The sequence below is a fragment of the Leopardus geoffroyi genome, chromosome D4 (assembly GCF_018350155.1).
Source record: "Leopardus geoffroyi isolate Oge1 chromosome D4, O.geoffroyi_Oge1_pat1.0, whole genome shotgun sequence".
In the NCBI taxonomy this organism is placed as follows: domain Eukaryota; kingdom Metazoa; phylum Chordata; class Mammalia; order Carnivora; family Felidae; genus Leopardus; species Leopardus geoffroyi.
In genome coordinates, this window is record NC_059342.1 from 58345760 (window position 1) to 58483122 (window position 137363).

General features: G+C 40.2%; 2 protein-coding genes across 4 annotated transcripts; one reads left to right on the forward strand and one right to left on the reverse strand.

The window, feature by feature from the left end:
- The first annotated feature begins 1811 nt into the window (after positions 1–1811).
- Positions 1812–95719, forward strand: MELK (maternal embryonic leucine zipper kinase). 3 transcript variants are annotated; one of them, XM_045469076.1, is made up of 18 exons: positions 1812–1968; positions 9035–9130; positions 11628–11713; positions 13874–13990; positions 17636–17779; positions 19952–20020; positions 21798–21890; positions 26421–26519; positions 47781–47849; positions 49444–49542; positions 60526–60612; positions 67786–67917; positions 71778–71900; positions 77956–78187; positions 81767–81863; positions 83970–84138; positions 92965–93068; positions 95196–95719. In XM_045469076.1, the coding sequence occupies exons 2-18, from the start codon at positions 9073–9075 to the stop codon at positions 95371–95373; spliced, it is 1956 nt and encodes a 651-aa protein (XP_045325032.1). In that variant the 5' UTR covers positions 1812–1968; positions 9035–9072; the 3' UTR covers positions 95374–95719. The 3 variants fall into 3 exon arrangements, with proteins under 3 accessions (XP_045325032.1, XP_045325033.1, XP_045325034.1); XM_045469077.1 differs by having other exon boundaries at positions 9056–9130; XM_045469078.1 differs by lacking the exon at positions 95196–95719 and adding an exon at positions 94170–94782 and having other exon boundaries at positions 1816–1968.
- Positions 45227–46940, reverse strand: LOC123593358 (14-3-3 protein epsilon-like). Its single transcript, XM_045469079.1, has one exon. The coding sequence runs from the start codon at positions 46827–46829 to the stop codon at positions 46218–46220; it is 612 nt and encodes a 203-aa protein (XP_045325035.1). The 5' UTR covers positions 46830–46940; the 3' UTR covers positions 45227–46217.
- Positions 95720–137363: the final 41644 nt, after the last annotated feature.

Here is a 137363-nt window from a genome sequence, read left to right on the forward strand (position 1 = left end):
GAGGAGGAGACGCGGAATCTGAAGCAGGCTCCAGGCTTTGAGGTGTCAGCACAGAGCCCATCACGGGGCTGGAACTCACAAACTGGGAGATGGTGACCTGAGCCGAAGTCGGACGCTTAACCAACTGAGCCACCCAAGGCGCCCCTATATATAATGTTTTACTGCAATGAAGTAAAATAGAGTGCTGGATATATATAATGTATACTATATATATATATATATATATATATATATATATATATACACACACACATATTGTACAAATATGTTATATATATTGTACACATATATATTGTATATACAATTTGTTACTGCAATGAAGTAAAATAGGCATATACAATATAAGTAAAATAATATATACCATATATACAATATGTTATATATTGTACACATATATATTATATATGGGTAGGTAGAGCAGAGAATTTTTAGGGCAGTGAAACTACTCTGTATGATACTATAATGGTGGATACATGTCATTATACATTTGTCTAAACTCATAAAATGTACACACCAAGAGGGAACCCTGATATGAACTATGGTCTTTGGGTGTCAATGTAGGTTCATCAGTTGGAACAAATGTACCACTTTGGTGATTTGATGAGGGATATTAATAATGGGGGTGGCTATGCATGCATGGGAGCAGAGTGTTTAGGAGCCCCTCAAACTTCCTGTGAACCTAAAACTGCTCTAAAAGTCAGGTCTATTTTAATGTTTACTTATTTTTGGGACAGAGAGAGACAGAGCATGAATGGGGGAGGGGCAGAGAGAGAGGGAGACACAGAATCGGAAACAGGCTCCAGGCTCTGAGCCATCAGCCCAGAGCCTGACGCGGGGCTCGAACTCAGGGACCGAAAGATCGCGACCTGGCTGAAGTCGGACGCTTAACCGACTGCGCCACCCAGGGGCCCCAAGTCAGGTCTATTTTAAAAATACATATGCAGGGGCACCTGGGTGGTCTAGTCAGTTAAGCAGTGGACTTCGGCTCAGGTCATGATCTCACAGTTCCCGAGCTCAAGCCCAGCGCTGGGCTCTGTGCTGACAGCTGAGCCTGGAGGCTGCTTTGGATTCTCTGTCTCCCTCTCTCTCTGCCCCTCCCCCACTCACACTCTGTCCTCTCTCTCTCTCAAAAATAAACATTAAAAAATTTTTAAAAATGCATATGCAAATTTATACTTAATGTTCTTTCCTGTGGCTATAATTTTTAATTTTTTCTTCCAGATAGAGTTACCATTACCATTGTAATTCATACAGCAATGAAAATCACATAAATAATGACCAGATAGTGAACTGGATAAGATTTCCAGTGTGATGCTGGGTTAGTGATTTTGGTACCCTTAATAACCTAAAGGACAATTAATTTGGCCCCTGAGGGTTTTACACCTGGTGGCAATACATTTTAGTGTGATTTGGAGCGGTGAGAGTATACTAGTATTTGATGGGTGAGAGAAGGGCCACTAGCCAAGGGGAGGACGGAAATGAGAACCATTAAGACCAGCGACTTCTCTGCAGATCAATTTTAGGAAGCAGGGCGTAAGAAGGTAGAATTATGTGGAAACTTTGTATGTCCACGCCCCCTGCAGACTCTTTACATACCCTCCGGTGAAGGCGTACCCCGTCTGAAGACCAAGACGTCACGTCACAGGGCCTCGCCCAGCCGGAGAAAAACCGGCCGCCCGGTTCCCTGCCCAGCCCTTCCGGTCCCGGTTAGAGCGCGCCCGCGCACCCGCGCGTCCCCGTCTCACCCGCTCCCGGCGCCGCGCGCGCCCCCGCCGCGCCACGCCGCGCCCCGCCCCTTCCGGCCCGGGAGTTTTGATTTCCTTGGCGGGCGGAAGCGGCCAGAACCAGACGATTCCAAAGCTTACCAGGGGCTCTGGGAGCTCGCTGCTTCGCTCGGGACGGCTGGCCGCCTCGTGTGTGCTTCTACCCGGCCCCGCCCCCCCGGCTCTCCACCCCTCTGCCCCTCAGGTCAGTGTCTCCCGCCGTAGATGAGGGCCAGGGTCGGAGCTATGCGCGGCGTGGGGGAGTGGCGGCACGAGCCCGGCTTGTTCTTGGCTCTCCGGAGACTGGAGAATTTCCCCGGAACCCCACCTTGCGAACCCACTTCCCGGTTGATATAGTCAGCCTTTCCGACGCCCCAGTTTTCTCCTTTGTGAGTGGGGATAATGATCCTACCTACCTCAGGGTTACTGAGGTGCAGGCAAAGCGTTTGCCGCTCAGGAGACTGCGAGAGTTGTGAATTTCCATGCCTGCCACGTTTCCGTGACCCTGTCTCCGCGAAAAGAAGTTGAAGGAAGGGTTCCAAATTAATTCTGTTCGTACAACGCAGTTTACTGGGGGCAGTGCAGTTCAAAAGGAAATGTGTTGTGTGTTACCACCCCTTTTTCAGAGTCCAAATCCTTCCTCTTCCTTCGCCTTCCCAAAGTAGTGGCTTAAGAGGCTCACGCAAAAAGGGATATGCCCTGACTGCCAAAGCAGTAAAAGGAGCAGCACCACCAAGAAACCGGTGGGAAAAAGGGAAACTCCTAGAGGCGAGCGTCCCAAGCAAGCACTTTGGATGAATAATCGTACTTGAGCTTTACCTTTGGTATTTCTCTTTGGTGGTGGAACGGGGTAAAGTGGCGGTGGGTTTCAGAGGTACCTGGAGTTTTGCTTAGAAGCCAGTTTTCCCTTTTTTGTTCATATTTTGGTTTCTGTTTACTATGTTGTTTGGGAGAAATCAGAAACTCCTTTACTACACCCTCACGGGCTTGTTTCACCAGTGGATCTATCTTTCCTCCGTATCTACTGTGGACCCACCAGATGGGCAAATGAGTCCCTGAACGTCTTTAGGAATGAATGCCTCTTCGTTGGTGCTCTCAGAAGCCAATGCAAGGGAGCAAGACAGGATGGTAAATGTATCAATTACAAGGCCACATTATAAGCTATTCGGTATTCTACTTATCATTTGAAAGATCTTCAGCATCAGTATCTTACCAAGCTCATAGATGAAGTAAACGTATTACCCAGCAAGTAATAGCATAGCCCAAATAATACTATTAGTAGGAAATTGCCCCTAATTTGTTGCTCTTCTATAAAATTTAATAATAAACCTATTATCTAAGCAGTGCTTGTTTCCTCAGGGAAGTGCAACATCTCAATTGTTTATGCCCCCAGTTCTTCTATTTAGTCACACTCAGAGGACGTTCAGGTAACTGATTGGAGTCTAGTTTTCTTCATTATACACAGGTGAGAGGCTGCCTTCCACATTGATCATACATCTCCTTTAAGCAGCTACAGAATTGGGTTCCTCCAGCCCTGTTCTTCTTGTGTTGTATATTTCCAAACTTTTGAGGATAAACAGGGCACTTAAGAATATTTGCAACCAGCTCCGCATCCACAAAATTTGAAAACCAAGTAAAATCTGTTGTCATTAAAGCAGTTTGCAACGCAAACACCAGTTTTCTTCCAAAAGCAGCAAAAATGATGATCCCTGGATTCAGTAGATATAATTTAGGCCCACGTTTGTATTACTCATCCAAAAGCACGGTGTAATAGGAGGGTGGGGGGAGTAGATAAAAAGGAAAGAGAAAGAGAAGGTGCGTGGTTCCATCTTAAATTGGCACAAGTTGATCTCTGCTAGTTGACTCGAGGCCATGACCTGGAAGTTCAAAACTCACTTGGGAGAAATCTATTAAGAAAAGTTAATGGTGAATTCTTATATTCCTCATCGAGGGATGTGACTTTCAACATCATACAAATGATTTTCTCCTTTTGAGCGTGGCAATTGGAATCGCCCAGTCCTTTATATGGAATTTAGATATGGGCAGTGGTGGCAAGTAGGATTCTTATATTTTGTGAAGCTTTTGCCCATTTCCATTTCTTTGTCTTTAGGCTTTGAAATGTCTCTTTGTGTTTCCTCTTTAACCCATGTGTTCTCAATACCCAGTATTAGTTGGGCTTTGCTCTCTAATGAACCTGATTGTCTACTTTTATAGCAGGCAACTTTGTAAACAAATTTATAGCCTGACCTTCCCCCATTTCTAATCTGCTCTTTGTCCTCTCCCTCATGAAGATCCCAAAGATTTCCTTTCTTTTTTTTTTTTTTTTTAAAGATTTTATTTTTAAGTAATCTCTACACCCACTGTGGGGCTCAGATTCACAACTGTGAGATCAGGAGTCGCATGCTTCACTGACTGAGCCAGTCCAGGCACCCCAGGAGCCCAAAGATTTTTTTATGTTGACTATACCTTTACTGCTGTTGTTGCCTGTTTTGAAATTTCTTAGTTCCTATGTTTCCTGCCTTTTTGGGGTGGTTCCACTTCATTCCCATCTTTGCCCCGCTGACAAATACTCTTTAAAAGATTTCTTAATTAGTACTGCTGTTAAGGATATATTTTATCCTGTGCCTTAGGTGCCAGTGAGAATAAATATGACCACTGTGATATCTCCTTGCCTGAAGTAACTTGCCACTCCAGTGGAAGCAGAACTGTTCCATTGTGGGGGCACCTGGGTGGCTTTGACTCTTGATCTCAGCTCAGGTCATGATCTTGTGGTTTGTGAGTTTGAGCCTGGCTCTCTGCTAATGGTGCAGAGCCTGCTTGGGATTCTGTCTCTCTTAATCTCTGCCCCTCCCCTGCTTGCGCTCTCTGTCTCTCTCTCAAAATGAATAAATAAACTAAAAAAAAGTTCCTTTGTATATCCCCAACTTTACTGTGGCCTGACTTTGCTTCTTCTGTTGCCCTACCCCATTCATGCAGGTTCAGCTAGATTAAAAATTCAGTCTGCTTATTAAGTTGGTCCAGTGCCGTCTCTTCCTAGGAAATGGCTACTCTTTATTGGATCAGAATGTCTTTTGCCCATGATCTTTATCTTTCTTGCCATAATAGCTTTGACATTGAAATTAAAACTATTTTTTTTTTAAGGCTGATGTTTTTCCTTGAGTTTGAATTTCCCTTCCAGAGCTTCTGCTATAGCATTCTGTTCACTGACCAAATTTTTGAAGGCTTTATACTCACTGACCATAATTTATCTTTTATCTCTAAGTAAAATGATTCTGGAATCAGAGTGCTTTATGCATTTTAAAAGGAGATTTAAAAGGATCTTTGAAAAGATCCTTTGAGGCTCCTGGGCTTTTTTTGATTATTTCATTCAGTTTTTTCTCTACTTTGATTTAAGAAGATACCCATCCTCACTGTGTTAAGGACCTCCTTTTCTAAAATTTTTTTTAATGTTTATTTTATTTTTGAGACAGAGACAGCAAGCGAGCATGAGCGGGGGAGGGGCAGAGAGAGACACAAACACAGAATCCAAAGCAGGCTCCAGGCTCTGAGCTGTCAGCACAGAGCCCAATGTGGGACGTGGGGCTCGAACTTGGCAACCGTGAGATCATGACCTGAGCTGAAGTTGGGCGCTCAACCAAATGAGCCACCCAATCACCCCTCTCCTTTTCTTTTATAAACTTACCAGACTTCTGAGGTTGAGCGTGCATTCTAGATCTTCCAAAGTCATGACCGTTATTAAGGCTTAGTAACATGCTGGCCACTCAGCTCTGGATGAGACAGGACGAAGAACAGAGAATGTGAAGGTAATGAACATGGTGCTGGCCACCCATCAATCTGAGCCTTCGGTGGCTTGCTAGAGGTCTGCCTGTCGGTGAAGGGAGACTATCTGGTTCTAGAAATGAGCGCCAATACCAGGTGTTCACTACTGAGAGGCAGTAATGAAGTTTCCAGGTGGAACTTGCTTCCCAAGTCCCAGTTGGATATGCATGTACTCACTTAATTTTTTGAAATGTTAGCGAGAATGGGTCTGAGGATCCTGAACTCTATTCTGTCACAGCTACCCCACTGCTAAGTCACCAAGGGAGATTTGTGCATAGAGGTGAGGCCAGGCAAAGGGAGGATTTCATCTCTAGCTGGGCATTGGCTTCAAACCCCTTTGTGAACTTTAGAGTCCTGGTGTGCTGTGCTGGCCTAGATGGGACATTCTTTGTGCCTGACTCAGTGATCTCCGCTTTCCTGGGCCTTCTGATTCCTGCTTGGCTTTCTAAGGGGTGTCAGAGCATCTCCTCCCAAGGTGAAATCCCTAGTCCTGTCCTTCCATACCACTCTCCGGAAAGGAGAGTCCCTTAAAGAAACCATTTCTCTATAGGTTCAGAGATCTTTCACCCCATGTCTACTCATAATGAAAGCTCCACTTTGCAACACCAAAACTCATGTCCTAGGACTTGACCTATATATAAATGTGCACTTTTAGAAAATTTTAGAAATCTGCTTCCTAGAAATTATCTTTTACTGTTTTACCTTTTTCTTCCTTCTTGGCTTCTATGAAACTGTATTCTTTTAATTCTTACTTTTCTGTTTCTTTCTGCCTTTTCCCACTCCTATATATAGGTCTGGTGTGGGCAAGACCTTAGCTGTCTGCATTTTAGAGATTTGTCTTTCACTTTTAAGTCTTTATACTAACTGTAACTGATTTTGTGTGTGGTGTGAGAGAGAGATCCAGTATTCTTTTTTTTTCATGTGGCTAACCCATCGTCCCTGCTCCAAATCCGCATTTCCATTTGCTGGTACCTCTAAAAGCAGTTTCAGTTCAGTACATGTCAACTTTTTTTTTCCCCCTGGAATCTTTGCACCTAAAATTCCCTCTTTTCCCAGTGCTCATCTTCTCATTCTTTTTGGGTTAATGACTCCTGTTAAGGTCTATCGACCAAAAACCACTAAGAACACATCTGTAGTAAAAAAATATTAGGTGTAGTAAGCTTGCTGCAGCAAGAGAAACCATACTTAGTAGGAACTGAGAAGGGCCTTCTAGGATCTGAGTTTATGGTGGTGATTTTAAGAAAGGATTAGGGAAGCAAGAACCCGTTTTAGAATGGATACTGTCAAAGAGCTGGGGCATTTCAGCACGTGGGTATCTTAGGAGGCAAGAGGTGGGAGGATGTCATGGATGAGAAAACAGCAATCAATGTAAGAAAGGATTATTATTTTAACCACCTCCAATTTGATTGCCTGAGGGCTGATTTTCTTTTTCTCACTTTTCATCCTTTGAATCGGATCTTGACTTAAATATTACCGTCTCAGCAACCCATTCTCACCATTGTTGCTTATTTCTTTCCCAGTATTTATGACAAATTTTAATTATTTGCTTACTGTCTTTTCCGCTAGAATGCGAGATTCATGAGGGCAGGAACCACCTTTCTTTCCTTCTGCATTTTAAGGCTTAGTGCAAAGCGCAGGTCTGGCACAGCGTAGGTGCTCAGTAAACACATCTGTATGATAAATGAATAAACAAAAATTCAGGGTTGACAGTCTGATTGCAGTAGCACTTCTGTCAGATACTGCTAATCTCTAGTTAAAATCAACTAAGAGCATATCTTCCACAAATAAGACAAAGCTGATAAGAGTGTGACCTTATGCAGTCATGTACACAATAGGGCCCTACTTGTCCTTGTTTTTTTTTTTTTAAATTCTACCTTATTTTAAAATGCAGGAAGACAAAATCAAACAATATCTACCAAAGACGTTTTTACAACTAATTTTTATATATTGTTTGTTACATGCTTGAAAGTATAGCTGACCCTGAACAACATGATTTTGAAATGTGTGAATCCACTTATATATGGATTTTTTTTTGGTAAATAGGGTACAATACTGTAAATGTATTTTCTTTTCCTTATGATTTTTTTTTAAGTTTATTTATTTATTTTGAGAGAGAGAGAGAGAGTGCATGTGAGCAGGAGGTGGGGGGCAGAGAGAGAGAGAGAGAGAGAGAGAGAATGAATGAATCTCATGCAGGCTTTGTGCTCCACACAGAGCACAGAGCTCCACATGGGGCTTGATCCCACAAACCTTGAGATCATGACCTGAGCCAAAATCAAGAGTTGGACACTTAACTGACTAAGCCACCCACATGCCCCTTCCTTATGATTTTCTTAATAAATTTTCTTTTTTCTAGCCTACTTGATTGTGAGAATATAGTATATAATGCATATGAAATACAAAATATGTGCTAATTAACTATGTTATTGATAGGGCTTCCTGTCAACAGTAGGCTGTTCGTAGTTAAGTTTTAGGGTAGTCAAAAGTTATATGTGGATTTTCAACTCTGCAAGGGAGTTGGTGCCCTTTACCCCTGCATTATTCGAGGATGAACTGTATATGTAACATACATAAGTTGAGCATAGCAATAAAATATGTATCTCATATATTTTTTTAATTGTATATCATTGGAATCTTAATTTGCATTTCCCTGATAACCAATAAAATTGAATGTTTTTTCATGTTTTTATTGGTCCTTTGTGTTTCTTTATGAAATGCTTTTTATTTCATTTGCTTATTTTTTCTTTTGGGTTGCCTTCAATATTGTATATAGTATGTTCTGGATAAAAACCCATTGTTTATAAGTGTTACAAATATTTTCTCACATTTATGATTTTCTTTTTTTTAAGGATGTCTTTAAATGGGCAAAAGTTCTTAATTTTAACATTTATTTTTTTTTATGATTAACACTTTATTTAAAAGATTCTCTTCTGTCCTGAAATCATGACAATATTCTTTAAACATTTTTTTTTAATTTTTTTATTAAAAAAATTTTTTTTTTTTTAAGATTTATTCATTTTTGAGACAGAGAGAGACAGAGCATGAACGGGGGAAGGTCAGAGAGAGAGGGAGACGCAGAATCCGAAACAGGCTCCAGGCTCTGAGCTGTCAGCACAGAGCCCGACGCGGGGCTCGAACTCACAGACCGCGAGATCATGACCTGAGCCGAAGTCGGACGTCCAACCGACTGAGCCACCCAGGCGCCCCTCTTTAAAAATTTTTTAAAGTTTATCTTGCATGTATAAGTCTTTGCTTGATCTAGAATTGATTTTTATGTGTGGTATGAGATAGGAATCCAGGTTTTTTGTTTGTTTGTTTCTTTGTTTTTTACCATATAGTAAATCAGGTTTTTTTTGGTATCATTTATATGCCTAAGACTTATTTATATTTGCACTTATAAGGTAATCTCATAGTAGTTCCTTTTTCGGTCATGTACTATTTCTGTCTTACAGGTTCCTTTTGTAATTTTGTAGAAACTTCCAGGAGGACTATGAAAGATTATGATGAACTTCTCAAATACTATGAATTATATGAAACTGTTGGGACAGGTAATCTTTTTTTTTTTCCTGGAGGCAGAGGACAGATCAACTATTTGGGAATAATAGTGCATTTGGGCAGTCATGAGCTTTTCAGTTTAACCTGTGTAGTTTTAAAATTCTTCAACTTACTTTAGAAAGAAAAAGCAGAGCAAGAGAGGAGAATAGTAGCAGGGGCCTTGTAGGTCATTTTATTTAGAATAAAAGTCACTGGAGAGTTTTGAGCCAAGGAATGATCTATCTGACTTTTGTTTCTGCTTTTTTCTTTTTTTAAAAACTTTTTTATGTTTTAATTTTATTTTTGAGACAGAGACAGTGTGAGTGAGGGAGGGGCAGAGAGAGAGAAGGAGACACAGAAGCCAAAGCAGGCTCTAGGCTCTGAGCTATCAGCACAGAGCCCGATGCAGGGCTCGAACTCATGGACTGTGAGATCATGACGTGAGCCAAAGTCAGACGCTTAACCAACTGAGCCAACCACGCACCCCTGACCTTTGTTTTTAAGGGTTACTCTAGCTACTTGGCTGTGGAAAGATTAGCTGGGAAAGGCAGGGGTAGAAGCACAGATATGTTAAGAGATTATTGCATTAATTCAGGTGAGTGATGGTAGAGAATATGGTGACTTAGATGAGGGTGATATCAGTGAAGGTAGTGAAAGAGGTGTGATTCTGTACGTATGTGTGTTTTAATTTATTGAGGTATAACGGTAAAATATGCAAAGTGCATTAGTCTTGATGGAGTTTTTTGTTTTTTGTTTTTTAATTTTTTTTTTAACATTTATTTATTTTTGAGACAGAGAGAAACAGAGCATGAATGGGGGAGGGTCAGAGAGAGAGGGAGACACAGAATCTGAAACAGGCTCCAGGCTCTGAGCAGTCAGCACAGAGCCCAACGCGGGGCTTGAACTCACGGACCGTGAGATCGTGACCTGAGCTGAAGTCGGACGCTTAACCGACTGAGCCACCCAGGCGCCCCTGGAGTTTTTTTTTTAATGTTTGTTTATTTTGAGAGAGAGAGAGTGAGAGACCGTGTGCATCTGTGCACAGGGGAGGGGAGAAAGAGAGGGAGAGAGAGAATCCCAAGCAGGCTCTGTGCTTGGGGACTCAGTCTCACAAATCATGGGATCATGACCTGAGCCAAAATCAGCATTGGATGCTTAACCAACAGAGCCACTCAGTCGCCACTTGATGGAGTTTTACAAACACGTCCACCTATATGTTCTATGCTCCGATCAAGACAGATTTCTTTTTTTTTTTTGACAGATTTCTAGTCAATACCTGTCTGTTTTCCCCCAAGGTAACGACTGATGTATTTTGAAGACAGAGCCAGTGGGATTTGTTAATGGGTTGGGCATGTAGTGGGAGACAAAAGAGAAGGGCTAAGGATGGCTTCCAGGTTTTTGGAAAATGTTGAGTTGCCATTTACTGAGATGGGGAAGACCATAGCAGGGACCTCCAGAGCTTCTTTTTATTTATTTATTTTTAATGTTTATTTATTTTTGAGAGGGGGGCGAGGGGCAGAGAGGGGGGGTCAGAGGATATGAAGCAGGCTCTATGCTGACAGCAGAGAGCCCAACATGGGGCTTGAACTCACAAACTGAAATCATGACCTGAGCCAAAGTCAGATGCTTAACTGACTGAGCTACCTGGGTGCCCCAGGAGCTTCTTTTTCAAAATATGAAGTTGGCAGTTTGTTTTAGATACCAAACTGTAGACATTTATCTAGCATTTGATCCAGTTTTGAAAAATCATATCCTTTTGATTCAGTTTTATTTATTTAAAAAAAATTTTTTTTTAATGTTTACTTATTTTTGAGACAGAGACAGAGCGTGAACAGGGGAGGGGCAGAGAGAGAGGGGGACTCAGAATCTGAAACAGGCTCCAGGCTCTGAGCTGTCAGCACAGAGCCCGACACGGGGCTCGAACTCACAGACCGTGAGATCATGACCTGAGCCAAAGTCGGACGCTTAACCGACCAAGCCACCCAGGTGCCCCTGATCCAGTTTTAAAACAGTAGATGTTTCCCATTGTCTTATATCTCAACAACTTTATATTGTGTTGTAGTAGTTTTAATTATAAAGCAAATTTATTTGCAATGTTACTTGTAAAGCAAATTTCTGAACAGTGAATTCTGTTTTCCTACTTCTTCATTACAAAGTTAAAGATTCTATCATGGTAAAAATCTTCAGCTAGACATCGGATGAGGAGAGGTTAAAGTCATGGCTAGTGCTTTGGAAGCGATAGGAAGAAAGAGCCACAAACTTCCAGGAAAATATGGATTTATAGAGCTTTTTAGAAGCATATGGAGGGGCACTTGGCTGGCTCAGAACATGCAACTTTTGATCTTGGATTCAGTTTGAGCCCCATGTTGGGTGTAGAAATTACTTAAACATAAAATCTTAATAAAATAAAAGCATGTGGAGAGTTATTTGTGCCTGAGTCCTCAGGTTGCTCTGATGATGATTTTAGGTTACTCTTGCTTATCTCTTCGTAACACATTTTTCTATACTTAGGTGGCTTTGCAAAGGTCAAACTTGCCTGCCATATCCTCACTGGAGAAATGGTAGCTATAAAAATCATGGATAAAAATGCACTAGGGGTAAGTTAAAATTATTTAAAAAATATCTATAGATCAGTTTTGTAAATTAAAACCTGACTTTGCTCTATGTTCTAGTTACTACTTTCATTAGAATGATCTTTCTATAGCTTGTTGGGCTTGTTTTTTAGATTGCAAGTTATGTATAAATCTCTGGTTTTATTTTATTTTATTTTATTTTTTTATTGTTTGGGACAGAGAGAGACAGAGCGTGAACAGGGGAGGGGCAGAGAGAGGGAGACACAGAATCGGAAACAGGCTCCAGGCTCTGAGCCATCAGCCCAGAGCCTGACGCGGGGCTCGAACTCACGGACCGTGAGATCGTGACCTGGCTGAAGTCGGACGCTTAACCGACTGCGCCACCCAGGCGCCCCAAAATCTCTGGTTTTAAAAAGTAATCTGGGGAAGGGATTACTTTGTCCTTAATTTTAATGCCAGGCCATGGTACATATCTGGTCTGTGGAGTCCATTTTCCTACAGATGTTTCATAGTATTACAGGTGTTTCTGGATATTAATATCTCCTGTACCTTCTCACGATCCCCTTACTAAGTGTTGATCTCTTTTATGATAGATAGATGTGAGTTCTAGAATTTTATTCAAATTGACGTTCGAAGTTATATCATTAAGTCCTTTTTGTAATCAGCCTCTTGCTCATATACATGGGTGTTTCCAGGACTGGGCTGATTGTTACCTCCTGAAACAGCTCATTCAATATGTGGTTTTGGTTTTAATGTACATAAAGTTTATTGTTTTTATACTAAGGGAAGATGGGTCTCTTTTGATGGTCTTTTGGGCCTGTTAAACCCTTTCTAGTGTTTGAAGTCACCCTGAGTGGTCTTTTGTTTCTAATTTTTTTATTGTTGCTCATATCATTTGGTTTCTTAGTTTTGGTCTCCTGCTGAGAATTTACTAGTCTCTTTGTATATATCTGTGGCTGTTTCTTCTTTTTGTTTAAAAAAAAATTTTTTTTAATGTTATTTGTCTTTGAGAGAGAGAGAGTGTGAGCAGGGGAGGGGCAGAGAGAGAGAGAGAGACAGACAGACAGACAGGGAGACAGAATACGAAGCAGGCTCCAGGCTCCAAGCTGTCAGCACAGAGCCTAATGCAGGGCTCAAACCCAAATACTGTGAGATCATGACCTGAGCAGAAGTCTGACACTTAACCTAACTGAGCAACCTAGGCACCACTGTTTCTTTTTTTTGAAGATAAATTAGAAAACAGTAAAAAAAATTTGTTTCTCTAACCAAAAATCTGAGTGTTAAACATTTTTTTTCTTGTGGATTGAGTTAGCATTATAATTATTAGTAGTGTACCACTGAGTAAAACAACACAAACATTTTATAAATGTTGGTAATTATCAAACATAAAAAGTAACATTTTTTAATTTAGTGAAGATTTTAATAAAGTAAGATTTTTTAATTAGACACATAGGACTTTTTTTTGGACTCCCTTGTTGGAATGAGACAGAATTTAACATCAAGTGTTCATATCTATTTACTTTTATTTTTTTCTTATTTTTTATTTTTAAGGATGTAAGTGTTGATTAACATGAATAAATAAGTTAGAGAGAATGTGAGGAGTTCTAGTACAGCAGTGTCCCTCAATTCTTTGAACTACTTCCAAATTATATGCCAAAATACAGTGACCTAATCAGAAATTATTTCTAATAATCCGTCAACTGACAATTCAGGCTCTCCTTCAATTTTTTTTTAAGTTTATATATTCATTTATTTTGAGAGTGTGTGCTCATAAGCCAGGGGGTAACAGAGAGAAAGAAAGAGAGAATCCCAAGTAGGTCCCACACTTGCCAGCACAGAGCCCAAATCAGGGCTTAATCTCACAAACTGAGAGATCATGACCTGAGCCAGGATCAAGAGTTGGAAGCTTAACTGACTGAGCCATCCAGGCATCCCCCTGGAATGCTAACCTAAGGGGTTCTGAGACTGTTTTGATTTTTCTGGACATTGTATTATTCACCCACATCAAACTATCTTTCATAAAACCCTCAAGGCCTTTCTTTATGTACACACAAATAATTTTTGTTGTATTTTTCTGTGCTGTTGAGCAATTTGGCTATTGGTTGCTTTTGCCACTCAGTTGTTATTGGTGCTTGGAGCACTTCCAAAATAGGTTTATTGCTCATGTACTGTGTTTTGTCACAGAGTGATTTGCCCCGGATCAAAACGGAGATTGAGGCCTTGAAGAACTTGAGACATCAGCATATATGTCAACTCTACCATGTGCTGGAGACAGCCAACAAAATATTCATGGTTCTTGAGGTTAGTAGTATGGTCTAGAGACTGAAAGGTATTTGGTTTCTGTCTTAGTCCACTTGGGCTGCTATAACAAATATCACAGACTGAGTAGCTTATGAACAACAGAAATTTATTTCTCATAGTTCTGAAAGCTGGGAATTCCAAAATTAAGGGGCTGGCATGGTCAGGTGAGGGCCTTCTTCCTGATCCATAGCTGGCACCTTCTTGCTGTGTCCTTAACAGTAAGAGGGACCAAGGGATCTCTCTGGAACCTTGTTTATAAGAGTCCACTTATACACAGATTTTTTTCAGTATGGTATTGTAAATGTATTTTGTCTTCCTTATGTGTTTCTTTTTTCCAGCTTGCTTTATTATAAGAATATAGTGTATAATACATGTAACATATAAAATATGTATTAATTGACTGTTTATGTTATTGGTAAGGCTTCCTGTCAACAGTAGGCTTTTAATAGTTAAATTTCAGGGAGTCAAAAGTTATATGCATATATAAAAAATTTAAAAATAGAACTACCATATGATCCAGTAATTCCACTATTGGGTACTTACCGTAAGAATATGAAAACACTAATTCAAAAAGATATATGCACCCCTATTTTACAGCATTATTTATAGTAGTCAAATTATGGAAGCAGCCCAAGTGTCCATTGATAGACGAATGGATAAAGAATATATGGTATGTGTATGTACACACACATACACCACACGCGCACACACACTGTGGAATATTATTCTGCCATAAAAAAATGAAATCTTGTCATTTGCTACAACCTGGATGGATCTAAAGTGTATAATGCTAAGTGAAATAAGTCAGAGAAAGAGAAATACCATATGATTTCACTCATGTGGGATTTAAGAAACGAACAAAAAAGAGACAAACCAAAAAACACTTTTTAAAAAGATTTATTTATTTTGAGAGAAGGAAAGAACAAGCGAGGGAGGGGCAGAGAGAGAGAGGGAGAGAGAGAATCCCAAGCAGGCTCTGCACTGTCAGCATGGAGCTTGATGCAGGGCTTGAACTCACAAAGTGTGAGATCATGGCCTGAGCTGAAATCAAGAGTAAGACACTTAGGGGCGCCTGGGTGGCGCAGTCGGTTAAGCGTCCGACTTCAGCCAGGTCACGATCTCACGGTCCTTGAGTTCGAGCCCCGCGTCAGGCTCTGGGCTGATGGCTCAGAGCCTGGAGCCTGTTTCCGATTCTGTGTCTCCCTCTGTCTCTGCCCCTCCCCTGTTCATGCTCTGTCTCTCTCTGTCCCAAAAATAAATAAACGTTGAAAAAAAAAAAAATTAAAAAAAAAAAAAAAAGAGTCAGACACTTAACTGACTGAACCACCCAGGTGCCCCTCTTAACTACAGAGAAAAACTGATGGTTACCAGATGGGAGGTGGGGGGGGGGGGGGTGAAACAGGTGAAAGAGATTAAGAGTACTCTATCCTGATGAGTACTGAGTAATATTTGGAATTGTTGAATCACTACATCCTACATCTGAAACTAATGTAACATATATGTTAACTATACTGGAATTAAAATTTAAAAAAAAGTTACATGCAGATTTTTGACTGTGAGAATGGTCAGCACCGCCAACCCCTGTGTTGTTCAAAGGTCAACTGTACTTACATACAAATCCCTACATGTATTTTAGGTGTGTGTGAATACATACATCTGTGTGTTTTCATATATATATAAATATATATACACACATAGGTGGCTTATTAGTTTCTGTCACACAAGTGGTTGCCTACTATAATATTCTGTACCTTTTTTTTTTTTTATACACTTAACATTTTAGCTTGGAGACCATCTGTGTATATTTGTAGAGGTTTTTAATGTTTTTGTTTCACGTCATTTTGCATTTCTTTATTTGTGTATATAAAGTAGGCTGTTTATATAAATCTTATTGGATAGCATTTAAAAAATTGAGGTATAATTTTTATATGCTAAAATGCACACATTAGGTATACAGTTTGAAAAAGGTAGACATCTATGTACTTCCCACCCCAGACTAGGGATAAAACGTATCCGTTATGCCTGAAAGTTTTCTCCTGACCCTTTGAAGTTAATCCCTATAACCCTACCTGCCCACTATACTTCTCAGTGACCAATGATTTGATTTTGGTCACCATAGGTTAGTGTTACCTGTTGTAGAACTTGATATAAATAGAATCATACAGTCTGTACTCTTTTGTGTTTGGCTTCTTTTGTTCAGCATAATGCTTTTTGCAAGTCACTGTATCAATGTATACTCTTTTATATCTTGCTTTTTCACTTAATACTGGAGATTGTTTCATATCAGTTTGTAAAGAGCTTCCTTTTTTTTTATGGCTGCATAGAATTACATTTTATAATGGAATTTAAATAGTGTGAACATATTTGGGTTGTTTCCAGGCTTTGTTACAAAACAATACTGCTGCAGTGGATAATCTTGAAAGTGTATCCTTTTTTAAAGATTTATTTTATTTTTAGAGGGCGGGAGCAGAGGAGAGGGGTACGGGGGAGAGAGAGAGAGAGAAAAAGAGAGAATCCCAGGCAGGCTCCACACTCAGCATGGAGCTTGACACAGGACTTGATCCCATGACCCTGGAATCATGACCAGAGTTGAAATCAAGAGTCTGACACTCAACTGACTTAGCCACCCAGGCACTCCCAAAGAGTATCGCTTTTGATGTTAGAGTATATCTGTAGGAACATTTTCTAAATGTGGAACTATGAGGTCAAAAGCTATAGATATCTGTGATTTTAATTGGTACTGCTAAGGTGAAATGAAATCTTGAAGGGAAACCCCAGTTTACAGAAAGGTAGAGTTGCTCTGGAGAAGGGATGGAAAGCTTAGAACTTTATATTCTGGTACCTCTTCTCCTGTAGCTTCTTATGAACCTCTGTAGAACTGGGCTCCTTCTGGTACAGACTAAAAATCTCTGGTCTTCAGGATGGAAAAGCAATAATTGCTTCTGGGGTGCACCTGGCTGGCTCAGGTGGTAGAGCATGTGACTCTTAACCTTGGGGTTGTGAGTTTGAGGCCTACATTGGGTATAGAGATTACTTAAAAATAAAATCTTTAAAAAATTGTGCTTTTTTAAAATTGTTTTTAGGGAACTACACTAAATATGAGTGCATTAAGATGAGAATGGGTTTTAATACTTTGCTATAAAAATATAAAACCCTGAGTGAACTTAAAAATCACAGTGTCAGGGGGTGCCTGGGTGGCTCAGTCTGTTAAGCATCTGACTTTAGTTCAGGTCATGATCTCACAGGTCATGAGTTTGAGCCCCATTTTGGGCTCTGTGCTGCCAGTGCAGAGCCCGCTTGGGATCCTCTGTCTTCTCTCTGCTCCTCCCCTGCCTGCGTGTGCACGTGCTCTCTTTCAAAAATAAAATAAACATTAAAAAAAAAAAAATCACAGTGTTAGTTGGTTCTACTTCTACTTACTGGTCATAAAACTGCTTGAGACCAAGAGCTGTTGTTCTGTGTCCTGGAGTAATTGTTGACCTGTTTGATCGTGACAGTGCATTTTTGACTATTCTTCACTTGGTTCCCTTGCCTATAAGTTGAATTAAAGATATCTCTGAGTTAAGTATAATTTTTTGTTTTAATTCCTCTGAAGTGATTTTTGTCAGTAGTAATCATACCTGCATGCCTCTGTTGTTATTGAAGTATTGCCCCGGAGGAGAGCTGTTTGACTACATAATTTCCCAGGATCGCCTATCCGAGGAGGAGACCCGAGTTGTCTTCCGTCAGATAGTATCTGCAGTTGCTTATGTGCACAGCCAGGGTTATGCTCACAGGGACCTCAAACCGGTAAGTGACTATCACAGATGCTCACCTGAGAGTTCAACGTCATTTACCAGTTTTTACTAGTGTTCTACAGGTTCTTTCTGTTTAGGGTCTATCTTGGCTTTGCTTATTTTTTTGTTCCACTCATAATGTATCACTTTTCTTTCTTTTCTTTTGACTGCCGGTAGGCTTTTTTGGATCTACCTAATTGTTGATATTCTGTATGTTTGTCAGTTGTGGGTGACATTATGAATGTCTTTGTAATCAACTGGGGAATATAGACTTCAGGATTTTATCTCTAGGAAAGAAGAGTTTTGAGTATTTTCTTTGAGAATATTGTCATTGAGTATTTTCCCTTTAATACTCTTTTCCTGACCTCATCTTCCTTTAATTTTAATTCCATTACATCTCAGAAAGGAATAGTTCAATGGAATGAACAGTCTCTAATTTTCAAGGACAGAATAAAAATGCAAATACTTTTTTTTTTTTTTTAATTTTTTTTTTTTTCAACGTTTATTTATTTTTGGGACAGAGAGAGACAGAGCATGAACGGGGGAGGGGCAGAGAGAGAGGGAGACACAGAATCGGAAACAGGCTCCAGGCTCTGAGCCATCAGCCCAGAGCCCGACGCGGGGCTCGAACTCACGGACCGCGAGATCGTGACCTGGCTGAAGTCGGACGCTTAACCGACTGCGCCACCCAGGCGCCCCAAAAATGCAAATACTTTTAAGTCTGCAGGCTCTGACTAATATGGATGGTAGTGAACATGGGTTTTATGTTACTTGGTATTAGGGCCAGGAATCTAGAATTGGTTGACAAAACATGGCAATGTTACTTTCCTTTTTCCTCTGTTTATACACAGCCCTCTGATTTGAGCTCATTCTTTTGGTTTGGCACACATTGTGTTTGCTTGTAGTTGAATCTCAGGGTACCACAGAGGGGATGGTTTATGCTGAGGTGTCTCGAGGGGAAGCAGAATAGTTCTTGCCATTCCTCTCTTTCCCTTTCCTTACTTCTTGTCATTTCATTCTTTTTTAGTGATTTTCCTTCTGTTGTTCCCAGGCTGCTTGGTATAAACGATCTTAAATCTTATCTATTGGTTTTGCTGCTGCCTGGACTGCATCACACAGAGCCTCCGGTACAGGGCCTGCAGACAGAGAATGTAACTGTGATAGAGGGCTTTAGAAGAGTGGAAAGGGCTTATTTTATGGAAGCAGAGGTCTGCGTTACATTTACTGAATTTGGAAAAGTGTAAAATATTTGTAACTTTGTTAGTGAAAAGCTAGATAGCTCTGTTGTCATCAGCCAGCTCCATTTGCATCATCCTCCAGCTTCTGTTGAATATCTAAGATGGCAGGCCTGTCTTATTGCCAACGTGTGGTGCAAAGCTCAAGATGTCTGTAACCTTATTGGCCAAACTCCAGGAAAACCTTTATTCATCAAAGAAGAAACAATAGGGGCGCCTGGGTGGCTTGGTCAGTTAAGCGTCCGACTTCGGTTCAGGTCATGATCTCACGGTCCGTGAGTTCCGTGAGTTCGAGCCCCGCGTCGGGCTCTGTGCTGACAGCTCAGAGCCTGGAGCCTGTTTCGGATTCTGTGTCTCGCTCTCTCTCTGCTCCTCCCCTGTTCATGCTCTGTCTCTCTCTGTCTCAAAAATAAATAAACGTTAAAAAAAAAAAGTAACTGCTTTCTTAAAAAAAAAAAAAAAGAAACAATAGAATGGGAAGGCCAAATAGATGATCCCCAGTCATCCAGACTCTCAAGTTCATTAACTGTACAACCAAAAATCAAAAGCGCAGCAATGTATGCTGCTTCAGAAGTATTCATAACTGTTGAGGTAAAGGGGAAGAGAGGAAAAAAAATCTCTGAAATTCCAACCAAAGTATATTGTGTTTGTATCTTTTTATTTTTGTACTTTTTATAATGTTTGCTTTTGTCCTGAATATATATATATATTGTATAATGTATAAAGTGTTTCCCCCCCAAAAGGTGTCACTCCTTGAATAAAGTCCCACAGAATACTCAAGTTTACTTTCTATTTTTAAAACTTACTATGGGAAATACTCCGGAAATAAATGTATTATATGTGGAAAAAAAAATCTTGTTCATTTAGAAACTGTTTTTAGAAATGGCTAGAGGTAGGATGTGATATAAGGAAGTCAATATACAGTTATGAAAATATCTTTGTTTCCCCAGGAAAATTTGTTGTTTGATGAATATCATAAATTAAAACTGATTGACTTTGGTCTCTGTGCAAAACCCAAGGTAAGTACAGAAATAAAAATGTATTTATTTCCTTTGTAAATATACCTTTTTAGGGTATTATCTTGCACTGGCTTCCACTTAGCCTTTGTTGAGCGTGGTTGCATCCATTGAGAAGAATGTTAAATTGCATCCCCTTTAGAAGTTCTCTAGATGATTCGAATAGGTAGCCAAGATTGAGAACCACTGCTCTAGGTCCAGGGTTGGCCCTGCTGAAGCCCCCATGGATGTGCTGTGAGAGAATTTGCAGTGCTGAGGTGACATGAGGTCATTACAACATGAATTCTGAATTGATTCTATGTTTGCAGTTTGAGTATGTTGCCACTAGGTGAAGCTTTTGTTCATTTAGATAGGAGTTTTGGGAATTTAGTGCAAATCTATTCTTTGTTATCCAAATGGTTCTATAACTAATAGTTACGTTTTGAGAGGCAATCCTCTTTCCTTATAAAAGAAGAAGAAAAAAGTCCATATGCACTATTAAATGTTTATGGGTATGTATTTCCTTAATTTGTACCCCACAGTTAAGTACTGGTGTTCTCCAGCGTACCTTCTCTTTGAGGTGACTTTGAACTTTCCAGCTGCGCTGTCTGCAGAGCTCCTGTGTGACTGCCTGTTGGAGGCTTCCTCCTGAGTTCTGTAATGATGGTACTCACAGTCTCTAAAATGAGCTGTCTACACTCATTAGGAATGTTGAAATTGCAGACCTGTCTTAGCCCTTTGTAGTCCCATGATTATTTCCTGCCCCAATCAGAATTAGCTAAATGCAGAGGGAAGCAGATTTTGCCCCTTCAGCTGAATGTCTGATTCTTTCTGATTTTCCTCTCCTTCCCTTGGCTCTTCAGAGATTGTCAGTGGAGCCTTGTGTCTGGGAGCCAAATGCTCTATGGCATTTTTTTGATCGGCAGTTGTATAAAGATAAAACATACTTTGAGCAGATAAACTGGTTTAAGTCATGTTCTCCACAGGAGGCAGTGGAGAAGGTTTGTGACAGACTCCATTAGCTTTTATTTATGGCTGCCACAGATTCGACCCACACAGACACCATCTGAGAAAGCAGCCTTGGCTGGGAGAGGATTGCCTCTGCTTTCTGCTGAGAAGTTCACTTCTGGGCACGTTGTTGCAGTTGTAAATGAAATTTCGCAGTTTCACAAGTCATTTGCCAGTTGTAGGACTACACAAATGTTGGGTAGTCGTATCATGTTCGTTATGTCTTGATGTTTCTGTGCAAGAGCAGAGGATGTCGAGCAGATTCTCATTTTCACAGATCTGGAAGTTCAGGTGTTTTTTATTTGTGTTACGACTGGGTCTAGAACACAGACTCCTAAGGCACTGTTCTATGTAGCAGATTCCTCTCTTCCCTCTAAGGAAAGAGAAACTTTTCTGTATTTGTAAAGATTTGATATTGGAGATAGAGTCCAGGAAAGAAATAGTCCTTTTTCTTGGAGTACTTGGGAGTGGGCAGACATGGGTGCTTGGATGTTTGTTAAACTGATTATTTTGTGAATGGATGTCTAGGAGGGTATGAACCTGACTTGATTGAGCTAAGGGGAAGAAGATTTTGTTCATGCCAGGTTGTAGTGGTATTGGAAATCCAGAGAAGAATAAACTACACGTGTTTGCATGCATATAGCATAGTATGGGGTTGGCTGCACAGAGTCTCTCATTCTTTGAGATACTTCTTCATCTAGTTTCTCTCTGCTTGTGCCAAAAGAATGTTTATCAAGGTTTCAATTTCTTCAGGGCCGTAATTAAGGAGTATTTCATTTTTTCTTGTTGGCAGGGTAATAAGGATTACCATCTTCAGACATGTTGTGGGAGTCTTGCTTATGCAGCACCTGAATTAATACAAGGCAAATCATACCTGGGATCGGAGGTAATTATTCATTGATTAATTCAATATGTAATCAATATACATTTATTGGTGACCTGTAGTGAGTCAGACATTGTGCACTGGGGATATTACAATAAGGTAAGAAATAATCTTGTTAATCAAAGAGTTCAGTTTATTCAGAGAGTAAGACTTAAAGTAACACATGAAATGAATAACTTGCAATAAATATAATAATATATATTATACTTATGAAGCAAAGGTATATTTGCTTCATAATATATTTCTGGTGTCCTTGTTTTGGTTACTTTCATGTTAAAACAATGCGTAGTTTAGACTGGTTAGCCCAGCCAGGTAGAGCACAAGGCCAGGGTTGCAGCCTCAGTTTTCAGAGATGCTTCCTGGTTAGCTCTGAGAAAACTTGGACTTTGTTCATAGCCAGATAGTTATCTGAGGCCAGCAGTCCTTTGCAGGAGGCCCAGGCTCAGAAGGCCTGGGCACTGCCTGTTTTACTTACCATTAGCTACTGCGAGCCCGTCAGTCCTTTCCGTTCTGTGGAGTACTAATACTGCTAATATTAGTATTATAAGACAAAGTTGAGTTATCAAAAGCTCAGGAAACGCTGGATTGAATAATTTTTTTAGTTCAGGACATCTCTAGATCTTTAATATGTTCTCATCCAATGTGATCCTCTGGGAGGGGAGCATCACAGATAGCAGCTGGCCTTGATTTTACCTGCCTACAGAGTCCATTTTTTATGTGCTGCATCTTTTGGAACTAGTGTTATGTTGGAGAAACCTTGACATGCCCATTTACTTAATTGTAACAAGAGAAGATGGGAACTGACTTCTTTTGGTGATTTTTGATGTGGATATAATCTCAAACTTACAGAACAGTTGCAAATATGGAATGAGGAACTTCTGTATACAGTTAGTCCTATTCACAGTTGTTGGCATTTTTTTTCATTGTTTGCTTTTTCATTCTCTTTCTATGTTTGTATATATGCATATTCTTAACCAATTAAGAATAAGTTTTAGACATTATTCCCCTTTATCATTAAATACTATGTATATATTTCCTAAAAGCAAGGGCTTTCTCTTTTATACCTACACTATAGTTATCAAAATCGGGGATTTAATATTGATACAACTTATTTAATTCATAATTCATAGTCACGTGCTGTTAATTGTACCACTAGTGTCCTTAGCTATATTTTCCCTCCAGTCCAGGATTCAGTTCAGGATCATGTATTGCATTTAGTTGCTGTGCTCCTTTGGTCTGCTTTTTCATTTTATTAAAAAAATTTTTTTTTGAATGCTTATTATTTTTGAAGAAGAGAGAGAGACAGAGTGTGAGCAGGGGAGGAACAGAGAGAAAGGGAGGCACAAAATCCAAAGCATGCTCCAGGCTCCGAGCTGTCAGCACAGAGCCTGACACAGGGCTCAAACTCACAAACCATGAGATCGTGACCTGACATGTCCGACCTGACAAGTCGGACGCTTAGCTGCCTGAGCCACCCAGGCACCCCATCCTTTGGTCTTCTTTAATCTGGAAGAGTTCCTTATCCTTTATCTTACTTGACCTTGACATTTGTGAGGAATCCACTTATTTTGTAGAAAGTATCTCAATTTGAATTTATCTGATGCTTATGATTAGATTTAGCTTATGCCTTTTTGGCAGAAATACCACAAAGGTGATATTGTGGCCTTCTCAGTGCATCATAGGAAAAGGAACAAACTTTTACTGAGCATTTATTATAGTCCTGGAATCATGCTAGATCCTTTTCTTGTTCAGTTGTAGTATAAATACATATTACATAAAATTTACCATCTTAATTTTCTTTTAACTATCTTAACCATTTTTAAGTGTACAGTTCAATAGTGTTAGGCACATTTAGGGGCACCTGGGTGGCTCAGTCGGTTAAGTGCCTGACTTCGGCTCAGGTCATGATCTCATGGTTGGTGAGTTTGAGTGACGCATCAGGCTCTGTGCTGGCAGCTCAGAGCCCAGAATGTGTTCTGTGTCTTCCTCTCTCTGTCTGCCCCTCCCCTGCTGATGCTCTGTCTCCCTCTCTTTCTCAAAAATAAATAAATAAATAAAAAGAAATAGTGATAGGCACCTTTATATTGTGCAAACAATCTCCAGAGCTCTTTTCATTTTGCAAAATGCAACTCTATACCCATTAAATAATTATTCTATTCTTCCTCCCTCCCACCACTGGCAGCTACCCTTCTACATTCTGTCTATATGAATTTGACTACTCTAGGTACCTTATATCATGGAGTCCTACAATATTTGTCTTTTCGTGACTGGCTTATTTCACTTCACACAGTATCCTCAAGACTCATACATGTTGTAGCATGTGTCAGAATTGTTTTCCTTTTTTTTTTTTTTTTTTCAAACATTTGTTTATTTTGGGAGAGAACGTGCGTGTGCACAGGGGAGGGGCAGTGAGAGAGGGAGAGAGAGTCTCAGGCAGGTTCCGTGCTGTCAGTGCAGAGGCTGACATGGGGCTTGAACCCACAAACTGAGATCATGACCTGTGCCGAAATCAAGAGTCAGATGCTTAACTGGCAGAGCCATCCAGGCGTCCCAATGCTAGATGCTTTTTATAATTTTCATTTAAATGAAATCCAAAAATCCTTTGGAGTGAATACTGTCATTCATTTCATTAAGGTAAGAAGTTGAAGAAACTGAGGCTCAGAAATTAAGTGCCTTCGCAAGGTCACACACCTGGTAAACAACAGGTCAAGATTTGAACTGAGGGAGGCTTTACTGCATACCTGTACATTCTCTTTCTCTCTCTCTTCTAAATTATATGGTAATTTTTTTAAATAGGCTCCACACCCAATGTGGTGCTTAAACCCACGACCCTGAGATCAAGAGTCACATGCTCTACCAACTGAGCCAGCCAGGCACCCCAATAATTTTTAATAGAATTTTAAAAGCATTTTGAACCGCTTTTATTTTAATTTTTTAAAAGTTTATTTATTTTGAGAGAGAGAAAGAGAAAGAAGGAGGGGCAGAGAGAGAGAGAGAGACGGAGAATCCCAAGCAGGCTCCATGCTGTCAGCACAGACTCCCCCTACACTGACTTGATCTCATGGTCTCATGAGATCATGACCTGAGCTGAAACCAAGAGTTGGATGCTTAGCCAGCGGAGCCACCCAGGTGCTCCTTTCCTTATCTTTTTGTTTAACCTCAGATATAACCTCTCTGTTGACCTCTTCTTGTGGCATTTGATGAGGCCATGCTAGCCCAGTATTTCCTGTGCAGCCTCTTTGCTTTGAATTGAACACCCTGGTCAGGGGTGCCATACTATCCAGGCTGAATTTATAGATCAATTATTTGACATCTCTGAGTCGTAAATAGTTAATTTCTGACCTCCTGCAACTGGGAAGAAAAAAATGAGGTGTTTGCCTGAAAGTAGATCATTCACTTGGGGCATCTTAATAATTTGATGTGACTTGGTAGACAGGACTAGGCATTAGATTTGGGTTACTTAGTATAGGTATTACTTAGATGTGATGCCGCTTGAGTTATTTTAACTCTTGTTTCTCTCCTCTTCCTACCCCTCCTGCCTTAAAAAAAAAATGCTGCTCTTTTTACCTCTTAAAATTTTCCTAAGTCTCAAGTGATAGTGGGAGCTGTGATTTCTCCTCAGTCAGCAGCCGTGTCATTATTGACTAAGGCCAAATACCGCTTGAATTAGTAGTTCGTGCTTAGGACTCATGGGACACATGGATATCTTACACAAAGGTTAAGCTCCTTTCTGGGATTTTGAGATTTGTAGGGGTGTTTGTGCTGGCGGGCTAATTTCTAGCTTCTATATTTGAGAAGTCAATCGTTGAACTTTATTAAGTTTTCTTTACGTAGAGAGGAATTTACAGCACAGCTTAGTTACATTTGTAGATTATCAGTAGTAAATTTTAAGGCTTGTTTTGACATCCTCATGCATGTTTATATAACCCTCAACAGCACTACAGAATTGTCTTTCAGAATCAGAGACCTGGCCTCATGTCCTTTCTTTTTTTTTTTTTTTAATTTTTTTTTTTAACGTTTATTCACTTTTGAGAGAGAGAGACAGAGGGTGAGCAGGGGAGGTTACAGAGAGAGAGACACACAGAATCTGAAGCAGACTCCAGGCTCTGAGCTGTCAGCACAGAGCCCGACATGGGGCTTGAACCCATGAACTGCAGATTCATGACCTGAGCCCAATCAGATGCTCAACCAACTGAGCCACCCAGGCGCCCCTCATCTCCTTTCTTATCATACCCAATCCAGCCCAGCCAACTGGGAATTATTTTCTATTGAACATTACAATCCAACACTGGGAGAGAGTGCACTGAACTAAAAATTGGGAGACCTACCTGGGTGGCCTGCCATTGACTGGGTGACTTTGAACAAGCCTTCCTTTCTGGGCTTTAGGTTCCTTGTCTGTAGAACGAGCAGGTTGAATTGGATGATCTCTGCACCATTTTTCAGCTCTGTGAAGATTCTGTTAAGTGTACTGTCGCTTAATATGTCTGTAATATGTTCTCAATTTTTAAAAAATTATTTCTTTCTCCCACTCAGGCAGATGTTTGGAGTATGGGCATACTCTTATATGTACTTATGTGTGGCTTTCTACCATTCGATGATGATAATGTCATGGCTTTGTACAAGAAGATTACGGTGAGTGTTACAAGGCATGCATAGAATTTCACTGTAACAGTTCTGTTAACTATTTGCTTCTATTTATAAGGCAAAAACAGGCAGAAGTAATGTATGCTGTTAGAAGTCAAGATGGTGGTTACACTTTGGAGGAGGGGAGTGACTGGAAGAGGGGTATGGAGGGGGATTCTGTTCTTTCTTGATCTGGATGTTGGTTATGTGTGTGTATTCAATTTTTGAAAACTTGCCATGGTGGACCCTCAATACGTATACGGTTCTGTATGTATATTATACTTCTGTAGTAAAATGCTTAACAGAACAAAAACAAATGGGAACACAAACATGGAAGATGATTTTTCTGGTAACAGTTTTTACTTTGTATCCTGAAATGATACCTTAGTAAGTTACTGTGTTAAATCACATTTTTCTGTTGGGTTCTGATAAAATAAGAAACTGCTTCTTTTTGAAGGTAACATTTGGCTTTAAGGTTTAATAAAACCATAGTTAAGAGTGCTGTAGGCTTTGTTAAAATCATATATATCAGAGACAGAAAGATTTGTGGTTGTGGGGCTTGGGGATGAAATGGCAGTGGGGAGTAACCCTTAATGAATACAGGGTTTATTTTGGGGGTGATGAGAACATCCTGGAATTATATGGTGGTAATGATTGCACAACTTTATGAATATAAAAACTAAAAATCAATGAATTGTACACTTTTAAAGGGTGAATTTTATGTTTGTGACTTAAATTCAATTTAAAAAACCCCTCAAAACCATATATACCAAGGAAACAGTAAAATTCATTTTATTTTTATTTATTATTTTTTTATTTAAAAAAAAATTTTTTTTAACGTTTATTTGTTTTTGGGACAGAGAGAGACAGAGCATGAACGGGGGAGGGGCAGAGAGAGGGAGACACAGAATCGGAAACAGGCTCCAGGCTCTGAGCCATCAGCCCAGAGCCTGACGCGGGGCTCGAACTCACGGACCACGAGATCGTGACCTGAGCTGAAGTCGGATGCTTAACCGACTGAGCCACCCAGGTGCCCCTAAAATTCATTTTAAAGATTTAACATTCAAAGCAAGCTAACACAAGAAGATATGTAGAGAGGAAGAAAGAACACCATTTTGTATCCCTGGCAAACCAGGATCAGACCAACAGGGCAACTTCTCTGTGTGTGACTTGAATTCAGTTCTGTTGAACAAATATTTCCTGAAGGTCTTCTTTGTATAAGATACTGGAAGGCATGAACAAGAATCTGTGAAACTTGATCATTGTCCACCAGGGCCTGATTTCTTGTTGGAGACAGATACAAGGCTATCTAAAAAGGACAAAGGGTCAGGGATGCCATATTATTACAGAGATATAAATGAATGTAATACAGGAATGGGTGAGGGGTTTGGGAGAACATGTTAGAGGAAGTGAGGTTTGAGCAAGGCTTTCATAAGGGGTAGAAGTGCTTCAGAAAGGGATGTGGGAGAGAGCATGTTTGGTAGAGTAGACAGTATGAGCAAAGACAGAGGATAGGAGAAGCATGGGGGAAGATGGTCGGATATTTTATGTGGCTGGACCACTGGGTCTCTAGCACCCTTTAGGTAGGGAGACTACCTAAATCAACTCGCATTTTGGGGACACAGTACACTGAATTGAAAGTGGTAATCCCAGTTGGCTCATTGCTTGCCTTATAGAACAAGTTTAAAGGCACTGAGTTCAATCTTCAATTTTTAAATTTACTTGACTTAATAGTTATTTCCTATATCCCCTTCTCCCAGAAAAACCTTTAAAATCTATGCCAAAATTAGAAATGGAATTGTAGTAGTTTCAACTCCTCGAAGGCTAGGAGTTCTAATTCTGCCAAGTCAAACGGAAGTTAGGTCGACATAGCTGTTACCACTGCTTTGGGGAACTGTGTGTGCATATGCTTCTTCTTGGGAAGGAGAGATGGATGAGGCAGGAGGCTGGAGGCCAGCTTCCTGGGGCTGGCTGGGGTAGCCAAGACAGCCTGTATTTCCTCCCATCCCCTCTCAAGAAGCCTCCCCTAAGCTTCACAGAGTAGCAGTTGTTGCTTTGGCTGAACTCGCTCACTGTGTTCTGACTACACAGTTCTGACTACACAGAGCCACACCCTACTGTGTCAACAGCAGGATACGGGAGAGAGTAGCGTTAGGATCGCTTCGTAGCCTCAGCTTGCTTTAACAGAAATAGAGTGGGAAGGAGGCTGGTCTTTGGGCAGCTCAGCAACAATTTTCCAGTTACGCTTTTTTAGAAAAATATTAGGTTGGCCTCTTCAATTATTCACTCTTTTTGCTACTCTTTTCTGTAAAGCAGAGCTATGTTTCTCGCTCTGAAAATAATTTTAGTATTATAAGCTACTAGTATATTTTACTACGCTCTTTTTTTGGGCATTCCATGACAGAGAAATAAACTGACAGACAAATTTCTCCAAAGATGAACTGGAATTGGATCTGTTAGGTGGTGTAGCATGAAATCTTACACCTTTTAGAATTCTAGAAAGTGTGGGGACACATAATCATAGAATTGCACTGTTGGAAAGGATCTTATAAATCATGTTTTCTCACCTCTGCTTTTTGTTTCATATTTAAATCTTGACTAAAACATCTGCCTTAGCTTTGTCCATGTAATTTCTCTCAGGGTGGGGGAAGCCTTAAATACTGGATGTAGAACGGTGGTTCACAACACTGGCTGCACATTAGCCTCACTTGGCATGGGCTTTAAAATATATTGGGTCCAGCCCCCAGAGCAATGAAATCAGAATCTCATTGGTATTACTAAAATCCAGGATCTCTGCTTTCTGTCTGTGGCCAGAATTTGGCAAGTTACTTTGCCTTTCTGAGCCTTAGTTTCTTCCCCTATAAAATGGGTAGAATGATAGTTTTTACGGTATAGGGTTGTTAGGGTTAAATGAGTTAAGCCATGCACAGTATTTAGAGTAGTGCTAAGTAAATGTTAGCTAGTATTATTAACATACCTGTCTAAATTTGGTTTGCCAGTATTTTGTCCAGGACTTAAAATTTGTTCAGAGATTAAGATGTACTTTTCTTTCTCAAACTGTTTTATTTGTTTGTTTTTGTTTTCAATGTTTTATTAGCCACATAAAGTTAATTGAAGGGTTTTCTCCCTTTTACTGTTTGTTTTTTGTTTTTTGTTTTTTTTTTGGCAGGGGAGAGTTTAAAATTAGTACTTTTAGTTCCTTTGGTGTCTTATGGAATGTGCTTGTAAGTCCATCTCCACCAGGGTCTTCTTTATGGGAAGCTTTTGAAATAGCGTGTAAGTCGGATCAGAAACTTTCCAGTGGCTGCTTTTTCATCTCACTCCAAGTATAAGCCACAGGTTGCGCTGTAGGCTGTAGGCTTCATCCCTTGTGAACTGGCCTCCTATTAACCTCAGTGCCCTCATCACCTACTATCCCCTCCTCACTTGCTCCGTGTACCTGTACTCCTTGTTTCTTTTCTTCCCTCAGTGGTTACTTGAATGTGCCAAGCATGCACCTGCCTCAGGGCATTTGCGCTTGCTCTTTCTGTCACCTGAAATGGTTTTCTCCCATATGGTTGCTTTGTGCTCTCCTTTCCTTCAGGTCTCTATTTGAATGTTTTTTAATTAGAAAGGCAACCCTACACTGTATATTAACTAACTTGAATTTAAATAAATAGATTTAAAAAAATAGAAAGGCAACCATTCATGTGTGTTTGTTTGTACTTTTGTTTATTTCTTTTTTTATTCATTCATTCGGTGTTCTTTCAACTTTTGAAACAGTTAAATATTTGTTGAAAACCTAATCTGTGCAGGCATTTTCTAGATACTTGGGATATATCACTGAGTAAAACAGATGGAAGATCCCTGCCTTCATGGAGTTTATATTCTGGTGGTAGGGATATAGAAAAAAACAATAAACACACTAAATAAGTAAATTATATTAAAAGATGCTACTTGCTTTGGGAAAAAGAAAAAAAAATTAGCAGGGTAAAGAGTAATCAGAACAGATTGGGGAGGTATGGAGGAAAAGGGGGGCAAGTTGCATTATTAAATATTAAGTAAGGTGGTCAGAATAATCCTCACAGAGGTGAGATTTGAGCAAGACTTGAAGGAGGTGAGAGTGTTAGTGGATATCAAGGAGGAGAATGTTTCAGGCAGAGGAATTGGCAAAGACCACTAGCTAGAAGCACCTACTGTAGTCCAGGATGGGCAAGAGGGCTGGTGTGATGGACTGAGAAATCAGGAGAGTCGTAGGAAATGAAGTCTCAGGAAATAGGATATCCAATTGGGCTTCATAGCATGTCATAAGGACTTTGGCTTTTTCTCTAAGTGAAACAGGGAGCCATTGGAGGAATTTGAGCAGAAGGGTGATGTTGTCTGGTTTAGGTTTTAATAGGATCATACTGGCTACTGTAGGAAGCAAAAGAGAACTAGGGAGACCAGTTAGGGTATTGTAGTAATATCCTACAGATAAGAGATGGTGGTGAGAATGATTGGATTCTGGGTTTCTTTTATATTAAAAAAATGTATTTAATTTAAAATGTAATTAAAAAAATTTTTTTAAAGTTTATTTACTTTGAGAGGGAGGGAGAGAGAGAGAGAGAGAGAGAGAGAATGAATCCCAAACGGGCTCCATGCTCAGCACGGAGCCCAACATGGGACTCAATCCCACAACTGCAAGATCATGACCCTGGGCCAAAATTAAGCACTGAACCACCAAAAAATTATTTTCGCTTTTATTTTTTTAAATGTATTTATTTTTTTTAAATTTATTTATTTTTGAGAGAAAGCATAAGCAGGGGAGGGGCAGAGAAAGATGGAGACACAGAATCCGAAGCAGGCTCCAGGCTCCGAGCTGTCAGCACAGAGCCTGACGCAGGGCTCGAACCCATGGAACCGTGAGATCATGACCTGAGCCAGAGTCAGATGCCCAACCAACTAAGCCACCCAGGAGCCCCCCAAAATTATATTTATGTATGTATGTATGTATGTATGTATGTATGTATGTATTTTTAATGTTTATTTATTTTTGAGAGAGAGAGTGAGAGCATGAGCAGGGGAGGGGCAGAGAAAGAGGGAGACACAGAATCAGAAGCAGGCTCCAGGCTCTGAGCTGTCAGCCCAGAGCCCGATGTGGGGCTCGAACCACAAACCATGAGATCGTGACCTGAGCCGAAGTCAGACGCTCAACCAACTGAGCCACCCAGGTGCCCCCAAAATTATTTTTAAATTAACAGAGTAAAATTTACTTTTTGTGTATGTGTACAGGTCTACAAATTTTAATACGTATCTAGATTCGTTTAACCATCACCACAGTCATGACACATGTTAGACTAGTCCATAGTCTTTTGAAGGTATAGGTACCATGATTTGCTGATAGATAGGATGGGAGAAATAACCTGAGCAATTAGAAAGTTGGAGCTTCCATGAACTGAGATGGGAAAGACTCTTGGTAGAGCAGGTACAATCAAGAGCTCAGTTTTGGACACAAAAAAATGTGCCCAATTTATCTAATTTCTCGAAGTTATCGGTATAAAGTTATTTACCTGTGACAGAGTATCAGAATTTTATGTACTTTTTCTGCTTATACTCATATAAGGAATTATGTATTTTATCTCTTTATGCTATTCCCTTTCCAGTTTTTTCCCACAGATGGGAGCATACAACAAACACTGCTCTGCATCTTGTTTTCCTCCCTTCCCAGTGGGTCTTGGAAATCATACCCCTTCAGAACAGCTCAGAATAGAATTGAGGTATATACATGTACCTTAATTTTTTTAACCAGTCCTAGGTTAATGGACATTTTTTCCAAGTAGTCATTTTTTGTACATTGTGAATAGATCTGTAAGAAAATTCCCTGAAGAGTTTCTGGGTTAAAGGGTATGTGAATTAGTAATTTTGATAGATATTTCTAAATTGCTTCCTGATGAAGTTCTATCAGTTTTAGCAAGCATGAAAATGCATGTTTCTCTATATCCACATCAGTAAAGTGTACCTTTTTTTTTTTGAAGTTTCTTTATTTTGAGAGAGAGCAAGAGTGAGTGCATGCACAAGTGGGGGAGGGGCAGAGAGAGAGGGAGAGAGAGAATACCAAGTAGGCTCTGTGCTGTCAGCTCAGAACCCAACATGGGGCTCAGTCTCACAACTGTGATATCATGACCTGAGCCAAAATCAAGAGTTGGATGCTTAATCAACTGAGCCACCCAGGTGTCACTGAGGCTAATTTTTAACAGTAATGTGCATAAGTCTGTATTTCAAATAGTCTTGGTAATTTCAGGGTTTGAGACAACTTGTTAGATTTGTTTAGGTCTTTTTTTTTTTACTTTGTGTTTTGGCTGGTGGGCTCACACTAACCATTGAGGTGTTAACTCTGGTAATATTCACTTGTGCTTATATTCCTAGTCTTTAATCTGTGGGTTTTTTTTTTTTTTTTTTACAAGAATCTTTCTAAGCCATTTGGCTATTTTGTGAGGATTTAGTTTAAATTAACTACTATGATCTGTAATTAATTTAACTGGGCTCAGGTAAAGCACAGTACTTTGCAGTATATGGAGAGTGGTGCAAGATGGAGCCACTCTGTCTGATGTCACTCTCAGTCAAGGAAGAATTACCATATATTATAGGTTATATAGGACTAGTGAAGGTGCCAGTGCCAAATGATATAGCAAATATTAATAAAGAGTAATTTTGTTTTTAGATAGAATACGAATATAAATAGAAGTCCTAATACACTCTTCCCACATCTTACTGTGTCTTTTTTGTATGTAAATTTTTAAATTTTCATTGCTTACAAATAGTATTTTGTCTTGATTTTTTTTCCATACCATTATTTATTTAGTTATTTTTATTGAATTGTAATTGATGTACAATATTATTAGTTTCAGGTGTACAACATCATGATTTGACCTTTGTATACATTGCAAAGTGATCACATCAATAATTCTAGTTATCATCCATGACATACAAGTTAATACAATATTATTGCCTGTATTGCCCATTTTGTACATTACATGTACTTATATTACATGTACATTACATGACTAATTTTAAAACTGGGAGTTTGTACTTCTTGATCTCCTTTACCCATTTTGCACTCTCCCTCAAGCAGCTCTCCCCTCAGGCAACTATCCATCTATTCACTGTATCGATGAGTTGGGGTTTTGTTTTGTTCTGTTTGTTTTATTTTTTAGATTTAAGTAAAATCATACAATGTCTTTCTCTGACTCATTTCATTTAATGTAAAAACCTCAAGGTCAATGCTGTCACAAACGGCCAGATTTTATGCTTTTTTATTGCTGAGTAGTATTCCATTGCATGTGCATGCACACACACAGACACACACACACACACACACACACACACACACACACACACACACTCTTTATTCATCTGTTGATGGGCACTTAGGTTGTTTCCATATCCCTGCTATTTGCTAATTGCAAATAATGCTGCAGTGAACATAGGGGTACATATATCTTTTCCAATTAGTTTTGTTTTTGTTTTCTTTGGGTAGACACCCAGAAGGGGAATTATTGGATCATGTAGTAGTTCTGTTTTTCATGTTTTGAGGAGCCTCCATATTGTTTTCTATGGTGGTTGCACCAGTTTATATTCCCACCAACGCTGCACTTTCTTCTACATCCTTACCAAAACTTGTAATTTCTTGCCTTTTAGGTAATAGCTATTTTGACAGATGTAAGGTGATATTTCATTATGGTGCATGTGCACTTGAGACAGATGTGTATTTTGCTGTTGTCGGATAGAATGTTCTATATATGTCTGTTAGGTATATTCAAATGTACTTAACAACAAATGTCTGTTGTTCAGATCTACAGTTTCCTTATTGAATATCTGTCTTTATGATCCACCCAGTGATGAGATTTGGGGTATTAAAATCCACTACTATTGTATTTCTGTCCATTTATCCCTTCATGTCTGTTAGTATTTGCTTTATATATTTAGGTGCTTCTGTTTTAGATGCACAAATAGTTCAATTGTTATATCCTTTCGTTGGGATTGACCTCTTTACGTAGTGTATCTTCTTAACATTCCTTCTGGGGTGCACATGCCCCACCTTTGAAGACCACCATTCAGGGAGAATGAATGGTTGACTCTATATATTCTTTTTTTTTTTTTTTAAGTTTAAGGGGGGGGAGGGGCAGAGAGACAGGGAGAGACAGAAAATCCTAAGCAGGTTCTGCACTGTCCATGCGGAGCCTGATGTGGGGCTTGAACTCATGAACCATGAGATCATGACCTGAGCTGAAATCAAGAGTTGGATGCTTAATCGACTAAGCCACCCAGGCACTCCGATGCTATATATTCTTTAGTAGACCCTCAATTAATGTAATCCCTCTCAGCCAAGTTATTGAGTGTGTCAGTAAATTAGGGATTATCGTCCCTGGAAATTTCCTGAAGTTATGGCTATGCTAAGGGCAAAAGTGACTGTCAATGTAACCAGGGCTAGGATTGACATTCTTTTGTGAACATGGAGTCTTCTAAGGATACTTGGATGCATGATAATGACTATTTGGGAATTTCAGTAAGACATTATGCCATAAAGGATCACTACAATGATTTTATCCAGGAAAAGGTTTGAATTCTCACCTTGGCTGTACAAAGTCTTAATAAAGATATCTGACTTTGAAAAGTCTAATTTCTATATACTCCGTAGATAATACACCTAGTAAAACAAAATGAGGTACTGTATGGATTTACCAACTATAAACTTTAATTTTAGAATAATTATATCTCTTCTTTATAGTGATGAGTATACAGGTTGTAATCTTTGATTTGCAATGTTAAAACGATGTAATCCACATGTAAGGACGTTACTTGGCAGGAGGGCATGCATTCAGCTCTTCCAAGTAATATCCAGCCATTAGGGGCAAGTTAAACAGAAGAGGTAGGTGGGCCAAGGATTGAGGGGGGGATATATTGTTGTCTTATCCTATTGGAAAATACTGGTTGATCTGTCAGGAAATTTTTCCTACGGACCCTGACTCAAGTAAGTAGCATGATGCAAAATCCTTACAGATATGTGAATAGCTGGGAATCTGTGTTGCAGCTTAACTTATTCCTTTCTAGGGTGCTAAAGGCAAGGAAAGGTTGGTTGAAACTTCAATCAGTCTTCTTGGCCAGGTGATATAAAGTAGAGGATGGCAAACTGCTACAAGCCAAGTCTGGCCCACCACCTGTTTGTTTAAGTAAAATTTTTATTGGAACATAGCCATACCTATTTGTTTATGTGTCATCTGTGGCTGCTTTTGCACAACAGTGGTGGAGTTGAGTAGTTGTGACAGAGATTGTATGGCTCACAAAACCAAAAATATTTACTATCTGTCCCTTTTCAGAAAAAGTTTGCTGACTCCTGGCTTAGTTGTAGTGACCTGTAGCAGAATGATCTTTCCCAGAGCCTGCCTGGTCTTTTCCTAGAAAATTGGTCTGAAATGCCCAGGCTTGTAGCTTATCAAGACCTGACATTTAGTTAGTTCTTTTTATAGTGAGACATTTAGTTAATTGTTTTTATAGTGAAAAACAAAGCATATATGGTAAAATGCTAAAACAGTACTAAGAAGTATATAGTTAAACCCCAAAACATCCTGCTCACCTAGCCCTCTGTTTTCTTCCACAGAGACAACTAGTTAGAAATTTCTTCTATACATTTATAAGAATTATTTGTACTTATGCAAATCTTTATATATCTGTATATATCCTTTGGGATTATATAATCTGCACAGTGTATGGATCTTGCCCTCTCCTCCTCTTTAATTTTAATACTTTACTTTGAAGATTGTTTCATATTGGTACTTAGCAGCATGTGTAGGTTTTCATTGTTTGTTTAATGGCTGCATAGTATTTATTGTGAAATTTCCTTTATTCTAAGTTTGTGGACGTCATTTAAAAAGTTTTTTAGGGGCACCTGGGTGGCTCAGTCGGTTGAGTGACCGACTTCGGCTCGGGTCATGATCTCACAGTTTGTGAGTTCGAGCCCCGCGTCGGGCTCTGTGCTGACAGCTCGGAGCCTGGAGCCTGCTTCCGATTCTGGGTCTCCCTCTCTCTCTGCCCCTCCCCGTCTCATGCTCTGTCTCTCTCTGTCTCAGAAATAAATAAACATAAAAAAAAATAAAAAAAAAAGTTTTTTAATTACACAAGTAGTGTGTGAAAACATTCTCCGTATAAAGAACTAACACATCACTGGTAACTGAAGTTCTCTTGGCCTCTCACATAGGTAATTACAGTTAACACTTTGGTTCTTCCAGATGTTTTATTTCTATTTGTAGTCATTTATATTTTTTTCTTAACGTAAATTGTATCATACTGATATTATTTTATATCTGTCTTTCTTTACTCAATATTGTATGTGCCATTGTACATATAATATTAACTCATTTTTACAAATAGTTTAACCATTTTCTTGTTGAACATTTTAGGTTATTTTCTAATTTTTTCACTAATATAAGTGATGCTCAGTGAGCATCCCTGTGCATAGCTTCTTGCATGTACGTACTGAGTAGTAGAATTGCTGGATCCTAGGGTATGACTTTTGAAAACTTAACAGATATTGTCAAATTGTGCTCCAGCCTTTTTTTCCCCACATTACACTTCCACCAGCAGTGGTTGAGAGTAGCGGTTTCCCCATGCTGTCTTTAACATTATTATTTATAAAAATTTTGGATATTTATAAAACTTTTGGATCTTGGACAGTTGAATGGGTGAAAATGGCATTTGATTTTTTAAAATTTATGCCATCTGATGTTTTATTCATGTCTTTAGTAATTAGAGTTTGAACAGAGTTCCCATATATTCCTCACCCAGTTTTCCTATTATTAACATCTTACATTACTATGGTACTTTGGTACAACTAAGGAACCAATGGTGGAATATGACTATTCACTAAACTGTTTACATTATTTCTGTTTCACTAGTTTTTCCCTATGTCGTTTTTCTGTTCTAGGATTCTTTCAGAATATCATATTATATTTAGTTATCATATCTTCTTAGCCCTCTCTGATCTGCGATAGTTTCTAGGGATCTTTTATTTTTAAATAAATAACGACTTATTTATTTTAAAACAAGTAATTTGTTGTCCTAAGACTTCTTACTCAATAGTCCATCACTTTCCTATTGATTTGAAAGGATAGTTTTATTATATATTGAATTTCTACATTTACTATTTTTCATGGTTTTTAATTTTCTGTCTACTTTTGTCTGATACATAATTATTTTAGTTGCTGTATCTTTATAATACCATTTCTTTAATGTCTCGTAGAATTAGCCTTTCCTTATTCTATTTTTCCTTGGTGTACTGTTTGTGCCACTTTGCATGTTTCTTAAATATCTCTAATCCAAATTGTCGATTAAAAACCTGAATAGAATAAGTGTTTTGAGAATTGGGTTTTGGTCTGTATAAGGTACACTTAACCTAGGTTTTGTGGTCTTATCCACAACGATAAACTGACTATTAATGCCTTACTGAAATTGAACTTTATTATGATGTTCCTCATTTACCAATTTAACTCTAAACTTGGCTTTTTTTTTTAAACCTGTCTGGACCTAAGTTTCCATACTGTTTATTTGCCTTTGTTTGCTGCTCTTTCAAGTTCACATTTGTGTGGCAGCCATGGCATCGGTACCCTTGATTATTAATATATTATTTCACTGCTACAAGGTGAATGTATCAACACGTAATAATCTTCAGTGTTCTTTACATTTATTTATTTGTTTGTTTATTTTAATCCTTTTGGAGGGTAATTTGATATTTTTGGTAAATCAAATATTTTTTCTGTGGAATAAATATGGTATAAAATGTCTAATTCTTGTTCAGTAGAGATTCAACCTTCCTAATTAATATTATTTACTAATGCTGTATATTCTTTGTTTCCCCTACTCTGAATTTCATCTTTTAGTTTTTCATGTATTTGCAAGTTGAAAATTGATTCAAATTAGGACTTTTATGCATTATTGTGGAATTTAATTTCACACATTATAGATTTTGAAATTTATTGTAATCTTGGCTCAGAACTATTGTTCCGAGGCGCGGTGTAATACAGTCTGCTGGTTGAATCTAATTAAGGTGTCGTATCACTTGCATGCAGTATGTATCTTTGTCTAGAATGTTCTAAAATTCCTCAGTTGGGAATAACACTTCCTTCGGTTCTTGGTCGATAGAAAACCCCAGCAATATTTGATATACTATATGTAACTATTTAAGAAGCAGACTTTGTTTATTTTTTGCATTTTTTGATTATTTTAACCAAAATGCTCAGTTGCAGTTTCTAGCATGATTACCGACAGATTGGGCATTAATCTTATTAATGTCACCTATATTCATTTACCATCACCGAGTTCAAAGACAAGCATGACCATACTCCAGTTTGGGGTACACAAATATTATAGAAGTATAAATAATTTAGTAAATGAAAGTTGAATAGCTTGCAAGTAAAATTGCTTTCTAACAAGTATAATTTATAATTTTAAAGAAAATGAGCACATTATCTTTTTATGAGATTATATTTTACAATTATTGAGTTGACTATATACTGTAATTATGTGTTGGAGAAATGGCCTGCCTTTCTTACAACCATGTGAAAACGAGCAATTTCAAGCTGTCTAGAATTCCCAGGATTATCTTGCTTGGCCCACAGGGTTTTTTCCCCCCTCTTTCTTGGTTTCTGTCTCTATTACCCATTTCTTGCTCTCATTTGCAAGGTAATCGTCCCTTAAATAAACAAGAATTCTCTAAAGACTGAGCAGAAACCAGGGTTAAGTTGCACAGCCCTGGCTGACAGGGCCTTTTGTGGACATGTTCTTCTCCAGCAGAATTGCTTGTCTCAAGGTCTTTTCTATTTGCTCTTTGCGTATGCTTCCAATATTTAAATAAGGAGCCTTTTCTCCCTGTTTACGTCTAGGCTTCCTTAGACTTTCCAGCACAGTACAATAGAATAAGTATTGTATGTCTCTTCTAGTCCCATCTCCACCCCTTTTTACAGTGTTTTCAACTTAGGCACTATTGACATTTTGGACTACATGATTCTTTGCTGCGGGGGCTGTCGTATGCATTGCAAGAAGTTTAGCAGCGTCCCTTCCCTTTACTCACTAGATGCCAGTAATAACTCCCAAGTCATGACAGTAAGAAATGTCTCCAATTGCTAAGAGAGTAGATCTTAAAAGTTTTCATCATAAGAAAAACACTAAGCAAACAAAACTAGTAACTATGTGTGGTGATGGGTATGAACTAAACTTATTGTGGTAATCATTTCATAATATATACATATATCAAATCATTATGTGGCACACCATAAAAAAGTCTCCACACAGTGCTAGATGTCTCCTAGCAGTGGGGAACAAAATCGCGCCAGCTGAGAACCAGTGCCTTATGATATTGAACAAATGCTTGAATTCCCTGGCTGAGACTTAGATTCTTCATCTGTGTTATGTGGTTAATAATCCTTGCTTACTGCACAGGTTAAAATACAATAAAAATGTATTTTAAAGTATCATGTACAAATAAGAGGTTGGGTTAAGCCTGGCAGCAGAACTCGGCTCTGAATTCCATTTCTGTCATATCCCAGTGCAGAGAATGAAGCTGAGAATGTCAGGTCTTGGTGATGGGTCACAGGCCTCATGACTTCCAGTAGATGGTACTCTGCAGAGCTCTTCTGTCCAAACAGGGAAAGTGGGTGGGTACACTTCAGGAAGTAAAAGGAGCAGCGCTTGACTAGATGATGCATGTGTTCCTTCCCAGGCTGTCTGGTGGCAGCTGCAGTGGGGCAGGGCTCCACTGGGAGGACACGTGGCATTCCTCAGAATGACTCTAGCCTTTCGTACGTTACTGAGTATTTAGCACTCTGGTGTGCATGGTTTTTGGCCAGCCTACCCATCTCTGGTCCGTTACTATTTTGGGCATCCCTATCTCCTTCCTATGTATTTCAGGTTCAACAAACATTTATTGTGTCTAATGTGCAAGGCATTGTGTTGAGTGCTTTCACATATTCTCTTTTAGTCCTTTTATAATCCTATAGGTGGAATTACTTGTTTCACAGGTAGTAACAACAGTAGTAGTAATACTAGTATTAGTAATAGAGGCAGCAGTAGTAGAAACTAACATACATGGAGTTCTTACTGTATGCCTGGCACTGTGCTCAGTGCTTTTCTGTATTAAAGCACTGAATCCTAGCAACATTTTTTTGTGTGGGCACTATTATTTTGCTTCTTTTTACAGGTGTGGAAACCAAGGCACAGTGAAATTCAAAGGCTCATCCACACGGCTAGTAAGAGGTAGATTTTGGATTCGAATCTAGGCAAATTGTCTCCAGAGCCTATTTTCTTAGGAAACAATGTCAGAGAGATTAAGTAACTTGTACAAGTTCATGGAACTACTATGAAGTAGGCTGGGATTCACATGATGACTCCGGTCCATCGCCGTTTCCTGCGTGCCAAGCACCACACTTATCATTCACCTGTTCTTGCCTCTTTCTGGGTAGGATAGCTTCTGTGGTGCTAACTTATAGCACAATAAGAGGATCTATTAGAAGATAGGTCATGAATTCAAGATGGGATGATAAAAGGGGTGATAAAAAGAGGCAGAGAGGAACTTGGAATCAGCCTGGTGGAGCTTTTCTTATTCAGTACTTTGGTCTGGAAGGTACTTTCTGAATTTAAAGTCATAACATTTCTTTTATTTTGATAGATCTGGTGATGGGCCTATTATCTGTGTTGGAGCAGACCAGAAAGGGCCAGAACCTAGAACCAGACTTATCCCCGGGGTGGGCAGGTGCTGGTGGGAGAGAAGTATGCGAGGAGTTAAACCCTTATAGATGGTGTATTTGTTTCCTAGGGTTGTTGTAACAAAGCACTGCAAGGTAGTGCCTTAAAGTAACAAAAATTTATTCTCTCACAGTTCTGGAGGCTAGAAGTCCAAATCAAGGTGTCGATAGGGCCATGTTCTCTTTGAAGGTTCCAGGAGAGAATCCTTCTTGGCCTCTTTCTAGCTTCTGGTGTTTTCTGGCAATCTTTGGAAGTCCTTGAATTGTAGACGCATCACTCTAGTCTCTGCCTCTGTCTTCACACGGCCTACTTCCTTGTGTGTTTGTGTCTTTGTCTCCAGATTTTCTTCTTTATAAAGACACCAGTCATACTGAATTTAGGGTCTACTCCTACCCAGTATGACTTCATATTAATTTAATTACATCTGCAAAAGACTGTATTTTAAAATAAAAATGCATTCACAGGTTCTGAGTGGACATGTGTTTTGAGGAGCAGCATTTAACCCAGTGCAGATGGTATCCAGGGAATAAGCAGCAAAAGGCTCCACAATCAGCTTGAGGGGAGACCCACCAGAGTACATGGGGGTTCTGACCAGTGAGTGAAGCATGACAGAGGATATCTAGGAACAGGTTGTGATCAGAGATTCAGCTAGGTCAAAACCATGTATTTGATCAGTGTAAGCAGATAGGAGAATCTTTACCCTAGGCCGGTCTCTACTTTCTTTAGGATAATGGCAAGCAAGCCAAACTGTTTGAGAGAACAGGCAAATGATCAGGTTGTTAAGAAAGAGAACAAGTTAAGACACCCATGATTTGAATCATGAGAGGCCTTGGTCTCAGGAATAAGGAAAAGCTCAGGCATGAGGGTGGGACCAACTAGGTCAGGGCCAGTCCCACAGCAATTGATTTACTGCTCAGTCCTAGAGAGTTGGCAGAAGCAGCTAAAAATCCCCACTTCCTAGGGATGGGCCTGGAGACCAGGTGGCATGGAGCAAGGAGTGAATGAAAGTCTTTATCAATGTAATTTGGAAACAGATTGTCAGTTTTCAACACTGGCTAGTGTTAAGGTGCCCTAGTAAGGTGTAAGTAATAGTGGGCTCTCTGGATGATCCTGAGTGTGCTGGACAAAGGATCTTGAAAAACTTAATGATATCAAATGTCATTTGTAAAATGAAAGAAAGCTCTTATCCTTCCTGGGAAACACTTTGTAAGGTTAGCCTCTCTGCTCTCATCAGAGAAGCTGAATCAGAGACTGAGTTGTTTTGACATTGACACCTTTTTTTTTTTTTTTTAATTTTTCTTAATGTTTGTTTATTTTTGAGAGAGAGAGAGAGAGAGAGAGAGAGAGAGAGCACGAATTGGGGAGGGGCAGAGAGAGAGGGAGACAGAATCTGAGAGGGAGAGCTTCCCGATGCGGGGCTCAAACCCAGGAACCCTGAGCTGATGTTGGATGCCTAACCGACTGAGTCACCCAGGTGCCCCATCGATACCTTTTCTTTTAAAATTTATTGCTTGATAATGCTTCTTTGGAACTTTGATTATTTCTTTAATACAATTAAAATCCAGCCTGCCATGTAGTTCTAGGACTCTGAGCAACCCATATTGTGTCTGTTTCTCCTCTTACCTTGGAGTTGGGCTGATTTCTGTGAGGATTGTGTCCTAGACAGTTTATAAGAACAGAGAACCCCAATGCTTGTGCTAGTCAATGGCTTCTCCATCTACCTGCCTCTACTCTTCTAGCCTTAAACACTAGGCTTTATGCACGCACGTGCATGTTCATGTGTGCTTGCCTTTGTCTCCCTGGATGTATATCATATTTATTTCATTTTTATTTTTTTTTTTGAGAGAGAGGGCGTAAGTGAGTGAGGGGCAGAGAGAGAGAGAGAGAGAGAGAGAGAGAGAGAGAAGTGGGGTTCACCTGAAGCGGGCTTGTATTTACCCGAACTGGGGATCAAACTCACCTGATGTGGGACTTGAGCTCATGAATTGTGAGATCATGACCTGAGTCGAAATCAGATGCTTACTGACTAAGGCACCCAGGTGCTCTTGTATATTATATAATTCAGGATCCTTAAAAAAAATTTTTTTTTGACATTTATTCATTTTTTGAGAGAGAGAGAGAGACAGAGCATGAGCGGGGGTGGGGCAGAGAGAGAGGGAGACACAGCATCCGAAGCAGGCTCCAGGCTCCAAGCTGTCAGCACAGAGCCTGATGTGGGGCTCGAACACACAAACTGTGAGATCATGACCAGAGCTGAAGTCGGTCTCTCAACTGACTGGGCCACTCAGGTGCCCCTCTAACTCAGGATCCTTATTCAGTACATTTTGTCTTCTGTCATTAGTTTTGGTGACCCTCTGGAATTTGCCAGTAGTCTATGTCCCTTAGTTCCCAAAATTATCATAAGCAATTCTGTGATGAATGTTACTGTTCATATATTTTATATACTAAATTGTTTGCTTAGGATAAATTGCTAGAAGTGAAATTGCTGGATCAAGGATATGCAGTTTTGAATGTTTTTTAAATGTATTTCACAATTATTCTCCGGGAAAGCTTATATTCTCTAGTTGTATATATATAAGCCCTCTTTTTCCTGAACTCTTAGTAATACTAAATGTTTTTCTTAAGTTTGTCAGTTTGATAGATAACAGACGGTACCATATTCTTATTTAAATTATTACTTTTTAATTACTTGATTATTTGGACATATTTTCATGTTTATTGGCCATTTAAAAGTTCTTGTTTTAGGAATTACCTGTGAATAGTTTTTGCTCATTTTCCTTTGGAGTGTGCTTTTCATCCTCTTCCTTCATTTATTAAACAACTATTAATTGAGTACCTTTTCTGTGCCAGGACCAGGTACTGTTCTTTGTGAGCAGCCCTGATAAGATCTCTGTGATTAAGGAGCTTACATTCTATTGTAGTGAGACAGAAAATAAACAAATATGTAATACGATGAGTGGGGATAAGGACTGAAGGTAAAGTAGGCATAAAGGGAGGTAGCAAATGATTGTGGGGGATGCTGTGTTATGAAATGGGTCATGGGAGTCCTCACTGACACCACTAGTATGTAAGTGGAGACCTGAAGATAAAGGAAAAAGCTCTGCTGATTTTGGGGGAAAGCGTTATAAGACAGAGGAGACAACCAGTGCAAAGGCCCTGAGGTTGGACTGTGTTTGACATGTGACCATAGTTTGGTGAATGAAAGGGAGAGTTAGGAGGCGAGTCTGAGAGGCAGACTCAGCAGCAAGGAGTTGAATGGATGTGGGGATGTAGAGCATGCATGCAGGGCTTTGGAACCAGAGTAAGGTATTTGGATTTTATTCTGAGTGATCTGGGGGAGCACTGAAGAGTTTTGAGTGGTGAAGTGGCATATTTTAAGAGATGTTTTAAGAGAACATTGGTGGTAGTAAGTGGAGACTAGACTGGGAGGTGGTCAGTAGTGGAATCTGGAAGATCAGTCAGGAGCCTCTTGCAATATGCCAGATGGGAGACACTAGTGGTGTGGTGGAAGTGACAAGTGATTCTGGATAATTTTCCAACATAGAACCAATGGATTTTGCTGATGGAGATGATGTGAAGTGTGAGAGAAAGAGGAGTTAAAGATGACTCTGGTTTTTGGCCATTTGAAGAGATGGGGGAAATGTGGGCAGAACAGGTTGGCTGGTAAAATCTTAGTGATTTGTAAGAGCTTTTTATGTGATGAAGTTTATTAATATTTAGTCATTTAGGTGGAAAAAGTATTTTTTCCTCAATTTGTTGTTAGTTAACTTTGTTAGTGCTGTTTGTTGTACAGAAATGTCAACTGTTAGTCTTTACAGGTTTTGGTTTTGCTGTCATGTTTAGAAAGATTCTAAAAATAATCACCTAGTCTTGATCCTCTATGGTTTTGTATTTGCATTCACTCTTTAATCTGGATGGAGTTAATTTTGGTATAAGCTTAATTAAAATCTTAATTTTTTTTTTTGGCATTTTTAATTTAGGTTTGTTTTATTTAAGTTTAATGTTAATTCCATGCTGTGTTTCAGTAAGAACAATACAGATTCTGTATCTGTGGCTCCAGTCAGATATCCAGTAGTACAAATTAGCTTCAAGTTACACATACTGAACAAAAGAGGTTGAGCGAGCGAAGTAGGGAAGGGGGGGCCCAGGGGGGAGAGGGAAGGAGAAGAAACAAAGAATTGAACACACATGCAGGCTTTTCCATACCACCTTCAATGCTAACTTGCTTTAGAGGGAGAGTAAAAGTAGGCAAGAATGAGCAGCCACGGATTGTTGAACTGTTACCAGCACCATGCTTTTCAGCAACATTTCAGCAGAGTTTGAAACACTTTTTACAGCAAAACCATTACAACTCTCTGAACAACTTTTAGCCACCTCAAGCTAACACCCAATTAATTTTAAACATTGGTATAAAACTCAATTTAAACAATTAGAAAAAGGAAAAATAATACCACAATGCCTCATAGTGTGATTAACCTCTCTCTTAGATGCTCGCGTCACCTAGAAGTCTAATAGCTTTCAAATATCATTTCCATTTCTAATGGTGATCTTGCCCCACCTGGCAGGAGACAATACAGTAATGCTGAAAAAGCCTCTATGCAGTCCTGTTAGTGTCTTAAAGAACCTAAAAGCTGGGACCAGTAAAATCCACAGAAATTCACTCTTGCCTTTAAGAACTTTTGAAAACGGTTTAAAAAAAAAAAAAAAAAAAAAAAAAAAACCAACAGGGCAGGAACCTAAATTCTGAGACCAAATGTAAAAGTCAGATTTGGTGGTTCTCAGTGACAATGGGGGAATTTCCAATGGGGGTGGGATGGGAAGGAATGGGGTGGTCAGAGATGGTTTCTCTTGTTGGCTTTTATGTCTCACTGATTTTCATCTTCCACATCCTGCAGCGTTTCTTTATTCTGCTCTTCACCATCACCCTGCATGTCTGAAGTCCATAGCGTCAGATTATCACGTTAACAACTGCATGATAAGTGTAGAGTCCTTATAGCTTTCTTCACTCAGCGTATCCAGTTCTGCAATTGCATCATCAAAAGCTGCTTTTGCCAACCTGCAGGCACGGTCAGGGGAATTAAGAATTTCATAGGAGAATACGGAGAAATTGAGAGCAAGACCTAAGCGAATAGGATGCGTTGGTGGAAGTTCTGTCATTGCAATATCACTAGCAGCTTTATAAGCCACTAGGCTGTTCTCCGCAGCCTCCTTCCTGTCATTTCCTGTGGCAAATTCAGCCAGATACCTGTGGTAGTCCCCTTTCATTTTATAATAGAAAACCTTGGACTCGCCAGTGTTAGCTGCTGGAATGAGGTGTTTGTCCAGTACATCCAGAATGTCACAATAGATTAACTTTAGCTCAGTCTCAACCATTTGCCGATATTCCCGAATCATTTTTAGTTTGTCTTCTCCTCCCTTGTTTTCTTCTTTCTGTTCAATGCTGCTGATGATTCTCCAGGAAGCTCTTCTGGCTCCAATCACATTTTTATATGCAACAGATAGGAGGTTTCTTTCTTCAACTGTCAACTCCACACCCATCCCTGCTACTTTCTTCATCGATTCCACCATTTCGTCGTATCGCTCAGCCTGCTCGGCCAGCTTCGCCTGGTACACCAGATCCTCCCGATTATCCGTAGCGGAAGTGGCTCCGGAAGGGTCTGCGCGACGAATGGAAGCGGATAGTGTTTCCGACTGTCTCAGCCTCTCGCTCCGTGTCTGGGCAGCAAAAATGGCGGCGCCTCCAAATCTTAATTTTTTTCAAATACTTAACCTTTTATTCTAGCATCATTAAACAATTTGTTCTTTGCTAAGAGAAATGATTGTATCATTGCCTCTGAATTGGGAAAGAGGGGTATGTGGCAAGTTGTGTAAAAAGATATTTTATTACATATTAGTGTTTGGCAAGCCCCTTGTCTTATCTTTGGCTGATGACTTGGTGCCTATAATTTCTGATTATCCTAGATTGTAAACATTTGTCTCCTGAGTCTCTTCGATCCCCAAAGAAGGTACTTGGCTTAGAAAATGGCTTGCGTCAGTTTCCCTCATTGATTGTGAATTCTGTCCTGTGGATGAAATGTGACCTGTTTTTAACCACAGCCTATGACTTGCCACCAAATACTATTTTCTACTACTTCATTTTTTGTCAACTGATAATTGTTCTGAGATTATGAACTAAAATTTGCTCTAGCAATGCAAAAATTGACTACAATGTATACTTGTTGTCCATTTAATCACACTACAGATTCCAAAGCCCTCCACATTTATGTATTCCATACATTCTCCCTGCTCTAGTCCTTCTCTGATATGTGGATAATTTAGAGGGGATGATATTTAATTTACTGAATTTTCTTCTTTAGGGTAAGAAATATATTTCCTATGTTGTTAATAATGTTTACCAAATCTTATAGTTGGGTTAAGTCTTTAAGCTTGGAAGTACACCTCCAGCATTTTGTTACTTAGAAATTTATTTCAAGGCTGATTGAACCTAAATCTCTTAACTGTTTCTTTGTTTTTTTGTAGCGAGGGAAATATGAGGTTCCTAAGTGGCTCTCTTCTAGTAGCGTTCTGCTTCTTCAACAGATGCTACAGGTAAACTTTGTTATTTATATTTAAATAATAGAAGTCTACTGCAGTTGTTTGATCCAACTTTAAGATGTCTGTGGTGCTGCTGTATTTGGAAGACAACACCGTTTTCCTATTAGCTTAAAAAAATTCCATTCAGTATATCTACTGCCCTCTACTAGATGCTTTCTTTTCTTTTTATTTATTCTAAAGTTTTATTTATTTAAGTAATCTCTATACCCAGTGTGGGGCCTGAACTCTCATGACCCTGAGGTCAAGAGTTGTATGCTCTTCCAACTGAGCCAGCCAGGTGCCCCTTTTTGAAAATGTATTTTTATTTTATTTTTTTTAAGTTAGATGTTTTCTTAATTATGTTGCAAATGCATTTTCTTTTAGACCTCTACCATGTCTTTGCTGATGTGGTTTTCCTTCCTTTTTCTTGAGCATTGTCTGTTTTCTCTGACTAACTCGACCACCGTGTTCCATTTTCTTGCTCCCGCTCTTGCACATTAAGTGTATAGTAGATAGGGAATAAATGCTTGAATGAGCTGATACACAGTCAAGTGGACCCTATGAACTAATGCGATGATTCTCAAGCTTTAGCACGTATCAGAATTGCCAGGGGCTCGTTAAAACACAGACTGCTAGGTGCCACCCTGAGAGAGTGGCTGATTCGGTAGATCTGGGGCAGGACTAGGAATTTGCCTTTCTAACAAGCTACCAGATGCTGCTGATGCTGCTGGTCTTGGGACCACACTTTGAGAACCACTGATTTAGGGGAATGGCTTCTGAGGTCTAGGTATCTACCCTGGCAATCAGTAGGCATGCCACTAACCTGGTTCTCATCTGTCAAATGGGGATTCTGACACTGGCCTTACTGCTATGTAGTGTTATGAGGGTAAAATGAGATAAATAGGAAACACTTTGAAAATAGGAGTACCTTATTAGTGCAATATTTTTTTCATTATTATGTATTCAGAATATCTTCCAGTTTTTCCATCTATTAAGCCATCTCCAGTTTTTATTCAAAATTTACTTCAGGCTCACCCACCTTGATTAAGTAGGGCCAGACCACCAAATCTCCATAATGAGATTGAAAACACCTCATCTTTCTTCTGGACTCCAAAAAACTTAATCTTTGTTGATTAATTCTCCTCTCCTCACATTTGAAAATTACAAATGGAAAAGAAAGGTGTGCTTTTCAACTTGTTCTATGTGATTGTAAGCTCATCAGAGGTAGAGATTGCATATTCACTATGAATGCCCTGCATTGTGGTTGCTTGAATATTAAATTGGTGAATATTTCCTGTGAATAGGTTTTCCAGCAAAGACTATTACATCATACAATAGATTGACTGAACTTCATGAATAATGTCCATACCAATGAAGTTCATGTTTGTTAAACATTTATCTTCTAAGCCCGTGTTGGTTGCTATAGTTTTCTTGCCTCTATTGCCTTTTTTAAAGAATTTATTCCAAGGCCATTTTAAGGTCTTTGACAGCATTTTTGTGATGATAAAGTTTACATCTGTTCTGATGAATTTTGAGTTCTCAGGAGTAAAGGAGTTCTGTGTTCCCTATTTGAAATGTTAACCTCTAGCTACTTCTCAATGGCCACTAGGTGGACCCAAAGAAACGGATTTCTGTGAAAAATCTATTGAGCCATCCCTGGATCATGCATGATTACAACTGTCCTGTTGAGTGGCAAAGCAAGAATTCTGTAAGTAAAATGAAGTCTGGTAGAATTTTTCAAAAAACCTTGTTTGATCTTTCTGTGGATTCAGGAACTACACTGATGTGGTTTAAATATAAAAGAAAATGTAGTTTGTAGACTTGTTCATCAGATTGGTGTTTGTGAGGCTTGTAACCTAATTATATATTTGCCTGTTAATCTCTAGGACAGTGGCTCTTAACTTAGGCTGCACATGAGAATCATTGGGACCTTAAAAAAAAATGTCAGGGCATCTGGGTGGTTCAGTTGGTTGGGTGTCTGACTTCAGCTCATGTCATGATCTCATGATTTGTGAGTTCAAGCCCCGTGTTGGGCTCTGTGCTCACAGCTCGGAGCCTGGAGCCTGCTTCCGATTCTGTGTCTCCCTTCCCTCTGTCCCTCCCCAGCGTGTGCTGTCTGTCTCTTTCAAAAAAAATAAAGAAATATTAGGAAAAAAAAATGCCTGTGCCGCATCCCAGAACAATTAGTGGATATTTTTAAAACCTTCTATGTGTTTCTTGCCTGTAGTCAAGATTGTGAACAGTGCTCTGGAAACCAAAGCAAGTTGCCTAACTCTGCCAAATCTATTTATTTGTCTATAAAAAGCAGATTAAACCAGTTCTGTCTACTTCCCAGAGTAGTTATGAGGTTATAGTGGTTCTCAAACTTTTAAGTCGGAAGACTCCTTTATACTCTTAATATTTATTGATTGATTCATTTAAAAGTAACAGTAGCAAACCTATTATATTTTGTCTCAAATTAATATCTTCTGAAAAATAACCTTAAAAAATAAATGTAGCAAAAAGAGTAGCATCTTTGCAAGCATCTTTGTAGTCTAGCTTGATAGAAGACATTTGGATCTCATCTGCTTCTGTATTCAGTCTGTTTTGATATGTTGTTTTGATTGAAGCATATGAAGAAAAAGCCTCACAGATATGTACTAGGAAAAGAGATAAACACTTTAAAAACTTTTTCAGATAATTAGGGATATTCTGTGATAGTCCATTAAAACTTGACAACTGGTAGCTTCTGAAAGGTTAGTTGATTGTGGAATATGAAAGCACATCAATGAAGCTGTCGTACTCTGTTCCATTCAAATCCATCGGTCTGTCCATTGGATTCCTTCCTTATGTAATATTATGCATTGGTCATTTGGAAACTATTGGTTCACTGAGTTATGCATATCTTCCAAATGTTAACACCTTTCAATCATACACTAGAAAAAAATCATATTCCTTTTTTTTTTAAGTTTATTGATTTGAGAGAGAGAGAGAGAGAGAGAGAGAGTGCACGTGCTAGTGGGGGAGGAGCAGAGAGAGGGGGGAGAGAGAATCCCAAGCAGGTTCTGTGCTGTCAGTGCAGAGGCTGATGCAGGGCTTGATTCCACAAACCGTTAGATTGTGACCTGAGCCGAGATCAAGAGTTGGATGCTTAACCGACTGAGCCATCCAGGCCCCCCAGAATCACATTCCTTAAAATCACTATTGGTCTCGTCAGAAAAGTCTTTAAGATTTGGAAAGCTGTTAAACTAATAGTGGCAGATACAAATTTTCCAAAATGTTAATTTTTGCTTGAAAGCTCAAATTATATCATTGGCAGCAAATACTGTCAGTTTGTTTTCCTTGAAGTGGCAGATTCATTTTGTTCATTTTTGAGAAAATGCCAAATACCCGAGTCTAAATAATTATAGTTTGCCATTGTTCTTTCAAGTAAAAATGGTGTTTTATGAAGAAAACAGGTAATTCAACTCATAACTCAGTTACACAGGCACTTTTCCTCTAAGAACCATCATATTTTGGTATACATAAGTGCTTTATGCACAGTTCCCATTTTGTCACACAATATAAAAAATACATGTACTCAGTGTCCAAGATTTAATAAAATTAGTACTTTTTACTGCTTCATCAATGATATTCTTTTTTTTTTTTTTTTTGAATGTTTATTCATTTTGAGAGAGAGAACGTGCATAAGCTGAGGAAGGGCTGAGAGAGAGAATCCCAAGCAGGCTCTGAGCTGTCAGCACAGAACCCAACGTGGGGCTTGATCCCACGAAACGTGAGATCATGACCAGCCAAAACCAATAGTTGGATGCTTAACTGACTGAGCCACTCAGGCGTCCTACATTAATGATCTTCTTAATTGAAACTGACTTAAAAAAATTTTTTTTGAACTGTAAGTGCATGACAAAGAATATAGTATTTTAGTATAGTTTGGTGCCACTGCGTTGATTTGTACTAAGGCACAGCAGTGTTACTCATCATTGCTTTTGCACCATCACTGCAAATGTTAACATTGTGAAAAATGAAAAACAGTATTATAAAAAACAGTTTTGACCTTGGAGATCCTCAAGGGGTCTGTGGACTACACCCTGAGAACTAGTCTAATATATATATGAAATATATATATGTGAGCTATTTAAATAATTATTATTATATTAATATTTAAGTCTTTTTTAACCAATAGCAACTTGAACTTGGCAAAAATGTGACTATTGCGAAAGGATATGTGCTTTGATATTAACTATTAGTATGTAAAATAAAATCTCAAAATTTAGTGACTTAAAATAATTATAACCTCTAATTTTGTGGACCAGCAGTTTGGGTTGGCTCAACCGGGCAGTTCTTGTGCCCATCTTACCTGGGGTCACTCATGTGTCTGTAGTCACCTGTGACTTAATTGTGGCTGTATGGTCCAAGCCTTACTCAGAAGATCAGCTGTTTGTGCTGGCTATTTGTGGGGCTGCATTGTGTGCAGCAGGCTAGTTGGGGCTTCTTGAAATGGTGGCTGGATTCCAAAAGAGGCAAGAAAGTGGGAAAGCTCTAATACTTAATTTTTCAAGCATTTTCCAAGTCTCCGCTTGCATCATGTTTGCTTATATCCCAGTCACCAAAGTGAGCCACCTGGCAAAGCCTGGAGCCACTATGAAAGGTGTGCCATTCTAAGTCCAAACAATTCTTATCCCCTATGTATAGATAAGGAAATCAAGAAATGAAAAATAATGACTTAAAAAATAAATTTGAAAGAGTGGCATCGCTTTACATCTTTGCAGATTAAGTCTGACTTAATAGAAGACACTTGGATTTGTATCTGCTTTTGCATTCAGTCTGTTTTGCATTCTGTTGTTTTGATTGAAGCATATGAAGAAAATGTAGCCTCACATAGGTATGTGGTTAGAAAAGTATTTTAATACTTTAAAGGGGAAGTATTTTAATGGCCTTTTCAGATAATTTGGCATGTTCTCTGATAATCAGCTAAAACTTAGGCAGCGAAGCGGGGTATGTGTATGGGTCAACAGAATAGCTTGGATGTTTCTCAGACATGTCACAGTATGGACTTGGTACAGCTGTGAGCTATTTGCTTTCTGGAGTAATCACCTTAATACATGCAGATACTCTTCCCAGTGGCTACCTGGTCTTGGAAAAATAAATGAAGCTTGTTTTTAGCTTCTTCTTACTAGTTTGCCCACTGTTAGAAATCCCTTCTGATTCTCCCATGACTGTCAGCTCCTAACATTTTTCTTCTCCATGTTCCCTTCAGTCCTCCAGGACATCTTTAGTATGTATGTATGTATGTATGTATGTATTTATTTATTTATTTTTTCATCTTTAGTATTTATTGAGCAAATGCAGTTAGAGAGGCAACTTAATTCTTTTTTTTTTTTTTTTAAGTTTTTATTCACATTCCAGTTTGTTAACATACAGTGTAGTATTAGTTTCAGGTGTACAACATAGTGATTCAGCACTTCCATACAGCACCCAGTGCTCATCAAACAAGGGTACTTCTTAATCCCCATCGCTTATTTAACCCATCCCCCCACCCACCTCCCTTCTGGTATCCATTAGTTTGCTCTCTATAGTTAAGAGTCTGTTTCTTGGTTTGCCTCTCTCTCTCTCTCTCTCTCTCTCTCTCTCTTTCTTTCTTTCTCTCTCTCTCTTTTTTTTTCCCTTTGCTCATTTGTTTCTTAGATTCCACATATGAATGAAATCATGTGGTATTTGTCTTTCTGTGACTGACTTACTATGTTGTTGCAAATGGCAAGATTTCATTCTTTTTTTTATGGCTGAGTAATATTCCATTGTATATGTATATGTTTGTGCGTGTATATATACGCATGTGTGTGTATATATATGTATATATATGTGTGTGTATATATATACGTATATATATATATATATATATACGTATATATATACACACACGCACATACCACATCTTCAATTGTTGAATTGATGGACACTTGGGATCTTTCTGTAATTTGGCTATATGCTGCTATAAACATTGGGATGCATGTATCCCTTTGAATTAGTATTTTTGTATTCTTTGGGTAAATACCTAGTAGTATGATTGCCAGATCGTAGGGTAGTTCTATTTTTAACTTTTTGAGGAACCTCCACATTTTCCACAGTGGCTGCACCAGTTTGCATTGCCACCAACAGTGTACAAGTGTTCGCCTTTCTCCACATCCTTGACAACACCTGTTGTTTCTTGTGTTACTGATTTTAGCCATTCTGAAGGGTGTGAGGTGATAGCTCATTGTAGTTTTGATTTGCATTTCCCTGATGATGTGCAGAGTTGAGCATCTTTTCACATGTCTGTTGGCTCTCTGTGTGTCTTCCTTATAAAAATGTCTATTCATTTTCTGCCCATTTTTTAATTAGATCATTCATTTTTTGGGTTTTGAGTTTGGTAAGTTCTTTGTATAATTTGGAAACTAACCTTTTATCAGAATATGTCATTTGTAAATATCTTCTCCCATTCCCTAGGCTGCCTTTTAGTTCTATTGATTGTTTCTTTTGCTGTGCAGAAGCTTTTTTATTTTGATGTAGTTCCAATAGTTTATTTTTGATTTTGTTTCCCTTGCCTCAGGAGATATATCTAGAAAGAAGTTGCTACTGCTGCTGTCAGAGAAGTTACTGCCTGTGTTCTCTTTTAGGATTCTTATGGTTTTAGGTTTCATAATTAGGTCTTTAATCCATTTTGAATTTATTTTTGTGTATGGTGTAAGAAAATGGTCCAGTTTCATCCTTTTGCATGTTGCTGTCCAGTTTTCTCAATAGCATTTGTTGAAGAGACGTTCTTTTTCCCATTGGATATTCTTTACTGCTTTGTTAAAGATATAATTGTGGATTCATTTCTGGGTTTTCTCTTCTGTTCTATTGATCTATGTATCTGTTTTTGTGCCAGTACAATACTGTTTTGATTACTATAGGTTTGTAATATAACTTGAGGTCTGAAATTGTGATGTCTCCAGCTTTGTCTTTCCTTTTCAAAGTTGCTTTGGCTAGTTGGGGTCTTTTGTGGTTCCATACATATTTTGGGGTTGGTTCTAGCTCTGTGAAAAATACTTTGGTAGTTTGATAGGGATTGCATTAAATGTGTAGATTGCTTTGGGTAATATAGACATTTTAACAATGTTTGTTTGTCCAGTCAGTGAGCATGGAATGTCTTTCCATTTCCTTGTGTCATCTTCTTCAATGTCTTTCATCGGTATTTTATAGTTTTCAGAGTACAAGTCTTTCACCTCTTTGGCTAGGTTTATTCTTAGGTATCTTATGTGTTTTTGGAGCACTTGTAAATGGGATTGAGTCCTTAATTTCTTTTTCTGCTGCTTCATTATTGGCGTATGGAAATGGAGCAGGTTTCTGTACATTTTTATCTTGTGACTTTAGTGAATTCATGTATCAATTCTAGCAGTTTTTTGGTGGAGTCTTTTGGGGCTTCTATATACAGCATCATGTCATTTGCAAATAGTAAAAATTTGACTTCTTCCTTGCCAATTTGGATGCCTTTTCATTTCTTGTTGTCTGATTGCTATGGCTAGAACTTCTAGTATCATGTTGAATAAAAGTGATGAGAGTGAACATCCTTGTCTTTTTCCTGACATTAGAGGAAAAGCTCTCATTTTTCCCCATTGAGGATGATATTAGCTGTGGGTTTTTCATATATGGCCTTTTATTATGTTGAGATATATTCCCTCTAAACCTACTTGGTTGAAGGTTTTTATCATGAATGGATGTTGTACTTTGTCAAATGCTTTTTTCTGTGTCTACTGGTCGTATGGTTCTTATCCTTTCTCTTATTGATGTGCTGTGTCACGTTGATCGATTTGTGAATATTGAACCAGCCTTGTAACCGACTAATAAATCCCATTTGATCGTGGTAAATGATTTTTTTAATGTATTGTTGAATTTCGTTTGCTAGTATTTTATTGAGAATTTTTGCATCTATGTTCATCAGGGATATTGGCCTGCAGTTCTCTTTTTCAGTGGAGTCTTTATCTGGTTTTGGTTACAAGGGTAATGCTGGCCTCATAGAATGAATTTGGAAGTTTTCCTTTTTTATGTTTTGGAATAGTTTGAGTAGTATAGGTATTAACTCTTTAAATGTTTATTAGAATTCTCCTGTGAAGCCATCTGGTCCAGCTCTTTTGTTTGTTGGGAGTTTTTGATTACTGATTCACTTTCTTTGCTGGTTATTGGTCTGTTCAAGTTTTCTATTTCTTCCTGTTCCAGTTTTGGTAGTTTATATGTTTCTGGGAATTTATCCGTTTCTTCTAAGCTGTCCAATTTGTTGGCATGTAGTTTTTCATAATATTCTCTTTTAATTGTTTGTATTTTTGTGGTGTTATTTCTTCTCTCTCATTTGTGATTTTATTTATTTGAGTCTTTTTTTGATCAGTCTGGCTAGAGGTTTATCACTTTTATTAATATTTTTCAAAGCACCAGCTCCTGGTTTCATTGATCTGTTCTATTTTTTTTTTAGTTTTTATATCATTTATTTCTGCTCTAAAATGTATTATGTCCTTCCTTCTGCTGGCTTTAGTCTTCATTTGTTAATCTTTTTCTACCTCCTTTGGGTGTAAGGTTAGGTTGTTGAGCAGCAACTTCATTCTAACAACTATCAACACTGAGAGCCTAAGAAAAGCAGAGCGTGCAGGTGTGAGAACGGTGCAGTAGCAGGGTGGGGAAACTGGGATGTGCCCCTTGTGAGGTGGAGGGAGTGGGTGGTGCAAATGCCTGTGTTCAACCATTGGGGGTCATTGTTTCTCCATGTGTGGGAGGGCTTTGCATGTCTTCTCAGCCATAATCCTAATAGAGGATCCACTATACTTGCAGTAGAACAGATGCCTAAATGAAGAAGGTCTCTGATTTCACCAACACAAAAATTATTTTAAATTTGGGTGCAGTATAAAGTAAAATATATAGTTTTGAGTGTTCAAAGAATTTGTAAATTTTCTTATATCTTAGTATAGTAATTGTTTTTTTACTGAATACTTACTATAATCATATAGTGTGCTATTATGGTAAGAACTCTCTGTGTATTATACCACAATGTAATACAGAGCCCTTAGGGTATTACCTATAAGAGTCAGGTGATATTCTATGGCTTTGTGTTTTTAACTCTTTTAACTCATTTAATCCACATACCAACCCTCTGAAGTAGATAGTATTGTTGTCCCCATTTTGCAAATGAAGCAACTGAGACACAGAATCATAAAGTAACTTCCCCAAGATCAAACAATTAGTAAGTGTAGAACCAGGATTTGAACCTAGACATAAGGCCTCCAGAATGAAATGGATCTGGTAGGTCAAATAATTCAAATTTAGGGCCTGCATCCTGCATAGCTGTGGCCTTTGTGACGAGGACCAGGCCATGCATCTGGTTTCTGTTGAAATAGCTATTGGAGCAGCATCATGGAGAGGTGGCACTGTGGTGTGACAGAACAAACTCTGGGCTAGGAATGAAAAATGCCAGTCTTAGGTACATCACAGGAATTTTTCTGAGTATTTTCTCACCTCTAATGTGGGTATTCTAACATCAGTCTCTTGTGTATATTTGGGTTATATTTTCCCCTTTATAGAGTGCCTTTACATGTTGTGTCATTCATCTGTCTCGCCTGCCTTATAGTATTGCTTCAGGGATCAAATGAGTTATATACAGAAGAGCTATAAGGGTTTATCGTTGCTTTTCAAAGTATTTGCTTTTTCTCCCTCATTATTATGTTTTGTCAAGAGTGAGTTATAAAAAATAATTCAGATTTACTTGGATATTTAATGTATAGGTGCTATTCTATAACTCTATGCATGATCTCCTTCTATCATTTTCACACATAACTCTAGTACCCAAGTGTTGTATCAAATAGAAGTTATATTCAGTTCCATTTTCTGCCCTACTGAACAGGAAATGTAGTAGGCACGGATAATCCAAAATAATTGGCTAGCTTTTGGTATTCATTTTTGTACTTAATTTAACTTGAGTCCGTGTGGCTGAGAATTTAGAGTACGGATCTTCCTTGACTTAAAGGGTTATACCCCAATAAACCTGTCATAAGTTGAAAATATCTTAAGTCGAAGATGCATTTAATACACCTAACCTGCTGAACAGCATAGCTTAGCCTGACCTACCTTAAACATGCTCAGAACACTTACATTAGCCTACAGTTGGGCAAAATCATATAACACAAAGCCTATAATAAAGTGTTTAATATCTCTCGTAATTTATTGATTATTGTACTGAAAGTGAAAAACAGAATGATTATATGGGTACAGAATGGTTGTAAGTGTATTGGCTCTTTACTCATGTGGTCGCGTGGCTGACTGGGAGCTACAGCTTGTTGCTGCCCAACATCACAGAGAGGATCATACCGTATATTGTTAGCCTGGGCAAACATCAAAATTCAAAATTTGAAGTATGGTTTCTACTGAATGTGTATCACTTTTGCACCATTGTAAAGTTGAAAAGTCATAAGTTGAACCATTGTAAGCCTGGGACCATCTAAAAGTATTGAGCCTCTTTGGAAAACCCAGCTGGAGACAAGCCATATCTATATATTTAATGTTTATTTATATTCGAGAGAGAGAGATAGAGACAGACAGACAGACAGACAGAGTGTGAGCTGGGGAGGGGCAGGGAGAGTAGGAGACACAGAATTTGAAGCAGGCTCCAGGCTCCACAGAGCCCGATGTGGGGCTCAAACTCTCGAACCATGAGATCGTGACCTGAGCTGAAGTCGGATGGTTAACTGACTGAGCCACCCAGGTGCCCCTAGATAAGCCATAGTTTTAAGACTTGATGTCTTGTCTACCACACTCTTCATTCGTTCCAGTTCAAGAGTCCAGTAAAGAAGCTAGCACCTTCTTCCTACCCTTCCCTCCTTTCCCACACACACCTGTGGTAAAGGCACAAAGTAAAGGGCTATGGGAGAGAGAGAAAGATTGTTTGTTTGTTTGTTTGTTTTTAGGATAGTAACTTACAATTATGGAGGGAACCCCAGAAATCTTTTCCTTCTCATTTGAGCAGTGGTGGCATCAACTGGTGTCAAAGAAGATGCCCAACTGGTGGTAAAGTGTCTGGGCTTCTGAGGTTGGGGCCTTCCTGAAGGGGGAATCTATAGTAGGGGAAACTGCTAAGGTCAAAGCAATACAGTGAAAACTTACCTTAGCATTTTGGACTTTTATAGAGCCATTAGTATAAGCCTCTGTGTCTCCACATTCTCTGTAGCCCATGAGGTTGTGCTTATACAACGTTGTTTCTAGTGTTCTTCTATTTTCATGATGGCAGCATGACTTTCTCTTGAGTCCGTTATTACAAGTGTGGGGTCCGGAACAAGGGAAGGTTCATGATATTGCTCTGCTTTGCGCTGGGCAAACCTCTCTTGGCATACTATGTTTGGTTCTCAGCACTTCACACTGAGGGTCGGTGACAACCTAGTGTGTGTGATCTAAAGAAAGGGCCAAGATGGTAAGGGACGTTAATCATTGGAATGGTGGTTAAAGGAAGTGGAAAAGAGAAAACTTGAAGAGGAAATATTGTTATAATAGGAATATTCAAATTTCTGAAAAGCTCTTACACCAAAGAGGAAGTAAAATTATGATTGTTAGTAAAATTAGTTAACCACTTTTTGAGAGTCTACTCTGTTTAGATATTGTACTAGGCATTCCACGTATGTTGTATGTATTGCAAGACAAAGTTCCATTTCTATTTTATAGATGATGGAACTGATGCTCCGAGAGGTATAGTAACCTGCTGAAGGCCACACAGTTATTTAATGATTTCACAATTCAAACGAAGGTTTTTCTGATTCCAAAGCCTGTTAGCTGTAAGAGTGTATGGACTCACAGCAAATACAGATCATAGGGAGACAGACCTTAGGGGACAGGTGCGAGAAGCTAGCCATCCCTGTTCCCTGGAGAGGAGGGTTAGGGCAGAGAGTGAGAGATCACTTATTGGGACTGTTGTGAAGAGAATTCATACATGGAGAAGATGACTTTAAAATTACATTCCTTTGAATCTCTTCCACTGTGATCTCCTGAACTCCTGTTCCAGGTCCAGTCTAGGCCCATTTGGCCTTTTGGTTCTCAGTGATTCTCATTTGGTTCTCAGAACCTACTTCTGTCCCCTCGTGCATGGGTCAGCATACTTGGATAATTTCTATCCTGAAGCAAAATAAAGCTTGTACAGAGGCTGTTTTTTTTTTTTTTTTTTTTTTTTTTTTTTTTTTTAAATCATGCTTTGCTAGTACCTTCAGCATAATGGTGATTGTGTGTCACCTATGGCACCATCACAAGGGTTTCTTGGATTGTTGTGGAACCCAAACACAGTGCACTGTACTGCAAGTTTGAGCCACTCTGACCAGTCTGTTGTGTAGCTGCTGATTTTAGTGCCTAGATGCTCTTTGCTGAAGATGCCATGCTGGCCTTACCATGTAGGGAAGGAGCATGTAGGGCCTTGGCTAGATAACAGTTTTAGCAATTGATCACATGGTGATGGAATGTGAAAGGCTGGGAAAGAACTCTTCTTCTTGAACTGCTTATTGTCATCTGTTGATATCTTAAAAAATTCTGGAGATGTTTATTGTTACTGAAGAATTTGACGAGCTCCTGTTTTTTTACATATTGGCATTGATTTTACAAGGCAGTTTTGCTAGTTTAAAAAGTTTAAAAGCAAATATATTTATAATTTTTTGTTAATAAAATTTGTATTTTTTTGTAGCTTATTCACCTTGATGAAGATTGTGTAACAGAACTAGCTGTACATCACAGAAATAACAGGCAAACAATGGAGGATTTAATTTCATTGGTAAGAAATATGACATGAATTTGAGAATAATATCTTTTGTTTTATTGTTCTTTATTGATAAAAGAAATATCCTGATAAAGTACATGGAAAATAGTATAGCGTTTTTCAGACCTATGATTTTATCATGGATGTAACTATTCCACTCAATTCTTTTCTCATGTCTGCTGGAGATCCTCTTTAAAAATGACATTGATTTGGGTCTGACTCTTGATTTTGGCTCAGATCATGATCTCTTGGTTCATAGGATCGAGCCCTACATCAGGCTCTGTGCTGAGCATGCAGCCTGCTTGGGATTCCCTCCTTTCCTCCCTCCCTCTCTCCCTCCCTCCCCCTCTCCCTCTCCTTTCTCTCCCCCTTCCTCCCTCCCTCCACCCCCCATGCATGTGCACTCTCTCTCAAATAAAGTTTAAAATAAAAAAATATGACATTGATTAAAGAGAATTACAGTGGGGGAAAAAAAATAAAGAAATAGAAAAAACCAGTCCACAGAGAATTGACAGAGTTCTGATTTTACTACTTGAAATTCCATACATGGAACTATGATTCTGCTGTAGGAATAGGTAAACACAAAGCAGCTTTCTTCTTACCCGAAAGCAACTCCATAGCACCACATCACCCCTAAGCTTATGAAGCAAATACCATGAAATCATTATCAAGTTATTTCAGAAGCTTAATCTCTAGATCACACATGTGTTTTTTCCTAGAGATGGAGGCACTCATAGTTGACTCCCAGTATAATCGAACCTGATAGGCAGGGATTGAGCCCAACTTTGCTCCTGGTTCAGTACTGTCTGTCATTGTCTCTGATTTGTGTTTTGTTTTGTTTTTTTTCTTTCCTAATTTGCAAGGTAAAGACTTAAGCAAAAATTTTTTTTCTAAACAAAGCTTTGCTAAGCCACAATTCTTTTCAATGAGGAGGAGATATAAAAAATTTCTTTTGGATGACATAATAAGCAAAGGTTCCAGAATGTGTATACAAAACAGAATGATAATGTGTTTTGCATGGAAAATGCCTTTGAAGGAATGACAAGGATTGGGCATTGCTGCAAGGCCCTTCATTAGTCTTTTATAATGAGAACTTGAAGTTTCCATTTAAGCAACTTAAAAATAAAAGTATGACTTTTTCTTTAGGATGATCTTTCATAGAGACTTTCAGGTACCTAAGATTTCTTTTAAATTTTTCATTTTAGAAGTTTTGAAATGCCTACAAAAGTAGAACAGTTTAACAATGATCTTCCACGTACTCATCATCCAGGTTCAACAGCTAATGACATTTTGCCAGTTTTATCTATATCCCAGTCCCCTCTCCCATTTGCCTTTTCTAACTAGGATATTTCAAAGCTCAGCCCAGACATCCTGTCATTTTATTGAGAAAAGATTTGGTGTGTGATCACAGACTTTTATTTATTTATTTTTAAACGTTTATTTATTTTTGAGAGAGAGAAGAGAGAGAGCCGAGCAGGGGAGGGGGAGAGAGAGAGACACACACACACAGAATCCGAAGCAGGCTGTAGGCTCTGAGCTGTCAGCACAGAGCCCAATGCGGGGCTCGAACCCCCAAACGGTGAGATCGTGACCTGAGCCAAAATCAAGAGTCAGATGCTTAACTGACTGAGCCATCCAGGTGCCCCACATCACAGACTTTTAAAATCTGAATCCTAAAAGTAATACACTTAGAATTTCAAGAACTATTGAAAAATTATCTTTAAAATAGTATACTTTATGTGATCTTTACATAATTTTCAAACTTAAAAGTGAAATGGGAATAGGGATTATTTTCTTTCCTTCTGATATAGGAAAAGTAGATAATGAAGCACGATATTGTTTTCTGGTGTTACATCTCTAAAGCTCTCAGTGATTCTGAAAGCTAGGCACGAACAACATCAAGAATGCTGTGAAAAAAAGGAATAGTTTTTCTTCCTTTGGACTCTTCTCTCATTCTTAAATGTCTGCTTATACTTACTTTCCAGTACTAGGGATGAGTAGAACATAGGCTATTCATTCTAAATGTGAGATTCTCAACCTTGTGTGGATCCTCTGGGAATCTAAACTAATCCTGATGCCTAGAACCCACCCCCGGAGATTACGGTTTAATTGGTTTGGTGTGTGGCCTAAACATCAGAATTTTTAAAAGCTTTCCCAGTGATTGCAGTATGCAGCCAGGAGTTGAGAAGTACTACTCTAAATTCTTGCTATTCAAAGTATGCTTCGACCAGCAGCATTAGCGTCACTTGGTGCTTATTAGAAATGCAAACTCTCAGAGCCTACTTCAGACTTATTGAATCAGAATCTGTATCTTAATAAAATCCCTAAGTGATACATATGTACATTAAAAGTTGAGAAGCATTGGTCTCAGTCAGTGGTTTTCAACTGGGAGTGATTTTGCCCCTCGGGACATTTTTGGTTGTCACAACTGGGGTGTGTGTACATGATAATGGAATCTAGTGGTTAGAGGCCAGGATGCTGCTAAATATCCCACAATGCACAGAACAGACCCTCACAAGAAAGAATTATCCAGGTCAAACATCAGTAGTGTTGGTTGGAGAAATCTTGGTTTAGGTAGTCTCAGGGAATTCACATTGGTCCTAAGAACTTTCCAGTTTAAGGAGCCTCAGGGACAGCAGGTTTGAGATCAGCTGCTGTGTCTGTTATACTTGTTTTTGGCACCTCAGGAGCTTTGCCTTTACTTTGGGGTCTGGTTAGACAGGACAGACAGAGATCAGGTTAGTGTGATCCTGGGATGGTGCTGCTGATCTTTGTGCAGAGAGAGAAACACTATTATTGTCAAACATTGGCCTCCTAGAAGTCCCGCTTTTATATTATATACATGAGCACTCTTAATCTGCTTTTTATATGCAGCAGTTAGAGTTTCACTGTGTCATGATTTCAGGCTATCCCGCTGTAGCCTGCCTGAGAGCTTCCAGTAGTGGTGCCAGAGCTTCCTTCCACCTGATTGCTTTCCTTACTGCTCCCCTCTTCTTCCAGCTGTGAGTGGCTGTGATTTGTGGGGGCAGCCAGTCATCTGGTATGGGGACTTCATTGAGGGTCACAAGTGCATATGAGAACCAGTTCAGACCAAGACAGATCCCTTCCCCCATCCCTGTAGTGCAAATCTCCCTGTATTCTGGTGGCAGAAGTTTAAAGGCCTCAAGGACCAAGGTCAGGGGAATGATAGTGAGCCACTCCTCAGTTTCTCAAAACACTCTGTACCAGTAACTTGCCTGCCCTCAGCCCAGGTGCCTGGGCAGTTCTTTAACATTTAGCCTGTGTGAGCAACAGCTGGGGAGTTTTAAGTGTTTTTTCTTTTTTTAAAAATGTTTTTAGTTGTTGTTGTTGTTGTTGTTTTTAGAAATGCAACCTTCTTCATAATAGGTAAACCTGTTGGAGCTGCCTAAAAGATAATGGAGACATTGGTTGTGTTAGACTTGTGGATTGACATCACCTGAAAATGTAACTAATGTGCGGATTCATCTGTTATTGAACACAGAACTCCCCTGTGCATCTGATTGTGATGAGTTGTATGCAGTGGCTATGGCCAAAAAAAGTTATAAAAAGGATGCTTTTTTTTGCTTAGGGGTAAAGAGGGGTTAGAGTATGGTTGTAAAACTCTGAGGCAGCTTTAGAAAACTCCATCTAAAACTGTCCAGGTATTGTTTACAGTGCCTGGATTGTGCCAAACCATTGTTGGTACGCAAATGGCAACTTGTTTCTGAGCCATTCTGTAATCAGTTTATGGCATCTCTTTCAAAGAGGTAGGGCTATCATACATGACACCATAGATGTGGCAGGTGGGGAAAAAAAAATCTTGAATGTAGTTTTTGGAAAGTGGAGAGTGGTTATAACTACATAGTTTTTACCCAGTTCCCAAGTACCTTCTCCATGAAACCTTTTCTGACCTTCCCCTGATCCTGTCTGGATTAAAGGCAACATTCTGTGATAATTTATCACAGTATTTTATACCTCTTCCACTCGATTGATAGGTCCGTTATAGATTTCAAAGCATACATGATGACTGTGGCCATCTAAAATATTAACTGATAAAATTTAATAAAAACAGGGTTTTTATTTAGACCTTTTTGGTAGTAGACCTTTTTGGATCATGTGCCTTTTGAGGAGATACATGCATTAAATATTATTCAATGTTGGGACGCCTGGGTGGCTCAGTTGGTTAAGCGTCCGACTTTGGCTCGGGTCATGATCTCACAATTCGTGGGTTCGAGCCCCGCACTCGGCTCTGTGCTCACAGCTCAGAACCTGGAGCCTGTTTTAGATTGTGTGTCTCCCTCTCTCTCTCTACCCCTACCCTGCTCACACTCTGTCTCTCTCTGTCTCAAAAATAAATAAACATTAAAAAAATATTATTCAATGTTATTAAAATTTAACGCTCTTATAGGGTAGAGTCTCCTAGTCTTATGAGTGCATTATTTAGAAACTTTCAGTTATACATAATGGATTGAACAGATATGTTTACGTCCAACACTTGCTAAAACCTCACTAAAATAATAATAAAGGGGTAAAACATTTCGCAAGGGTGATTGGAATAAAAGAGGAGACAAAAAGTAATGTGAGTAAAATTTTGGGAGTTATAAAATAGGTAAGTGGCAGCTGACATAGCATTTTAGAGAAAGCTGAAAGCTAAGTGCCTGCATTGGGAAAAGAAAATAAACAAATTGATTAGGACCTTAGGCTCCAGAAAAGCTTAGGAATCAGAGGTACTCAGAACCTCTGAAGTTAGGGAAGTAAGTAGGGTAGAACAGGAAGATTGGTTGAAAGTCTGTATGAGAAACAATTGGACCCCTAAATCCCTTTCTTTACCTTGAGCTGCATGATAGCCACGTCTTCCTCACCCCAGCGGAAGATAGGAGATATTGACCAAGAGGCACTGTTGTACCACACACAGCTTGTCCATTTTGAAATGGACGCATGGGCACATGCAGTCCTCATATTTAACAGTGAACCACTACCTCTAACCCCTTTCCCTCTTCAACTCTGAGAATGCTGGAACCAGGAATTTATCCTGTTTGCAGTGGGGGTGGGGAAAATATTGGAAGACTCACTTCTAGGGAAAAGCCAAGGGGGAGGACCTACTATACCTAATGGTTGGGAGTTTAGATTCCTGTCTGTTCATTATAGAGGGAAGCCCCCAAGCTGATGAGCAGCCTCAAACTACACACAGACCCTTTAATTAGCTGTGCTTTATAATTCCTCCCCTTTAAATAGAGACAGGCAGCCAAAGATTACTAGACATTTAAGGAAAGCCTCTAACATGAAAATCAGAGATCAAAACAAGTGGTGGGGACCAGGGGTGGGGGAAGAGGAAGAAAAGTAAAGATATTCAGAAATAGAAGATAATGCAGGGAGTGGAAGAAAATGGCTAAGAAATGATAATTAATATTCTCAGAGATAAGAGAAGCTATTTCTTTTTCGAAATAAGAATAAGATGACTAAAAAGGAACATTTCAAGAGATAGCTCTTGAAAATTTAAGATATGACGACAGAAATGAAAAGCTTAGTAGAAATGATTGAAAATGAAATTAAAGGAAAATCTTTCAAAAGTAGAACTTAAAGACAAAGAGATGCATAAATAGAAGAGAATGGGTAAGAAAGGTCCAACATACAAATAATAGAAGTTGCAGGAAGACAAAACAGAAGGAAGAAGGGAAGAAAGCATCAAAGAAATAATACAAGAAGAAATATTCCAGAACTGAAGGTTTCTAAGGTAGTAGAACTGAGTTTTTAAGAATGAAGGGGCTTAGCCAGGGTTTGGAAATGTGGATGAAAATAGATCTGCACAAAGTGGAATTTCAGAAAACTGGGGAAAAGGGAATATCCAAAAAATATCTAGAGTCAAAAACAATCCCCAAAAGATCATAAACAAAGGCTTGGAATCGGAAAGACTTTGGATTTTTCAGTAGTTATATAAGAAGTGAGAAGACCATGGAATAGTGTTTTCAAAACTGAAAGTTATTATCATCCTAAAATTGTATATTCAGCCAAACCAGAATCAAGTGTGAGGATGAAATGCAGTCAGTCACCAGGCATGCAAGATCGCAAAAAATTTACCTCCCATCTATCTACTTTCAGGAAGTTACTGGAGAATATATTGCACCCAAACAAGTGACCAAGAAAGAGGAATCCTTAGGATCTAGGAAACTGGGGACACATTGTAGAATAGAGGTGAAGGGAATCCCTAGACTGACAGTTAAGTTGCAGGTTGAGAAAGAAGCCTGTCCAGAGTGGAGCATGGAATGCACACATCAGGTGGAATGTCTCCAAAATGGCAGCAGAGTGGGGGCCAGATCAGCTGGTGTATGTGGACATGTTGAGGGGAGGTGAAGAGTGCTGGAGAGTGTGCAGATGAATTAGTAAGACGAATAACTGCCTCTTTTTTATTTAACTTCAGGAAAACCAAGATATTAAAGAAGGAAATGCGAAGATAGTACCCTGCATGGTTTAGGTGCAATTCCATATTGGTTGTTAAGATATTAGAATACTTACATACTCACTGGTAAAGAACTGCTACGAGTGCCCTCCCCGTAGCCCATTACCTCCCTTAGGTCCCGTGGGCACCTCCCTCCAGTCTCCCCTGGAACCCAGTGATTAAAAGGTTAATAATTGTCATGGCACAGGTCCCCCAGGACCCTACTCACTCTCAGCCTCTGTTCTAATTGCTTAGAGTCAGGGTACCAATTAAATATTTCGAACATTACCCTTACTTAGTTGTGAATACTATTTACATAATCATAGTAGTATAAATATTGATTTAACTAAAAATTGTCATAAAATTATAGTGGGAGGATACAGGGAGGAAGAATGTATGGGGCAGGAAGGAAAGTTCTTATTTTCCATACTAGGAAATTCATAGATAATATCTGAAGCTGAAGAAAAATTTTAAAGCCATTTAAATTTAAATTAAATTATAAACAACATAGAAACATAGACAAAATAGCTTAAAGTATTTAAAAGTGGTTCCCTCTGGGGAGTGGAAAGTGTGTGTGTGTGTGTGTGTATGTGCGTGTGTGTGTGTCTGTCTGTGTCTGTGTATATGAGAGAGTGAAGGAGACACGGTACAAGGGACAGTTATTTTTTCTGAATGGAAAAAAGTTAATGTAAAATAAAACATTATTTCAAAAAACAACTTTAGTCTTGTAAACAACTTTTTCTTTTTTCCAGTGGCAGTATGATCACCTCACAGCTACCTATCTTCTGCTGCTAGCCAAGAAGGCTCGGGGAAAACCAGTTCGTTTAAGGCTTCCTTCTTTTTCCTGTGGACAAGCCAGTGATACCCCGTTCACAAACACCAAGGTAAATGTTAGAACCTTTTGTGTGAACACCAGCTGCTCTGGCCTCATGCCTGCTCCATTGATGAGTGGGTCCACCACTGGTGTCAAGGAGCCAGAGGCAAGATATTTTATGATTTAAATATTTTTGGTGAGGAAAATGGGAAATTCAGAACTTGAACTCTAAAAATTTCAAAGTTAACATGACATGGAAATAATCCTCTCTTCCCCTTTGTTTTTCACGAAAATAATTTTTGATTGCTGTAGAAGAATTTTAAGTTACAGATAAGCTAAAGGAAAATAAAACTTATGCATAAACCTACTCCCTGTAGATAATATAGTTTTATTTGACTGTGACTTTCCATTCTTTTTTGGTGTGTTTATTTATATAATTTATTTTAAAAATTTTTATTTTAAATGTTTAGTTTTGAGAGGCAAAGTGTGAGCGGGGGAGGGGCAGAGAGAGAGGGAGACACAGAATCTGAAGCAGGCTCCAAGCTCTGACCTATCAGCACAGAGTCTGACACGGGGCTTGAACTCATGAACCACAACACCATGGCCTCAGCCGAAGTTGGACGCTTAACTGACTGAGCCACGCAGGTGCCCCTATTTATATAATTTATGTATATAGTTAATACAAGTGCTTTTAAAGGACACTTGTATTATTGGGTTGGGGATAAAAATTTTTAAAAATTATTGGGAGTAAGATTTCTGAAAATAGGATGTATTGTCTTTTATATGACATGAAATACTTTAATGAATATTTTGATACTCATTTATTTGATGGTTTAGGTTTTTGTTTTGAGCAATAGTTATAGCTCATATAACTCAAATACCTTGTATGAATTTGTTGTGACCATATTTTTTCTACTTTTGTCCTTTTTGTCTCATTTTTTCTTTGTCATGAGTGTTTAGAATGATGGAGAAGCTTTACATTTTTGGAAGCACCATGTCATTCCTAAGAACTCCTATTAGTCTCTATCTTCTGAGTTTTTGTTACCTCCCATGGTTTAAAATACTGCCTTCCAAATCCTTTGCTGGATGGGTGTGGGAACTTTGGAATATAATCAGTCTGATTAATTTAGGTTGCAATTTAAATTAGTCTAGCACTAGGAAATTGTACTTTCATTATTCTCAGAGAGAGAGGTAGTTAGCTCTCTTTATTTAATCCAGTATAGCCCAAATGACTATGTGTGAGGTGATTTTATTTCTCTGCCTCTCAAAATTATGTCAAAAGAAAAGCTACCTTTTTCATGATCTTGTGTTGAATCTTCCTCTGACCTCCCTGAATTCCTTTAATGTTTCATTTAGATCTCTCTCTCTCTCTTTTTTTTTTTAAATGTTTATTTATTATTGAGAGACAGAGACACAGAGCGTGAGCAGGGGAGGGGTAGAGAGAGGGTGTGACATAGAATCTGAAGCAGGCTCCAGGCTCTGAGCTGTCAGCACAGAGCCTGATGCGGGGCTCGAACTCACAAACTGCAAGATCATGACCTGAGCCGAAGTCGGTCGCTTAACCAACTGAGCCACCCAGGCGCCCCTAGATCTCTCTTTATGGCACTTATCAATCATGTGCTGCAGGTATAGGGAATCTTATGTCCCTTCCAGACCCTGTCAGTCTCTGCCTCTCTCCTTTCCTCCCTAGTTGGTCTTTTGGCCAAACTAAGCACTAAAAGTGCCAGGAGCTTTACTTAAAAGTGTACGGGTTTTTTTTTTTAAGTACCAGGAGCTACACTTAAAAGTATAAAGGGATCTCTGAAGTGAAATAATGTCATTCCTGGGATGGTTTTCTAGTCTATTCTTGGAGAGTTTTGTTGGATTGGTGAATACACCATGCCCAGACAGATCTTTTACCCATGGACTCCATGAGTTGTCCTGTCACTCATCCTGCCCACATTTCCAGACCCTTTAAACTTTCAGACTGAAGTGAAGATCTTGGGGTCAAAGAGAACACAAAATCATGAACTCTGTTTCTGATCAAGGTAATTGCAGAATGGCATTAGATAAGTCTGTACCTAGAATAAACTTCAGCAAAATTTTTACATTTATAACACCTTTGTTAACAGTTCTGAGATATTTTCCTAAGCCATTGAATTTTCTTACATCTGGATTGGCCCAATCTCAATTCACCTGCTTCTAAGAATTATGAAGTATTCAAGTATCTGGGAAGATACCTACTCTTCTCTTTCAACTAATGAGCATTGACCCTGATCGTGTAATTATTTGGGCATTATTGAATCAATTTTTATGGTAGGTAGATATTTTAATAATAAGAAATAGTGTAGAAATAAAATTTTGAGTTATTTTCTGCTTTTTATGCAAATCATTAAAACTTGAAACATAGTTTCTTTGTACTGTTCTCCCCTTTGGTAGAATCACCCTTTTTTCTCTGAGGTGTTGTTTATAAGAAAGTAAGTAATCCTGAACTGCTAATCAGCAGATGGCATTTTCAGCAAGACAATAATACAGTCTGATCCAGGAATCAGATTGGTTAAAGATTTGGTTTGGCTAAAGATTGAGAGGTCAAGAGGGCGAAAGTAAGAGGAAGAGAAGGAGGGAGTGAGTTGGGAGGGTAGGTGAGAGCTAGATTGTAGAGAGCTTTGAAATGCCATGTCAGAAGGGTTAGACTTTATGCTATAGGTAATGGGAACCATTGATTTTTGAGCAAGATAGGATAAGTCACTTGACAGGACTGTAATTTTGAAAAATGTATCCAGTGGTATATAGACTTGTTCAGTTAGGGATGTGTGTGTGCTGTTACTCTCTATGGCAGTGCTCGGGATGGCCATCGTTCGTTACTTTTCTCCACTGAGCCTAGATTTAGCTTTAGTATTTTTCTCCGGCTAGCACTCCATGTAGCCAGTTCTAGTTGATGATAATTGGAGAACTCTGTCATCCCTGGTTGAGAGGGTAGAAACACTGGTGGCACAGACCATACTGTCTGTTTGAATAGTTCAGGTCTGAGAAGATGTGTCCTTGAATTAGAACAGTGGCAGTGGGACTGGAAAGTAAATGGTGACGTATGAGAAATTCAAGTAAAATTGTCTGGCTGGCTTAACTAGATGTTGAATTTCGGAAATGGAAGGAGGGAGAAATAAAAGATCCAATTACACTCCATAGTCATAGAATTTAGGGTGTGTCTAGTATACCCTTAGTTTATGGAGGGGGGGGGAGATAAATGACTGTGGGGGTATTGTTAGCACAGGACCCCAAATACTCTGTCCCCAGCTGACCTGTCTTAAAGCTAGTTTATTCCTACTGGGAAAAATTGCTACATATTCTGCATGTATTTGCAAAAAAAGAAACCTGTATTTCAAAGTCATTTCTTTTATGTTTTCTACTTTGTTAGAGCGCTTTTTTTTTTTTTTTTTGAAACATTTATTTATTTTTTGAGAGACAGAGTGAGCAGGAGAGGGGCAGAGAGAGAGGGATTCACAGATTCCGAAGCTGGCTCCAGGCTTGAGCTGTGAGCACAGAGTCCAATGGGGGGCTTGAACTCACGAACCATGAGATCATGACCTGAGCCAAAGTCGGATGTTTAACTGACTGAGGCACCCAGGCACCCCAGAGCTTTTTTTTTGTAGATTTGCAGTCGAGTTGTTTCTCTGGTGTTATAGTGATTATCTGATAATAAAGCCAAATTTATCTTTGGCTAAAGAGTATATATGTAAACATGTTCCAAGACATGTTTGAGAGTCACAGATTCTCCTCATAATTTGTATTGGCATTTTTTGACTTCCTGTTTTCTGTCCTGGATGGTGAGCTCCTTTAGTATACTATCTGATTTGTTTCTGCTTCCAGGGCCTTGCCCTGTGCCTCGAACATAATCTTTTAAAAATCGAACCATGATGGCGTTGTCTCTGAGTTCTTCTATTTTTTGAATAGTCAAAGAATCTGAGTCTAGAAGATATGACAACAAGTGATGAAAATGATGTGGCTGGATTGATAGACTATGACTGGTGTGGAGACAGTTCATCAATAGGTGTGACCACCCCACAAACACCACAGGTTGGTTATTTATTTTACTATTTAAAGCAGTGTATGTTGCCTAAATTATAAAAACATCTAGACTCTAATGTGAGTATGTATAGTAAGTCTGTGTAATATACGGTATTGGGTGTGTGCTTGCAAATTTAATGAATTCCTAAGCCATTGAAGACATTAATGAGAGATTTGTTGGAATATGAACAAAAGGGAAGCCATTTATTTCCAAGTTGAACAAAGCCAAGATTCCATTTTAGAGCACTTTACTGTTCCTCTTTTCGCTTGTCTTTTTTCCCCCTGCCCTCCCTTCCCCTCCCCTCCCCCTTTCCAAAAATGAAGTACAGCTTACATATAGTTAACTATTTGTTAACACTGTTTTAGTGTGCAGTTCTGTGTGTTTTGACAAATGCATACAGTCCTGTGACCACCATCAAAATCAAGAACAGTTCTGTTGCCCCCTCTCCTAGAGTCCCTCATTGTAGCCAACTCCCTATTCCCCCCAACTCAGAGCAGCAACTGATCTGTTTTCTTCTCCTTTTGATAATCTTTTTTTTTTTTTTTTTTTTAAATCTTATTTGGCATTTGTTGAACTTATTGGATGTACAGTGAATGTTATTCCTCCACTCTCTCTGAGGGGGCCACGCAGAGTGCACTCTCTTTGACAGCAGTGAAATACAGGAGCAGGTGTGCATGTTTCTACTCAGGGAAGCTCACTAGAGACTTAGAATCCAAAGTTTTTACTGGGGCTGGTTACACAGGCTCTCTATGTTGGTGGAATTCGTCACAATCACAGAAATTCTAGACTTCTAGAAGAAAAGCTGTCATTCATCATAAATCACACTGCTTGTAGTCTGTACAGTCTGGTACAGCAGGGTTTGGTGCTCCAGCCATACAAACAGACTTATCCCAACAATGTTGGGAATTTTCTAAAAGCTGGGTTACCCAGCTTCCATCCAGGACCTGCTAGGCTAACTCTTGTGTGCAGCAGGGCCCCTATTACATATGTGTAAGAGTGCTATCACATATATACTTAGGAGTGGAATGAGTATCTTCAGCGTTAACAGATAATGCCAGTTTTTTCCCCAAAGTGGTTTTATTAAGTATATTTCAACCAGAAGTAGAAGACTGTTCCCATTGCTTTACATATTTATTAATACTTGATATTTTTGGCTATTTAATATTTTAATATTTTCTAATCTGGTGAGTATAAAGTTATGTCTCCTACATTTAAAAGTCCATTCTTGGGGCGCCTGGGTGGCACAGTCGGTTAAGCGTCCGACTTCAGCCAGGTCACGATCTCGCGGTCCGGGAGTTCGAGCCCCGCGTCAGGCTCTGGGCTGATGGCTCAGAGCCTGGAGCCTGTTTCCGATTCTGTGTCTCCCTCTCTCTCTGCCCCTCCCCCGTTCATGCTCTGTCTCTCTCTGTCCCAAAAATAAAATAAAAAAAAAAATAAATAAATAAAAGTCCATTCTTTCACCACCAGACCTACAGTGATGCTTTGATCATATATCAAGTTGTCATAGGAGTGTATCTGTTTCTGGGCTATATTTTGTTTTATTGATTTTTTTTTTCACCTCTACTACATATCTTAATTACTTTAATTTTGTAATAGTTCTTCTCTCTGGTTGGCCAATTCTTCTTTAAGGATGTCTTGGCTATTCTTATCCCTTTGCATTTCCATATACATTTTAGAATCATTTGGACAAACTTCACATACACTCAAAAATTGAAATTGCATTGAATTTAAGATTCAACTTGGGAAAAATTGAAATCTAGACCCTCAAATCCCCCTATCCATAAACATAGTATGTCTCTTCATTTATTAGGTTTTAGTTAATTGCTTTTAATAAAGTTTTATAAATTTCCCTAGAAAGGTCTTATATTTTTGTTAGATTTATTCCTAAATACTCTTATTTTTTTATTGCTGTTGGGAGTGGTAGGTCTTTTAAAATCACAGTTTTGTATCTGTTACTGGTGTATAGATATGAAATTGATTTTTGTGAATGATCTTATATTCAGTAACTTTCCTAAACTCTTAAATTCTTATAATGTGTCTGTATATTTTTTTGAGTGTTCTGTGTACAAAAGTATATCATCTATGGGTGGCAGTTTTGTTTCTGCTTTCTAATTCTTTTATTAACATTTTTTTAATTAATTAATTAATTTATTTTTTGAGTGATTGAGAGAGAGAGAGACTGTGAGCAGGAGAAGGGCAGAGAGAGAGGGAGACACAGAATCCAAGCAGGCTTCAGGCTCTGAGCTGTCAGCACAGAGCCTGATACGAGGCTCGAACTCATGAACCATGCGTTCATGACTTGAGCCAAAGTCAGATGCTTAACCAACTGAACCACCCAGGCACCCCTCTTCCTTTCTAATTCTTAAACCTTTGATATCTTTTGTTTTTTTTTTATTACTGCACTTAGTAGACCTAGCAATATAGCAGACACTGTTTTTCCAAGTTGTAAAAAAGAATACTTCTTTTATCATTAAGTATGATGTATGTTCTCCCTCTCCCTCTTAAACCTTCCCCTTCCCACTCTCCCTCACTTTCCTTCTCCTTGTCAGCCTTCCTCTCTCTTCACTGCACCTCCCACCCTGTCTTTTTCAAGTTAAGACCTGTTTTTCATTTAGTTCTGGTTTGCTAAGATTTGTTTAAATTTTTCTTTTATAGTGTTTGTTTATTTTTGAGACACAGAGTGTGAGCAGGGGAGGGGCAGAGAGGGAGGGAGACATAGAATCTGAAGCAGGCTTCAGGCTCTGAGCTGTCAGCATAGAGCTTGACGCGGGACTTTGAACTCACCAATACGCGAGATCATGACCTGAGCCTGTGTTGGACGCTTAACCAACTGAGCCACCAGGCATCCATCCCTAAGATTTGTTTAAAGTCATGAATCTGTATTGTAGAAAATACCTATTGAGAAAATCATCTATTTTTGTTTCTTTCACTAGTTGATTAACTACATTAAATAATGTAGTTTGTTATATGTTATATCAATAGTTATGATGTTAAGCCAGTCTTGTATTCTTTATATAAGCCCAGTTTACTATCTTTTTAATACACTGCTGGGGTTAGTTTGCTAATATTTTGTTTAGAATTTTTGCTTCTTTGTTCTTAAATGAAAATGTCCTATAGTTTTCTGTCTCATATAAGTCTTTTTTTCTTATGTAAATTTTAGTTTTATTATTACAGACATTATACATGGATACATTCATCTTGTAAAACATTTAGACAATATAGAACAATGTCAAATAATGCATGAAAGTCTTTCTTCTCTACTTGCATTCTTTTCCATCCATCTGATTTTGGTATTGTGATTATAGTAGTCTTCTAAAATGAATTGGGATGTGTTCCTTTTTTATTCTCTGGAATGGTTTTTAAGAGCTAGGGATTGTATTTTCCTTGAATGCACATAGGACCATGCAGAAAGTATGAATTTGGTCCCTAAACTTATGTGAAATTGCAAATTATTAAAGGGGAATTTTGCTTCTCCAGAGTTAAGCCTAGGACAGACAACATTGTTGTGCTGTCCTCTTTACAGGGCGGATTTATATTTAATTCACAGTTTGATTTTAGATTTTTTATTTTATTTTTTTTATTTTTTTATTTTTTTCAATATATGAAATTTATTGTCAAATTGGTTTCCATACAACACCCAGTGCTCATCCCAAAAGGTGCCCTCCTCAATACCCATCACCCACCCTCCCCTTCCTCCCACCCCCCATCAACCCTCAGTTTGTTCTCAGTTTTTTTTTTGTTTTTTTTTTTTTTTTTTTTAAATTTTTTTTTCAACGTTTATTTATTTTTGGGACAGAGAGAGACAGAGCATGAACGGGGGAGGGGCAGAGAGAGAGGGAGACACAGAATCGGAAACAGGCTCCAGGCTCTGAGCCATCAGCCCAGAGCCTGACGCGGGGCTCGAACTCACGGACCGCGAGATCGTGACCTGGCTGAAGTCGGACGCTTAACCGACTGCGCCACCCAGGCGCCCCTGTTCTCAGTTTTTAAGAGTCTTTTATGCTTTGGCTCTCTCCCCCTCTAACCTCTTTTTTTTTTTTTTTCCTTCCCCTCCCCCATGGGTTTCTGTTAAGTTTCTCAGGATCCACATAAGAGTGAAAACATATGGTATCTGTCTTTCTCTGTATGGCTTATTTCACTTAGCATCACACTCTCCAGTTCCATCCACGTTGCTACAAAGGGCCATATTTCATTCTTTCTCATTGCCACGTAGTACTCCATTGTGTATATAAACCACAATTTCTTTATCCATTCATCAGCTGATGGACATTTAGGCTCTTTCCATAATTTGGCTATTGTTGAGAGTGCTGATATAGACATTGGGGTACAAGTGCCCCTATGCATCAGTACTCCTGTATCCCTTGGGTAAATTCCTAGCAGTGCTATTGCTGGGTCATAGGGTAGGTCTATTTTTAATTTTCTGAGGAACGTCCACACTGTTTTCCAGAGTGGCTGCACCAATTTGCATTCCCACCAACAGTGCAAGAGGGTTCCCGTTTCTCCACATCCTCTCCAGCATCTATAGTCTCCTGATTTGTTCATTTTGGCCACTCTGACTGGCGTGAGGTGATATCTGAGTGTGGTTTTGATTTGTATTTCCCTGATGAGGAGCGACGTTGAGCATCTTTTCATGTGCCTGTTGGCCATCTGGATGTCTTCTTTAGAGAAGTGTCTATTCATGTTTTCTGCCCTGATTTTAGATTTTTTAAAATAATTTTTTTAATGTTTAATTAATTAATTAATTATTATTGTTAATGTTTATTTATTTTTGAGACAGTGCAAGAGACAGAGTGCAAGCAGCGGAGGGGCAGACAGTGGGAGACACAGAATCTGAAGCAGGCTCCAGGCTGTGAGCTCTCAGCCCAGAGCCTGACGCGGGGCTCGAACTCACAAACCGCGAGATCATGACCTGAGATGAAGTCGGACGCTTAACCGACTGAGCCACTCAGTCACCCCAATGTTTATTTATTTTTGAGAGAGAGGGAGAGAGAGAGAGGAAGAGTGGGAGGGGAAGAGAGAGAGGGAGACGCAGAATCTGAAGCAGGTTTCAGGCTCTGCACTGTTAGCACAAAGCCTTATGTGGGGCTCGAACCCATGAACCATGAGATCATGACCTGAGCCAAAGTCAGAGGCTTAACTGACTGAGCCACCCTGGTGCCCCTAGTTTTGTTTTGTTTTTTAAGTCTATTTGTTTTGGAGAGAGAGAAACCACAAGTTGGGGAGGGGCAGAGAGAGGGAGAGAGAGAATCCCAAGCAGGTTGTGTCCTATCAGCAGGGAGCCTGACAAAGGCTTGTCGTGGTCGTGGGGCAACCGTGAGATCAAGACCTGAGCTGAAGTCGGATGATTCACTGACCGAGCCACCCCACCCTGCCTTTCATTTTAGTTATAGCCCCCTCTGGCTTTTCATGAGCACTTTGGTTCTAACTTACCACCTTGCATAGGCCTAAGGCTTCCATGGCTGTTAACGTCCATGCTGCCGGTTATCCGAGGTGGTAGGTAGATGGCCTTAGAGCAATGGACAGCTTCAGCCTTTATTATATCTCTGGATTCATGCTCCTCTTCTTAGTTTAGCCTCTGAGGATTTTCCTTACTTTTTTGCAAGCTCAACCATAAATCCAAAATGATTAAAAAATATTTTGTATGCAACATTTCTGTTAAGAGTATTTTAACATGGGTTTTCTGCTGTAATCACTAAACACTTAGTTTTTGGTACACATTAGAGACAAACCATGGGAATCTAGGCATGGGAAACAATTCCCCAGGGATTTAATTGTGACCATTCTGAGTATTGCCTGAGATCTGGGTGTGTTTGATTTAACACTCAGCCTAAAACATGTTGAAAATGATCTGTCAGTAGAACAGACTAAAGTGATCTACGTGTACTAAAGAGAATTGAATATACATTTTTAAATTTCCTGGTATTGCCAATAATATCCTTTTGAGAGTATTTCATTTTAGTAAAAATGGTGCATGGTAATTTGCAAATGAGTAAGGCATGTTGTAGAGAAATTGACTTTTCTTCTTCTTCATTGTGCTTTATCCAGTAACTTTTTTTTTTCCAGTTTGCCAAGCATTGGACAGAATCAAATGGTCTGGAATCTAAATCATTAACTCCAGTATTATGCAGAGCATCTGCCAATAAATTAAAGAACAAAGAGAATGTATATACGCCTAAGTCTGCTGTAAAGAATGATGAGTGCTTTGTATTTCCTGAGCCAAAGACTCCAGTTAATAAGAACCAGCATAAGAGAGAAATACTCTCCACACCAAATCATTACACTACACCCTCAAAAGGTATTTGCTATATGTACTGATCAGTGGTAAAGTACCTTCAAATTCTATTCTTACCATCTAAGCACATAATAGGTCGGAAATGGCTAGCATTGCCCTCAGGAATTTATGCTTTTTTTTATCCTATATTATTTGCATTGGTTGAAATGAAAGCATATTAGTCAACTTCTATTGATATTTTTTCTCTTTTTCACATATGTAAAGTTGAAGTATAGCATCATAGAATATCAAAGCCGAAAGGCAAGTTAGAGCTCATTTCATCCACCTGTTTTTTTCACAGCTGAAGAACACAAGGCTCAGACGAGTGATTTGCCCAAGGTCATATATCCAGATTTAGACTTTGTTTTCTCCTTTGCCCCCACTTATGGTGACTAAAACTGAAGTCTCTGCTGAGCCCTGAGATCTCACTCATCTGGATCTCTAGTTCTGGTATCTGATCCTGCTCTTGCTCATATTTCAGAAGCACTCATAGTCATGTCCTTCTAGAGATCTAGATCTGCGTCCAGATATTACAACTTTCTCATTGCCCTTGGTTTCCTTATCAGCTCAGTCATCACCAATTATTTAAGTGGTTTCTTGTATGACACCTCAGTGTTTTCTTGCTGGCCTCATTTAGGCACATTCTATTTTGTCAGTTCCTAGAACTGAACCCAGTTTTCTAGTGCTGGGTCTCATCGGGATAAGACTGTAAGCATCATGAGAGTAGAGATTCTGTCTGCCATTTTTGCAACATGGCATAGTATGTGGTAGGGGTCATCTTTATTGTCTGGTACTTAGTAGGTGCCCAGTGCCTGGTATATAGTGGGGCCATATCTGTTGAAAGAAAGAATGAATTAGAGAGAGCCTGAAGGGGTTTTATTTATTGTGATCTAGTCTATGTCACTTTTTAAAAAAATTGTTATTTTTAGAGAGCGTGAGCGTGAGTGGGGCAGAGGGGCAGAGGGAGAGAGAGGGAGAGGGAGAGGAAGAGAGAGAGAGAGAGAGAGAGAGAGAGAGAGAGAGAATGAATCTTAAGCAGGCTCCACGTTCAGCATGGAGCCTGACACAGGGCTTGTTCCCACGACCCTGGGATCATGACCTGAGCCCAAATCAAGAGTCGGATGCTCAACTGACTGAGCCACCTAGGTGCCCCCAAGTCACTTTTTAAAATGACTCCTAAACCTTTTTGGCCTTTTTTTCTAGCAGTTGTAACCTACTCTTGTTTTATGTTAAGAGCCTAATGAACCCAAACTCCAAGACCTTGCCATGTGAAGTGCTGCTAAATCATGTCCTGCCATTGTGCTTCTAATTTGCTAATGGGCCTGATAGCCAGTTCCAGAGCTCTACTTCTTGTAAAGATATTATGATCAACTTTGTCAGAATATTTACTGGAAGTTCTGTTATTCTGTTAATTGCATTCTCTCGTTCATCAGCTCAAACAACACTTTCCCCAGAATTGTGAAGCTAGCTAGTTTGGTGTGATAAGCATGTATAGCTGCCTGGGGTTGTTATGAGGGTTCAGTGAGGTAACGTTTGGATACTAAGGTCGGATGTTACTAGTAGTAGCTGCTATTGCATTTTTTTCCTAATGGGGTATTTCTCTTCTGTTACTTGTTAATATAGCTACAGTATCGTTTGTGAATCGGGGTTGGGTAGGGAGATAAGATGGACTTTAACTCATTGAGGGCTTTTTTTTTTTTTTAATTTTAAATGTTTATTTATTTTTGAGAGAGACAGAGACAGACTGTGAGTGGATTAGGGGCAGAGAGAGAGGGAGACACAGAATCCGAAGCAGGCTCCAGGCTCCGAGCTGTCAGCACAGAGCCCGATGTGGGGTTCAAACCCACGAGCTGTGAGATCATGACCTGAGCTGAGGTCGGAGGCTCAATAGACTGAGCCACCCAGGCGCCTCAGAGGGCTTTTTTTTTTTTTTTTTTTTTTTAAGACTTTGATGCCTATAGTTCCTTCTATTATTGGGTATGTGTTTTTAACTTAAAAAAATTTTTTTTTAATGTTTATCTTAGAGAGAGAGAGAGACAGAGTGTGAGCGGGGGAGGGACAGAGAGAGAGAGAGGGACACACAGAATCTGAAGCAGGCTTCAGGCTCTGAGCTGTCAGCACAGAGCCCGACACGGGGCTTGAACCCACAAACCACGAGATTATGATCTGGGCTGAAGTTGGATGCTTAACCAACTTAGCCACCCAAGCTCCTGTGTGTTTTAACTTTTTATGTAATTCTGAAAGTTTTGAAACATGGATAGTTTGGAATTTATAATCTTAATGTATCATCAGTTTGCATAGAAAACTTCCTTTCAGTTTGTGAGAAAGATTGTGTTCGTCTAAAGTTATTATTGGCTATTTTTCTTTAAACATAAGAGCCACCTACAGAAGCTACTGGCTAAAGCCCCAATTGATAGCTTCCATTAGTGCTGTGTACTTTACTTTCTTTCATCTGAGTCATTTTTCACATAAACATTAATCACTTTTCTTAATCTGGTACAATATAGTCAGCAATACTTCATCAACGAGTAACTATGTATAATAGTAGATACTCCTTGTATAGAAAGATGAAAATATTTTCAGAGATATTATTTTCTTGTTCTCATGGAATCAGTGAAAATAGTCCTGATAGTCATAAACAAAACAAAACAAAACAAAATCTTTAATGTCATCTTAAAAACTTGATATCATATGCTTGTTATAAAGTGTTGTTCCCTCTAAAGGGTATGCAACTTTTAGATCATAAACAAAAAGTTAACTAAATAGTGGTAACCAGATTTGTTATTGTGAATTTGTCACAAATTATCTGGATACAAATACCCTACTAGAATGAAACACAAAATTCTAGAATAGAATTTATATTCTAGAATATAAAAATAACAAAAGCTCACACTGTTTAAAGCTTTTGTCAAGCCTTCACGGGGACTGTTCTCTTTGCCTAACAGGAGTTGAGTAGGGCAAAGAATTGAATGAATACCTCTCAATACTATTTTCAATTAAAAGCACAAATTGGGGGCGCCTGGGTGGCGCAGTCGGTTAAGCGTCCGACTTCAGCCAGGTCACGATCTCGCGGTCCGTGAGTTCGAGCCCCGCGTCAGGCTCTGGGCTGATGGCTCAGAGCCTGGAGCCTATTTCTGATTCTGTGTCTCCCTCTCTCTCTGCCCCTCCCCCGTTCATGCTCTGTCTCTCTCTGTCCCAAAAATAAATAAACGTTGAAAAAATAAAAAAAATAAAAGTACAAATTGAATCCTTGTATAAATACAGATTGACTTTTGTTTATAGAAAGGAGAATCAGTAGTCATAAAATCTGTATTTATATGATCTATTTAAATTTGTCATATAATATTTATAATAAAATTTTAATCATGGACTCGGTTTTGTAGTGAAGGAAAAGAAGAGCCACACATGCAAAGCCAAATGATTTTGTTTTTATTATAAATCACATGGAAATAATTCTTTAAATAAGTAGAGCCTTAACACCACTGGCCAAGTGATTACAGTATTTCTGAGTCAATGAATAAGTGATGTATGCATTATTGACAGAAATTTTGAAACCATAATATGTCAGCTACATATGGTTTGTGTTTGTTGTTTTTCTGATAGCCAGAAACCAGTGCCTGAAAGAAACTCCAGTTAAAATGCCAATAAATTCAGCAGGAACAGAGAAGTTAGTGACAGGTGTCATCAGCCCTGAGAGGCGGTAAGTGTTCTGTTTTTTAGATTCTTTTTTTTTTTTTTTTTTTTTTTTTCAACGTTTATTTATTTTTGGGACAGAGAGAGACAGAGCATGAACGGGGGAGGGTCAGAGAGAGAGAGAGAGGGAGACACAGAATCGGAAACAGGCCCCAGGCTCTGAGCCATCATGAGCTATCAGCCCAGAGCCTGACGCGGGGCTCGAACCCACGGACCGCGAGATCGTGACCTGGCTGAAGTCGGACGCCTAACCGACTGCGCCACCCAGGCGCCCCCTGTTTTTTAGATTCTTTGATCTTTAGTATATGTAGCCAGATTTTCTTTTTTCACGTATGATCAGCCTGATTAAGGTAACAAGCCATTGTGTAAATTATGTCGGAGACTGCAGAAATGTCTAGCTGAATGCGGATGGTCTATGGCCATTACTGTAGCTGTTGTTGCTGCCTTCCTCATGGGGAAGAAATCTGAAACTCTTCAGCAGTAGGACTGGCATCTTAACGTACAGCAGCTTGGGAAGACAGTGGCTCTGGCCCCATCCACATAGTCCCCTTTCTTTTTTTTTTTTTTAAATTTTTTTTTTTTTTTTCAACGTTTATTTATTTTTGGGACAGAGAGAGACACAGCATGAATGGGGGAGGGGCAGAGAGAGGGAGACACAGAATCGGAAACAGGCTCCAGGCTCTGAGCCATCAGCCCAGAGCCCGACGCGGGGCTCGAACTCCCGGACCGCGAGATCGTGACCTGGTTGAAGTCGGACGCTTAACCGGCTGCGCCACCCAGGCGCCCCCACATAGTCCCCTTTCTGAGGCCCATCTTTTCTGATGCTTCTCCCGGTAGAGTGTAGACATCCACTGATAGCAGTTCTTCATATAGTAAAGATACCAACTGGTGTGTCACAGAAAACTCATCCCTCTTGTATGGACATGGACAGTTTGGCAGCATTGGCGTCCCTTCATTGTCTTTATTTTTTAATTTAAAAAAATGTTAAATTATTTATTTAAGTAATCCCTGCGTCCTGTGTGGGGCTCGAACTCACGACCCTGAAATCAAGAGTTGCATGCTCCTCTGAGCGAGCCAGCCAGACGCCCCTCATCGTCTATAATAGCTATTTTTTATTTTTATTTTTAAATGTTTTTAAAGTTTATTTTGAGAGAGAGAAAGATAGTGTAGGCACATGAACAGGGACAGGGGCAGGGAAGAGAGAGAGGGAGAGAGAATCCCAAGCAGGCTCCACACTGTCAGCACAGAGCATGACATGGGGCATGATCAGACACTTAACCAACTGAGTCACCAAGGCACCCCTATAATAGCTATTTTTTATTAAAAAAATTTTTTTTAATGTTTATTTATTTTTGAGAGAGAGAGAGAGACTGAGTGTGAACAGGTGAGGGGCAGAGAGAGAGAGGGAGATACAGAATCTGAAGCAGGCTCCAGGCTCTGAACTGTCAGCACAAAGCCCGATGTGGGGCTCAAACCCACAAACTGCAAGATCATGACCTGAGTGAAAGTCGGATGCTTAACCGACAGAGCCACCCAGGCACCCCAGTGTAATAGCTATTTTTTAAAGCAGGATCCATTTTGAGGGCAGTTGAGGAAATTAGACTGTGAACTAGATATTAGACAGTACTGTGGCATTATTATCAATTTTCTTGATGGTATTGTGGTTATGTAGAAAATGTCGTTATTTGTTGGGTATGTGTGCTGAAGTGTTTCAGAGTGAAGTCTCATGGTATCTTCAGATGGGTTACCTTTAGATGGTTCAGCAAAGATGTGCATATATTTAATGTATTCATTTATATATGTAGAGAAGGCAAATGTGGTGAGACATTAACAACTGTTGAATCTAAGAGGATATATAATGGGGTTCATTGTACTCTTCACCCAACTTTTCTGTATATTTTTTTTAAAAAAGCTAGGGGAAAAATAGTTTTGCCAAGGGGCAGTTGGCTGAGGGGAGGGGTGATAGCTGTGTTCCAGTGGGAAATGGCTTTTGTGCTTCCTGAGTAGTGAGCTGGACTGGCCTTGGCATTCGCCTTGGCATACTTGAACGGCTTGTGACAGCCCCGACTGGCAGGAGGCCCAGTTTTACTCATGGATTTTTTTTCTTTTTAAGATGTCGCTCAGTGGAACTGGATCTCAACCAAGCACACGTAGAGGATACTCCAAAAAGAAAAGGAACCAAAGTGTTTGGGAGCCTTGAAAGGGGGTTGGATAAGGTTATCACTGTGCTTACCAGGAGCAGAAGGAAGGGCTCTGCCAAAGATGGGCCAAGAAGACTAAAGGTAAGTGCACTGGAATTCTTTAGTATGGATTTCAGAAGCTGGCTGCTAACCAGACTATTTTTTTTTCCAAGAGAAGTACTGAATGAATGAATGAATGAATGAATGAATGAATGAATGATTTTTTATTTTATGCGTTTTGATGCAGTGGGTTTTGAGAATGCAAAGGTAAATTATACAAACTTGCTCTTTCCAAGGAGCGAATAACTATAATCCAAATATTCAAGTGGAGAGATTAATCACAGCGGCAATATGGAGGCAGGGAAACATGCGGCATATGGAGGAACTGAGAGCTGCCTTAAGGATGGGGACTTGAGCTTAATTGTCATATCTCTGGCATGTAGAAGAGTCTATGACACATGGGTATCTCTGTAGGCCCTCACAAAATATTTGAATGCATGGGAAGTGAATTTGAACTTTGAGTGTGGTGTATGTGAAGAAAATACTGAGCAGCACACTGGGAAGGTAGGCTGAGAGGTCCTCACAGGCCTAAGAGGTTTGGAACTTTGATAATCCTGTCATGCTTTCAAAAGGCTTAATGTGTCAGTGGTATGGGCAATATGTTCAATGGGGAAAGGAAAGGAAAAAGAAGTGATTAGTAGTTATAAAATACTTCGTACTCTCTTGGATTCTCTCTGAGCATTCCTTCAAACATCTAATGAATGACATTTTTGTTTGGGGGAAGTAAGAGGTAAAGGTATAAATAAGATTCCACTTGGAAATGACATAGCCCATGTCATTGAGGATCTCGTAGAGTGGCAGTGAAGACAGGCAGGGATATTACTCTGTGCTGTAATAAAAACATGTTCCAAGAGGAGGGAAGAGGAGATGGTAGTGTTCTCTGTGATTTGGGGACTGGGTCTCTTCAGGTTTTGCACTGAGACTCTCATTTGGGACAAATCTGGGCTTGTTTGGGGAAGGAAAATGATGAGCTGTTGGATAGAAGTGTGCTTCCGGGGAGAATATTCAGATATGTCGTGTTTTAAAGTGGAAGAAGATAGGACTTATCCATTAATATCTGTTGCCTGTTGAACTTGTATAATGTACTGAAAAGTTTTGCATATGGCTGTTTATTAGGTATATTTTGTTCTTTTGTTCTAAGATTTCTGTAGATGGAGACAGTTATGAAATATTTCAAACACTGACATTGGGATCAAGAACACCATAGTGCTGGGGTGCCAGGGTGCCTCGGTTGGTTAAGTGTCCGACTTCAGCTCAGGTCATAATCTCATGGTTCATGGGTTCGAGCCCCACATTGGGCCCTGTGCTGACAGCTCAGAGCTTGGAGCCTGCTTCAGATTCCATGTCTCCCTCTCTCTCTGCCCCTCCTCTGGTTGCGCTCTGTCTTTTTCTCAAACATGAATAAATGTGAAAAAAAAAAAAATTAAGAAAACCATAGTGCCATTTTCCTGAAAAACATTAGATAAAGAAAATTAAGGAAACATGTCCAATCATATACATTATTGAGAAGCTAAGCAGCTGTCAAATACTAGTGGATAATACCCTAAAAATGTTCACCTGTGTAAATTGGTTGGCCCCTGAATGCATTTTCTAGTAGGAACTGCTAAGATGTTAGTTGATTTTCCAGGGATTCTCTACTACTTCCAGGATGTAGGAGAAAAACCACAGATTGGGAATGAGAAGACCTGAGTTCTAGCTTCAGCTTCGTACTTTGTAGCTTGGATAAGTCGTTTTATCCCTGCCTGCCTCAATTTCCTTATTTGTAAAAACTGGAGATAATTTCTACCCCAGCACCTTCATAGAGCCGAGATGCATAAACAAAGCTGCCTCTGTGAAATATATGTGAAATGCTCTATTATATAAGGTATTCCAGTTTTTTTTTTTAATTTTTATTACTGAAGTATAGTTGACATACCATGTTACATTAGTTTCATGTGTACCACATAGTGACTTCATGATTGTGTACATTATGCAGTGCTCACCATGATGAGTGTGGTTATCATCTGGTACCATACTATGTTATTAAAATGTTTTTGACTGTATTCCCTACGCTGTACTTTTCAGAGAGAGAGCATATGCACAAGTGGGGAAATGGGGCAGAGAGAGAGAGACAGAGAGAGAGAGAGAGAGAGAGAGAGAGAGAGAGAGAGAGAGAGAATCTTAAGTAGGCTTCATGCTTAGTGTGGAGTCTGATATGGGGCTCTATCCCACAACCCTGGGATCATGCTTGAACCTAAATCAAGAGTCAGATGCTCAACTGACTGAGCCACCCAGGCATACCAAAGGTGTTCCAGTGTTGAGTGAAATTATCATCCATGTTGAGCATTTTTAACCCTAATGTAGCAGAACCATAGTCCTCATTAACACACATCTAGCATCAGAAACTTGATCTAACTTTGGATCTGTAACCCTTTTAAATGGTTTAAGTTTTTGCAGAACTGCAGGCCTCGCTTTAGGAAATTTGTTTCATTTTTTCTACCTACTTCTTTTTATTTTTTAATGTTTATTTATTCATTTTTGAGAGAAAGAGAGGCACAAGTGGGAGAGGAGCAGAGAGAGAGAGGGAAACACAGAATCTGAAGCAGGCTCTGAGCTGTCAGCACAGAGCCTGACACGGGGCTCAAACCCACAAACCGCGAGATCATGACCTGAGGCAAAGTCAGACTCTTACCCGACTGAGCCACCCAGGCGCCCTTCTACCTATTTCTTACATTAAAAAATTATAAACTTAGAAAAGTTAGAAGGATGGTACAAAGAACACCTTAGTTTGTTAAGATGAAGATCATGTATAGTTAAGCCTCTTGTAGGCTTTTTTACAGATTGTTGAAAAAATCTGAAATTTGAACAGATAAATTAGGATTAATTTTTTAAATGTTTATTTATTTATTTTGAGAGAGAGAGAGGGAGAGTGAGCATGTGCACAAACGGGAGGGGCAGAGACAGAGGGAGAGAGAGAATCCCAAGCAGTCTCCATGCTGACAGTGCAGAGCCTGACATGGGGCTCGATCTCACAAACCATGAGATCATCACCTGAGCCGAAATCAAGAGTTGGATGGCACCCAGGTGCCTCAGATTAATTCTTTATTTTACACAAGGAATCACTTAAATTGTATTTGGAAGTGTTCTGTTTATTATCTTGACAAAGCCAATTTAGTTTGGTGAAACAGCCCTGGATGGGGACCCAGCAGACAGAGAGGGTCCTTGTCGTAGCTGTGCCACTTGTTCCTTTTATAACTTGAAGCTGGGTCCCTAAACTCTGGTCATTGAACACTCACCTGCAGATGGGCATATCATCTGCACTGCTATTTATCTGGTATTTTCTTTATACTGACTCTTAAAAAAAAAAAAAAAAGATTTATAGAGGTATAATTGACCTAAATAAATGACCTGTACCTCTTAAAAATGTGTGATTAATGTACTTTGGCATTATATAGACACCTGTGAAACTGTCAACACAATCAGGAGGACTAGCTTTTTAAAATCTTAAGTCTATTTATTTAAAAGTTTGTTTATTTATTTATTTTGAGAGTGAGCGAGTGAGTGCAAACGGAGGGGCAGAAAGAGAGGTGAACAGAGGACCTCAAGTGGGCTCTGTACTGACAGCAGAGAGCCCAGTGTGTGGCTCAAACTCATGAACTGTAGACCATGACCTGAGCTGAAGTTGGACTCAAAATTTTAATTTTTTTTTACATTTATTTTTGAGAGAGAGAGATTGAGAGAGAGAGAGAGAGACAGAGAGACAGTGCAAGTAGGGGAGTGGCAGATAGAGGAGACACACAATCTGAAATAAGCTCCAGGCTCTGAGCTGTCAGCACGGAGCCTGATGTGGGGCTTGAACCCATGAACTGTGAGATCATGACCTGAACTGAAGTCAGACTCTTAACTGACTGAGCTACCCAGGTGTCTGATCTTAAGTTTACTTTTAAAGAAACTATATGTTACTAGTTTTTGCTGATTATGTTTTTCTAAATCAGATTGGAACAAATATATAAATACTAAATAAAAATACAGTTGACCCTTGAATGACATGGGTTTGAACTGCATGGGTCACTTACATGTATATTGTTTTAAACAGGTATATTGGGAAAATTTGGGGGGGACTTGCAACAATTTGGAAAAACTCAAAAATGGCGTGGTCTAGAAATATCAAAAAAATTAAGAAAAAGATATGTAGATATTAGTCTATTTGATCATTTACCCTACCATAAGATATAAACAGATATAAAAAGTTAAAATTTATCAAAACTTATGCACACAAACACATACTGTACATGGTGCCATTCACAGTTGAGAGAAATGTAAACAAACTTAAAGATGCAGTATTAAATCATAACTGCATAAAATCAACTGTAATACATGCTTTACTACTGTAATAATTTCGTAGCTATTCTTCTCTTGCTCTTGTGGTGAGCTTGTGTTGTGAGTATCTGCTTAAAAACGCCGTGTGATGCTAATCGTCTCCACGTGAGCAATTGGTCCCTTCAGTGAATTGCATATCACAGTCAAAAATGATCTTTTGTGGTTCTTGCATATTTTTCACATTTAAATACGTTTAAAACGTATAAATCACGTGTAGCGCAATGCCATACACCTTGAGTAACACCAGGGGACCTGTATGAAGTGCCAGTAGTGATGCTGGATGTGCTCCCGAGAAGCAGAGAGAAGTCATGACTTTACCAGAAAAAGTTGAATTGCTTGATATGTACCATAGATTGATGTCTGTGGCTGCGGTTGCCCACCATTTCCAGATAAATGAATCCAGTGTAAGGACCATTGTTTAAAAAAAAGAAAAGGGAAACTCATGAAGCCATTGTGGCAGCTATGCCAACAGACACCAAAACCTTGCATTTTTTGCAAAATACTTTTTTTTAATCTCGTATTGAAAATGCAGCTTTAACGTGGGTGTAGGATTGATGTAAGAAGAGCATACCTATGAGCTTTATATGATTTGAGAAAAGATGAAGTCATGTTATGACTACTTAAAACAAAAAGAAGGTGAGGTATCTAAAGCTGGAGAATTTAATGCCAGCAAAGCATGGTTTGATGATTTTAGATTTGGTTTAAAAAATGTTAAGATAAGGGGCGCCTGGGTGGCTCAGTCGGTTGAGTGTCGGCTTGGGTCATGATCTCGCAGTTGACTAGTTCGAGCCCTGCATTAGGCTCTGTGCTGACAGCTCAGAGTCTGGAGCCTGCTTCGGATTCTGTGTCTCCCTCTCTGTCTGCCTCTCCTCCGCTCATGCTCTGTCTCTCTCTGTCTCAAAAATAAAGATAAACATTAAAAAAAAAAAGATAACAAGAGAAGCAACTTCTGCTGACCAAGAGGCAGTAGATACTGGTTCCCAGATGCCATTAAGAAAATCATTGAGGAAAAAGAATATCTTCCTGAACAGCAGACAAAATTACCCTATTCCGGAAAAAAAAAAAATGCCACAAAAGACATTGACTAGTAAGGAAGAAAAAGAAGCACTAGCCTTTAAGGCAGGAAGGGATAGGCTAGCTCTACTATTCTATGCAAATGCAGTTGGGTTTATGATCAGCACTGCCCTTGTCTTATAAAGCTGCTAACCCCTGAGTCTTGAAGGGAAAATATGACCATCAACTGCCAGTCTTTTGGTTGTACAAGAAGGTATAGACAATAAGAACTCTCTTTCTGGATAGATTTCATCAATGAAGTCAAAAAGTACCTTGCCAGTAAGGGACTGCCTTAATTTTTTTATTTTATTTTATTTACTTTTAGAGAGAGAGCAGGGGAGAGGGGCAGAAGGAGAGAGAGAGAGGGAGAGAGGGAGAGAGGGAGGAAGGAAGGATCGATCTTAAGTAGGCTTCATGCTCAGTGCAGAGCTGAACGTGAGGCTCCATCTCACCACCGTGAGATGATGACCTGAGCCGAAATCAAGAATCCGAATCAGATGCTTAACCGACCGAATCACCTAGGCGCCCCAAGGACTGCCTTTTAAAGTTCTTTTGAACAAACTGAGGGTTGATGGCGGGTGGGAGGGAGGGGAGGGTGAGTGATGGGTATTGAAGAGGGCACCTTTTGGGATGAGCACTGGGTGTTGTATGGAAACCAATTTGACAATAAATTTCATATATTGAAAAAAAAAAACCCAAAAAACCCCAAAAAAACAAAAAAAAAATAAAGTTCTTTTGATATTGGACAATGCCGCTGACCACCCAGAATCTTATGAGATCAACACTGAAGGTGTCGAAGTGGTGTGCTTGTCCCCAGACATGGCATCTCTAATTCATCCCCTAGAAGAGGGGTTCATAAGGACCTTTAAGGCTCATTACACACAGTACTATGGAAAGGGTTGTCAGCATTATGGAAGAGAACGTCATGAAGGTCTAGAAGGATTACATCATTGAAGATGCCATTGTTGTAACAGAAAAATCATGAAAGCCTAAGCCTAAAACAAATTTCTGCTGGAGAAAACTGTCCACATGTTGTGCACAACTTCACAGGGTTTACGGCAGAGCCAAACAGAGAAATTATGAGAGTTTGTGGATATGGCAAAAAAGGGTGTTTGTGGGGCTTCAAGATATGGGGAGAAATTCAAGAGCTGATAGACACCACGCCAGAAGAATTAACAGAAGATAAGTTGATGGAGATAAGTGATCTGAACCAGTGACATGATGAGGAAGAGCATGTAGAAGAAGCAGTGCTAGAAACCAAATTGACATTAGACAAACTGGCAAAAGGGTTTTGATTATTCAGGACTCCTTTTTACTTTTATGACATGGAGCCTTTTATGATATGGGCGCTGAAACTGAAGCAAATGATAGGAGGAGGATTGGTACCGGACAGAAACATTTTTTAGAAAGATGAAAAAGCATAAAGTCAGACAGAAATTGCGACGTGTTTCCAGGAAGTTCCACCAAGTTGCCTGCTCCTTCTCATCCCCTTCTACCTTTTCCACCTCTGCCACCCTGAGACAGCAAGAACAACCTCTCCTCCTCAGCCGACTCAACATGAAAAAGAGGAGGATGAAGGACTTTATGATGATCCACTTCTACCTGATGAGCAGTAAATAATCACCGTGGCTTACACTTAATAAACTTACCTGTGGTATATGTGTGTGAGTGTCATGTGAACGTGTAGTAACTGTATGACAAGAGCCACAGGAGACGTTTTTGTGCCATCATCATCATTACCTAAGTGTTCCTCATGTAGAACCTTGTGTGCAAGACTCATATGGAAGTGGATAGCCTATCTTTACTTAGACACAAGGTGAGTGGTATTTAATATAAAATTAATAATGTGTTAGTTTTCTTACTGTTTCATGACTTTGTTTTCAAAGAATAACATTACTGTACAGTATGCTTCTCTTGTCTTTGGAGAAACTGCTTATCAGCCTATCATCACCAGTAGGTGTTTTTAAAAATATATATAACAGTGTTTCTAATACTGTATTATGAATGTGACTATATTACTGTATCCCATAAAATTTTATAACCATTTATTCATTAGTGTGTAGGCTAAGCTACTGTGAAGCAATCATATTGATTACACCAGGCTACCATGAAGCAGTCATATTGCTGGTTTTTCGTTATCAATGCATGAGTAAATAAATAAATATACCTGTAAATAAATATGAATTTCTTTTTCATATTATCTTTTCATTTTTGGTATCTAGTGTTAGTAATACATGTAATATCTGTCGTGTTTTGTATCATATAAGACAGTATTTTTGTAGGTACTAGTAGAAGATAGAGGATTCATCTTGTAAACAGTGTAAACTTACAGTATTGATAAATATGGTACAGTACTGTAAATATATGTTCCCTTCCCTTAAAAAAAAATTTTTTTTTTAATTTTTTGTTTTTAACGTTTATTTATTTTTGAGACAGAGACAGAGCATGAACGGGGGAGGGGCAGAGAGAGAGAGGGAGACACAGAATCGGAAGCAGGCTCCAGGCTCTGAGCCATCAGCCCAGAGCCCGACGTGGGGCTCGAACTCACGGACCGTGAGATCATGACCTGAGCTGAAGTCGGAGGCTTAACTGACTGAGCCACCCAGGCGCCCCTAAAAAAATTTTTTTTTAACGTTTATTTATTTTGAGAGACAGAGAAATAGAGCATGAGTGGGGGAGGGGCAGAGAGAGAAGGAGACACAGAATCTGAAACAGGCTCCAGGCTCTGAGATGTCAGCACAGAGCCCGACACGGGGCTTGAACCCACGAACTACGAGATCAGAACCCGAGCTAAAGTCGGACGCATAACCAACCTAGCCACCCAGCCTCCCCCTTTCCTTTTTATTTTCTTAACATTTTCTTTTCTCTAGCTTATTATATTGTACGAACTTAGAATATAATACACATAACATACAGAATATGTGTTAACTGATTGTTATGATATCTGTAAGGCTTTCGGTCAACAGGCTATTAAGTTTTGTGGGAGTCGAAAGTTATATGTGGATTTTTAACTGCATGAAGGGTCAGTACTCCTAGCCCTTGCGTTTTTCAAGGGTCAGGTATGTATTCAAACCACATTTCCTGGGCCATTTGTTTCATCTCTCACAGTTTATATCTTAGGACAATTAATAGCACAAGAAGGGAGAAACAAGTAAAGCTCAAACAGATAGATGTTAATTAATATTTATGGATTTCATTAAAAAGATTGGTAGGAGAAGAGGATGAAAAGTTAAAAAGGATGATATGGATGTACTTACTAGTGAAAGTTAATTTCTCCAAGCTTTCCAGTGCCATCTTATTCCAGCTTACCAAGAATTGGTTGTAAATTCAGTATTTTTCTGGAAATGCTTCCATTTGAACTGGTGCTATAATGATTTTGGGATCTCTGAGTTAGGTAGGATGGTGTTTGTGTTGATGTAAAGATTTACTTCATACCCCTTCTTTTTCTTTTTTAAGCTTCACTATAATGTGACTACAACCAAACTAGTGAATCCAGATCAACTCTTGAATGAAATAATGTCTGTTCTTCCAAAGAAGCATGTTGACTTTGTACAAAAGGGGTAAGAAGCACACTTAGAGGCTGTTGCATTTATCACTTGATATCTTTTGAGCTTTGAGAAGACATGTATTGATTCTTCTCTTTTTAAAAAAATTTTTGTCCCCACCTCATTTTCATCAAAAAAGCTTTTATGGCACTGTCATTGTTCATAATTTAGCTTCTTTGGTTTTGTATGAGCTAGTGCCATATTGTCACCACTTTCAAAATTAGACTTTTCAAAATAGGAAAAATCTGAACTCCTTCCATTTTTTTTTTCCAGTCGAGACACCTCAGGCCAATCAGGGGTTTATAGAATCCTTTCGTTTATGACTTGCTGTTGGACAGGACTGGGTTTTCACCATTTTAGGAAATTATTTCACCTTAACTCTTTGCCACCGTTCAGTGAGCTGCCGGCAAAGCCTCCGTGGCTGTGATCTCATGGTCTGTATGGCCAGACCTCTTCTCGTTACCTAAGATGTTCATATTTCTAAGTATTTCCAGTTATGTCTTTCAAATTTCATTATTGAGGCAGATAAAAAGAGCCACTAATTGATATAAAAAACATTTAACTAGATTTCAATGTTCAATAAAAAACATTTAACTAGGTGTTCAATTTAGAGGAAGATTTTAAGAAACAATCTTTTGCAAAAGTAATTTTACTTTTCATTATCTGTACATGTTGGTAAGCATTCCTTACCTGGACCCTGGCTTTCTTCTTAAGGCATCATCAGAACACATATAACTCACTCTGACCCGTTCTTCACGCTTGCAGTTTAGCGGTGGGTCCAGAACCTCTGGCCAAATCTATATTAGAAAGCCTTCAATAATTCCTTCAGCATGTGATCTTTCCATCAGATCGCCAACTAGCTGTTAACCAATAATTTATCCATCTAACTTACTCATCAACAGCAAAGTGTCTGCCTTGATCCCTTTTTTTCCCTTTTTAATCTCTTCTGTTTGTTTTTAACTTCTTTGTGACAAAGAAGAACATCGAAAGCTAAGTTTTTCAGGGATGTGATGTTACTAATCTCAGGTATATTCTATTATTATCTTTTTTCATTCATGAAGAATTGGCTTTTCTCTCCATATGACTGAATTGCCCTATGCTTCATCTTCCTGTCAGGAACCTTAACTACAGAATACTTCTTTTGGCATGTCTGATGATGACTGCTCATTTTTAAGAGATGAAGACCCCAAACACATAACTAAGAGAAAGAATGATATTTTGTAAAACCTCAAATACATAACAGATACAAGTAATTTCTCCACGCTTCTGTGGAACAGTACCTAATCACATGCCCCACATATTTAGGGAACTGATATTTAAAATTGATCCTGTTGTCTATTATTTAGTAAGACAAATAAAATGAAAATATTTTGCAAACTAATTAAAAAGTTGATTTACATGAATTCAATTTATGTAACTTTGCAAGAACATACCTGATTCTTAAGTCTTAAGATGTCTTTAAGGCTTCATTTGGCCTGGGCTTTTCCATTTTCAGAATTGTTATATGGCAGTTCTAATTTTATTTCTACACACACACACACACACACACACCATGTGTTTCAACCATGGAAATGGACCATCTCCATGGGCTTTCTGTTATAACTCTGCCATAAAGTGTAATGATCATAACCTCTTATTACTATTAGAAAACCTCAGAAACACACACCCTTCTGACAGGTTGGTGGCTTCAGCTTTATTTATATGAAAGAATTTTCTGATGAGGTGCACACAAAAAAATATTCTTAATCTTCCCCGTGCTTTCCTTTGTTGTGAACATTGTGGAAATGGCCTACTGTTCATGGATTACACTGTTGAAAGAGTTGCATAAGGAAGACCAGAAGATTTCTTGAGCATAAATGGCATTGGTAGCTATGAAAGGAAGGCTTTTCTTTGGACAAGAGAAAGTTCTGGTAAAGCCTTTCATCTTTATTCTTTCTTAAGATCTTAGTTCAGCTTTTGCAAAAACAGTAGTCATGCTCCATGATTAAGGTATAGCTAAGTCATTTGGAAACTGTAAGCAGTAAGATGTTGCTTAATGAAATAATGGTTCGTTTTCTCCACTGGCCTCCTATGGGCTTAGAGATTTCTTATACAGAATATTCATGGTTCTGCTACTAACTGGCTTCTTATCTTGTTCCATAGGTATACACTGAAGTGTCAAACACAGTCAGACTTTGGTAAAGTGACAATGCAGTTTGAACTAGAAGTGTGCCAGCTTCAGAAACCCGACGTGGTGGGTATCAAGAGGCAGCGGCTTAAGGGTGATGCCTGGGTTTACAAGAGATTAGTGGAAGACATCCTGTCTAGCTGCAAGGTATAATTGTTGGCTGGTTTACCCCTGCTAGATGAATATGGGTGTGATACAGCCTGTGTGGAGAATGGTATGATTGGTTTGATTTTTAAAGTCCATTGGAACTCTAGACTTGTTTCTAAAGAGCTGTCTTAAAGACAAATATCTTTTTGTTTTTAAACAAAAGATATTTTGCAGATGAGTCTAAGGCAAGCCCATCTGTCATTATCTATTACTGTCTTTTTTAATCATGTGGTTTTGTATATTAATAACTGTTGACTTTCCTAGATTCACTTCCATATGTGAAAATAAGCTCTCAACTATGTCTCCTTTTAATGTTTAATTTCTTTCTGAATAAAATCATTTGTGAATATGGCAGGCTTCTCCTTTTCTTTGTATTTGGTTTTGATACAAATAAAACCTCAAATGGCTTCCTGACAATTAAGTAGAGACTATTTGGAGATGTTTTATCTGTTATCAAATATGCCTTGGGCAGAAAAAACAGATAAGAATTCATTTGCATAATTTTTTCCTGTCTCTGATTTAAGTAGGATTTATTGAGATCGTTAACTAAGTCACAGCTGTGGTTACCAGAGTTAAACAACACATTTAATATGTTGAATAAAAGAGTATTGACTTCAGTAAGTGTGTTCGGTCAACAATGATAAGTATCTGAACTATGAGCCCCCATGAAATGTTACTTTATGGTAATTTTCCTTAAGTCTCAATGTTGGCCCCAAATTTGTATTTTTATTTCATTTTATTGGTCTCTAAAGGCTAGCACTCAAGTTGTATTTGTATGGATTTTACCAATTAAACTAGTTGGAGAAAAAATAGCTGACTACTTCTAGTCAGTAGTGAGGGAGTATTCTGTCACTCATTTATTCAGTAAACATTTACTAAATGGTTTAGGTCCTGGGGCTGAAGATAATACTGTCTAGTAAACTCAAGGAGTTCAGAATCTATTAAGGGGAGATGCTTAAACTAGTATTTATAGCATAGAGGGGATGACCAACTTTGTCTGGAGGACTAAGGGTGATTTTTTGGAGGAAACAGTATTTGTCTTGAAGGATATACAGACGTTCATCAGAAAGAGAAGAGGGAATATGACATTCTTGACAACAAGAAGTGTATGTGCAAAGGCATGGAAATCTAAAATGGTCATGCCGTGTTGAGGGCGGAGGCAGAAGGTGGTGCAAGGGGGAAATAGTAGGAGATGAGGGTTAAACATTGAGTTGGAAGTAAGTGACAAAAGAATTTGAAGGAACCTCAATGCTCCAATAAACTGTTTTGGCAAAGGGAAGCCGTTCAAGGGTTTTACATTTTTTATAATAGCTCTATTGAAATATAATTCACATATTGTAATATTCACCTCTTTAAAGTGTACAATTCAGTGGGTTTAATTATAATCACATTTGTGCAGCTATCCCCATAATCTAATTTTAGAACATTTTCATCATGTCAAAGAGAAACCCTGTATCCAGTAGTGGTCACTCCCAGTTCCCCCACCTTACAGCTCCTGGCACCCACTAATCTACTTTCTGTCTCTGGATTTGAGTATTCTGGACATTTCATATGAATGGACTCATACAATATGTGCCTGTTGGGTCTGGCTTCTTTTTCAAGATTCATTATTTTCTATCATGTGTCACTACTTCATTCCATTTTACAGCTTAATATCCCACTGTATGGATATATCACGTTTTGTTTATCCATTTATCAATTGGTAGACATTTGGTTTGTTTATACTTCTTGGCTATTGTGAATAATGTTGCTGTGAACATTTGTGTACAGATTTTTGTGTGGTCATATGTTTCCAGTTCTCTTGTGTGTATGTATACCTAGGAGTGGAATTGCTGAGTCATTTAACATTTTGAGGAACTGACGAACTGCTTACCATTTTATGATCCCACCAGTGATCTATGAGGGTTCTAATTTTTCTCCGTTCTCTATAACATTTGTTATTGTCTGCCCATTTTATTTTAGCTCTGTGAAGTGGTATCTCATTATGGTTTTGATTTGCTTTTCCCTAGTGACTAATGATGTTGAGCATCTTTTCATGTGCTTATTGGTCGTACATCTTTTTGGAGAAATATCTATTCAGATCCTTTGGCCATTTTTAATTGGGTTGTTCATCTTTTTATTATTGAGTTGCAAGAAGTCTATAGCTCCAGCTATAAGTCCCTTATCAAATATATGATTTGCAAATTTTTTCTCTCATTCTTGTAGGTAGTTTTTTTACTTTCTTGATGGTATCTTTTGAAAAACAAAAGTTTAAAATTTTCTAAAGTCCATCTATTTTTATTTTTATAAAACATAAGAGAAGAATCACTCTTGTATCCCAATGGCAGATGGCATGGTCTGGAACAGTGTTTTTCAAAAACTTTTCGCCATGAACCACAGTAAGAAGTCTGTTTTACTTTGGGATGCATTACACATAAATATATTTATAAAACACTGCTTAGCCTTACTATAAGCGTGATACTATTTTCTATTGTTTTTTCCTTTGTAAACATCTATCTTACAATTGCAATCCTTACATTGGAGTTTTTTAGTATATTTACTTTAAAAATTAAAATTAAAAACAATTTTTTTTGGTATTAATTCAGCCTAGAAATGCTGTTATTGGCTCCATCAGACTGGATCAAGTAAAAATAGATACCCTGACGGCTATTTAGCCTAAATCTTCCTTTTCTTTAAGGAAAAGAAATGTTAATGTGTGCCATATCATCTAAGATCTATCACTTAGCTCAAATATTATAGAACCACTTGGAAAATTAAAGGAGTATAGTTGTGAGTTGAGGAAATGAGGCTGCCTTTGTTCGTTTAGATTGTTGGTGCTAAGCTAAATGTGCATAGTTTTAGGTTGGCTTCACTTTCCGTTGTCCAGCCACACCTGGACTTCTTTGGAGGGTGTGTGTGCATTTTATATCCAGAGGAAGGCAGTGTGAAGTGGGGAGGGAACCTCTGAGGAATGGTTGAAGGAATTGGGAGTTTGGGGAACAACTTAGGGCACCAACCTCCGAATACCTGAATGTCTGTCATGAAGGGAGAACATGAGGCTTGTTTGGGTGACAGTGACAGACAAAGTCCAGTGAGAAGTTGGAGGTAGAGGTTGTATCTTACTCATCTTTGTGGTCTCAGCATTTACTCAGTATATACTTATGAAGTTGAACCATATTGAAGTTAAGCTTACAATAAAAGGGCTTTCAGAAAAAGTCCAAGCTACCTGACAAGAGAAAGGGTGCCAGGAATTTGGTGGTTTCCCTGTCATTGGAGGTGTTCAGACATGTTGGACAGCCATTCATAGGACAGGTCATAAAAGGGATTTAAGTATTGAACTGAACCAGTAGTCCTGAACCTCCTATCTGAACCTCTGTCTGTGATCCAGATGACAGTGTGGAAGATAATGAATCACTTGTTTGCATTACTGGGAATAGAGTGACCGCAGAAACTTTGGCAGCAGCAGTTTAGATAATATTGAATATTTTACAAATTGGGAATGATAGAATGGTGAATGAGTCATATGAGCAATAAAGGATTGTGTTTGTTGGCTGTGATAGGGAAAAAGAGAGTAATGATCATAGTACCTACTTAGTATGGAACACCCACTATGTGCCAGCCACTGCACTGGATGATTTATGTCAGGTGTTAGCAGACTATGGCCTATGGGCCACCTCTATAGCCTCTTTTGATAGTTCTATTGAAACTCATCTTATCTATGACTGTTTCTGTGCTACAGTGGCAGAGTTGAGTAAATGTGACAGACTGTATGTCCTGCAAAGAATATTTACAATTATAAAGTGTTTACAGAAAAAGTTTGCTGACCCTTGATTTAGATAAATGTTTTTAAATCTAAACATATGAACTCGTTTAGTCTTTACACTAACTCTGCATGGTTGGTGGTATCCCTTTTTACAGAGGAGAAAGCTGAGTCTCAGGCAAAGTAGTAACTCTCTCAAGGTCGTAAAACCTGTAAGTGTATTGGATTTGAATCAGGCATGACAGGCTCCAAAGTCCATGTTCTTTCCTATAGTAGAAACAGATGTAATACCTCTCTCCTGAACTTGTATCATATAGGAAAGCATTATTATATATGATACTTATCAAAAGATTGCTTCTTTCTATAGCAGCAATCTTACACCGGTTCAGATGTAGGAAAACTTGGCTAATTCAGACCTTATTACAGTGTAATTTACTACAGCTGAGTGTGTTATGTGATTCTTCTTGGTGAAGGTAATTAGTAAGAATATAGTCTACTAAGGAAATAAGAACTGAAAGACTTTCAGCTTCTTGGTTCCACAGTGATTTTATGCATTTTTAAAGAGCTTGTTTTTGATTATTGTGTAATATGGGCCTGTAGAATTATATATTTTAAAGCCTTTCTGTAGGTTCTGGGTTAGGATCCATTTCCTTACATTTTCTAATTTCTGGAGGCTGCCCACATTTCTCAGTTCATGGCCTTCTTCCTCCATCTTCACACGAAGGCAAGTTGGGTCCTTTTTGCATCACATCACTCCCTCCACAGTCACGTTTCCCTCTGACTCAGAACTCTTCTCTCCCTCTTCCACTTTTAAAGACCGTAACAATTACATTGGGCCCACTCATGTAATGCAGGGGTATTTCCCTGTCTTAAGGTTAGCTGTTGGCAACCTTAACTCTGTTTGCAAGCTTAATTCTCTTTTGACATGTAACATCATATTCCTAGATCCCAGGAATTAGGATGCAATGTCTATGGTGCAGGGGCATTCTGCCCGTCACAATTGTCAACTGATTTTTGACAAAGACACCAGGACAACTCCGTGGGGTAAAAGAACAAACGGTGTTCAACAAATGGTGTTCAGGGGCGCCTGGCTGGCTCAATTGGTAGAACATGCAACTTTTGAACTTAAGGTTGTGACTTCGTGGGTGTGGAGATTACTTAAAAATAAAATCTTAAAAAAAAAAAAATGGTGTTCCGGTAATTGGATATCCACATGCAAAAAATGAAGTTGGACCCCTCACACCATATTGAAAAAATTAACTTAAAATGGATCAGAACCTAAATGTAAAGGCTAAAATGATAAAAATTCTTAGAAAAAAAAATGTGGGAGTAAAAGAAACCTTTGATTAGGCAATGGTTATATAGATAAGATATGAAAAGCAGAAGCAACAAGTGGAAAAATAGATACATTGGACTTCACCAAAATGAAAAACTTTTGTGCTTCAGAGGACACCATCAAAAAAAAAAAAATGAAAAGAGAACCTACAGAATGGGAGAAAATATTTGCTAAATACATCTGATAAATGACTTGTATCCAAAATATAAAAGAATTCTTGTACGCCTGGGTGGCTCAGTCGGTTAAGCGTCCAACTCTCGTTTCAGCTCAGGTCATGATCTCACAGTTTGTGAGTTCAAGCCTTGCAGAGGGCTCTCTCTCTGTGCCCCTCCCACATGCCCCTCCTCTCAAATAAATAAACCTTAAAAAAAAAAAAGAATCTGAAAACTCAACTGTATGAAAACAGCACAATTTTAAAAATGGGCAAAAGATCTGAACAATACTTCACCAAAGTAGATACATGGATGGCAAATAAATGTATGACAAGATGCTCAACATCATTTGTCTTTAGAGAATTTTAAGTTAAAATAAGATGCCACTACACACCTATTACAATGGCTAAAATCCAAGAAATGGACAATACCAAATGCCTCAAAGGATATGGAGCAACAGGAACTCTCATTCATTGCTGCTAGAGTGCAAAATAACACATCCACTTTGGAAGACAGTTTGACAGTGTCTTTTAAAGCTAAACATAACCTCACTATGTAATTCAGTAATTGTGCTCCTAGGTCTTTGCCCAATGGATTTGAAAACGTAGGTCCACAAAAACTTGTGTGTGAATGTTTATTCATAATTGTCAAAAATTGGAAGCCACAAAAATATTCTTCAATATATGAGTGGATAAACACACTTTGGTACATCCATATAATTGAATATTTTTCAACAATAAAAAGAAATGAGGTATCAAACCACAAAAGGATCTGAAGGAATATTAAATGCATATTACTAAGGGAAAAAAATCCAATCTGAAGAGGCTACCCATTGTACGATTATAATTATATGGCATTCTGGAAGGGGTAAAACTATAGAGACATTAAAAAAAATCAGTGGTTGCCAGGGGATGGGAAGTAGTATTGAATCAGTGAAGCATGGGAATTTTTAGGGTGGTAAAACTATTCTGTATGATACTGTAATGGTGGATAAGTACTATTACACATTTGTGAAATCCTATCGAACTTTATAGCACAAAGAGTAAACTCTAGTTTGTCTGAATCTGTTCAGGCTGCTATAGCAAAGTACCATAGCCTGGGTGGCTTAAACAGCACTTATTTAAGGGGCTCCTGGGTGGCTCAGTCTGTTAAGCGTCCTACTTTGGCTCAGGTCATGATTTCACGGCTCGTGAGTTCAAGCCCTAAATTGGGCTCTGTGCTGACAGCTCAGAGCCTGGAGCCTGCTTCATATTCTAGGTCTCCCTCTCTCTCTGCCCCTCCCCTGCTCATGCTGTCTCTCTCTGTCTCTCAAGAATAAATAAACATTAAACAGCACATATTTTTCACAGTTCTGGAGGCTGAGAAATCCCCCAAGATCAAGGTGCTGGCAGATGCCTGCTGCCTGGTTCAGGCAGCTATCTTCTCCCTGTGACCCTACATGGTGGAAAAAATGAGAAAGCTCTCTGGGGTCTCTTTTGTAAAGGCACGAATCCCATTCATAACGGCTCCATCCTCATGACCTAATCACCTCCCAAAGCCCTACCTCTGGACACCATCACATTGGAGATCAAGTTTCAACATATGAATTGGGAATGGAGGGCAGATACAAACATTCAGTCTGTAGTATTACTGTATGTGAATTACATCATTTGAGAAGTTGGGCTATCTCAGGAAGGAATGTATACTGTGACAAGAGAAACTATTAAAAAATGTATGAAATAACCTCACTGAAGGGGGTGGGGGGAAAGGTACAGATCTGAGTAACTTTGGAAATGAGGAGAGTGTGTAAGAATCAAGACAAAAGGAGTCACACATAAACATTGATGACAAAATGGTTTCCCATGAGAAGACAGGTTAACAGTTCTGATACTTGTATACTGGAATTGAAGTAGATGGATGGTAAATGGTAGAAGCTAGATTTCTCACTGTTGGCGTGGGAATTTACAGATAAGCAAAGGAAGGGGGCTAGAATGATCGATGCCCATGTGGTGATGGATTAGGGAAGGAGACATTAGTAAGAACTCATTTACCTTAATATAGATACAGATGGTTGCATATAGAAATAGTTATAGATATGTATATATTTACAATTGTGTTTCTTTGTTCTGTTAGCTGAGAAGGTCTGAAAGGCACTCTGGTAGCAACAAGCAGACCTACGGCCCAGATCTTGGTTTTTCATACCATTCTCCAATAAAAGGTACTAGGACTCCTTGGAGAAATGGCTGACGCTAGGACTGAGGCAGGAAATATGCAAGATGGTCTGAAACAGTGCCAGAAAGTAAGGAAATGCTGATAACAGCAACACTCACCTTGATGGCAATGTGTCAGTAAGTGGAGAGAACTTGGAGCTGTTGGTAGATTTTTAAAAATGTAAGATTTTTGAAATGACAGTTATTGTGAAAGCTCTGTTACGTCTGAGCAGAGAGACTTGGGCAGTTGCTTGGCTTCGGGAAGCTTTAGGTTTTCAGCTGTTAAAGGGGAAAAAAAACTGACTCATAATACAGGATCTGTCCAAAGTAAGCCCAGAAGATGAGTTTCACAGCATCCTAACTGCACTCTATGTGGAATGGTCTTGTTAAAACATAAATCTGTTATGTATGCCCATTCTCAGTCCTTCCACTACTGATCTTAATGCCTTCCAAATGATTAGCCTGTTGACTCAAGGCCATTTGTTGAATATGCATTCATTCTTGACTCACTTTTAACTTCATTTAGTTCAGTTATTCAGTTGACATTTATTGAAATTGAACTCCACAGTTGGTGCTAGGTGAGACATGGGAAAGAATACATGTATTGTACTGCCATCAGGGTGCTTAGGGTGTCCATGAGGAACCTGTTGGATAGCGCCAAGATGCATTGAAGTTCTCACATGCGGTTTGGGCGTCTCCTTTCCACGGGATCTTCTAAGCCAACTTCCCAAGAGCCACCTGTTTCTCATAGCATATGAGAAGGGTCTAGAGTATGACCTCTTGTTCCTACTTTAAGCATTTTGAAGACTTCTCTAAGACCAGCTCTGGCGTTTTGTATCACTGTGAGACTGTGCGCTTTAGCAGGAAGAACACTAGATTCTGGAACTCAGGTAGATGGACTTCAGAGCTGATTCTGCTTATGACCTTAGGTAGGTTTCTAGCCATCTCTAGGTTTGTTTTTATAAACGTGATACACACATGCAAACACATACAAACCTCTTAGGGTCTCTCCTAGCGGGTGCCACAAATGACATTGATGTTTGATGTGTAGTTAGGAGTGACGATTTAAAGTTTCAGCTACGATAAGTAGCTCCAACAGAGCAGCTACAAACACCTCACCATGTGACATAAGTGTATACTAAAAATACAACAGTCCTTACAAAGGACACTCTGGCTTATCCAGAGGACACTCATCCTCTATATTTAGGTGTTTATTCTGCTGATCTGTTTGGTGTTCTGAATTCCCAGTCTGGTTTATACATGCTGAGAAGCCTCAGGCATTCACTTGATGGAGAGAAATAACTTGCATAGGAAAAATATTTAGAATTACTTAGCACAGAGTTACAGAGCAGAAAGATTCAATTCCAAGGGAAACCACAAAGTTTGGTGGTTGATGGGAAATTTCTTGCATTTGTTCTAAAAGACATAAATCATCCAGAAGTCTCATGTAGTCAGGGTGTACACAGAAATGAGAGTGATGCACTTTGATATTTTAATGTCAGAGCTGCAAAAAAAAAAAAAAAAAAAAAAAAAAAAGGCTTTGGAGAAGGGTATATCTCTCAGGATTTAATATTTTTATTTTAATATTTTAATGTATTTTTAATGTTAAATTGTATTGTTTTGGGCTAGATATTAGAAGGAGGAAACATTGATTTATACAATTTCAGAGCTGAAAGTGGCCCTTGAAATAAAAGCCTACTGCCCTTCTCCCCACCCTACCCCGTCCCTGCCATGTCCTTAGCTGAAAGGAGGATCTTTTTTTTTTAGAGAGAGAGAGATGGAAAGAAATCATAGGGGACAAGTCCAGGGTGACAAGATCCACCATCCATCATTGCTCCTGACCACGAACAGTTGGAGCCTTTCTCTTTACTCTGTGGGTTTTTTTTTTAATTAACCTTTTTTCATTTTTCCTACTTTAGAATTTCACATTATAGTCCTTTGTTCATTCTCCTCTTTTCTCTCGATAATGAAAATGGATATAATATGAACTTAAACTCACTTGCCCTGGGTCATTGCCAGTGCTTAATAAAAGTGTATTAGTATTTGTAGTAATGATAATAACCCGCAGATAATGATGTCGCTAAAGACCAAAGGGTCCCCTTGCATGAGAAGCCCCCCCTTTCAGTCTCCTAGCTTTGCTGGATTTAACGGAGACCTTGACTGCTTCAGATAGTCATTGTCCCTTTTAAATTATCAAGGTTTCATGGAGACAAGCATTCTTCACTTAAGAGTTTTCCAGACTGTCTGATGTGCTGGGCTCTGGATAACCTTGTTCCTATGTCATCATATGTCATGCTGCCTCTCGGAAATTGTTTCCTGATGTTTGCAAAAATGAACTACTTAAGGGAAAACCAGAAGAAATTCCCTTTGTTCACTTACACACACACACACACACACACACGTGCACGCACGCACACACACCTCACTATTGGAAATGGTTACACTCAGATAAGTGAGTCAGGGTCATGAGGAGATTTGAAGGTGTGTGATATGAGGAATAGCAGAAGGAATGGAGATAGCCAGACTTTACGGAGACAAGACCAAGGAGCAGATGTGACAGGCATCTTCAAAAATCTGAAGATATGTGGAAGCACATTTGGACTTTCTGGGTGGACCTATTGGGTATAAAGAAGACCAAAGGTATGGGTATAATAAGCTGGATTTGGTTTGATTCGAGGTAGGCCTTTCTTCTTAGTTGTCTAAGAAGGAAACATGCTTGCCCGGAAAGTGGCCAGTCCCCTATCCCTGGAGTGCTCAAACAGCAGCCTCCCAACTGGGACTGTTGAGGGTTATAAGGAGTAGGTGATGTTTGAAATCAATCCCTCAAGGTTCCTTCTAACCCTGAGGGGCAATAATTCTGTTAGGTTCTTGCTATGAGAATTGAGGATCCAATTTCTACATTGTGGAGAGGGGGCCCCAGGGTTTCTTGGTAAAATGTTCAAGTCTGGGATCTGGCCTTAAGAAGGGGAAAATGGCCCTTTCCAATGGCCCAGCATCTCCCCTGGCCCCAGGGTTATATGAGTAGATCTAAGCCCTGGACAAACTGCAGCCATTGCCAACTACATGTCTGAAGAAGAGTGGAAGGAGTTGAAGAGACACAGGAGAGGAAACAACAAATCATCAAAGTTAAGAGAGGAGGCCTTTGAGGGAAAGATAGACAGCAGTCCTGGAGGCTTCTGAGAGGACAAGAAGGCTAAGGAATGAGAAAGGGGCCTTGGATTTGTCAAGCAGGAACCAGGGGTAGGTTCAAGAGTGTGCTGGGACAGAAGCTTGACCTCTGGAACACAAGAGAATTGCTGAGAAGTAGAGGCAAAAAGTTCAGATGACATGTTCATGGATTTGGCTGTAAGAGTGATTGGATGGAGGCTAGACAGGTAAGACCTATGCAGATGAAGACTGAAGGCAGGAGGGAAGGAGAATGAAAATGAGGAGAAATAGCTGATATTGGAGGCAGAAAGGATGCTGGGTAGGGGAGAAGGATAGAGAGAGAGAGTGAGAGATCATTTCTGTTTCTCAGATCCACAGATAGACTCCATGCAGATGGGTTTAGGTTTAAAGGGAAGGTGAGAAATCCTTTGGTCTAGGAGCACCTGGGTGGCTCAGTCGGTTGAATGTCCGACTTCAGATCAGGTCATGATCTTGCAGTTTGTGGGTTCAAGCCCCTTATTGGGCTCTGTGCTGACAGCTCAGAGCCTGGAGCCTGCTTCAGATTCTGTGTCTGCCCTTGTCCTGCTTGCTCTCTGTCTGTCTTTCTCTCTCTCTCTCTGTCTCTGTCTCTGTCTCTTTCTCTCTCTCTCTCAAAAACAAATATTAAAAAAAAAATCCTTTTGTCTAAAGAGGATATGGAGGGGCACCTGGGTGGCTCAGTTGGTTAAGCATCCCACTTTTGATTTTGGCTCAGGTCGTGATCTGTTTGTGAGTTCAAGCCCTGCACCGGGCTCTGCACTGACAGCGTGGAGCCTGCTCAGGATTCCCCTTCCCTCTCTGCCTCTCCCCCACCTCAAAATAAAAAAATAAACTTAAAAAAAATAATAAAGAGGATATTGGAGTGTCACTGTGGAGGGAACTGCCCAGAGGTACAGCATCTGAGGGTACCATTGTCATGCTTGTTGCTGAGCTCAGTGACTGCGTTGGCTGTTCCCGGCCCCTGACACTGTTGACCATTTCCTCCATTTGGAACTCTCTCTGCTTTTGATTTTATTCTCTTCTGTTTTTCCAGTCATTCTTCAGCCTCACCCTCTGTCTGCCCTTTAGATGTTAATTCCAGGCTTCTGGCTTTGACCCACTTCTCTTCTTGCTCTTCACATTTCTCGTTTCTCTGTGGCTCATGATGGCTCCCAAATCTGCATCTCTGGCCCAGACCCCTCTCCTCTCAGCTCCATCCTCCTCCTTACTCCACCTTCACCACATAGCTCCATTTGAATCTTCCATAGGCACTTAAAAGGCAACACTTCTAGACCCACACTTATTATACCCCCAGACTCTATTTTTTTCCCGTAGTCCCCATCCTTAGGGTGACCATACATCCCGGGTTGCTGAAATAGTCTCACTTGAAGCCTGTTGTCCCAGCATAATTATTAATAATCCGTCTTTTCCTTTCAGAAATGTTCTGGTTTGAATGATATGTTATAAGGTCACTTTACCCATTTTGGACAACAGCATGACTGCTTAAATGCCCAGGCCAGAAATTTCATGCTATCTGAAACCTCCTCTTGCTCAATTCTCATGCTCCATATCATTTGCCTCATTCCAGTAGGCTCGGGCAGGGTCCACCAGATGATGGGGACAGTGTCTTATGCACTTGGATAGTCCAGTGCCAGGCAGAGAAACTGGCCTATAGAAGATGCTCAGTAAACGTCAAGTAAAGCACATGAAGATGGAGGTAAGGGATGGAATTAGAAGTCATAGACTGTTAGCTCTGGAAAGAGTGAGCTGTTAAGCCTATCTACTCATTTTGTAGATAAGGAAATTAAGGCACAGTGTGGTGAATGGACTTGACCAAAGTCATATGGCCCATTAATGGCAGGGTCAGTGTTGGACTCCAGATCTGCCAGAACCTATCTAAGGTTCTTTTCTAGGTGGTTTAAATCTTCTTCATTAAGTAGAGAGTAGAGGGACAGCTCAGCAGTCTGCCTTCATTAGACCCTGTGTGTGTGTGTGTGTGTGTGTGTGTGTGTGTGTGTGTGTCCGTCCTGAGGGTTCGGGGATGTGGCATGGAGGGGAAGAATAGATATTCTTGCTTCCAGTGATGTTCAAAGGAGCTGAGGAGGCCCGTCAGGGTTTATTTGGGAGGCGCTACACTGCATTTCCACTGGAGACATTTTCACTTTCTTAACATTGCCAGACCAGGTTAAAATAAAATCTGATCTGACAGTAGCTCAGGTGGTGTGTTTTGTTTTTGTTTTTAAACAGAGAATCAGATGCTGTGAAACACATCCCCAGTAAGGCGGGTAATGGGAGGCTATCATATCATTTACTGCTCAATCTGACACTTTTTTGGTGGGCGTGGGGATTCTGGGAAAGAGGATGTCTGCCCACCTTCAGTGAAGTCATTCCCCCTTCTTTTAGTTCACCTCCAATTCTTCCCTTAGCCCGGTCTTGGTAAATATATAATTTGATTTAAAAAAAAATCTCCTTTTCTGAACTTTGCGTTCCTTATTTGTATATGAGTAGGTTAGACTAGATACTCTCATAGCTGCATCTAGCCCTGAGTTCCATCATGTTAAGGCTCCACTGCCCATTGCTCGGAGCCGACTTAGACATTCGTATCTACCACGTGTATTTCTAATACACACACACACACACACACACACACACACACACACACACACACACATTTCAACTATCAAAATCTATGTCTCTGTTTTGTTCTTGGCCAGACTGAATCTCTCCCCTCCTCTTATACTTGATACTTAAATTCATCATTCCTTAAATGCCCAGTCCTCTTTCTTTATAAAACACTCTAAAATGCTTATTATTTCAACCATTTATATTTAACATTAAAGTTTAATCATGAAGTTGTTAACCATAGAAAATTATTAAATAAGTGAGTTTGGAATGAGCATAGAACAGCTGAAAAAAATGAGTGAGTATTTCAGAATGAGTACTTTGGAAAAGAAATTTATGCATAGAAAACAATGGAGAATTACAATTAAGAGCTCTGGGGATCTCAAACTGATTTGTCCAGCTATTACATAGTCATTTCAATTTAAATTAAAATTGTAACTATTTTCTAGTCTACTAAAAATATGAGGTGTCACATTAAGAGTTTTAATGGTGCGTTCTCTGGGGAATGCAAAAATGTGAGATTGTAGCACATAAATAACTATATAGTGAAGAGTGAATAAATTCTCTGCCAAAAATGAATATGATAAAAACAGAAATGACAGTGGATTATTTTATTCCCTCTAGTGAAGCGCAGCTCACACATTAGAGCAAAGAAACAGTTCACAGGATGTCTAATTCCATATCACTTTGTCAGAGCTGATGAAAAGAACAACACAAAAAATTTTAACTGGTTGATGAACTCAGGCATAAATGAGGCCATATATTTTGTTCCCAAAGTAAAATATTTTTTTTTTAGCCACAGAAAGCAGGTTGATATTAATATTTGATAGCCCTGATTCATAGCAAATTGGATTAGTCAAGGTTTTAACCACTGTAGAACATGTTTAAGGCAATCAAAAACTTCTGGAGGGGAAAAAAAAAAAAGATTAAAGTCAAAGCAGATGTGGCTTCCTGGAGTAGGTTGAATCCTGGCACGCGCATGTGTGTGTGTGTGTTCATGTGTGTTCATGTATGTTAGAATGGTTGGTTAGAGTGTGTGGAAGGTCTGGTGATAGGACACAGAAGATTTGGGATTACTGTAGTATAGTGAATTATACACGAAAGAAGTGACATCTGGACATCTGGGTAATGGAGAGAGTTAACTGAAGTAAGAACTAGGGGCAAGAGAGTTACTATAACTAAGTTTGGTTGAGCTTCCAGGTAGCTAGAATAAAAAGGAAATTGGTGGGTTTCATAAATCTTGTCGTCGTATCAATGTTTTCCTGTTCCTAAGCTCTTGGAGGAATTTGTTGTTTAGAGCAGTGGTTCTCAAACTTGAGTACACTTAAGAATTATCTGGCCTCTAGAGATTCTGTTTAATTTGTCTAGGACGGGACATGTGCATCAATATTTTTTTAAAAGCTCCTCAGATGGAAAAAAAAAAAAAAGAAAAGAAAAGCTCCTCAGGTGGGTTTGATGCACAGCAAGGCTTGTGGGTTAGTGGTGTAGAACCTTACGGAGAATAAATGAGTAATTGCTGTTCAGCAGAAGATGCAGAAACTCTTAATACAACCAATTATCATATTGATTCTTAATACAAGAGGAGTATTGATTTGTAGTTCAGTGAAGGCATCTCTAAAACAATTCAAATTTAGTTTTCCTGCCACATAAAATTACAGGCATCTGTACTTTGAGTAATCCATTCCTGAAAATCAGACATTTTGCACACACATGCTAACTGGGAGCCAATTTTTATTATTTTAAATAGGAAAAAAAAATGCAATATGCTCTATGCAGTCCAAATCCCTCAATTAAATTTACTAAAACAATCAAATGCCTTTATAAATTTGAGTTACAAATTATCACATTAGGATATGAAAAGGCTTACAACATTCCATCCTGTCGTGAAATGATAAATAAGGTTTTGAGCAGTCATCTGTGCACGGTGACAAAGCTCCTTTTCCGGCCAGCTCCGTCTGAGACACACCTCCTTTTTATTGTTTCCTGATGTGCTGTTCAAAATTTTGTGAAACTCTGATGGTCTACCAATTGTAGTTGGAAGAAATTTGAGGCTTTTCTCAAGCATAAGGTCACAATGAGTTTTTGTGATAAAGTTTTCAATTAGTTAAAATTTTTTCCTTTATGAATATTAGCTTACATATTATATTTAAAGATATGTATATTCTATGATATTTGGGCATTCCTATTCCAAGAGGCATTCTACCAATAAAATGTTAAACAGGGAGAATTCTATTTAGAAATGTACTTAAGGGGCGCCTGGGTGGTTCAGTCAGTTGAGCGTCTGGCTTTGACTCGGGTCATGATCTCGTGGTTCGTGAGTTCAAGCCCCACGTCAGGTTCTCTGCTGTCAGCACAGAACCTGCTTCAGATCCTCTGTCTCCCTCTCTCTCTGCCCCTCCCTCCCCCCCCTCTCTCTCTCAAAAAAAATAGACATTAAAAAAATGTATGTAAAAAAGTTCAACCTGGATAATCAGGGTTGAGAATTGAATTAGTGAGGATCTTTTTTGGCTGCAAGTAGCATAACAGCCTCCCTCATTAAAGTGGGTATTCATGGCATGAAGTCCAGAGATGGAAGGTCACAGAGTTGGTCCAGCAACTTAATGTTGTAATCAAGGGCTATGGCTATTCCCACCTGCTTGATGCTTTACTCAATTCATGGTATTTGTGATGTCTCCCCTCTCAGTCACAAGATGACTGCAGCAGCCCAGATACCATGCCTTCTGTCAGCAGAGTCCAGAAGTAGGAAGGGAGGGCAGTGAGAGAACTCATCTTATTCAGTCTGTCTCTGTATCAGGAGCAAAGTCCTTCTCACAAGCCTTGAAACAGAATTCTAACATCTCATTAGCAGAAATGGGTTATATGGCCATCCATAGCTATAAAGGAGGCTGGGAGAGTGGTTATCTTGCATCTGCAACCTCTATCATGCAGGGAAGATGGGGGAGAGGAAAGGCCAGTGGGAAGGTCAATAGAGTCCAAATTCTATCATTAATGAGCTGTGTGTCCTTGGGCAGGTCTCTTACCCTCCATAAATTGACAGGGTTTTCTGACAGAACATTTGCTTGCATTTTAAGACATTACTTATAAAGGTTTGTCTTGATTGAAAAAGAATCTCTTTGGAGATAGTCAGGACACCTTGGCATATAAAAATTGCTAACAAGTTCTGCAGCAAAGAGAACAATTTAACTGTCCAACCCAGTGCTTCTAAAATGGATTTGACTATAGAACCTTTTTTTTTTTTTTCAACGTTTATTTATTTTTGGGACAGAGAGAGACAGAGCATGAACGGGGGAGGGGCAGAGAGAGAGGGAGACACAGAATCGGAAACAGGCTCCAGGCTCTGAGCCATCAGCCCAGAGCCTGACGCGGGGCTCGAACTCACGGACCGCGAGATTGTGACCTGGCTGAAGTCGGACGCTTAACCGACTGCGCCACCCAGGCGCCCCGAACCTTTTTTTTTTTAATGTTTACTTATTTATTTTTGAGGGAGGAAGGGAGAGAGAGAGATAGAGCACAAGCGGAGGAGCAGAGAGAGAGGGAGACACAGAATTCGAAGTAAGCTTCAGACTCAGAGCTGTCAGCACAGAGCCCGATGTGGGGTTTGAACCTATGAACCATGAGATCATGACCTGAGATGAAGCTGGAGCTTAACTGACTGAGCCACCCAGGTGCCCCTGACTATAGAACCTTTTATAGAAACCAGGAACTTGTGCATCCGGTATTCTATGGAACTCATCAGGAATCACTGCCTTGTTAGACTGAAGTTTCTTAAAAATAGGGTCTTCATCTCTAAATGTCCCAGAGTCTGCAACAGTTTCCAGATACACTACTTATCCCTCAGGCAAGGCTTTAACCTCACTTCCTCTGGGAAGATATCTCATCCATCCAAACTAGGTTAGTATATATCCTGACCTATATTGGCATGTATCCCGTATAAATATATCCTGTCCTCCTCCTTTATGACACCTCAATTGCAAAAAATTGTGATTTGTTATTATGATTATGTACAGTCTGTCTTGCCAGTGGACTGTAAGCTCCCTGAAAGCAGCGGTACTGTCTTATTTACTGCCTTGAACCCACTGCCTACTGCAGTGGCTAACGCATACATGCTCAATATATATTTTTGAATGAATGCCTCACACATGGTGGACTATGATCCCATCACTGATGCCCCAACCATTCTCTTTTAGGATTGCTGCCTCCCACTCCATTCCATCTGTGAGGTTGTTCCCACTAGTGATTGGCTCAGGAGATGGGTCCCTGGGCCAGTAAGCCCTCTCTTAGGGCTTATAAAATTTGGGAAAGAAGAAGGGCCAGATTTATTTCTTCCCAACGGTTGAAAACATAGGTGGTAAAACTCAGGAACTGTTGACCACCATATTTCCTTCTGTTTGAACCAGAGAAGTGGAGAAGACGATCAGGGAAGACAGAGAGAGAGAGAGAGAGATGATGATAGATAGATAGATAGATAGATAGATAGATAGATAGATAGATAATACAGAGAGAGAGAGAGAGAGAGAGAGAGAGAGAGAGAGAGATACAGAGACAGAGAAAGAGAAGTCACTGATACCCAGCCAGAGAAGGGAGATGAAGACAGTGCTGAGCAAGACTAAGCTGCTAGGTTTTATACCTGGGACCCTGCCACCTTCTCATTCTTGGGTTTCATGAGACCTTCTTTAATACTTCCTCTTTTTTGCTTAAGCTTATTTGAGTTGGTTTTTGGCTTCTTGGGAATCCTAACTAGTTTAATTTGCCAAATGAATTAATTATTGAGTATGGATAAAGAAAGGAGATATAGGGCATTTGGGTTCATGAGTGTATATAAAACAGTCAGCAGAGGGACCGAGTTGAATTCAAACTTGGTGAACGAGGACGCAAGCAGAGCGTGCCAAATTCAGGATAAGGAAACATTCAATCTATTTATGTACAAGGTGGTTTTGAGGATCAAATGAGTTAGGAGGCGTAAATGTGCTTTAAAAACTGAAATGGAATTTTTTCAATACACCCAAAATATGCAGTCGGGGGTGGGTGGAGGTAAAAGACTATAAAGAGCCCCAACCACAGGCCTTACCATGAAACCTGATGGCCATCATTCTGCAGCCGTCATCATCCCCTTGAATGCCTAGACCTCTCCTGCCTTCTCTGCAAAGAGCACTCAGCCCCACGCTGCCACAGCACCTGGCTCGTCTGCACTCTGCAGGTGTGTTCAAAGTCATTCCGCTTCTTATTCCTTGTCTGCCCTACCTGGAGACACTCAGACTGTGTGAAGGACACCATCAGGGCCACTGTGGGGTGACTCTGGTGACTGAATAATGCATGAAACCAGCAGTGGCCAAGGGGGAGCCTTCCAAAGTGGGTGGTGGGTTGAGGACAGGGTCTGGTCTCCATCTGTGGGGACCCGACTCTCCTATCCATGGGGTTTTTTAGATTGATGGCTCAGTCCATATGGATGAGGTTCCTTTAGTAGGTTTCCTGGAATGTTTATTAGCCGTGCTGGAAACAGGTATGGACTGACAAATTAGACAGCAGTGCTTAACGGTTTGCAAAGGATGTTCATGTCCCTCCAGTTCATTTCATCTGGGCCTCACAAATGCTCTGGGAGATAGAGGGGTCAAGGGTTGTTGCCTCTCATCTGTTGACAAGGGAACTGAGACCCCAAGAAAGCATGACTTGCTCAAGAGAAGATCAATATTCTGGGGTGACTTATTTTTTCTTAATGTTCCTAGATTAACTGAATTCACAGTATTTTTCTGTTCTTAAAGCAAATTGGAATGCTTTGCCTGCTCTCCTATTCCTATTTAATGTTTTTAAAACTCGTGGTGAAGTATACATAACAAAATTTATCATCTTAACCATTGTTAAGTGTATGATTCAGTAGCATTAAGTACTTTCGCAATGTTGTGCGTCCATCACTTCTAATTTCAGAGCTTTTTCATCATCCCACATAGAAACCCTGTACATTAAACATTAACACCCCAACCTTCCTTCCCGCCAGCCCCTGGCACCCATCATTCTACTTTCTTCTCCATGAGTTTGCCTGTCTTCGGTCCCTCATGTAAGAGGAGTCATACACTATTTATCTTTTGTCTCTGGCTTTTTTCACTCAGTGTAATGTTCTCAAGGTTCATCCATGTTGTAGCATGTATCAGGCAGGATAGCCTTCCTTTTTAAGGCTGAATAATATTCCATTGTAGGTGTATACCACATTTTGTTTATCCGTTCGTCCATTGATGGATCTTTGGGTTGCTTTCACCTTTTGGTTCCTGTGAAAAATGCTGCCGTGAACATGTGTACAAGTATCTGTTAGAGTCCCTTTCAGTTCTTTTGGGTATATTCCTAGGAGTGGAATTGTTGGATCATGTGGTATTTCTATGTAACTTTTTGAGGAACTGCCATACTGTTTCCACAGTGGCTGCCCCATTTTGACATTCCCATCATCCTTTTCTATTTTTAAGCCAAAATTCATCCTCTGCCATGGCTCTCCAGCATCTCCCATTCATCTCCACTCCCCAAACATCCACCCTGTGTACAAAGCGGATGTGCCTGTCCCACTTATTAGAGAAAAAAAAGTTGCATTAATAGTTAAAAGTGTGGTATTACGCTGGGTCTGGCAGTAGGTGATTGATGGCCTCCATTACACCCCATTAGATATTTTATTCTTGTTAAATGAAGAGCAGCCAACTTTGTCAAGTATTTTTAGTTCCCTCTGGTCTTATTGGTCCGATCTATTCTTCAGGACGGCCTGTAAATGGCCACATATGGCTGAATGTCTGCAGGACGGATGGCCGTGCAGCTGGCGTTCATTGGCCACCAATTTACCCCGGCCCCCTTCATTGTGAGCCTGACAGCGCCGGGGAGCCTTGTAGATCTAACCAAATATATCTATTTTCTAATTGTCTATTTATCACCTTCTGGGGATGTGTGGGCCTCCTATCTGAAGGCAAAGGGGGGATGGCCTTGAACAATGATCCTTGTCAAGGCTCTCGCTCGCTCTAAATTAGGGCCTAGTTGCTAAATAACTAATTTAGTCCTGCTATCAAGCTGAAAAAGTGGGTATTCAGCGCAAAGTGCCAGCTGGGGAATTGATTATGTCTTCTCTCAGCGAGTGTGATAAACCTGCCGCCGAGCCACTGTGGAAGGCTGGAGATGGCTCCCCCGGGGCAGCGGCATTTCATCATGGAGAATTGGCAGGGGGTGCCAGGCCCACTGCCCACGTGGCAGCTGAAGTCCGGGGCACAGGACCTGCCCCGTCAGAGTGCCCACGGGGAGTCTGGCCAGCCCAGCACCCTCCTGGTCTGTGGCTTCTGGTTGGAGCCACGGGGACGTTTGCATCTGTCAGAGACAGGACCAAGGTGAGAATTGGGGAGGGGAGAGGAAAGTCATCCTGACAGCCCCAATTCCAATTAGAGTGAGATTATGGAAGGTAGCTCAGGCCTGGGGTGGGGGAGGTGGGAAGAAATAAAAGGGAATAGGAGCTTCTTAGGATATGTATTAATAACAGCTGCCAGATTGGAACAGCCTGCTAGCTGAAAATAGAGAGTTATGGTTTACTGCCTGAGAAACCTAACAACAACAAAAACAATAACAGCCGTCAATTACTCAGCCCTCCCTTATATCAGGCACTGTGCCAGGAATTTTCAGATCTTTGATCTCTTTGAATCTTCTTAGTATCCAGACAGATCAGGGTTCCTAGCTCAGTGGTACCTGGAGAAAAGGAATTTCAGAAATGTTACCTAATGAACTTGTTGAAGGCTGAACTCTGCTGGTAAATCTTTCCCCAACTCAATTTTTTTTTTTTTTTTACAAATGCCCCAAATGCCTCTATCATTCCTTTACTCAACTGGTCTGGGTGCTGGGGGCCAGAGTGGGGATTCAGTCAGACCAGGCCCTGCCTTCATGGAGCTGACCTTTCAATGGAGGAGACAGACCACACCAGTGGCTCTCAATCCAATCAGACCCAAAGGCCCCTGTGTAACTCAAATCTTTTGAATGGCACCTTTATCATCCTGAAATTAAATCACAGATAATACATTACACTTATTTGCATAATTAAAAAATCAGTATATCATTTTCACTGTAACTTAATGGATAAGTGAAAGTAATTGTAATAAAATAATGTGTATTTCAGTGTTCATATGTTTGGTCATAAGTGCACCAGAAAGCATCATGACACATTTAGATGCTTATACTTACTTATAATGAATGTTTGAATTTAACAAAGGAGATAATGTCAAACTGACTGCTGATGACTTTTACTCTTTGACAATTTGAAATAAGGGCTAAAAAAAAAGATATTGGTCAATATATTTAGAATTGCTTTGAATGTGAAAGCTGCAAGTGCAGACAAGGTAAAAGATTCAAACACCATGAACGTTGGTATCATTTTCTGAAATGAGAAAACTCCAAATTAAAGAAAGTAAAATAATCTTTGTGTTTCCATGGTGGTTGCATACCTGGGAAAGCCAGTGTAAGTTAAGCCAAACATAGTGTTCTTGTGTTTGTGTGTAAGATGGAGTTTGAGTCTTGATTTAGAGAAATGTTTTTTTTTTTTTCTTTTTGAGAAAGAGAGAGAGCACAAGAAAGAGTGCATGAGTGGGAGAGGGGCAGAAGGGGAGAGAGAGAGGGAGAGGGAGTGGGAATGGGAGAGAGAGAGAGAGAGAGAGAGAGAGAGAGAGAGAGAAAGAGAGAGAGAATCCCAAGCAGGCCCCATGCTCAGTGGGGAGCCCAATGCGGAGCTTGATCGTGACCTGAGCTGAAATCAAGAGTCAGATGCTCAACTGACTGAGCTACTCAGGGACTCCAGTGAGAACTATAAGTGGTGTTTGACCCACACAGATGTTATAAGTTTGGGACACAACCCGTGCCTTGCCTCCCGATCATTGGGGGTTGGTTCTGCCCCACTGAGAATCACTGGGCTATATAAAAGACAAGTAAATAAACAAGAAAATAATAAGCAGCAGTAACTACAATGATCAAAAGAAAACTGAGTGGTGGGTTAGAGAGTGTTTGAGTAGCTACTTGGATTGGGAGGTCAGGATTTCTGTTTTGGGTTAAGGGGCCCCTCTCAGCCCAGATGTTCATGGGGAGGAAGAGGCAGAACAGGCATAAGCATCCTTTGGATGATTCATTCCTCCATGAGGGCGGGGATGGGGGAAAGAGGGTCAGGAAATTGGCCTGGCTGGAGGCCCAGAAGACCCAGATTGGGAGCTGCTCTACCAGTTACTGAGTGACCTTGGGCAAACCATTTTTTTCTTCATGAGCCCCAGTTTCCTCATCTGTCAAATGGAAAGAGTGATGATCTCATTGCCCTCTTTCCAAGTTAATAAGAAGATCCAAAGTGATGGGAGCAAGTGCATTGTACGCCCTAGAATTTGAACAGGCTTTAGTTTGCAATGGGAAACATTGGAAACAACTCAAAAACTTCCAAAAAGGAGGACTGAAAACAAAGGCATGACAAAATCACTTAGTAGAGCATTATGTAATCATTAAAATGTTGTAAAATAACAGTTAATTCTGTAGAAATGTTCACATGGTGAGAAAAGTAAGTGACAAAATGATATGGAGAATATGGTCCTTTGTTTGTAGTTAGAAGAGGAAGAGTAAGCAAACAAAAAAACTAACCAACAAACAAATAGAAAAAGAATTGGAAAGATATATACTGAAATACTAACTGATATTATCTCTGGGAATTAGAGTTGATTGTAATTTTCTTTTTGCTCCACTGTATAATGAACTGTATCATTTTTGTATTAAGAGAACAAGCCACAAACACAATTTTTAAGATGCTTGTCACACACCAAGACCCATGCTAGAATTACTGGTGCTGTGTCTGGGTTGGGGGGCCAGGGTGCCATCTTCTTTCTTGCATTTCACATGTGCAGAGAGAAACACTGTGGCCACTTGCTGTCCAGTGAAGCTATGTCCTCCCCAGAAGCAACTGGCTCTCTTTTTGTGTTACATTCTCTGCCTTCAGAGCTTGAGTCAGGCAGCTCCAGGGACTAACAGATAGAGCTTATGATATACCAGATTCTGAGCTAGGTGCCATTATTTTAATCCCGATAACCCTATGAGGTAGATATCGCCCTCATTTTATAGGTAAGAAAAAGAAAATTAAAGGCTAGAAGATTAAATGAATCAGTACTTGCCATATGTCTTCTAAGTGGAAGAACAAAGACTTTAACTCAGGATTTCTAGCTCTGAGCCACCGGCATACATTTGTAACCACTCGGGAGATTAATTATTGGCCAAGTTTCCATGTCTCTATACATGCAGGAGGAAAATGTGTCGAGCTTCCATTTTCTATTGGCTACATGTTGGTAAACACCCACCTCACAGCCTGGCTGGGAGATAGGGGATTGGAGAAGGGTCCAGTGCTCTGTGTGTACAGAGGACGCACATGGTTAACATGACTTCCTTTCTCTGGCTTGGGTCTGTGTCCGAATTACAGCCCTGCCACCAGGCTCCCTCTGCCCAAACTGGAACCCATCATGCTGGTTCCAATGAAGGAAATTAGAGACCTGGAAGGCAGCCCCTATTAAGCCCCAACGTGGAAGGGGGGCGGGGGGGGGGTCTCTTGAATTTAGCCCAAGGCTCCAGTATCCAACTGCTCATCCACCCAGCCACTCACTCATTATCATCTCTGAGAAAAGGGAGATTTACCTTCTGTGCAAGTCCTTACTCAGTTCTCATGAGGCTTTCTCTCATGTAATTTTGACCCAAAAGCACTATTTGGGGAGGACATACTCATCCCCAATAACTCCAGTGTGATGCTTCCAATGCTTATAAAGCAAAAATGGAGACAGAAACACTAAGCACAGATTTAGTCATTTTTCCTTATAATTGCAAGTATTGTACATTATAAACAAGCCTTTTAAAGATCACTTTAAAAAACAATACACTAAGTGTTTACTTTACAGAGCTCGTAAATAGAGAATGGGTACTTGGGGCTAGGAGTGTCATTTCCAGTGACAGCATCATCCACAGATCCAAAACATCCTGTATCTTCAATGATTTGGATGGAAGTGAAGATGATGCGCTCTGGGAAGTGGTGTTAGATGACTTGAAAAGTGGCTCTAGGGGTGACAGAGATACCAGTGTGAAAGAGGTATGTGAAGAGAATGGATATAATTGTTTCATGACTTAAATGTGAGCCGGGAAAAAAAAGCAGTGTCTCTAAATAGCTTTCTAATTAATATAAGACTTGATGTTAACATGTTAATTTTAATGAACATATTGATTTATAATTACTACTTTCCTATATTAATATATTTTATGTAAATTACTTCACATGAAACTAAATTTTTAAGTTTATTAGTAGTTAGAGCTTTGACTATCCCATCCATATTGCTAGAAGTTGATACGTGCAAGTTGGTCAAAGCTTTGTTTTGGAACTCTCTGTTGGCAAAAGGCAGATCTGTCTATACTGGGGTCGTCACACGGATAGGCATGTTTACTGTGGGCCTACTATGTGCCAGACGTGGTGTCAGACACACAGTGAGGGAGCCCTGGGGGAGGAGAAACCAGAGTTCCAAACCACCACCCGAGTCCTGAGGGTCTGTATGGAAAGAGGCCTGATTGAACCCCTTAATCTTCACCTTCCCAAAAGGTGAAATGTATTCTGCTGTGGAGAGGATGTACCCAGCTGCTGGGGTAGCCTGTCTAACATGGTGTTGGCATCAGTGGGGTTAACCGTTTTTGCTCAATGCTCCCTAAAATAATTTTGCAAATCTATGTCCGTTCTTGAGCATTTTAATGTTGGCTTCTAGAATATCGTAAACAATTTGAAATAATTTTAAATAAGCAGTTTTAAATAACTACAAAGGATATAATGTCTGGTGTATTATAAATATATAAACTGTGAGATAAGACTCTCCCATTGCTGTTTAAATGTGTCCAATAAAATACAAATATCATAGCAATTTGATACCCACCACCATCCTCTTTAAAAATACACGAATGAGCTCTTATTTAACAGTAGGAAATTGTATTTCCAATCCACTTCCCCTACAGAATTTTATTCTAATGTAATGTATTTTTATGCTTGAAAGTCTTTTATTGATTTTCCTATCATACTTCTCTGCAACAAAAAGATGTATATAAATTGAACTTTTTTATTTCCTAAGACCATAAGCCTGTAAGAATTAAAAAAAAAATTCTTCTGGATTGAGTTATCATTTCAACTATTAGTAATACAAACCTGATAAAAATAACATGAATGTACTGCAAATTTTGATAAATAATTATTAAAGAATTAAAAATTATTAAACAGAACAGGAAAAACTTCTCTTAATGGGGGCATATAGCCATGTTTTCTGTCTACTACAAAACTCCACGGAGAACCATTCATATAGACTGCGATATAGATGACAACCCCTGGAATTATGCAGTGAACAACCTACACAACTGTATGTGGTAGGGCTGGATTTGGGCAGTGGTGGTTATAATGCCTTGATTAAAGGTGACATTGAGAACACCATTTGTTGAAGTGTCCCTTTATATGATGCCCCAGGTTTTTTGACGAAAAGGACAATGCAACCATAATAAGCTTCAGGGTGAAAAGATACATGAGTCTGTTTGTACAGTAGAAGAAGGGGGATTATAGAAGGTAGGATGGGAATGGAAAGCTGGCATGATGTTTCCACCACAGGCAGATCAGTTTTAGGAAAGAAATTCATATGGAAGTGGGGAACCAGGAAATTGATTCCCTCAAAGTTATCTTTGCTGGATATGCCTTGGAAAGTTTTTATAGCCCCAGGGGGCTGTGAACCCCTTGGGTATCTCCACAGTCCAGACGGTCATGCCTGCGGAGCTCTTTGTGGTGCTGACCAGACTGGAGGCTTTCTGCCATTAACCAGCTCCTCTGCCTCGTGGTCTTGGCAGGCACTCTCAGCCAGGATCCCCAAATCCACTGAGCCCACCGCAAAGCCCAACCCTGTCTGTGGGCCTGGTTGATCCTCATACCGCCCTAAGAAAGAGCATGATAATAGCTCCCACTTGTTTATTTATTTATTTATTTTTTAATATATGAAATTTATTGTCAAATTGGTTTCCATACAACACCCAGTGCTCATCCCAAAAGGTGCCCTCCTCAATACCCACCACCCACCCTCCCCTTCCTCCCACCCCCCATCAACCCCCAGTTTGTTCTCAGTTTTTAACAGTCTCTTATGCTTTGGCTCTCTCCCACTCTAACCTCTTTTTTTTTTCTTTTTTCCTCCCCCTCCCCCATGGGTTCCTGTCAAGTTTCTCAGGATCCACATAAGAGTGAAACCATATGGTATCTGTCTTTCTCTGTACGGCTTATTTCACTTAGCATCACACTCTCCAGTTCCATCCACGTTGCTACAAAAGGCCATATTTCATTTTTTCTCATTGCCACGTAGTATTCCATTGTGTATATAAACCACAATTTCTTTATCCATTCATCAGTTGATGGACATTTAGGCTCTTTCCATAATTTGGCTATTGTTGAGAGTGCTGCTATGAACATTGGGGTACAAGTGCCCCTATGCATCAGTACTCCTGTATCCCTTGGATAAATTCCTAGCAGTGCTATTGCTGGGTCATAGGGTAGGTCTATTTTTAATTTTCTGAGGAACCTCCACACTGCTTTCCAGAGCGGCTGCACCAATTTGCATTCCCACCAACAGTGCAAGAGGGTTCCCGTTTCTCCACATCCTCTCCAGCATCTAGAGTCTCCTGATTTGTTCATTTTGGCCACTCTGACTGGCGTGAGGTGATACCTGAGTGTGGTTTTGATTTGTATTTCCCTGATAAGGAGCGACGCTGAACATCTTTTCATGTGCCTGTTGGCCATCCGGATGTCTTTTTTAGAGAAGTGTCTATTCATGTTTTCTGCCCATTTCTTCACTGGGTTATTTGTTTTTCGGGTGTGGAGTTTGGTGAGCTCTTTATAGATTTTGGATACTAGCCCTTTGTCCGATATGTCATTTGCAAATATCTTTTCCCATTCCGTTGGTTGCCTTTTAGTTTTGTTGGTTGTTTCCTTTGCTGTGCAGAAGCTTTTTATCTTCATAAGGTCCCAGTAATTCACTTTTGCTTTTAATTCCCTTGCCTTTGGTGATGTGTTGAGTAAGAGATTGCTACGGCTGAGGTCAGAGAGGTCTTTTCCTGCTTTCTCCTCTAAGGTTTTGATGGTTTCCTGTCTCACATTCAGGTCCTTAATCCATTTTGAGTTTATTTTTGTGAATGGTGTGAGAAAGTGGTCTAGTTTCAACCTTCTGCATGTTGCTGTCCAGTTCTCCCAGCACCATTTGTTAAATAGGCTGTCTTTTTTCCACTGGATGTTCTTTCCTGCTTTGTCAAAGATGAGTTGGCCATACGTTTGTGGGTCTAGTTCTGGGGTTTCTATTCTATTCCATTGGTCTATGTGTCTGTTTTTGTGCCAAGCTCCCACTTGTTTAGAATTGAATAAATTCCAGACGATATTCTTTGCATTTTGCTAATCTCATTTAATCTTCCCTCAAACCCAATAAAGTACGTTCTATTACCCTCATTCTACAGACAAGTGAACAGAGGCTTCCATCTATGAAATAACTTACTCAACATCACAAGTACATGTGGAGAAGGGTGCTTTCAAACCTAGTGCAGGTCAGCGAAGCTCTGAAGCCTGAGCCTTTTTCTATCCTACCATGTCTCTTTGAAACATGAAAGGAACTGTTTTACTTAGGAGCCTGCTACAAGCCAGGTGCTTTGCACATTATCGAACTTAAATCTCACTACTATCCTGCAAGGTAAATACTACTACCTTTTTGTTGCAGATGAGGAAAATGAAGCCCAAGGGAATAAGCGGTAGAGCTGGAGTTGACCCTAGGTCTGTTCATTGCCTAAAGAACAGTCTTTTTCCCCTCCTGGAGGCAGCTTCCTGGGCTGGCTGACGGCTCTCTAGCCACTGCCAATCCCATGACTGAACAGGTCCATTACCTTTACTATAAGCTCTTCGGTATGAACTACCTTGGATTTCCCTACAAAGAATAAGAGATATAAAAACAATAAAACCGCCTTTGGAAAATTTGGCCTCTGAGTCCATTTGGCCCAGCCCCATATTTCCCACAATTATTTAATTTAATTCTGAGAATGCTTTGGAACCCTGGCCATGTGCCAGGTACCAGCTAGACGCTGCTAAAGGCACTGGGGATAAAGGGAAAGGTGGTCCCTGACCTCAGCTGTTGCCACTTGACACGCGGTCTTGTCTTAAATTTCCACAAAGATGGCAGTCAACGTGGGGTTGCAGCAGGACGTGGAGGAGGAGTTGATTGTGATGGGGATTTCGGGAAGACTGTATGAACATGGCAGAATTTGAGCTGGGGTATCACTGCTGTTTGGTTAATTCAGTCAAAACAGGTGAACCAGTCTGAAGAATCTAGAGAAGGTGGGGCCATGTCATCTAAGCCTGGAGTGCCTGAGCCTGTCTTGTCTGCTGACTGGGAGTTCCTAGGTCATGTCTGTGCAAGAGCTCTAAGCATAATAGTTCCTTGGGCAATAGACTGCTAAGCTCTTCATGGTATTTTGTGAAAATAATTCCAGCTAAATACACTTTGGCTTCTCACAGGACTAGGACAAGAATTAGCTCTTGACCAGGCTACTCTTGTCATTTCCCTTGCAAGTAGGATTACTCAGGGGTCCTGCTGAATGGAGCCACCTCAGGGCTCTGTGCATGGGGATTTCCAAACTTGACCTCCACAAAATCCTCTGCCCTAGCCTGACAGCCACTGCAGGACCGCTCCTGGGCTGGCCCTGGGACAACAGTGCCTCCCTGGGGCCCCTGCAGCGGGAAGTAGGACCTCCTCACCAGGGCCCCTCTTGCCCATTTCCCCCGAACCACACCCACACAAGTGAACCCCAGTCCCCTGCAGAGTGGACACCTCCAGTTACAGGGGCGGTGTTCTGTAGAGGGACCCCCATGGCCAGGACCTGGGGAAGTGGGGGTCCTAGTCCTCAGGAACACCTCAAGGACCTAGCTAGGAAAGAGAGGCCAGTGCTTCCTCAGGCAGAACCCACTGTTGGAGTATATTTTTTCTGTAATCCTGGGATATTTGACTTCTCTGAGGAAAGATAAAGTGTTGGGCCACACTTCATTCCTAATTTCTTTCTGGCAAACCTCTAGTTCTGTCATGATGCTTTTGTTTTCCTTTTATTGCCATTAAAAGGTTTGTTTGTTTGTTTGTTTGTTTTTTCTTTTTGGGCAACTATAGAGTTTGAAGGTAATGAATTTCTGGTCATGCCTGTGACATTAGTTCCATTTACTGAGTTCCTACCAAGTACAAGGTACCTTTCCTGGGATATCTCATTTCATTCTGCAAAGTGGGCAGTGTTGGCCCCATTTTACTGATAAGGAGACTGAAGCTCAGAAAGATGGGGTGACTTACAAGATCACAGCTGGTAAGTGGTAGGGTGAGAATTTGATTTTAGAAAAGTGCCTGACTCCAGAAAGTGTGTTCTCTGCATGGAGACTCTTGAGCTAGTTCCTCTAGGCCTGTCCCCTACCTGTCAGCACCCCTAAGATATAACCCCTGTCACTAAACACAGCTCAGAGTTGGATGGAACCATGACTAGATGCACATGTGGCATGAATGCAGCATAAAGATCAGTACCCACCTTGCTGTGTGGCCTTAGGCAGGTCACTCACCATCTCTGGCCCTGAGGTTCTTCCACTATAGGAAAAGAGCAAGGAATGGGTGATTTCTCAGGGACTTTGTACTTCCATAGTCCTGCGCTTCAAATGCCACAGTAAATTTAGGAGCTTTGTGGAGCTGTAGCCCATCTGATATTCTCCCCAACTTGACCTTTTCTTAAATTCATTTCATTAATTCTCTTATTCATAAGAATGCGTTTTCATTTCATGGTTCCTATGTTTAGTGCTTTCTCCTGATGATGCTTCTCTTCCCCGGCATAATTTTTTGTTCCATTAATTTCCAAGGACCATTTTGCCAGATCAGAGTGTTAAGAATCATTCACACCTCTTCCATTTGTCTAACCAACCGCTCATCCATTTCTCTCCAGAAATAATTGTATATGGTTCAATAAGTTTATTGTTCAAATCTGTTTACACTTCAGGATGCATCTCATCAGGATTTGCTATAAAGGGTGGAAAGCCAGTTTCCAATTATCATTATTATATCTGTTTCTCCAAGTTCTCCAAATATACTTTTTCCTCATCTTCGGGAGCTATTTTTAATTTTTTAAAAAATGTATCTTTCTTTTATCCCAAAGACAGACTTTAAACAAAAAAAGCACTAATTCTTTTCAGTGTTTCTTTGCCTCTGTTTCCCTGACTCACCAGGGCTAGTGAATCATCTGGGTGTGATGCTTTTTCTGGCTCCAGCCACAACTCCTGCCTTTATTTTGAGAAGTTCCCCATTAAGGGCACACCGGATCTTTGTGACTCTCTCAGGCTGCAGACACAGTGGGCAAAGGAGGTCTGAGAGGGAAAGGGGGGTGGGGACAAAAGAAAAAAAGAGAAGCAGAAACGGAACTCCAGGAGCAAGAACAGGAGAGAGAATTTGCAAGTGAAGACAGTGCCTGGTCTCGGGACAGCTGGCAAAGGCAAACCAGTTCCCAAAGTAGCCCCAGGTCTGGCTGCTCCTGAACCCACCTCCAGGTAGAAGTAGAGCTTGGGGGTTTGAGGCCGGCAGAGTGGGTTTCAAGGCTGTTCTGCCAATTAGTGGCTAGGCAGTGTGAGTCCATTCCGTCACCTCTGCCTTGGTGCCTTAACTGTAAAAGTGGGGATAATAATAGTTCTTGCTTCATAGGTTAATGTGGGGATCTATTCATATAGCCATTTATTCAGTTATTTATTAGTTTCCTACAGTGTTCCAGACTCTGTACTGATCAAGGAGGAGATAGTAGAGAGCAAACCCCAGGCCCCATCCTTGTGTTTATGGGGTTGAGCTCAGGGTGGGATGACATATTAATATGTTAATTACTCATAAAAAATTTACCAGGACTATGGAGGACCCACGATGCCCTTCGGGGAACTCTGGGAGCGTACCAGTTGAGGGGAGAGCCAGCGGGCAGGTGTGGCTGTGGGGTAGAGAGGATGGGGAGCCCAGGTCCCTGTGAGGCTGGTGGGAGAGGGCACCAGGCAGGCCTGTACGTGATAAGTACAGTAGTGCCCAGCTCTGAGTAGCTGCTTCTCTGAGTACTTGAACTGTGCAGGCTTCCCAGGGACTGCAGCCATTGCCCCCTAAGTGCGAATGGAGCTATTTAATGCCTCCTGCCCAACCAAGGGATGCAGTGATAGACCCAGGAGGAAGGAGCTGGGGTCAAGGGTCCCAGTGGTTGAGGCACTAGAAATATGGATCTACCTGAATTCCTGAAGGGGCCCAGCTTCAGGAGTGCCCAGAGTGAGGTGACATAAAGCAGGGCCACGAGATTTTCTGCAGCTGTCCTCAGCTGTGGTTTCAACTTTTGGCCCATATCAGAACCACCAGCAGAGTTTATTGCAGATGCAGACGTCTGGGCTCCATTCCTGGAGGTTGGTTTATCATATTTGGGCCAGGGGCCAAGAATCTACATTGTCATGAGAACCCCAGTTTGGGATCCCCCAGAGGAGCACTGCCCAGTGGCAGCTTGGCCTTCTGAACAAACTGGGGCTTTGTCCAGATTCCTGCAACCTCAGCGGACCTAGGAGGCTTCTCTCTGGAAAGGACTGTTCCCGCTTTGGTTCGAATGTGCTAGTATTAGCAGTTTCCCAGAACCTGAAAACATTGAGCTTCTTGTCAAAGCCACGTGGCAGCATGAAGCCAGAACTGAGGAACCGTAGCCTGGTCCCTAATTTCAATGAGCCCAGCCAGCTGTGTCGTAAGCTGTGGGAACAGTCCAGCAGGTCCACTGAACATCCAGATCCGGCATCAGTGGGTGGCAGACATTCAGGGAAGGTGGGACATGGACAGCTTTCTTGCCTCTGAAGAGTGGTGAGCCACCACTGATTCGGAAAGGGACCCAGCCCTGGGAATCCTGCCAGGCCCAGGGTCTGTTCAGGTACAGGCCCTGGAGGAGGTGGAGGCAGAGAAGGACAGAGGGAATAGAGGACTCTTAGACCTGGTGGCAGGGTGACCAATTTATCCTGGTCTTTTCCTAGTTTTAGCCCTGAAGTCCCATGTTTTAGGAGATCCCTCAGACCAGGGCAAACCCAGATCGTTGGTCATGCTATTTGCGGATAAGGGAATGGCATTCTCCTGGGAAAGCTGGGTTTCTTAGTGGTCACCACAGACACTGTCTATCATGACTGTGTGATCTTGGGCAAGTGTCTTAACTGCTCTAGGTTTTCATTTTCTGACTGTCGTATGGGAATAATATTCCTTCCTGCATAGGATTTTGTGAAGGAGTAAACGAAATGATGTACATAGAACCTTGGCACATTTATTCATTTGACAGGTCTGTTTTGGCCACTATTGCCATATTTCACCAAATTTCATTGAATCGAAGTTGCATCAATTGTATGAGGCACAATGGTTGACCAATTAAGGAAAAAATACTGCCAATTAAACTTTGACTTGCAGTTGATCGCAAGGTATATAGCCCATTTCCAGAGATGTGAAATGTGAGAAGATGCCCACCTGAGAATCTGTGAACCAGGTAGCACACTGGGAACCACCGAGGCCACGGGGGTGAACCAGGCTTTGCAGTCTCTGCCTTGGCTCAGTTTTCAGCACAGGGCAAGCTTCCAGGTGGAGATATTTAAACAAACAAAAACAAAAACTAAAACTAAACAAAACAACAACGAAAACCAACCCTGAAGTGTAATATGTCTCTGAAGATCATGGCCAGTGTTCTGTGTTCAATTTAAAACATCACAATGGGGGGCGCCTGGGTGGCTGAGTCCGTTAAGCGTCCAACTTCCACTCAGGTCATGATCTCACAGTTTATGAGTTCGAGCCCTATGTTGGACTCCCTGCTGTCAGCACAGAGCCTGCTTAGGATCCTCTGTCTCCCTCTCTCTCTGCCCCTCCCCTGCTTGTGCTCTCTCTCTCTCTCTCTCAAAAAAAAAAAAAAAAAAAAATCACAATGGGAGGCACAGTTTCAGGCTATGTGGTGTGTGGGAGAGAAAATTCTCCGATAGAACTCTGAGTCTCATGTGGAAAAGAAGTTGATTCAGTTCTGACACCCTCCTGGCTTTGTCCTTCGGGGGCCCCCTAGATTACAGGGTGACAATGGCCTCTTTCCCAATTCCAGGAAGCACTTTCTACCAGTAAGACTGCCTGGCTGGAGCGAGCAGCCCGCACTCACTGCCAGTGCCAGACTGGGAGGGCAGCGACAGGTGTCAGAGCTTCACTGGGATTGGATGAGACCATCCTGCCTTCTCCACCTCTGCTATTTTCCCTGGAGAAACGCAGTTTTTTTTTTTTCCTTCATTGTCGGTTTGCTTGATGGGGAAATTACATCTGCCAGACTGAAGAACTGATCCGTAGAACCGTAACAGCACCTCCACTCCCCCCCCCCCCCCCCAGTGTGCTTGATCATCTTCCAGAGGAGGCTTCTGGAAGGTCAGGTGGTGGGTCGTTCGGCCCTGTCATGAGGGAGATGCCAGGGAGGGCACCTAGTCTCCACCTGGTAGCTCTGAGTTAAATGCTTTGCGGGGTGGGGGGAACCCAAGCTGAGATCGCTGTTTGCTAGGAGTGTGGCCCACGAAGCATTCAGGGACAGCTTTATGTAATCTCATTAGCTGACGCCGATGCCAGCAAGAGGGGAAAGTGCTCAGTGCGGGCTGAGGCTGGAGCCACACTTGGGTCCCTCCTGCTGAAAGTCTGGGGTGATGGCGGGAGCAGAGGGGCAGAATTAGAAACCTGTCCCAGGACCTGGGACCCTGGTTGAGGGTAGGAAGTCATTCTAAGTTGGGATGGGATTGGAGAGTTGCCCTGGTAAAGATGCAACGTTTGAAAATATACACTTACTGTGTTGTTTTTTTTTTTCTGACAAGTTTTATTGTTTTGTTTTGTTTTTACTATAGAAAATCTGGAAAAAATGCAAAGGAAAAATAACATAAAATAAAATGAAATAAAATAAAATAAAATAAAACCTGGCAACCCCACAATCTAAAGTCATCCTTCAAAATTCTGGTGTGTTTTCTCTGGGTATCTTTTTCTAAATACAGACCTAACCCATACATCTGAGGGGCCCCGGGCAAGAGTACTATTGGTATTCCCACCTACCACACGTTTAAATATTTAATGTTTAAATCATTTTTCTGAGAGTTACTTTTATTCTAAAATATGCAAAATTATTAGGATGAAAAGGCAAAACTCAAATTACAATTAGTAAATATTAAAAATTTAGATCAAAATTATTTTAATAAAGCTGAAATTTAGATTTAATTTTTAAACAGTTGATTAAATTAAATAAAATATTAAAAATATTAAAACTCTGCTCTTTTAATGGCCAGGGTCCATCTAGTTGTCCATGTAAAGGGTTGACATCGCACCTCATCCATATTTGCCTAGATCTACATATATACAGATTTAAGGGTAAAATGAATTATTTAACATTGTGGGCGATTTCTCAGCTGTTACATACAGCTGTCCCAGGTATTGTGCTAATTAGTGAGTATTTCTGGAACCATGAATTAGAACATGAAGAAAAGCAAAGAAACGGACCCTTGGCACTACAGGGAGATGATACTAGGCTATGCAAGAAAGGATTGCATTTCATGCTATCTGAGAGAAGGTATTTGATGAATTAATCTGTCTTTTCTCTTACTTAAGCACGTCCGCCGCTCAAATCTTCCCTGTAGTCTGCAGTGGTGTCTGTGATGTCAGCAGCAGCAGTGTTGTGGCACAGGGACTCAGTCCTCTTTTGTTTCAAGGACGGAGGGCAAGAGATTGAGACACATCTCCTGGGGTTTGAGTGATGTTAGTGGACAGTTGATCTTTCTGGTTATGCTTTGCAACACCGGGCCCCAGATCCTAAGTAACAGAAGTGCCCATGTCTTCTGTAATAACTGTTTATGTGGATGCGTGTGTTTAAGAAATGCAGAACAGCCTGAATTGTGGGACCCAAGGCAGAGACCACCCTTGCTGAGGTATAAAGTCCAAGGATATATATGTATAATAATATGTATATAATCGTGTATGATTTCCCCCCAATTTTCTGTCATGAACACTTTCTTTATATTCTTCTGAAAATTTATTTTTAATATTTATTTTTAGCAATATTCCATAAAACAGACCTATCATCATTTATTAAACCAGACCCCCTACTGTTGAAATTTATGTTGTTTTCAATTTTTCTCTCTTATAAACAACACCACAGTGAACATCCTTATGCACATCTGGGGTACATTTCCAGAAGCATCGCTAGGTCAAAGGGGACGTACATTGTGTACATAGAATTAAATCAAGAGGGGCCCCTTTAGAAGTCCAATGGTGAATTGATAAGCTGTTTTATCCTTTGTTAAGGATTGGTCCCAGGAAGACTGACAGCACTAGAATTGGCCCAGGGAATGGCATATGGTGTTTTGGATCCTCTCTGTGTGAATTTGGGCAAAGTTCTTTCTGTCTGGGTCTCTGTTTCTCCATCTGTACAAGGAGAAGTTGAACTAGATTTTTTTCTCAGAGTCCTTGCGATTGGAAGCGCTCTGATTCTGGGAGGTTTTGCCTGCTGGGTGTGAGCAGAGCCCAGCTCAACCCTGTGGGACTCCATCCATAAGACCACCCTGCCCCCTGCTGGCCAGTTGCCAGATGCCAGTCCTGTCCCTGACTTGCAGAGAGAGGCCCTGGAATCTTGCTGAGCTCATAGAAAGTCAGCTAGCTACCCACTGTGAAAGCAGCAGGTTATGAGAGGTTGAGAAGTGGTTGCTGTTTTCTTATCAGAAATAACGTTCTTCGGGCTGTGCTCCCAAGTGTCTCATTTCATCTATTTGTTCAGCAAACGTTTCTAAGTTCCTCCTTGGTGCCAGGGCTGGGAACTCATTTTTGCCCTCGAGGAACACACAGTTGAAGAAGGGCAGAACTGGCCACATGTCACTACCATATACAGAGCAGAAAGAAGGATGTAGAGAAAATGCTCCAGCATTTAGTGATTTGGCTGTTTCTGGGTTCTTAAGCCCTTGATATTCATTTATTTGGATAAGGAGCCCAAAGAGATAGCTGTTCTGGGTTGAATGGTGTCTCTCCTGGAACCTGTGAATGTGATATAGGGTTTTTGCAGATGTATTCGATCTAAGATGGCATCATGGTAGTGGGCCCTAGTCCAACAACTTGTGTCCTTATAAGAAGAGGAAACAGAGACACACGGGGGAAAAGGCCCTGTGACAACAAAGGCAGAGACTGGAGGGATGTGTCTACAAGCCAAGGACTGACGAGGATTGCCAGGAGCCACCGGAGGGAAGCCAGGGAGAGGCAGGGAAGGATTCTTCTGTAGAGCCTTCAGAGAGAGCATGGCCCTGGCTGACACCTTGATTTGGGACTTTTAGCCTCTGGAACTGTGCTAGAATAAATTTCTGTTGTTTAAAACCATCCAGTTTGTGGATATTAGCCCTGGGAAATTAATATCACCGTGACTCCCTGGGGATGAAAGTTGGCACACCCAGGAGGACTGGGGATCTAAGTGAGAGAGAAAGAAAGAGGGAGAGGGAGAACGTGTGAGTGGGAGAAGCTGGAAGGCCCCAGTTGTGGCCCCAGGTGGCTGCTGGGTGTTGGTTTGTTTGCCGAGAGAGAGAGAGAGAGAGAGAGAGAGAGAGAGAGAGAGAGAGAACATGTGAGTGGGAGAACCTGGAAGGCCCCCAGTTGTAGCCCTAGGTGGCTTCTGGGTGTTGTTTTGTTGGTTTATATAGGAAAGCATTGGAATGGACCAGTTACATGGTTAAAATGTTTCATTTCCTAAAATTATTCTTTGGACTATGCCAAAACTTTTTCTTTTTCTTTTTTTTTTCTTTCTGAGATCAGAACACTTTTCTTAAACAAAAGCAAACGTAGCACCCCATATATAAAAGAGGAGGTTTTGTGTGCCCGTTATAGGGTCCTGGGGCTTGGTGGGCACTGTTGAGAGCTCCTAACCCATGTCCAAGGTGCTGAGGCTTTGCTTGATCCTGTACTGCCCCTCTGGTGTTGAGAAGAGTACAGTTGATGTCAAATGGATAACAACCCAGAGGTGAGTAACTTTTTTCATTATTTAACAGGAAGATTTATTTCGCCCGTAGGGTTCACAGAACTTTCCCATGGCCTCATAGAGAGTAAGTGTATTTGTTTCCTGTGGCCGCTGTAACAAGTTCCTGGTGGCTTCAAACAACAAAATTTATCCTCTTGTGGTTCTTGAGGTCAGAAGTCCTACATCAATTTCACGGGGCCAAAGTCAAGGTGTTGGCAAGGCCACACCCCCTCAGGAGGCTCTAAAGGAGAATCTGTTGTTTGCCACTTTAGTCTGTGTGGTGGCCGCTAGCACCCCTTGGCTTGTGGCCGTCTCTGCCTCTGTGGTCACATTGTCACATGTCCCATGTCAAATCTCTGCCTCTCTCTTATGAGGACACTTGTGACTGCATTTAGGGCCCACCTGGATAATCAAGGATGATCTCTTCATCTCCAGGTCGTTAATTTAATCATATTGGCAAAGTCTACTTTGCTATGCAAGGTAAGATTTACAGTCTAATTCAGGAGTTAGGACCTGATATTTGGGAGGGCCATTTTTTTTCTTTTTCTTTTTTTAAATTTAATTAATTATTAATTAATTTTTTAACATTTATTTTTTGAGAGAGAGAGATACACACAGTGCAAGTGGGGGAGGGGCAGAGAGAGAGGGAGACACCGAATCTGAAGCAGACTCCAGGCTCTGAGCTGTCAGCACAGAGCCAGACTCGGGGCTCGAACTCACGAACCCTGAGATCATGACCTGAGCTGAAGTCAGATGGGTAACCAACTGAGCCACCCAGGTACCCAGGAGAGGGCCATTTCTCATCCCACTATACAAGTGACATGTCTATAAGTGAGTCAGTGGCAGAGACATACTCAGCCAGTCACCTCGTCTCTTATCCTCATTACTCCCATCTTCCCTCTCTGCTCAGTAAAGAAGCTGTAGAAGGAATTTGGAGCCCTTTTCTGGGTGACAGGTGAGGGAGGAGGCTGTCTGCCATCAGCCTTCTGTTGAGCTGGGGGCACACAGAAGGCAGAGCCATTCCCGTGGAGAAGCACAGAAGGAGGCCCAGCCAGGCAGCAGTGTCTGGAGGGGGGCTTTTGTAAAGGTTCATCTGACCACAGAGGAATTTGCATGAGCTAGATCCTGTGTCAGGAGCTTCCCCTCTGATGTAATCCCTCAACAACCCTCTGAGATATTATCTGTCTACAGGCTTCAGAATATCCATTCGGGTCTGAGTTTCTGTTGCCCTGAGCTAGGAAGCATGCTCTGAGCACAGGGTTGGAGCACTGGACTTGAGTCTGGGAGCACAGGCTGCTTTTCTAAGTTGTTTTATGGGCAACTCATTACAGTTCTCAGAGCCTCTGTTTCCTTATCTGTAAAATGGGGCTGAGAATCCTTAACCCTGCTGGGTTGTTATGAGGTTCCAAGGAAATCATGTCTTGTACCCTCACTGCCTGGAGAGGAGGAGCTGGAGGTTAGGTTTCCATGGACTAGCAAGCTGTAGGCAGTCTTCTGGATGAATGAAGGTGAGAACAGGGGTTGCATGTGTGCCTATTCTGGGCTTGGCACAGATCAGATAAGGGCAACTGACTCATCTTGAAGGTGCCAGCAGGCAGGGTGGTGCATCCAAGGGGATCTAGCTCTAGCTGATGCCCATTTAGATCAATTCAACAGATATTCAGTGGGTAGCTCTGACTGGGTGGTGATGGCAAGGCATGGTAGCCCCTACATCAGTGACCTCTAGGCCATGAGGAGGGATGGATATGTAAATTATGTAAGAGAAATGTGTGGCCAGAACTGGGAGAGACAGAAACAGGTGAATGGCGGGGAGGGGGGATACTGAGAAAAACTGATCAACTCTGACCTGGCACAGGGGCCTCAGGGAGGGCAGTGGGCTCCTAATCCTCTATGTGGCTCAGTTTCCGTGGCATCTGCAGTTTGAGCCTCACTCCCACCTTGGGGAGACAGAGTAAGGATAGTTATTAGTACCATAAATAATTTTGATTCTTTTATTTATTTATTTTCTAATTTTTTAAGTGTTTACTTATTTTTGAGAGAGAGAGAGAGAGAGAGACAGAGACAGAGCACGAGCAGGGGTGGGGCAGAGAGAGAGGGAGATGCAGAATCCGAAGCAGGCTTCAGGCTCTGAGCTGTCAGCGCAGAGTGGGGCTTGAACTCAAGAACTGCGAGATCATGACCTGAGTCAAAGTCAGACACTTCACCGACTGAGCCACCCAGGTGCCCCACTCTGATTCTTTTAAAATTAAGAATGTAACGACCACTGTAGAACATGTTGAAGATGCAAATAAGCAAAAAGAAGAAAATTAAAAAATTGCTTACAAGCCCATTGCCTGCTGACTCTCCATTGTCAATATCCTGGTGTATTTCCTTTTAGTATTTTGTTCTGCATAGATTTCATGCTACCTCCTGTCTTGTAGCCTGCCTTTTACCAAACTAGACAGTGAATAATTCTGTGTTACTAATGATTTTGGACAGTTAAATGTTAAATTGGATATATAATATTCATTCTTTAGCTAATTACTAAAAATCAGATACTTACATTGTTTCCTTTTTAAAAAAACTATTATAAGCAGATTCTGGAATAAAATTCTTGAAATTCTTACCTCTTTGTTCACTCAGTTAATTATTTCCACAGGACAAATTCCTGGGTTTGGAGTTGCTGTGTCAGAGGGGAAGCTCATTGTAACAGCCAAATTTGCCCTCCACAAAGGTCCTTCTGATTTATATTCTCAGCAACAGTGTTTCAAAGTGCTGGTATCTCCCCACATTCACCAATGCTGGCTTTTATCACCTTTTGATTTTTGCAAATTTGATAATCAAAAATGCCCCCTGGCTGGTTTAATCTATATTTCTAAGATGATTGGGATTTGGAACATTTTTTCCTGGGTTTATAGGGTGTGTGTGTGTGTGTGTGTGTGTGTGTGTGTGTGTGTGGTGTGTGTGTGTGTGTGTGTGTGTGTGTGTGTGTGTGTGTATTTTTCCTGGCAAAATGTCTGGTTTGTGTTTCTTTGATCTATTTGTAAGACCATCTGATATACCAGGACAGGAAATGGTGACCCTCTTTATTGATGAGGAAGCTGAGGTTCAATGAGGGTAAGTGACTTTCCCAAGGTCACTTGGGCAACTAAGTGCTAGAAGCTGAGCCTTCCATCCTGGGCTTTAAGTCACTCTCTAGCACTGCACCCACTGCGTCCGCTGATAGATGACCCTCTCCTATAGTTCTGGGAGAAAAAAAATCAAGCCTGCCTTGTTTCAATTTAGTCTTGATTCTTAAAATAATCTATCCTGTAACATACAGTAGTGTTAGCAGAGAAAATATGTTCCGCCACTTACTGCTAAAGGAGCCGGAGTCCACAGTGGGCTGTGACCCTGTAAGAGCGTGCCCTCCATTCTGATAAATCAGGTCCTGGAAGGAGATTAGTGCTGACGGGTCTGGGGACAGTTAGCACGATTATTAACAGGACACCATGGCTGAAGACAGCTGGCTCAGCATGCACGTGTGCTCCTGGAGACCCCAAGTCAGGGCTAGACTCTGGGAGCAGACTGGACTGGGGGTTGTTCACCCACCTAGCCACACCGCCTAGGGATGGCTCTGCACTGCCCATTCACCCACCCCATTTGGCCCTGTTCGCACTGTGGCCACTTGTAGTACCTGAGGTTAGAAAGAACTTGGTCCCAAACGTGGCTCCACCATGGGTTTACCTGTGCCCCTAAGCACCTCCCTGCTTCTCTCTGCCTCAGTTTCCCCACCTGTCCAGCCAGGATTTTGGGCATAATAATTTCCAAGAGCCCCTCCAGATCTAGCTCCACCTGCCCTGTCCATCTGTTGCCTGGCCTTTCCCGTCTGATCACCTGAGAAGATGCAGACCCACAAACGTGCTCAGTGGGACCTTGCCATCCTCTCACCCAATTCCAGGTGACAAACTGCTTTGCACGAAAGGTGACTTTATCTTTTCCTCCAGAGCTTACTTTCTCTTTTGAGCTGTCTTTAAGCTGCATGGCTAGTCTCCATGAATTACAAGCAGTCTCATTAATCTGGGGTCTCTATCCCCACTCTTCATCCATTAGATGGTGTCGAAATTTGGGGTGGGGCTCACTTAGTGCCTTGACATAAGAGAGTTGGTGGCTGGCTGTGTGCTGAGAGACACCCATGCCAACTGTCAGCCCTTGAGACACATGGTCCTACAGGCATCAGTGCTGATGCCCACAGGCTGTGGTTATCCCTCCCTCCCAGGGCAGACCTCTCCGGAAGTGGGGTGGCCTCAGCTACACTAGAGGCCGCTGGGGCATGGGAAAATCCAGCCGCCCTCTCATGAGGCAGGAAGCTCCCCAGTCTTCCCGAGGCCCTCTCAGCTCAGGCATACCACACAGCCATCTCTGCTCCATGCCCGCACTCCTACGTAGGCGCTCTACCAGGCTTCCCTGGACTCCCTTTCGGAAGAGGCCCAGGCCCCCCTTGCTTTCAGATCTCTGCAAATCCATCTGAGATTTCTGTTATGCCTTAACCCCCCCGGGTTCGGCTGGGTTCCTGGCCCTTCTAAGGACCCACCCCTCCAGCATCTGACCTCTGATCCTCTTCTCTCCTCCAGCCCAGGGAGTTTTTAATATTCGTTGGGGTGGAAAAAAATGACTGGCCAATGAGGCATCATTCTCAATCCTTTTGCCTTATACTTTTTCCCTTGTTCTTC

Coding starts and splice junctions, on each gene's coding strand:
- MELK (XM_045469076.1), top strand. CDS start 9,073: ATGAAAGATTATGATGAACTTCTCAAATACTATGAATTATATGAAACT. Junction 11,714..13,873: donor TGGATAAAAATGCACTAGGG/GTAAGTTAAAAT, acceptor GTTTTGTCACAG/AGTGATTTGCCCCGGATCAA. Junction 26,520..47,780: donor CTTTGTACAAGAAGATTACG/GTGAGTGTTACA, acceptor GTTTTTTTGTAG/CGAGGGAAATATGAGGTTCC.
- LOC123593358 (XM_045469079.1), bottom strand. CDS start 46,829: ATGGTGGAATCGATGAAGAAAGTAGCAGGGATGGGTGTGGAGTTGACA.